General features: G+C 42.4%; 1 protein-coding gene across 1 annotated transcript; it reads right to left on the bottom strand.

The window, feature by feature from the left end:
* Positions 1-2,609: 2,609 nt before the first annotated feature.
* LOC107220230 (serine/threonine-protein kinase 17A) lies at positions 2,610-64,393 on the bottom strand. The gene is made up of 6 exons (XM_046730701.1): positions 63,482-64,393; positions 17,608-17,820; positions 17,001-17,139; positions 8,875-9,001; positions 8,546-8,774; positions 2,610-6,575 (listed from the first exon to the last, which is right to left on the bottom strand). Exons 1-6 carry the CDS (start codon positions 63,613-63,615, stop codon positions 5,477-5,479), a joined length of 1,941 nt encoding a protein of 646 aa, XP_046586657.1. The 5' UTR covers positions 63,616-64,393; the 3' UTR covers positions 2,610-5,476.
* Between the last annotated feature and the right edge of the window lie 49,156 nt (positions 64,394-113,549).

The raw sequence follows: 113,549 nt of genomic DNA, 5'->3' as shown, positions 1-113,549 counted from the left end.
CGTGCCCGTATAACGCGACGCTTTTTAGCCACCGCGGTAGGTAGGGTTGTATTTTTAGAAACATTGTTACGAGTATCCTCGCCCACGGGGCTTCGTGCGGCCGTTGCAGGATGCGGTTTTAATGAAGAGGACACCGGCGGATGGGCATGCATGCGGTAGAGACGCATGCGCTACAGGTATAAGATGGATGCACCGCGGTCTTTGCGGCCACGGAATCCGTTGCATTATTTATGGAACGTGTCGCGCTCCATCCGTTCGACGACCTCTTCCAATTAGGAATTATTTACAGAGAAATATCCGACTCGTGAGGCTGGACTCCGATACGGTGCACGAGTCGGATGAACCAGCGGTATCTACTTACCCTGAAAAAAGTTCGCTTGCCCTCTGACCCGATACCCCGCAAGGTTTTTACCTTTCATTGTTTTTTTTTCCCTTCTTGCTTCTCGACATGTTTTTCAAGCAAAGTAATTTAATCGGGATATAACGTGCAGGATAACGGGATGATGTTTAATTGAATATGTCGACGATTTATTCAAATGAGTTATAGGTATCATTTATTTCATTAACTTATTCAAATTATGTAATATAATAATAATGAAAATAATATTATCAATAATAATAATAATAATGATAATTATATATAAATATTTACAAAGTAGGCTTATGTTGCTAGTGCGACTTTGCTGTCTCGTAACGTAGTATGATAAGAATATTGAACGTAATAACAACAATAACCAATAGCGATAAGAGTAAGTCGATAAATCGGGGAGCAGGGTGCGTAAAATTCGAATCAGAAAAGAGAAGGAGAAAGAGAGAGGGACAAAAAACGGGAGAGATCGGTGACCATGTCGCGAGGTAATACGGGCAGTAGTGATATAATAGTGATAATTATCGTTATTTTATAAACTCAACGTAATATATAAACAATAATTGTATTAATGACAGTTCTAGCGATTTCAGCAGTGGTGACGGTTAGTCGTTAGAATAATAATTACTTGTTAGCAATGACGATCATATTCTAAATTACGGGTGATATATAGGATGGGGATGAAAAAAGCAAAGACGGAGAAATAATCAGGGGATAATCAAATAATATAGACAAAGCGATAAGAAAATAAATAATTATACATATAATCATGAAACATATATGTATAATAAATTCTAGTGAACGGATTGAACCTCGCGGTTCGACACTCCTTGATTTCATATTGATAGCGCGTCTCTCGCCGGCGTATGCTTATCAAAATTACAGATGGTACGATAATTTTGTTTAAAACATTAATTGTTTTTATTTTTATCTTTAATTCACACAAAAGATTCGAGATTAGTTATGGCAAAAGTAATTGTGCGTTCAATTCGTGTAAAAATGCGACAAGTACCTGGTTTACGGGATAAATAACGAAGTTTCTTTTCTGCCAAATTCCCCAATACTTTGTATTTAAGAAATTTTTTTTTATATAAAATTTATCAATATTTTTCTCTGAATTACTCATGGGTAAATTTTCAGGCGAAGAGAATAAAGGACTGCTCGATTCACGAGGAATTACATATATCGTGATAAACTCTTCCTCATTTCCCCGTTACTCCGATTTCATTAACTTCGATTTCCCTTTCTTGCGAATCGAGAATGTTTTCAAAAGTACGACTCTCTCCGCTCTCGTTGTTTAGCAGCAGCGAGGGAGTGCCGAGTTTAGGCCGTGTCTAAAGTAGAAAGAGAGTTGAAGTTAAATTTTTTTTTTTTTTTTTTCTTTGCGAAATTGAGAGCAGAAGAGGAAACCTTTAATTCATTATATCAAACTGTTGGAGGTATACAAATGTGAAAATAAGTGAAAATAATTGAGCTGCGGTATGGATAACGTAAGAATTATTATTACGTACGGGAGACGCGCGTCAAAATACATATTTATATATGACTAGCATAATTAGAACAATAGTAATAATTTATTGTTATTATTATTATTACTATTACTAAAAGTACCATTTGATTTGCACCGTTTTGAATTTTAGCCGATTTTGAACAACAAAGTAGACAAAAAAAAAAATAGCGAAAAAGGGAACTACATCGAAAAAAAAAAGTTCTAAGGTAGCAGCATGTATGTAGATGTAAAAGTGTATAAAGGAGAACCACTTAAAGATTAATAATTTAATAATACCACGTGTAAGTATAACGTATCTAAACGGTAAGTTACAAATAACATTCAATTTCGTGTTAAATATGTGTAGGTATTGATATGGATATAAAGATATGTACACACGCCTGATATACCTACGAATGTATTCATACATACATATTTGTCGAAGTGCGCGGATGTATTATTATACAATGCGATGCAGTATGTGTAATTTTATTTAATAATATTTGCTTGGCAAATGGCGCGCAAAGTCACAGCGTTATTCTCGATCGGTAGAAGAAAGAGATTGAATAAATACATCATCGGTGTACGTATGTCGTACGATTCGTGACACCAAGTGGTTTGAAAATCAAGACCAAAATGATATGGACTTCTAAAGAATATTTTTGGTCTTACATTCAACACCGCATTTCTAACAATATACACACACTTACGCATATATGTATATGTATGTATATACACATATACCATAAAGGCAGTTGGTAGAAAATTATTTTCGTGCGGTATACGATTGGTTATATCGCGACGTTGCAGATTTGTGTTAATCTTTTTTTTTTTTTTGTTCTTCAAGATCGGCGAAATTTGGGCAACTTCGAATTACAACGACTTTGAGGGACACAAGGTCATTAGGCTATTTGTCTTTTTTCGTATAAATCGGGTACATCGCGTTGCGATGAATAATTCGAAACATTTCTTAATTGTTTTTCCGTCTTCTTTTTTTTCCGAATTTCACAAATATACTTAAAAAATATTATAAATATTCTCTCGCCAATTTGTATTCATATACACACACACATATACGTACATACATATATCGCTGTAATTAAAGACGCCTAGAAGCCTGTCTAGGCTCTCAATTTTGATCGATCAGTGGAGAGACATTTGCGGTGGAATCATACCGGAATATGCGTATATATACATACAGACAGATATATATACGTTACACCACCTTTTCTGAAAATCGTGGTCCAATTTTAGCTTTTCTTTTTTTCAGATTTTGTGTGTATGGAAATTTTAATATTACAGTTATCTAGTTGATACAAGTCTTATCGTTCATTAGTTAAATTTACGTAATACGGGCCCAAGAAAAGGGCACAGGCACTGTTACTTTTTCTTCATCAAATTTAACATACACATGCGTAGCAAGTATACGTGTTTACAGACGGAAGAAATAAAAAATGAAAAAACAAGAAAAAAAAAAAAACGGCGAAGTATTCAATTTGATAAAATTTATTCTTTACGTGTCTGTATATAATACTAATAATAACGATAGTAATAATAATAATAATAATATATCATTACTATGATTAATTATTGATGAAATTGGTCGGAAAAAGGTGCGCGGCGGCGAGATTTGCGCCATCTGTACTATAATAATTATCTACCTTAGATATGGCAATATTTTCAGTGCGCATTTCGTGACTTGAAATTCGCTGCGTTCAAGAGATCGTTCAAAACCCATCAAGCAGTGAAGAAATATCGATGTATAGAATATCAAACATTCGACTGGGAATAAAAAGCACAGAAAACTATCCTCACTTTTTACTTTCATTTTTTCGATGGATTCGTTATTATTGTTGATGTTGTCTTTACTGTTGTTATCATTATTATTATTATTAATCTTACACGGCTATTTGTCTTTTAATTTTAATTTTTTTTTTTTTTTCTTCGTTGCGGGAAAGGGTTCCGAACGGCGCTCGAAAATCACGGAAATGATATTGTACATCGCACTTGGCAGTTATATCAGTTCTATGAACAGGCACCATAATTATTATTCACTATTCTATTATTTCTTTTCTTTTCTTTTCTCTTTGCAACTATAAACATTAATTATTGTTAATTCTATACATACTTTCGTCGGTCTGTATAAATCCAGCCTGACATTTGATAGTTATATATAATATATATTGTATTTAAATATGTATTTACAAAGTTCACAGATAATTGGTAGATTTATTTTGCCCCCAAAACGTAGATGATAATACATCTCTCACCACGAAGAAGTTCAGCCATTTATGAAACGCTTCTACAATTTTTTCTAGCAATTCGGAATTTTGGTTGACGCGAAAGAAATATTAATGAAAAAAAAAAAAATAAAACAAATAGAATCACATGCTCCGAAAACAAGATTTTTCGAAAAATAGTTTCAAAATCGTCATCAAAAGATGATCTTGAGAATAGCCGTTCTCCCCCTTGTCAAATCACATACAGTTGCAATTTTTTGTATTTTCTTTATATTTTTTTTTTATTTTTTTCTTTAATTAGGTTTTATTTTATTTGGATGTTTTTTATTCCAGGTGACAACCTTGATAAATGACTGACCACGGAGTTTTGTCACTTTCTCTCCAAGTGAATCATTTCCTGTTTTCTTTTCGTTCCTTCCATATTTTTATTTTTATTTTTCCTCTTTTCCGTGCATCTTTTCACAATGTAATATTCATATCGTATAAATTTTCATTTATTTACACATCTTACAGAATCAGCGATTTAAATATATACGTGTTATAGAAAAATCGAACTTTATATATAATACGTATTATATATCTATGTATATAAATATATATGTATACAGATATATGTCTAGGAGCATTTGATATTTACATTAAATCGTTCAACCGATACCTTTGTTATAAATCATTACGGTCAATTCTCGAAGTCTCTTAAATTCCCTCCTCTTTCTCCTAGATGTACACTTTATTTATAACTAATTTATACTCTCTTTCTTCGAATGTCGTTTTAGCACGTTAAAGAAAATATCCCGATATAATAACGTATCTTAGAGCCATTAAGCTGCCACGACTTACGTCGTAAGTAAACCATAGAAACACGTTTATATTTATATCCTCAATCTCTTTTTACAGCTACACAAACCTATCCTCACACCACAGAAGATTGACAATAGCTAAAACGACCGCAAACTTTCTTATATGTATATTGCATATACCGATATATATATATATATATATATACATATGTGTTATACCGATATATATATATATATATATATATCTCTCTTTTCTTTCAACAAAAAGTAATTTATACAAACGAAGAAAGAAGACGAAGAAGAAGGAGAAGAAGATTAGAAACAGGTAGATAAAGATTCGAGTATCGAGAGATAAATGACAACAAACTGGATATGTGGTAGATCCCCTATCGAACGAACCCGGCAAGCAAGTATATAAAAATACTCGTCATCTACCGGCGATCGGTCGGCGCCGAAATAGAGACAATTCGGCGTCTTTTCCACCGGGTATAAACTCCTCGCGGCTCGTCTTACTAGCGCGAAGGCGTCGCGTATTTATGTACAGATCCTGTCAGGAAGAGCCCTCCGCTTTCCGGGGATCCTACGAGGCCCCGTGAACCTGGAACCGGCGAATCCTCGCCTGAACGGACTCGCACTGTACCTCGCTGTACCTGGTGTACCTTCCAGCCCTGACGGGTTCCCTGATGACGACAAGCTCTCCGCCCCTCTCCCGCATCGCCTCGAGACTCGCCCTGCCTCTGATGCTCGCCGACGGCGTCGCCCTGACAGTTTTACTCCCGGTGGTACCGGGCTCCGAGGAAAACCGGCTGAGAGCCTTGCTGACGACGCCGCTGCACTCGCGGGGCCAGATCCTCGGGTGTTTCTGCTCCCAGCGATCGGTGTCGGCGCCTACGAAGGGGAAGCTCGCCCTGCTCTGGGTCTTGCCGTAGAGAATAAAGTCGAGGGAGTCGTCCGAGTAAATGCTGCTCCTGTCGCTCGAGCTGTCCGTCGACATTTCCGACACCGTGTCGCTCCCGCTGTCGCAGCACTGTTGCTCCTCCCCGAGGATGAATACCGGGGTGCATTTGAATATCTCGCCGGCCGGCATCGTGTGGGTCGCTGTAGCACGTCGGTTGGTTTGCCCGACCGACGTTGGCTCGATTATCACGATCTCGGTGCTCGATGAGAACCGTTGCGCCAGACTGTCCATGTTCTTCTTGAAGGTGTCCCGCCGGTCGGGGCTCAAACCGATTCGCACCGGCATCGAGAGGCCCGCGTTTCCGCTTCCCGTCACCGTCGACGAGCCGCTCTTCTTCTTGCTGTAGACGTTCTCGCATGTGTAAGACGACACCGCCCGCTGCACAACCGTCGATGACGACTTCGTCGAAGCTTCTGTCTGCGGTTCGGATTTCTGCGGCGCCGTTTCAGCCGCGTCCTTCGGGGTTTTTCGATCCTTCGCTGCGTCCTCCGTCGGCTCCGAGGAACTCGGTGCGAACTCTGGTTTATCGCTCGACGTACTTGGGCTCGTGGGTTCCGAGGAGCAGGGGGAGGAGGAGGAGGAGGAGGAGGAGGAGGAGGAGGAGGAGGAGGAGGATGATGATGATGATGATGAGGTCGTTGTCAAGGCCAGAGGAGTTTCGGGGCCGTCATGCGCCGAGAACCACGGATGCTGGAGGCATTCCGTGACCGTTAGGCGTTCACTGAAATACAAACAATAGGAAGAGGGTTAGAATACGGATGGTTACCGAAAACAACTACCTACGCTCTTCTACAATTATACTTATATACTCATTTGCTTCTCATGCACACGTAGATCCTTACAAGTTAACTGCCTGACCCGACTTCCGCTTATTACACGCAATAACAACTGTACAACAAGACTCAGAACTCGGTGGCACGTTCTTCCAAAATTCTATCACTTTTATCACCGGATTCAAAAGGACAGAATTATACAAATTTCACACGATTTCGAATACATACACATGTTTTATTTTCAAGTTTAGACACTTCGTCGTCGTGAAAAATATAAACTAAAGCCACATGCCGCCGTTGACCCTGCTGCAGTATCTTAGCTGCTTCAATTATTTTTCATTTCCCTAACAAATGTTAATAAACAATATCGAAGAGGCGTCTGTCACGCATTTCCTGTTGTTGCGTATACGCGCAATATTATGCGTACGAAATATAAGCATCCGATTATATAGGACGGCCAAGAATTGCGCAACACGTGCTTGCGCATGACCGTGTTCCGTGGACTCCGACGCATTTTCGATAGCGTATAAAAAAACGCATTTGAATAATACGTACTGCGTTATACATATACCGGCCATTGAGAGATAAGGATCCCCGGACTTTTAAAGGGACTAAGAGATTGTCATTTCCTTTCAGCTGTCGATAACGATTTCAAAATCTCTGTGCGCATATTAAGTACAAACATGTACATGTCATGCTTACTGTACATCCACGAAATCGACACTTCGATATACGTCGAGTTTTTCCCCGTGTATTGTAGACGTTTTTTTTTTTTTTTTTTTTTATTGTGGAAAGTAGGGAAGTGTGAGAAAGAATCGATAAACTTGCCAAACGTATGACAAAATCTTTCAAAAAATGGTCGAGTCTTATTAATTTTCTCGAAAATCTCTTCGACAAATATTAAAAGAAACCGGTAATGCGAGTTTGTCGCTCCATGAATCCGACAATAATATTACATCTATGTCAACAGACAGGAAGTACGCGATGACGTAGGTACAACGGGTAACCGTAAATACTTGAAAATTCTTCAAGAGAGTTGAGAAGATATTGCGACATTGAATGCGACTAAGAACGCTTCTTATCATCTCTCTCCAATGTTCAATAACATGCATCATACGCGTTCACCGATAAGTGAGTACGCGATAAAGAGGAAAAAGAAAATAAAAAATATACATATATTTATATATAAATACAAGATTCGACAATCAATTAAACTGCCCGATGTTCCTCTACGACGTACGTGTATTATCAAAGTGATGACGATATATGTGTTTAAGATCGAATCGCCAAGGATTACACATCGATAATTACGCTAGCATATGAACGGCGACGTAATGCCAGATATACCTCACTGTCAGTGAGTCAGATGTTGGCGAATTACCGTTGTATTGGACGACGATTTTCAAGAATATATATATATGTTAATTCGATGGTATTGAATAAACATCGTCGACATCGTCGTCGTCGTTCTATCCCGCATAAAAGACGTTTACATTTTCATTTATTCATCACGCGAGCGTTTACACGTTTCAGGGTTAATAGATGAACTCGACTATCCGCAAAAATTTATACACGTCTTCAAAATACGTGCAATGCAGAGGCATTCTGACGGACTACATAGTTGATTAACCCGTTCGCTTTAGTGTGCGATAATGATTATCGTTTTTTACGATTTTTTCAAGACATACATACTGCATGTAAAAATAATTGTTAAGTATACGAAATACGTGTCAAATATTCTAACAAATCGATTGCCGTTATTTTGTAAAATCGTTTTCACATTGCGAGAAAAATTGAAATCTTGAAAGAACAACCCCAAAGCATTTCTCTGCTACTCAAATCAAGGCATTTCGAGTGAATATTTTCGTTTCAAAGTGAAGTGGTGAATTCGATGGGCGGACGTCTCGTCGCTACTCACCTCGGATCTTTAACCATGAGCTTGCGCATGAGGTCGCGTGCTTCCTCCGAAACATCCTCGAAGAGGTCGTCAGGAAAGTCGAGCCTGCATCGGCTTATGTTGCAGAATGTTTCCTGCTTCGAGTCGCCGCCGAAGGGCGAGCATCCCGTCAAAAGTACGTATAGCAGGACACCGACGGACCACATGTCCGTTGCCAGGCTTATCGGTTCGTAGTTGAGGACTTCCGGAGCTGTCGGGATCAATCGAATTCGAAAATTAGCACTCGAGTCTCGAGCTTGCGTTATCCTTGTATGGCAAGTCGCCGCAAAAACGGTGTCGTAGGTACTCACCGACATAATCGGGCGTCCCGAGGATCTCTCGGATGTCCGCTCCTCGGCTGATGTATCTCGAAATACCAAAGTCGCAAAGTTTAACATCGCATTCGGGAAACTCTCCGGTTAGGACCAAATTTTGTGGCTGAAAGTAGAAAATTGATCGTTATTCTATGAGCGTTGTGAATATTTTTCAACAAAAATTTCATTACAGAATCATTGTTATTCTTATTGTGCAAAAAATTTTCCATCACATCCGTGAAATTAAGACTGATCGGTAAGGAAATTATATACGCTTTTTGAGCTGTAAAATGACGGAGTTGTATTTCGTGTTCTTTAACCGGGCCTTTGATCCGTTTGAGAGAAAAAAAAAATAAGAAAATGAGAACATACCGAAACGCTCCTCGATGTTTCAAATCCCGTGACTGCGTTAAAGTGAAACAAATATGTCTTTCTGAAGGCTTGTAACACACGAAATGGAGCAAAAACGTTTTACGTCGAACTTTGAAAGAAATCTTTTTGGGAGGGAAAATAAATGGGAAGAAAAAATAATTATATATGAATGAAAAATATATAAAAAAAAAAAAGCTTCCCATTAAGGGTGCCTCTTCCTTTCTCCCGGAAGCCCACCGTTACGTATTGTAATGCTTTTATAACCGCAAACGGACGAGTGACCGAAGGGGAAAAGAATATAAATAAATTTTTTGTATACAGATAGTAGTGTTGGGAAAGAATGCATGAAAAAAAAAGAAACTCAATAATAAAACCTTGGTAACAGAAAATTTTCTTTCCAAGAGTCACGATTTTGTAATCATTGGCTCGTTCGTCAGCATTTTTATTGTTCGTGAATAAATCAAAACAAATTTGAAAAATCCATTATGAAATTTTCACTAATGTGAGCGAATGAATGTGTGTTACGTAATGAATGAATGAATGGAAAAAAAAAAATAATAATTAAATATTTTAATTAGTGTTGATCGCTGATTAGTTAGAGGTAAATATTATAAATAAAAAGGGTCAGAACGCGATGGAAACGCATGATTTTATTTCCTATAAATTAAACGCGAGTTGAAAACTGAAAAACTAGAACAAACTGAACCGTCTGGATACATTTCTCTATCAGCTTTGCTCAATTTCGCATGGTGCTCGCGTTCCCGTAAAATCGGTGAGGTAATACCCACGCAGCTGCAGCAGCGATGGAAAGTCGATGTGTAAACTGTACATGCATATATTTCCTCTCGAACCAGCAATGCGTGAAAATTAGAACTCGATATGTTCAATACGCGTACGTGATCAGAAATGATACGTGTTTTAACAAAAATTGCACCCCCCCCCCCCCCCCCCCCCCCTCAATATTTAACCGAAACTTCCACAAGTTTCGCTCGTCAGATATTCGTTGATAATAATTCTATCGGGGAATTTTCCATTGCTTGAAATTTTTTTGTTTTTTTATTACGTTCCGCGGCGACTTTTTCAATCAAATTACACCGCAGTGATACAGCTTTCGAAAGCTTCGCTTTTGTCTTGATGCTTTTCAACGCGATTGTACGTTTCTAAAATCTTAATTGAATGTTAAAACGAGTACAGTTGTTCTTCCGCAAATCGCGTGTAAATATACAATGCCAGCGGGATGCGCGAAGGCCAGAGAGAGAGAGAGAGAGAGAGAGAGAGAGAGAGAGAGAGAGAGAGAGAGAGAGAGAGAGAGAGAGAGAGAGAGAGAGAGAGAGAGAGAGAGAGAGAGAGAGAGAGAGAGAGAGAGAGAGAGAGAAGAGAGCGAGCGATGGAAATGGTCGAAAGTGGTTAGTTAGGTTGAAGGAGGTTCGAATCAGTTGAGGATTCAGTTTGTGGGTTGCATTTCGCTGTATATCGAGTTACGAGCAAGACGTGACCGGGGTTCTGCATGAGGCGAGACGCCGAGGAGGAGTTTCAGGACCGGACGCGCTAATGGCTAGATTCGAGGCATTGCACACCCACCCACGCCGAGGCGTCGGTGAGGCGAACACACAAAAGCCGAAAGCTTCCCCCACTGCGTTACGGATAAAAACAAACCGTTACGCGAATTAAGCTTAAATCCGGGATTATTCTCCTCGACCACGTCTGTCCATCCACTCATACATTAACAATAATGTGCAAGTTTAAAAAATATCCCAGACTATGTAAAGTGTGTCGCGGGTATTTCGGATCAAGTACGTTACACCTGGCGCTGATAACAAAGTTCGTCCCAATTCTTGTACTTTATAGGTATATTCTGCCGTTATGAAATTCGTCACGGTTAATACACGTGATAGATGTAAGTAGTAAGGTGTGTGTGTGTGTGATTTCACTCACACTCTACTTTACAGAGCAGATGTTGTATGCACAATATCCGCTTTGCGGGGCCGGTGAGCCGGAAGTTGGTGGATAAGGACGGGAAAGAGATGAATAAAGAGAGAGTGAGAAAGGGGGAGAAAACTAGGATAAGGAATATAGGTATACGTATAACGAGACATTGTCAGCGGAGAGACACCCTAAAGTAAAATAATCGAGGAAACTTGCATTGCAAGGGGAGAAAAGAAGGATGCGGAGTGCGTTTGCGGACATACTCGAAGCGTGTCGGTTGCCACAAGTTGCGAGACACACTCCGATGAGCTGGCTCAACGTACTTTTCTTGCGGACAACGTGAGTTGTCGGATTGCGCGGGTATACAATTGAATGTAAAAAAAAAGCCATGATATCCGAGACCCGACGGCGAAGCTGAAAATTTAGGAATGGAAATGCACGCTTCTACACATATAATTAATTATTTACGCAGTCAAGGAGAACACGGTTATATGCGGTCAACGAACATCGCCGGGTCTGTAACAAGACGAGGAGTATCTGCATGCGAGGCACAAAGAGCACAGGAATCGGTCGATTTTTCTCAACAAATATTCAGCGGGTCGTCATTTTGTAAATCAAGCAGGAGATAGCGGTAATCGGACCGAGATGCGTGTGACGTGAATAAGCTGCGACGCGTGCAGCGGTGCACAATAAACAGGAAAAAACTGGCTGCAGCCAGGCGACGCACGTGCGTAGGACAAGGAGTAAAGAGGAGCAAAGAGGAGCGGAGAGGAGAGGAGAGGAGAGAAAAGAGATTCGAGAATGAAACAGAGCGACGGGAGGGGGTGGATGACCGGACCTCGGGCTCGCGTTCATTCAGGAGAGGTTCGTTGCCAGGGCAACGAGTGCATTCAGTGGCGAAGCTGCTGCATTCAAGTATGCATCCTATACATATACATTGTACGCATATGCGTGCATATACGGTATTTCAAAGATAGGTGCAGCGCACCTTCCGACCAACTCCCAGAATTTTTCAACCAGATTGTGTTCTATTTTCTCTTAAAGAGATTTCGACGACGACTATGGACTAGTTTGAACATTGAGAAGCAAGAACTCAGGTTCGGGACCACGTTGATGCGGATGACATTAGTTGAAGGAACACGTCACCTTTTTCTCTGGGAAAAGTTATGAATTTTCTAGTGACTTTGCGTGAGTCAGATTTTGTTCCAACGAGGCTACGTGAGCAGGGAAATTACTAATAGCTCCGATTTCTTGATTTGTTTTCAAATTTTTTCGCCTGGATAAGTTTTACGAAGATCCGTTCGTCTCTCGGTATATATAATTGCTACTTCCGGCGGAACTGATTCAAGACTTAATCGCTTATAATATGCACGCTGTAACGCATCAACGCCTCTGCAGTTATTCCATTCGGCGACTACTGGGATATACATATACATAATACATATATACACACACGCGTTAAAAGTTTGATTTAAATGATACCTGAAACGAATTGGATGTAAAATAAAAATATTAAAAAATAAAATATCCGTTTTAAGGAATAAATCGTGAGTTGAAATGCATGCTTTATTGCGAACAATTTACTTACGCGAGTCTATAAATTCGATCATTTACTCTCTCGTACGTCGTACGGACACTTTGCTCTAGTTAAGTGCGGTGGAGTTGTTCATACGAGGTTACGAGTTACACTTCGACGTGACTAATGGGATGATATCGATTAACGACCTCTGGGAATATAATTTCGCGCCGATTTAGCTTCCGGGAAAGTTTCTTCCACATATACTACGAATTGATATATAATCACACACCGCTAGTAGTGCCTAAAGGTGTCCGGATTTAAGCGAGAGACGGAAACTTTTCGTCATGTGTACAAGGTGTTCATACACACGGTATCGCATTGAATTAAAAACGAGCAGGATATGCATGAGTAAAAAACAAAAAACAAAAGTTTAGCTCGACTATTTTTTTTTTCGAGAAAGAGAAAACCAAATTTTATATGTCAAAGTTTGCGATTTGTTTGCAAATTAATTGTCTACTGCAGATATTTCGTTTGCTAGAATAAAATGAGCTGCGCGCGGTTCGCAAAATCGAGTTATCGAATTTCATTCCTGGCCGAGAACGATCGTCGCAACAGAATGTTGCGTAACGTCGCGTTTAATGGTGTACAAGAATAATTAGCTGCACCGTTGACTCGATCTCGAGTAGAAATAGAAGAGTAAACGTTATTTAACGTTGGTTTAGATTATGACTGGCTTGCGCTAATCCTCTCGAGTCTCGCGGGGAGTTCTATTTTCGTACGAACAGCATTCTTCGACCAAAAATATCCCCCCGTGACTGCGGTGCGGTTGACCAGATACATCGGGAGAATAAGAAGAGCCACATTGGCACTGGTCAGTGCGGAAACCGCTGGCCAAATCGAACGAGCGACGCGCGGCGTCCCGAAAGCGGATAAAACGCGACAAATTACAAGTCGAACAAAAAATAGGCGAAAGAAATTTGTGAATCGTGGAGTGTGAAACGAGAAAAAAAAATTGGTCGATCGTACGATGTATTCTCTCATTTGAAAGTAACTCGTCTACAAAAAAAAAAAAAACAAAAAAAAAAAATAAGTAAAAGATGAAAGCAAATAGTAAAACATTAAGGTAGAGAAAAATTTATATAAAATCCAACAAATCGGATGATCGAGTCACCCGTTAGACGTTGATGGGCAAGAGCCAAAAACCGCGTTGGATTTCGGCCAGGAAATTTGCCACTGCATTTTTCCATTCATAATAGTTTCGCGGAGAGAGAGAGAGAGAGAGAGAGAGAGACAGAGAGAGAGGGAGAGAAAGTGGAAAAAAATAAATTTCATAGGATCTATAATTAGGTCGGAGTATATCATCGTAGGTATTTATTATTATTGTTGTTGTTGTTATACATACTCGAAATAGCTCTCGGAAATCGGAATCGTATAATAACAGGTTAGGTTGGCTTGCACACGGCTATAAACAACCGCAAAGGCAAAGGCGAAGGCAAAGGCGAAGGCGAAAAGGCTATCCTCAGTGTGAAGTTACTTTTTTATACCGATGTTGACCTTTCCCGTGAACTGTAATCAACTCGTTCCCTTGTACTCCAAACAAGAAAGCAACACCGCGCAGGCTAAACGCGTCATGAGAGGCACCGAATATAACCAACCGGCTATTTTTCCTTTGTTCAAATTCTTCTTTCCCCAACGCGAATAATACGTGAAACGATGCGATGACCCGCGCGAACTTTACCCGTACATTTGTGGATTATATTATTCTTCTTGCTCCGAAGCTGTGTCTAGTACAGCGTGTGTATAATAAATGACGGTAATTGTTTGTACGGAAATGTTAAACACTCGATATTTCCGAGGGAAATTAATAACAGCAATTCATGCGGTCTTGAAATAAATAGAGGTACGCTTATCTATGCATGTATTCGATACAGTTTTTTTCTTCCAGGTATGAGTTTTTTCTTTTTTTTCCATTATCGTTACCGCAATCGTATTTCCGTCGTGTGTGTCTATATTGTAATAATAATAATATCAATAATAGTACCAATAGAGAACAGAATGGTAACTACTCTTATTAGTCTAATATTATTGTCGGTATTAATATTATTCTCGACTGTTGTTCGGAAAGACAACGATCCTGTATAATTCTTAAGAAGTTGATTTTCTATAGGGAGATGCCATACCGGCAATGAGTATAAAGGCAATAAAAGGAAGGTATCGTCAGTATAGTTTTGTTCGCAGATGAAAGAATAATTTCGAGAATCAAAATTGTGACCTGGTTTTTAATAGAAAAAAAAAATTTACAGTTGTACAACGTCTATACATAAGTATGTCTATACGCGTTTTATACACCGTGAGATAATTAATTAACGGAAAGAAAAAGGGAAGAGAAGAGAAGAGAAGAATCAAAGATCACGTTGCGTTTCCGCTTGGCTTGAAATCTGCGAATCATCATTCATTCGGATAACCGGCAGCAATTGCAGGATGAGGAGGAGTGAGCAAAGGTTTTAAGAAACGCGCGAAGAAACCATCAAGAATCCGCGGTGTAACAAAACAATGGAATAATACGTGCGGTTGAAACGAATCTGCCGTTACATTTACGCCGGTATAAGAAAGAGAAAAAGAAAGAAAGGGAAAAATGATCGGTGTCGAGAGAACAAGAAGGTACATGTAGCAAATGAACAAACAAATTCCTTAATGAATAAAAATCGGTAGAAACAAAGAAGGCCCGTTTATTTTACTTCAAGCATCTGTTGTGTACAAGTATTATAATTACAGCGTTCAGTTCAATTCTGATTCAAAGTTCCGTCTTTTGTGCTAGGCATACCGGCGAGGTTATCTCAATACCAAACTTTATAAAGTTTTACAACGTAGACAAGCAATTACGCATGTTTTACAATTCCGAATGATATTTGCTATTTTTCATTTCCCTACAGAGTGACGATCGTTCAAATCGCATCAAAGTTCCTCTTTTTTTTTTTTACATTTAGACGCTTTCTCGTCCGGACTGTACACCTGCTCCATCCTTGAAAAACTTTACGCTAAAAGCTCGGATACGATGATAATGAATTATAAACAGAATAATGAATTATAAACGTTCCGCTGCTGCTGCTGCTATTGCTGCTTAATACACACGCGTAAAGAAGCTTGTATCATGTTATACCGGTATATAATACATACGTACATGATGTATGTGTATATATATATATATATATGACAGCTGAATACGCCCGCGTTGATAGCAATTTGCGAAATGTGCCGGTAATTGGGTTACGTAACGTCGTCGGTGCGGATTACGATCTGAACGCGCGTGAGGCAAGGCAAAAGGCGAGGCAAGGTGAGGCTGAAACCACCGAGAGTTCTAGGAGGAGAGGAGACTCGCAAGGATCGTAGGATCGTGTAGGTACGAAGGTATAAGGTATAACACACTGTGAAACGAGGCGAGGCAAGTCAAGCGGACGTTATACACGTCGCGACTATCTATCAGGATGAATATTATTACGGCGGATCGAGGCGTAAGGCATACACCGATAACCGGCTTACCTTGATTCGCCGGTATCGATTACCCGGCTCCTCGTAATCGGTAAACACCGGCGCTTGTCCGACATCGTAATATTACAGGTCTTTCTATTTTTATCAATATCGTCTTATTCTTACTTTCTAGATTCCGCTTTTATTCCGTTTCGCTGAGATTAAAACTGAAGTTGTCTCCGATTGAAATTTACGTGCCAAACAACAAGGTGGAAAGAAATTGAATCGTGAAAACCATGAATTCGTTGTCATTAATTTCTGACCGATTAGAGAATAAAGAAATTACCGTAAAGCACTTCGTGATCCGATTAATTCGATGTTTAATATTAATACAAGTGAACAAAGTTTTTCGAGGGTTATAATTTAACGCCCGCGAGTGTCTCTTCTCGCTATCTTCACGACTCGGCGCTAATCCGTTCTAATCTGTATAACAGTTGGCAGTGCCTAGCCGCGTATTTACATAACAATCTGGGTCGTTGGTTCCGTAGTCGGTAGTGGCTCTAAGGCAGTGCCCCGGTACCTGTGAATACCTCGCAACGAGCCAGCGAGGTTCGCAATCATTGCCAGAAATGTCGCCCAACCCGCGAGTTCTGGTATTTCACGAAGCCGAAACGCGCCCGGCACCCGGTTTGCCAAAATTTACAACAAATCGCGCACGACGACGTATGAATTTTATAACTATCACCTCGCGTAATACGGAGATGGAAAATCATCAACGTTGTCGCATGCACGATGACGAAGATGCGCCGGAATGCAGGATTGACATTTTTCAGCTCACCTTGATGTCGAGGTGGGCGACGTTCAGGGAATGGAGGAAGGCAATGCCGTCTAAAATCTGCTTCATCAGTCTGGCTACTTGTCTCTCCTCTGGCACTTCGTCTTTGTCCAGGATCATCTGAAGCTCGCCACCCGGCGCGCTGAAAATTCGAAATGGAAACCGATGTCTTGAATAACTGACGAAAAATGACGGGAAACAAAGGATAGGTACTTTGTCAACTTTCCAAAGCTAAAAAAAGGGAAAGGGAAGAAGAAGAAGAAGAAGAAAAGTTGCATACTAAAAGTGAACAATTTCTATGGTTGAGAGCTTTGGCTATTGTGGTTTAAAATCGAGACTTCCAACGAGGATGAAGTTAGTAACGTTACCGGAACGATGCATGTTTAGGAAAAATCGTTAATTCTCCCACCTTTGCGACTTTCCAAAATTTATCAAACCATTATGAACAAAATATATACACTGATTCTAAACAGCCAACTCCTTAAAAGTCATCCTAAAATTGTCCGATAATAATGCCAAATCTTCTCGGGACGTAATCGTTAGGGTAACGTTTAGTAACCAACTTCAGCCTCGCGATTTCCAGAGTTCCTGATCGCAGGTTTGTACTTACAACTCGAGGACTAGGACCATTTCAGTCTTCGTCTCGAAGACTTGGTGGAGGGAAACGAGGCGGGAACATGTTGCTGCGGCGTCCAGCACCGCGACTTCGTGAAGTGCTTCGGCGCGAAGTTCCTGCGCCCTTCGTCTCTTCTTGAGGAATTTTGCCGCCCATTGTCTGCCGCTTGACTTCTCCCGGCATCTTTTTACCGCCGCGTATTTTCCACTGTATAACCGAAAACAAACAGAAAAGAAGAGATAAAATAAAATTAGCGTCATTCGTTGCATTCGTCTGTTTATTTGCGTGAAAATAAAAAATACACACAACCACGTTCGCGGCTCCTGTCGGTATAAAAATTCAGATATAAATAAAGGAAATTTCAATCGATCAGTCATCTGGATAATCAGTATGATTCTCGATTCCTCGTTATCATCGCACGACGATAAGACGTGTAAACATATTCTAGCATCGAGAAAAACAGAGCAAATAATTTCAGCAGAGCTTCTGAATCGTTCATCCATTTTCAAAGCCGCTCGATATTCCAGCTTATTCTACAACATCCGCGTCCTGAGATAAGGGATAATTAAATTGAACGAACATACCGATTAGATCGTTCTTTTGTTTGTTCAACGGTGTAGGGGAAAATCTATTAACCCAGAGGGCGATAGATACAGTACGTTGAATCCAGTGAAAGCATCTGGACTATAGATATACGTTAATAATAAGCTACAACGATACGCAACATGCGTATATATACGTCGATCTATTGCGCAAGCGAAACGTACGGTAAAGAGAAATTGGATTGATTTTTATTGGCTGATTGCTTTATCCCTCCCCACCCCGTTTGCATTATTATGACAATACCTGTAATAAAACGCAGAAATTTCAGGTTATATCTGATGTTAATTAGCAAAAAAAGTGACAGTAGAGTTCACAAAAATACGATATAAATCGCAAAACCAGAAAGAAGAAGATTCCAAAGTATTTAAGACAGAAACGGTACATACATAATCGGCCATCGCAGCTCGTAGGTTATTGTTTAGCATTTACAGCTAAGAGAATAGCCACCGGGCAGCATCCGCATACCGGAGCGTAATTTGAGGCAGATCGAAATGTGTGTGAGAGAGAAAGAGAGAGAGAGAGAGAGAGAGACTAGAGTTTGACAGGGCGATATTGGCGAGGATCGGAGAAGAATAAAAAAAATCGGCATCGAGTTTCATATTCGTTTCTTTATCCCGTTGTTTCCGCCGATGCAGTTCCAGAGGTACGGATAAGTACCTGCGATTTATAAATTATCCCCAGGAACGATGTTGAGCTGGTCAAGGCCCGCGCCATTTGACACCGATCATGCAACGTACCATCGGTACATGATAATGCCTCATCCTCTCCTTCCGAACGCGAGGGGTTTAAGGTTTAAGGTCATCCTCCCGACACGATCTAACGGTACCTCCTTCAATCCCGCAACGAGATTTAGCTTAACCAGCTAGCCTAGGATCGCGATCGAATCTCTCTTCTCTCCGCTCGACCAAAGGTTATACGTATCGGAGTGGAGCGGTTCCGTTTGCTCATTGTACTCCCAACAAGACCCAAGGGCACGGCGGACACTGTATAGGTACGTATATCGGCGTATCCTTGTATCATCGCGAATTAGTTTATTTTCTTATGAATTTAGTCGCGGATCAAAGAGTGAAAAAGAGAAAAGGAATCGTTACACGACGTCTCGGTAATTCGTTACAACATTCAATTACAGCTGCCGAGGGGAATTTCTGATCGCTTAATGTCGCCTCGGACCAACGAGAAGAACAAGAAAGAAGAATCGACCGACGATCGTGTTCCTTGTCGCCGACGATGAGAGGCGCCGACAACCGGGTTGGCGAACGCCCGATTCAAGACCGGACTTACCGAGAGGAAAATCGAGTGAGTGAAGAGAGGAGAGGAGAGGAGAGAAGGAGGCCGAAGGCGTGGGCCGGGGTCTATTCGACGCGGTGAAGTAGTTATCTACGTTCTAATTACGGGTTGTTAAAGAGATATAACCAGGGTTCGGTTTGACAGCTCTCTATGCATTATCGACGACCTCATTCCTCGTCGCACGCGTTGAGTATAATGGTACTGCGTAACGCGTCACGTGGACCAAGGTATACAACGGAACATCGTCAACGCGGCGAAATGGTCTTGAATTTCATTTATCGAACGTCAATTGTTACAATCGATAATTCCGTGTTACCAACATCTTGAGAACGGTACGTACCTAGGTCTGTTGAGCTTTTCTCGCAAGCACAGTAGGTACTCGAGAGAATACAACGATTGAGGTGATGAGAGGTCGCGCGAAAAGGTACATAGTTGAAGGAACAAATTCGAGGAATTTGTGAGTTTGTGGAAGAAATGGAGGATGAATAGCAAAAGTTGACGGTGGTTCGAACGTACTCGACGAGGGGAATCGACTACCGTCAGAAATTCTCGACGTCCGAGGTCAAACTCCCACGTTTTCATATCCGTGCAGAGACTAGAAGATTGCGAACCGCAAATGCAATCGACTTGTCTTTGACCCCCTCGTCGTCGCAGCACCAGCAGCGGCAAGTCGAGAGCCGCGCTGCACCGCCGCACATGCAAAGTCCTCCAGAGCATGAGAAAGAGAGGATTGGGTCGCTTTGTACGCCTGCATGGAGCACCGCGGCACAGCTGAACTTTCATCGTTTGTAAACTCGGTCGAAAGGTAGCGCCGTATTTCTCCTCCATCTCCATCTCCATCTCCATCTCGTTCCACTCCGATGGTTGGCTAATCGATCGATAAACTGAGCGCTAAAGGGTCGCTTAGGGAGTTTAATCGCCTGTTTACCCTCTCACTGCAATCATTTCCAAAGAGTCAACAAGAAACGCGGTTAACCGGCTACTTGGGCATGTTTGTAATTCAACAACCGCGTTTCAGCGGATGCTTGGACTGACTTGTACCGCGGCAAAGGTCAATATCGGTTGGGTATCAACAGGATCACAGCTCACCGTTAAAACCGGTGAGTAAAGAGAGAGAGAGAGAAAGAGAGAAAGATCGTAATGTCAGCTAGTCACGTCTGCGGAGTGTTTCACAGAGATGTGGAAAGACGATCAATTCCTTCAAATATTTTCTCAATCTCCACATTTCTCTGCTTCGTTGTTGTCCACATTGGTTAGATAAAAAGATCAGGAAATGTCTACCAAGTCCGTGACAATCGCTTCATCTTTCAGGATTCGAGACCAATCGTAATCCGATTTCTTCTACCGCTTCAAAAGCCTGTAGATACGTAGGTATAACCAACTTGGAAGCTTCATTCCGACCATAACCGAGGAACCGAATTTTTTTCCATAAGGTCGGCCAGACTCTGATTACGAGTCGTTTAATAATGTCCGTAAACTTTAGACGATCAATGAGGCTGTACGTAGGTATGACAGGAATTCCGTCGAGATACTACAAGATAATCATCGACGTGGGCACACTCATCGTCGACGATTGTCAAGCCTCTAGGCGCTGTGTGACGATCGAACATTCGCCGAATCATCGTCGTCTGTACAACTGCTGCTATTTTTGGTTTCGATTGGTCAAGTTTTCGGCCGCCCACCCAACTTGAGGTAAAACACTTGTTTTTACGGGAGGAAATTTTTCAAATTCAATCATCATCGTGGGCTAAACGTGGATGAGTACGAGGTGCACAAGAATGGAGAACGAATATCGTCGTGACTGGTACACAGTTTGATCGATAATAACACGATATGATCGTTCCGCATTCGTGCGTATGTGAAAAATTGTTGACCACTCGAATGGATGAATACACCTGAGCGCAAAAAAGGCGGATTCTGCACACCGACGAGTGGAAGACAAGGTGCTTGGAAGTGATATACTTTCGCGGTCTAAGGACGTTTGGAGGTTAGCAAAGATCCCTTACATCGTTGGGTAACATTGAAGGATAATTAGACACGAAGATCCTGACGGATCCTCGGCATGGATCGAACAATTTCCGAAGCTCGACGTTCTCGGCGATGAGTGGCGAATGAGAATGGTAATAACTGATAAACGATATGTTAATTACCGATCGCCTGGAGGGCAGGCGGTGAGAAAAGTAGAAGCCAAGGGAAGAACGAAGCCATGAATCCGTGTATAAACCGCGCGGTCAGGATCTCCGGCAATTAGTTTATTTATGTTTAGTTACTCTGTTATTTCTCCCGGCGTTATACCGGCAAAAAGTTCCCCTCTCATACCGGCTTCGCAATATCTCCTTGATTTTGCCGATCCATTGCAGAGCGAGGGTATCGAAGCTCGTCGGCGATGCTCGCCAATGACCGTGAAAAAAGTTGAAAAACGTTGCAAAAAAGCAAAAAAAAAAAAATAAACAAAAATGTAACGTCGATGCAGGCAAAGAGCCTCGAGGTTTTCAGCGATACGATTCGACCACCGGAAATCGGCGGCGATCGGTAGAGAAATCATCGCCATATATATATATATATATATATATATATATATATATATATATATTTCTGGGAAGATCCGAAGTAGAAAAAAAAGAGGATTAAAATCCTCCCCCGCTACTATCAGACGGGGGATCGTTTTTTTTTTTTTTTTTTTTTTCTACCATGAGCATTTTCTCCAACTTAGCTCGCTCAGCTGCTTGCGGTCAGAGCTATGGTGTACAATAACGCAGAAACAATTTTACGCACCACGAGACTTCTGCCGGTGCTCTCCGCCTGCAGAAACGATCGTAACCGTTGCGTTGTTGCGTTTTGATGAGGTAACGCGCGATTGTTACGTTCCTTTGTTCATGGGCATAGGAATAAGAGAGCGAATCGTAGCTAAGGCCGCTGCTGGCCGAGGAGGCCACCTCTCTCCTCTCTCCTCTCTTCTTACGAGCGCGGGAATCCACTTTTATGGCTATTTTGCCCGGAATTTCTTCCAGCTATTTACGGTGGCCTTACGCGCAGCGCTGCATTCGTGCACGTTGTATCATCGCGTTTCGTTATCATGCACCTTTATCCATTTCCCAGGATTCTTCTCTCAACTCAATTTAAAATCGTTAGAATCCGTGAGAAAAATTTCGGAAAATATTCAACGAGACTTTGATTAGACTCGCACCTCTTTATCTCGCCACCGTCATTTCCCAAAGTTTGTAAAATCATGTTCGCCAATTTTTCACCGCATTTTTTTCCTCCGACGCTTTGAGAAAGAAAAAAAAGAAATACGTCGCTAAAAAAATGTTCGATTTCCTACTGCTTCGCGGTTTGAGTTTACGAATTCTCTCGTCTCGATATCTCTAAAAAGTCAAAACAACACTTAGGTTCTAACAGCGGCTTAAAAGTCGATCTTCCGTCGGTTCTCGCGCGACTCGTCGAGCGTTCGTCGTCGTTGCGACGATAGATGCCGTAGAAAGCAGCCGCAGTGCAGGTATCCGTATAAATCTATACCGCGCACTTTCTCCGCGAGATTCGAGGCGGGAGGGAAATACCGTCGCGTATAATAGCCACGGGTTAGGTGTGCAAACCTGTAACGTACGTATCTTGGAACACCTCCACCTCCGCCTCCGCCTCTGCCTCCTCCAAGGCCTCCGTCAGCTGGCGTAGATCATCGTGCCTCGCTTACGACGCGACGCATCAATAAGCTCGCTACGCGCGGTATTTATACGGGCATAGAAGTCAGACCGGATGGATGGGCGCAGTTCGAGGGCGGAAGCACGTGCAGGTGTAGCGACGAGCCGTTTCGTTTCGTATACGACTATCGCTGTAGGATCTTCCGCGACCTTTGCCTCCTCCTCGTCACCCTCGCTCTTCCTTTCAGCATCGTGCGCGGCTTCTTACACGAGATGCGGTTGGAAAATATGCGCGGATCAATGCTCTCGCGGGAAAATTTTCACGCGACGCTTTAATTAAGACGGACGCGTCTTTGCAGTCTCGTATTTTCATCAACGGGATAAAAGAAACAAACAATCGTTGACGCTTGTCTTTTATTATTTTCTATCTATTTTTCCATTTATTCTCAATCTTGATCTTTGTACTATTCAGGCATAGGTGTGTAGTGTATATAATACTGTGTAGAGTTTATATCCCGGTGAAATGTTTACTACACCTGTTTCTTCAATCGAGAGAAATTTATAACTACGGTTTGGAAAACTTTCAAAACCATGCACGAACGAATTTCATCTCTCACGTGTATATATCTTCTTATGTAAAAGTAGTGGAAGAGAAAAATTCATCCAAGATGCTTAGATGAACGAATCAAAGGCCGTGAGTTGCAGAATATTGATTGAAATTAACGATACCTGCAGGCGATCAAATTCCCACTGATTAATTTGATTCTTATGAAACGTATGATAATATTACAAAAATACAATCCTCAAGTAAGTCTAGGACAAAAATTTTACCAACGCAAAAGTTGCGTTAAAAAAAAAAAAAAAAAACAGAAAAAAAAACACATCGAACTGCGAAACTAAGCATATATCCGCAAAAAGAAGAGAACGAGAGATAAAGAAGAACCTCGAGTTGTCGCCGGAGTTTCTTAATGACCGTTACGCGCGGGATTCGCGGGGTTCATTCAATGTCGGGATATAATTTCACTGTTATAACGCACGTCGACAAACTCTAGGCAATTTGTAGTCGTCGAGGTCCTCGTTACGTAGGATAATCTCCACCGATCTCGCCGTTCTGATTATCCGTCGAGGGATCCTTGGCTCCGCGTTTTAGCCTGCCTGCCGAGTTTTTCGCCGCCCTGACTTGTTGAGTTCAATTCGAGGGTCGTTGACTCGTACACCTCTGCCCGCCTTCTACCTCCACCTAGCAATTATGCACGCCGTTTCGGTAGGCCACTTTTGCTACGTCTGCCACTCTCAAAGGTATTCCTACAACAACGAGCCTATCGTTCAATTTGCCGAATCGCTGCCGCAATTTCTGTTTTCTAAATCGAATAACATCATTTCGTATGACTTCCTGAGATCGAAAGATTGCCACGTTTTTTACCACACCGTGTTACCTCTATATTATACATAATAATTATACGATCGTGGCATTATTCGCGGTATTTTACTATTTTTCCTTCGGTTCAATTCAAGTTTTCTAGACAGAGTATTGCATGACGTGGTAAATTTCAAAGAAAACAACAATTAGTAATTACTTAACGAATAAATTCTGTTGCTACATCGTCCGTGGTGGTGGATGGTGGTTGATATCCGAACAGCTGATTCAAACGTATTTTACACCGGATGTGCGGCGTGGCGAGTCATAAATTTTGCTGATGTTTGCGTTGCATGCATGTGGATCGGATGTTTCCGCGAATCTCTCTATCTTCCCAATTCATTAATCAAATCCGAATAAACAGAATGCCGAGAAAAAAAAGAATGCGACTGGTACTGCAATTTGGTTTTATAATTTATACGATGTATACAACATAACATTATTACACGTATGCACGTACCGCGAAACCTTGAAACAGGGTGAATAACCTGAATAACCTTTGGAATTCTTTCTCTAAAAATATTGTTCTTTCGCTGTTTTTTTCCCTGTTGTTGTTTTATTTTCCTTCCTCTCATTGCTGCCGGGGTGATAAGAATTTATCGTTATAATACGTGAGCACGGAATATGCGAATAATATGACGTTTTGAAAACTCTGCAAGTCGAAGCAGCGAAAACGAACGGAATATTGCGGAGGAACTGTTCGTACGTAACATGCGCTACGTACGAGGATTAACGTAACAATTCGCACTTTGCTAATACACAATTGACTTGAGATTGATTGAGATATTGTTAAAGGTAAATTCGATTACCGTTGAAATAAAAAAAAAAAAAAACGAAATCACGCACCGCGAAAAATTACCGAAATTACGGAGTCAGCGTTAAAAATGTGTAAACAAAAATACTCAATTTCGTTTCCCCTTTATACATATGTACGTATAAACATACCGACGTATATACCGTATGGTATTATATACTTAATTAAACGCAGAGACGCATCAACGCGAGATAATTTCATTCTCGCGCTTATTAACGATGTAATCATTTAAATTTAGCCCACGTACACGTTATTTCATGCCGTGTCGTGTGTGCGTGTGTGTAGCAGCACGGTACGTTAATTCGTCTTCGTCGTTCGTTGTTCGCACTATAATAAAGTGATGAAATTATATTTACGATATTTCGTTTGTCGCGTACCTACGCTCGTTCATTTTCGATCAATTTATCTTTTCTTCTTTTTACACTTGCTTGCGTGCGTGTATGTTTATTGAACATTTTCAACGTCTCTCTATGACAAATCGTCACGTTCATTCGGACAAAAAGTATCATTCCTTTGTCTCCGGTATACGGTTTTCGATTCCCCTCGTTTATATCGCTGGAATTGTGATATTATTTATACGTTCTAATGGATTTCTAGCCGCAGTACGCAACTGACAGGAAATATCTCAAGAACCGGAAAACAAAGACAGACAAATAAGGTTAAGAAACGGAAAAATGTTGATAAAATACATCAAGCTTTCCCAAACCGCATACAGATTTTTACATAGACTGTAAAAGCAGTAGGAAGCAAGACGGAACAAAGTAAAAATAAAATCGATCAAGTGGCTACATTATTGAGAATATAAGAAAATTAAAATTATACGATACAAAAAACGTGTATTCCGCAATTGGATCAATTTTAAACGATTCAAACTTCTCTGATATAAATATCCCGTCTATTAGCATTCTGCAACCGGATCTGGATCGCTGCCGCGATGTGTAAGATATAAATTTACTCCGTGCACTTAGTCGCGTGCGTTATATGCATGCGTGTGGAAGGAGAAGTACAGGCATGCACACGCATATACATATATATATATATATATACATATATATATTTATATATTTATATTTTACATATAATACCGCCGAGTTATTCGGTCTCTGTATTCTGTATTTTATTTGCGAAAGCTATTCGAACCGCTGCAGCAGAGCCGTCAGTTCGTTTCTCTGTTTACATTTCTGCAAGAAAATATCACCGGCACGGCGTGGCGACGACGAGGCAACGATCGGCGCATTTAGCAGAGGTCGAAAGCTGTCGCTGCAGTCCGGAGTGCAGACCACTCTCGTCGATCTAATAAAACCGCGAATCGCGGAAAATGAATAACGAAACCATAAGATTATTCGACGGAAATAAAGAAGAATTATTTTATTTTTCTTCAATCAAAATTTGATGCCTTTTTTCGCACGTACACGAAGTAACGATACCCACGTTTCGAGACTGGAATACATTTTTCAAATTGTTCGCATTTGGCGTAAGTGCGGAATACAAAATACGAGTAAAGAATTTATGGAAGTAGAATATAGGTGGAAGCGGAGAAATAGAAGTAGTATCGACTCGACAGAGCTCGCGTGAAAGTTCCGCGACTTGGTATAACAGACGGATAGACACTGCTTATTGAACAGATACGAGCATTCCCTGATCTGCAATCGCAGTTGGAAAAGTACAAATAAATTGAGGAAACGGAAAGATACGGGGAAAATGGAGAAACCGGTCCAGCGGTCGTAAAAAATAAGAATAAAAAACATTAATAAACAATTAAAAAAGTTTGAAAAAAAGAAATGATGCAGTATGAGACATGCTGAATCGGTTGAAGATATACACGATGTTAATATATACGAACCAACCTATCCGCGTTTCAACACACGCTGCATATCCCGCCGGTTTGCCCCACATTTGCTTTGCCTATAAATGCTGCGCTACGTACCGCAAGTCGGTACATGTACACGTATGGAGAGACGGATGGATGGATAGATGGATAGATGGATAGATATTATATGTATGTCGCGCCCGATGTGCGTGTGTTCATACGCGTGCAACGCGCACTGTTAGGGCAATGTTGCAAATCACCGTAGAGATACACGCACCTACCTTTGTGGCTTGAAACGAACACGCTAGACGTTGATACTCAATAGCTGCAACGTACGCGTTTCCATACCTTATACTCGAAAGAATATATATCCGCTAAAAATCGGTGTCTTGAACAAGGGTTTTGCCACTGCTGTGGGTACATAAATCATAATGCCGTAAATTGAAAAATACACCGATACATAAATCGTGTAAAAGAATTTCATTTGGATAGTTTGAATGCGATTATTTGCTACCGATATTATATTGCACGAATTGAAACGGAAAACAGGAGATGCAAAAGTTTTTTCCGGAGAGACAATAACGAAAAGGCGATGACTCGAGCGATTGAGATAATTAAAAACTTGTTAATGAAAGTGTATATTTGACGGATAATGGCGAAGATACCCTTGACGCTTGTCGAATTTCGAGAGTAATTTTGGGGTCATCGACTCCGCCAGCAGTCCGGTGGAATGGATCAGTACCGTCGGATCTCCTTCCTCGAAAGTCCAAAGAGGCGCCGAAGAAGAACAAGAAGAAGAAGAATAACTCTCGGTGCAGTGCGTTACGTACGTGGGTATATCGAAGGCCCAACGACTGCTCCCCCCCTGAAAACCCCGTTGACAAGCAAATAAAGCCGTGCGGAAAGAGGACCTCCCCCCCGTTTTCTCTCCTTTTCGCTCTTCGCGATTGGGTCCGCGATGGCCGCAAAGAAGGGAGGCAGGGACCGGTCCCCTCGGTCAGTTCGCGACGCCGATCCGACAGCACGCGGCAACGCGAATCGAAACTGCACGGCAGGAGCGTGATCGGCGTCTGCAACGAGATCGCGATCCAAATCCCACCTCGTTTTCACTACGTGCGGCACAGGCATCAGCCATCGTTTCCGAAGTATCGAACACTCGATATAATTCCGCTCGTTATAATGCCGCTCGATATAATTCCGCTCCGTATAATGCCGCTCGATACAATTCCGCTCCATACAATGCCGCTGGTTCGGAATATGAGCCTGATAGAGATTGGTTTAAATTGGGACCCCGCGTAAGGTATTCGATATCGAAATCCGAGTGTCACCCGGTTTTCATCGTTATTTTTTACCTTTAGGTTTGTTGCGTGCCCACCGGAATGGGCAGCCGGGTCAGCAAACTTTGGCGGCCGCCGAAGGACGCCGCGCCGAGAGTCCAGTCCGTTTAGTGCTCCCTTTTTCAAGTTCGAATTTTCGAGTGATCGGCCGCTGCAGTCGAGCGACGCCTTCAAAGTTTTTACCCCTGTTATTCGGTTATTTTTAGATACCCTGAGTGCGTTTCCGATTGATCCTCGCGAAGAAACTCGTCCCCGAGGCTACCGATGATTTCGATCGATTCAACATAAATGTTCACCCTTTTTCTTCCGAGGACCAAACATACGGGTGGGGGTTAAAACTTGGAAGATTATTGTCACTGATTAGTAGTCACTGTAATTATTGACACTTTCGAACAATTCGTCTTCCGTTATTTTATTTCGCATGTTTGAAATTTCGATACGTCGGCCATTCCAAATTATCGATCCTTCCAAATTTTCACCCCCACCCAAATATATCCGTTGACGACTTTGCAGACTCGATCGGCGCAGATAATTCTCCGTCTCAAGTATTTCCATAAATGTAATCACGACCGTCTCGGTTTTGCTTTGCATTCAACCCTGTAGCCTCTGGCTGTATAATAACTAGCCAGTAAGCTGCGCCGGCGCTGCATGAGTCCTCTCATAGTTGATGAATCATAATTAACCAAAGAATATGCTGAATTAAATTAAGGTGTGCCCCCGCAGGATAATTCCCGCGTGTTACAGGCAGGCAAGCGTACGCACAAACCAAATCAAGTCGGTGTGAGTCACGGCGTCGCGGTCGTTGCAAACCGCAAACTTGACTTGTGAAAATTTCTAGGCATGCGCATAGACTTTACATTTACGTATTACAGATGTGCGGACGTGGGCGAAAGGACAAAAAAAATTGCGCAAAAACCAACGTCGGTTTAAACGCCTGTGCTGTACCTTATAACGTATCGTTTGAGAAGACGATGATTCATTTCTTCGAATGTTTGCATCTGGTGAAACGACGACTGTCTGTAACTAGTTGATAAATTTCACTCGTCGGACACTCGATGTATTTCAAGCAATAGAGCCAAAAATATGTATTTATAATATAAAATTGTACGCGTATACTGCAAAATTGAAGTTAAAACTTGCGCGTACGAATGACGCAAAGTACGCAATTTTCTGACAGATTTCTAAAATAAAAACAAAATAAAGAGTCAACGAATATCGTTGGACGAAACAAAAACGTTTTTCCTTTGATTGACTCTTTATTTTTAGCTTAGTCCATGTTATACAATTCGGTATAATGTACAAGGTAGACACTGTTTTAAACATCTTGCGAACTCTCCTGGATTAGTCGCAGATGTATATAATCAGGGATCCGACCAAGTTACATGCTCAAGGTTGACAAAAAAATTTTAAAAGATATATAATGATAGAAAAAAACATTTAAAACCGCCTCTCGACTGCATTTGCGAGTAATTTTTTGCCAAATTAAAATTTGCATATACAGGCACGTTTTACAACAGCCAAAAAGCTTGGTACGAAAAAATAAGAATAATAAAATTTTGTCGCAAATACCGACACACAAACACAAACACACGCTCAAGTGGGTAGAACCTGACCTGAGAATTGCAGTAAGGAAATCGACGGAATTCCAAGCGAATGAATAAGAATCGCGTGTCTCTCTCTCTTTTTTCCCTACATAGTGTCACGCTACGGTACATAAATATAACCACACACACAGGCACGCGGGTGATAATCCGTTCTGATTATAGATTGCGTCACGGATCGACAACGACGAGCCGTATTTGGCCGGAGCATAGAGATAGGTAAATAGGTATATAATCTGTGGAAAACCTGCTGAAGTGACAAACCCACCGCCATGCAAACTCGTCTATTATATACATTATTTATACATACATGTGTATATCTTCAAGCGCCGAGGTATGCATACACAGAGGCTGCATGGAGTAACGGTACAAATAGTTAATTATCATCGTCAGATCGACTCTTTATATTTTTATTTTCATCTCTTTATGTATATTTCTTTAAACTCGTATAGCGTCGGCTTGCGATCAAGACGAGAATTATACGTGTGCATGAAGAAAGGGAAATTGGTGCAGCGGTTTAATTTTTGCATAACGACGATCGGGATTTTTGATAGAAGGGATAAAGCCTTCGCTAATTCAATTCGAATCGAGACGACTGATTGATCGAATTTGACGCATAGAAATCAAAAACGTCGTTTTTCAGGCAATTTTCACCTGGAACAACGTATTCGTCTCAATACTTTCAATTGCGTAATTGAAAAACATCTAAATTTTTATCATTTTCAGTTACGACTTGATTGTGGCAATCGTTAATTAGGTCAAATTTCTCAAGAATGTTGAAAATTTGTTATCATGATTTATATCACAGTTAGTTTAATGATAATAATTATTATTTTGATATCGTAAACTTGTCTGCTATAAAAGAAGAAAAAAAAAAGACTTTGTGCATTTATCATTTTCACGACTATCCGTATTCGATACTATTTCTACAGATACAGTAACGATTTTCAATAGGATCCGCAGAGTTTTTGGTATATATAATTCAATATATCGTAATGCGATGTAAATTTGCTATGGTATGTAATACTTTACTCGTAGAGTATCCCCGAATCACCGCAAGTCCGAAAAACCTGCAGACCGACAGAATTTCAACCTGGTAGATATGCGAATAACGTACCTGAAACATAAATAAGAGAAACGCCAAATTAGTTTCACTTTGTACAATACATCGTAAAATTGATTGAAACTCTCGGTCTGATTTTAAACGTTTGCCAAATTGTTGTGTATAAAATTCGTATAAATTGGCCTGCGGTGCTTATACAGATATGAATTCATTTCACTTGTTGAAAGTTGTACAAATGATGAATTACAACAGTTTTAAATTCACGTTTCTAATTGTAAAATTTATTGATCTTACTCGAGTTAAATCGCAACAGAAAATATCAGTAAGGTACGGATGGGTAAACGAAACAAGTGTTTGTACATCTAATGCGTAGCTGCGATTGCTCGCGCGTTTATCGACCTCGCGTATATTGCATTAGAACTATACACACATGTAAAAATTTACAAACCTCATCTTACAAATCCGTGCGGCGGCGTGTGTATGGGAGAGAAAGGAAAGAAATATATTCATAATACACGGTATGAAAAACATCGCCGCAGTTTACACATGTTTACTATTCAGAATTATTCGAGACATGTGGATATCCAGGCAAATACGTGTAGAACATACACGTCGCGGTGTCGCGTTTGGCCGTGCAAAGTAGCCTCTCGTGAGGACGAGCTATCGAAAATCTCAAATCCCACTAACCTCGTTGGCAGCCAACCAACGAAGGTTGCCCGCTGTATGTATTTATTCAGAAGCCGGCAATGCGATTTATCGTAGACATTTCTTGTAACTCAGGTTTACAGACATACGATATTAATCGTCACTTCGAAATCGTTTCCTCGTCGAGTTTCAGTTTTTCTGTACAAATTCGTAAAAGCAAACGTGTTACGGTTCCTTCGGTACTATCTATCCTATACGCGCGAAGTCGAACCGGAGGACTAATAATAAGATAACCGAAAGAGCAAAGATCAAGTTTTGTGAAACCGAAACGCGTGTCTCGCGAACGGTTGCATACAAGGTGTGTCGTTATGGAAAGCGCGAAACAGAGAAAATACCGGTAGGTACGTTACGCCTTACACAAGCGGTGGGAGCAAAAGCAAGCGATTCGTGAGAGTTTCACCCAATTCTTCGGTCAGCGTCGTTCGCGCCACAGGCGAGATAAGGCGAACCTCGTACATACGTCGATACAACGTAGGAACGTTGCGATTGCAGACGGTGTCCGACAAACGTTGGTAGGGTAACGTATGCGTGTTGGTTTGACGCCCGTACCTCGACGTTGTACGAATAGCCAGAAGCGAGCAGTCATTCAAGTATATCGAGTTCGTTGTGCTGAGAGTATGCGCAAGGTATACTTGGTACAAATACCGCAGAGAGCTTTCGAGTATTCACCATAGCGTTCATTCGGTCGATGGTCAAAGAGCTGCGAGGTGTGCGGGTATTGGTACCTACACGTACCTAGGTGTATCGGTGATCGGTGCGCGGCGACGCGACACGTTGGACCGGTGACCTCAAATCTAGACGTCGAGAGTGTCTCTTGCGGCTGTAATACAGATGCCGTGAACCATGCGGAGACCAAGCTGTAGGAAATCCCACAAGGCCGATGAATCCTCACGGACTCGTTGGAAGTCATTCGCAAGTCGCGAGTTTGCGATACGGTCGTCTTATTAAAACCATTGGTGAACTTGACGATCGTGAAGACTGATGGTAGGAAAATAGTTAGGTAGTGTACCTAATGATTTTCGTTACGGAAAATATCTTCGATCTTGACTAACGTAAGAAGAGTTTAACGCATCCAAAGACGACTATTCCATGATTTGAATTGACTGGAGGTTGATGCCGCGAGGTGAATAGCCCCGAATCTAAACCCCGGTTGAAGTACCAGTAAGTCGATTCCAAGCGCGCTTTGAAGAGTCTCGACGTGTATAAGTATGCGAGTATTATACGTAGGCATGAATACAGCGCGCGCGTCGAAACAGGAATAAATAAGTATAAAGAAGAGAAGAGACGATCATAACCTAAGGTTTGTCGGACGGAGTATAAGGGTCAGTAAGGTACCGCCAAGCGGTGTATGGCTATACGAATGGTCGCGAGTCCTTTGTCGGTGGCGTGACTAATCGGGAGAAAAGGAGGATGAGGAACAGACGCAGACGGCGGCGTTTCGACTGTCGTGATCGACGCGTATTTTTACGGCTCTCTTTCTCCGAGGTCCCGTCATATACGTATGTATGTATATCCCTAAACGCGTCTTCGCACGTTTGTCTTTCTTGTTTCCAGTTTTATCTCCCCTTGGTGCGGGAAGCGCGTATGCGTTTATACGTGTACAGTACACGCGCCTACGTACGGTTGGGCGTCATCGACGAGGTCATTGACGGAACCCAAATCGCGGCAGGTTCGTCCTCGTTTCATCGCGGTTTGTCAGAACCGCGAAATCCCCGACTAGACGTAAATATATGCAGTGTGTAGAAACCGTGGCATTGCTCGTGCCGAATCTCTGGAAGACATTGATGGATTCGCGGAAGGTCGGTAGGGGAGAACGCTCCCGCAAGACAAGAACTGACACGGCACTTTTTCGCTCGCGGGTATGCGTCTTGCGGCGTCTTGCGGCGTCTTGCGGCGTCTTGCGGCGTCCAGCTTCACCTACGCCTTGGCACATATGCGCAACCGTACCTAGAAACACACCGCGTTCACGGCGAGGACGACGACGTCGATAAGTAGGTCACCGGGCAAAGGTCTCGAATTGCACTCAATCCACTCGTCGTTTCTATCGTATGGGTGGTATACGTACGGGAATGCGTGCTGCGGGACAAGCTATCCCAATACCATCGTCAGGCATGACGTCATTAAAACGCTGCACGTCTCGACCATGGCTGTGCGCGTATAATCGTGATCCGAGTCACGGGTGTTATAGTGGTAACCTTCTACCAATACACGCTCCCGTCGTTAAACGGCTTATCCAACAATCCTCCATGCTGCAGACTCTTCCACCCGTGGGTGGGTCGGTGTGTCAAGTCCGTTGCGTGGTTACTCGGTCATAGCCTCATCGGCTACGTAACGATCATAATCTCGATTACGCGGTTGGTTTATTATATCCCCTCGGGTATCAGTATTTAAATTGATCGACGTACGGATGAATTACAGGGTGCAGTTATACGAACGGTATGTACCCAAACGTTTGTTGTTTCAATTTCGTTATTGGTATGACAGGGAAAAAAACGCCACTACAGGTCGTTCGTGTTGAACCAGATTGCAACGATGATCGATTTTTCGGACGCTGCAGGACCAGGGCTGCGAGCAGGACGAGGATCGGGATGATTAGCATCTGAATTTAAACCGCGTGAGGCGAGGATGTTCAATTAAAGAAGTTCGTTAAAGGTTGGAGCGGGTCTCTTATCTTTGATTGATACGCTACTCGGTTGGAAATTTCGTGATACCCGCCGCGGTATTCGCGGACCGGTTTTATATCGCGACAAGAGGAACAAGAGGAAGAAGAAGAAAAGAGAGACGAGCGTGCGACACCACGTCGTACCTTTGGACGATCAGCCAAGAGGGTCCCTGGTTCACGTTGGCATTTCTGCGACGGTATACAGAAGAGTTCAAAGCTGTAGGTCTTCGAATTGCGATTGATTCCCACCATGACTTTGAAAAAAACTAGGGATCCTACACACCGACCTGTGTGATCTGGAATCCGAACGAAACCAGATAAACCAAGACCAGATATACCAGACGAGACGGACGCCGTCGGTTGAGAATTTCCGCGAGTCGAAGAAGCAGAAGCAAATCGCTGAACGGAATAAATTGAATTGCACATAGAAGGGAAAAAAAACGAAATATTTCGGAGTCGCTGGAAATTCTGCACAAAGGGAATCGCGTATGAAAGAAACGACCGACGATGAGAGAATACCTCGTGTCTGGGCTGAACGCTGGCGTCTATGAAGACAGACCCGAGTTTTTCCTTAACCCCAGGAGAGCCGGAGGCCCCTGCAATTCTTGATGAGGATAAACAGGCATCCCATGGATGAGTGAGAATGCTCGGTGGGAACGGGAGCGCGTTATGCGCAGGCTGGTGTTGCGAATAGGTTCGCTGTTGGAGGAGGGGGTGCACGGCAACAACATTCCTGAAGGAGTCGGCCGCCAGGAGGACGCACTATTCCAGGAACATTGATCGACGGCCCGTTACCTGCGCGCGATCTTTTCTTCCACATCTGCCCCTCCGTTTCGCCCCGGAGTCTGTGTGCAACATCGACTGCACCTTTGACTAGGGTTGGAAGACCCGTAATATAGAAGAAACGATGTGATCTGTTGCAGAAAATAGACCAACCGGGACTAGGCGTCCATCGGAAAGAGTGGTTTTATCCATTAGTGTACGCACGTAGGTACATTGCGACGGGATTCTTTGCAACATTGCAGTTATTGCGATACACGTATCGCAAATCACGACGTGCTGTCCGGCAAATATCGTAACGATCATTGTAACGGATGACTGAGTTTACAGTTGTTCTTTTCACTCCGTACGGAAACTAGAGTACTCTTTTAGCGAGGATCGACCAAGACTTTGGAAGCCCCTTCGGGATGCTAAAAAGACATTTGAGAAAGTTTCGAAACTGTCCGTGAACTCGTTTGAAACCTAATGCACGGACTGATTCGTCGGTCTTTGACCCCTTGACCTGACCTAACACAATTCGTCTCATCGATCGAAGTCCACTTATCCTCAATCTTTCCAATCTCCCTGTCCATCTAATTTTTTTTTTTTCAATCTTCTTCGACGCGTACCTGCGATGTAGTCGAGTTTGGTAACAAGCAGCGTGCAGTACACGATCGGAGTTAGAGATAGAAAAGTACATTTCCGTGAACGGTACGGTGCTCATTGTCAGAGGTCGCCGCGAATTCCCCGGGCGGAATATCGAATACATACCGTACGAGCAAATCAGTTTGAACCACTCGTCTCTATCTATTATACGGTACATCGTAGTCTATCCGTCGGCGTTTCTTTGAAACTCCACTACCTCGTCCTTTCCAAGTCTTATTCCGCACCGCTTGAACCAGGTCGTTCCTTCGTCCCGAACGCGTCGCGAGAGTTCTCTCTCGAGTCTCGTCGCCGCAATTATATTTTCGCCTGCAGCACGAGGTTCGCTTAGCTTGGGGTGCTCAGGTTAGGACAGCTTGGATTAGTACCAAGGACCAAACCAACTTTGGTCAGCACGTGAAACTGAACGGGTTTGCAGTATCGAGATTCGATCACAAGCGAGCACGATTCTATTTCGAATTGAGTGAACCAAGAACTTTTCCCATGAATTCCCACTCCACCAAACACCATCGCAAATCCCTGTTTTCTCTTCACCTCGACGAAGCCATGATCGGTTTTCGAGCAATATTGGACGAACGATCGTTATGCCGCCTTTACCGCGGTGTTAGAACTCGGTGTGGAACAACTGGCGCGAGGAGAAACAACTTCCGGTGTGAGACAGGCCTTGCTTCCGGTCGAACAACGAGGGGTTCTCGGTAGGTACGGGCAGCTGGAGTGCAAGGAATGATATCGCTGTAAGCCCGTCAGTCTTCACTCGTTGTATAAACGAATTCTCGAAAGTATTCCCTCTACTCTGCATTACATTCGTAATATTCGTACATTGCAGCTTGTAACATACCAAACGAACGTTCTCAATTCATCGATAATTCATTACTCGTAGTAAATATGGGTAGGTTCGCGTCTGTTTCTGTGGTTTTTTTTTCCCCTTCCTTTCTCGTCCTGTCTCCTCGACCCATTTTTATCTCTTGGCTATTTTTACCCCGCATCCATCCCTTTTCCCTTTTCTACTCGGTATACACGAATCGTCCGTCGGATGGGAACTGCCCGCGGACACGTGTAAAACACGTACCAACGCAAAGTCAAAACAATACATCAATCCTTCCCGTGATGGGCACACGCACAATGGATGAAAACTCCGGATCCTCCCGAGAGTTGGAACGACCAGAGAAGTCTGGACAAACTTAGGCGTGTCTTCGAAACGGTATAAAACGGTGTTTACTCCCTAGGTTAGAGAGTAGCTCTCAAAGGACGGGCGGTTCTCCTCCTCGCTGCATGTTCCGCACTTATGCATCATTCAGACACGGGACCGTTTTAAAAATCCCACGCCTCTCTTTCGCCCGAGCAGGACCGACTTCAGGGCTCGCCAGGTCGGCGGGTATAACCATTTCGGTAAACAAGTTCATCCAACCTTTCCCTTACCATTATACGTATACGATATCGTATACATCTACGCTGCGGAATTGCTATCATTGCTGTTAATTTCAGGATAAGTTGTACTAAAATTTGTTATTTACGGGCATACCAACAAGAGTAAAAAAATCGACTCATTTGTCTCATTATCATCATTCTTAGTCATTTAAAAACAAATATTACTACCGTTTGCAATCATATTCTAATTTCGTCGAACTTGAACAATGTGCATAACTTTGGAAACTGTAATGCTTGTACAGCTGCTAGTTAAGATCCACATTTACCCGAATCGAGATAATTCCATCCAAACTAAATTAACACTGTGTGATTCAATCGTTATTTCCCAACTCGTGTCTGTATATATATATACCCACATGCCACGTATAACCAGACGCTTCTAAGATAACGCCGGAATTTCATTGATGCTTCCTAGCTACTCAACGGTTCGGTGTATGAAACGCGTAGCGCTGCAGCTGCAGCTGCATCACAATTCACAGATGAATAAATACCGCATCTCTGAATGAATACGCGGGAAATCGTCGCCGTTCATCTCCAACGACACACACGTACACAGCGCGCATCCGTATCGCATGTACTGCACGTACTTTTAAATCAATCTTTCCATAATATCGCTGCTGATGCAAATTCGCTGCACTTCATCATCCCCATGGAAATCCCTGTTTAAAATACTTTAGTAAAATTCGGGCCAAGACAAAAAATAAAGACAACCGCCACCGAATATCCCGATGGCGTGTCGAACGCCTTACGGGTGATTCACCAAGTATGCAAGGATCCTCTCTGATTGCGAGCGCGACGAGAGAGGCTGGCTGAAAGCAAAGAGCAGGTTGAACTCTGTGCAGCACGGAGAGGAATGAGGGAATGAGGAGGGAGGGGGAGGAAACGGAGGCAGAACCCGGAACGCATGCATGCACGCGTGCATGTAGGTAGGTACGTACGTACGTGTAACGTCTGGTTCACCGCGCCGCGTGCCTAGTGCGTGAATTCGTGACTCAACCGCGGGAGTCAGTAACCTGTCGTTGGTAGGTACTCGTTACGTGTGTGAGGTATATACATTATACGTACGCCTATGTACACAAGGTATATGTTACACCTGGTCGTCCCAACCTGTGTATATCGTTACACGGGCATTTTGTCTTCTATAATGTGAGTGAGCATGAATTCCAGTTACGAGCTGCGGGAACCTGGACGTTATTAATATACGTGCGAATGAAGAAAAAATTAAACGACGAATGATAATGAAAAATAATAAAACAAATTTCTCACTCCACTAACTTCGGATTACTTGTAACGATTCTCGCAGACTATTTTCACCGTGGTAGCGGCGGTGGGGATGTTTTTGCACAAATTAGTTTCGCCATCTCTGCACTTCGTTCCGCGGAGATCCTTATTTGCGAGGCAAGTCGAAAACGAGTTTAGAATAGTTAAGCGTGAATATTCGGGTGTCGGTAGGTAGGCACCATGCAGCGTCGAAGTCTCTGTGCCACGTGTACGTACATACATATATATACATATGTAAAATACGATAGTTCGTAAATAACTCGGAGGTTTGACAAGGGCTGCAGGCCGCCTTGTAGGGGTCTTAAATCTTTTGGCGGTGGTGGCGGCGTATTTCGGAGCTCGTTTTAAAAACTCCGAAGCAAAATTTGACGACCGGTAGGATACGAACGAGCGCCACTACCGATCATTACACGCAGTCTGTACAAGGATACGTACGTATGTACGTACAACGTACACGCATACAACGAAGAACGAGAAGTCGCTCTGGGGCCGGCTGGGTCAATCGTCGATCAAGTTGCGTAGGTAACGCAATCCGTTCGTGTGCGAGCTTTTAGCGACACGTGAAAAATTTCGTACGATCGGTGTAACGAACATCCAGCACGCAACCCACATGGGAAACGAGCACGTGTCGGAATACGTGCGACGGTTAAACTTGGCCCCTTACGGAAAGAGCATGTGTGCTGCGTTCTGCCGGGTACTACCGCTGACAGGTATACGTGGATACGTGAATACGTGAATACGTGAATACGTGAATACGTGAATACGTATACGCGTCCACACATCCATCCATGCATCTGCGGCGAGAGACCCGAGGAACGAGGACTCGCAACGCCCCGGGCAAAGATGACCCAGCTGCTGGCACAAATTTCTACATCTACATACTCATTCGAGATGTTTGGCGGTGGCGGTCGGCCTGTCGATGCACGAAATATGACACATATTGAGGCAACTTCACGGCGTACATATTATACGTATATCGTAGAAAGACGTAGCGTACTTGTAGCCGAGATGCGGAAGACCCGCTCTGGTGCGTTAATCAATTTTATTGCCTCTTACGCACGAATATGACGGTAAATTGAAATCGTAGAATTGATAAAAACAGGATATTAACGTGTGATTGAGCGGAAGTCTCACGTTCTGCAATACGATGTACGAAAAGGATCATTTTTAGGTTTGTATTTTATTTTTATTATTTTTTTATTTATTTTTTTTTTTAAATTAGTGAAATTGTAATTGCCTCACTCTCGTATTTTTATTTATCGTCATTTTTATTCAACGTCGTATAATTTTTCAATACCAATTTCCAGTGTAACAGGTTATACAAAGCGAAACTATAGTACATGTATATTACATCGAAAATAAAGGACAAGCGTTCTCAAAAGAAGTAACAAAGTTTACTTTTCTCTCCCTCTCGCGATTCTCGAGACGAGTTCGATGATTCACGATCGAGTTTCGGCAGAGTTCTCGACATTCGCATCTCATTATAACACGTATCGGGAAATGAAAGATTCATTCGGTATAATAACGGTGTAATACTTCGATACGTATAATAATAAAAGGTGTACAACGTTACAAGTTTAATGGGAAAATTGTGCGGATTCAATGGTGGCAAAAAAGCGTGAAAATCGCGATGCCGATGGTGTTGTAATTGCATAATGCGAGAGAGGTGATCTTGGTAGAGCGTGAGAAAGAAACGTTCCATCGCCTGCACGCGTAATTATCGCTGAACCGAACTTAGTAAATTCTCTTAATTTTCTCGCTCGGACCCTTTTCTCTGTATTTTTATTTAATTTTTTTTCTTCCGTTCTTCAAATTGCAGGCGAGTTACCGATCAGAAAATAACAACAACGCTGGATAAAGGCGAGCTCGGTTTAAAAGCTCGACGACTGCAGCGAGGATTTGCGGTCAGTTTTGAAAGAACGGCAATAAAACGCGCAGCTGCGCGTGTATTACTTTATGTTCCGGTGTTACCAGTTCTCAATCTCACAACGCAATTATCCGCAACCTCGTCGACTGTTGAGTAGTTGCAAATTGTCGTTAGCTTCTTCGTTGTACCTACACGTTCACTCACCGCTCTACCAAAGACATTTGTTCGTCCATCTCCTTGGATTGATTGTAACTTGAAGATTTTTTTCATTTAAACAAAGTACCAAAGAACTCGGTATTGTTGTCATTTTTTTTTTTTTTATTTTGCTCAAATTCAAATTACGTTGATCAGGAGAAACGAAACGAAAAAATTTGCAACTATGCGCATAGTGATTTATTAGAATACAATCACTTTGTTTACGTGCATCGAGTTATTACTTGCTGTAAGCTTCTTTCTGATTCTGGTAATTTGCACTATTTGCCAAAAACGTAAAGGGATCGTATTTTTTACGTGTTACGAGCCGTCGCTAATCGGTAATTCGACTTAACGCAAGTCAAGTAAGACGTAAACCGCCTACGGCTGTAATTGAAGAGTATCAAATGTCGTGCACGCAAACGTAGTAATAGTTATTAAACATCTACCGTCGCCGATGGATCGCGTTATACGATAACCGGGTAAAAATTGCGCGCTGTTAGACGCAGACAGAACGGGCGATAAACCTATATACTATTATACGTACATATAAACGTATCTTCGCATAAAAATATATAATACATAGCGTAATTGCTACAGCAGGAAGACCCACTTAACCCGCAACTGCAGCGCAGAGTCCGCGCCTCCGTTTCGCGCAATTTCATGTCCGTTACGTCGTAAACTCTTGTACACGGACAGACGTATTGCACGAGTAGCTGTTGTTCTAACGCATTACGTTTGTCTATGATCAGGCTGAAGTTGGTAACGTTACCGTAACGAAGCATCGGGGGAAGAATAATTATTGCGCAATTTTAGAACGAGTTTCAAGAGGTTAGCTTTTCAAAATACGTACGAGTGAGTGTATTTCTAGCGTATTTACTAGGATTTACCGAAAATCAGACGATCCTCAAAAGTGCAAAGCAATGATTTTTCCTAAACAGGCATTGTTACGGTAACGTTATCAACTTCAACCGCGTTTTCTATGGGTATTAACTATGAGGCGGAATCATCGGCCAGGTCTCTTAGTATTATTGCCATTTCTTGGAAATCATCCAGACTTTTGGTATACTCATTCATAATTCATCCAGTCTGGATAGTTCTTATCGATTTTTCAGTGGTTCTACCAGTTTGACCGATATTTGGTTAAACGGTTCAGGCTCCGTCAATTTCCATCGATTTGTAATCGGTTCTAGTCACTGGTTCTAAACTGTGTCAAATAAGCACTGCCGATTTTGAACGTTTGAAAAATGGATTTTTATCCACTTTGACCGATTTTTACTGGTTTTTAATCATACACGGAATTAATAATCAATTTCCACAGTTTTACTCCATTTTCAAAACAATTTTCAACAATTATTCTCGATTTTTGCCGATTTTCAACCATTTTCAACATTATTTTAATAATTCCCACTGATTTTCGTACAAAAGTCTCCAATCCTTGTCGACTTCAAACGATTTCGAGTAATTCCCGACGCTTTCGAACCTATAAAAAAAAAAAAAAGAAAAAATGTCGAGTCAACTAAAATGGAAAATAAATCGAACACGAAGAAGCATTATTTATAAACACACGAGCGAATCGAGGGTGGTGGTGGATCGAGTACGGGAGACTCGCGTGGCGCAATGTTTCCTGGGTCTATTTCCCATCATCGACGTCAGAGCATCAGCATCAGCATCGTCGTCGTCGTCGGGGACCCAGAGACCTGGATAACCGTAGCCGGCGGGCCCCACGGGGCAGAGTAACGGTCCACGGATCAAGGTTAGCGCTTATAACCGCTGCTGCCCAGCGCGCCGGTTCAACGCTGGGCGAAAGATTTAACTCCGGAGGAGGTGATGATGACGATGATTCTCTTCTCGTCATTCGTCAGCAGCCGGTCTGCCCAGCATCAAGGCTAGGCTGCACTCCGATGATTGTGACGGATAGAAGAAGGAGAAGGAGGAAGAGGAGGAGGATAAAAGAGGGACGAAGACGACGGACTGCAAAGTGATCGAGAATCGGTACGGCGACACGATTCCAAAGAATCACCCGCCATCGATCACGATTATGATCGCGATGACGAAGACGCGGACGAAGACTACGATGATGATGCGGATGATAAAAATTATTGCGGCCGATTAGACGGACACGCGGTTTTTGCGGTTCGGACGGTTAAACTTATGTTACCCGAGTTTCGGTAAGAGATCGGTCCCAATTCGTTCGCTGATGATTCGTTTATTCTATTCGATAAATCTGTTCCTTCATACTCGCTCGATTACATCTAGTTTAATTCATTTTTCGCAATAATATTATTCTGCTTCTTCTATATATATATATATATATATATATATATATATATATATATATATACATCGGCTATGACTGGATTACAGATTACAGCAATGCCAAGTGTGGCCCCGTTATATCTTCACTAGATGTTCGTGCGTGCTGATTACATACGCATGGGTATACATACGAAGCTGACACACGGAGGCGTATGCATGTATATATATGTATGTATCTATGTATGTATGTACAACGGGTATACCTGAATATCGACCGTCGACGCAGCTTGTAACCGCAGCGAGCAATGACGTAGCAGAAAAAATTTTATACGCACATGTGAACGTTTGTAATAACAAACTTTATTTAATGAAAAATCCTTCGGTCAACAGTCTTCAGCCCATGGAATAAATTAATCCGAAAATGCCGGATTGGTATTTTTTTTGATTTTAGTATAATTCAAGCCCAAATTTGGAGAAACATCCAATAAATAGATCGACCGACGATGTAAATGATGTATTTCATGCGACTTTTACACACGACGACCTTATATGATCGAACAATTGATCGACAACTTAAAGCTACGTATTACACTTTCTGCCAAAACTTTGTACGTATATTATTGAAAATATTGCATAAAACATTCTTTTTGTTCCACGGTAATCTGCACGCGTGTGAAATTCTAAACGTAGTATAACCGCATCACGCTTTATCAAACGATGTGCGTAAATGATGAATGAACGACGGCGATGAATGAAAGGGTAATTTACACGGAGCTTATTAATCAGCGGTCCGATCGTTACGATCGACGTTTCTGACCCGAATTCGATCTAATTAACGCCTCTTCGCGATCCCGCAGAAGCCTAGATCATCGGATACCTATCTGACGAGAGCGGGAGAGAGCGAGAGAGAGAGAGAAAGAGAGTTTCGCCCGAGCCACGTGGGTGGCCGAGATGCCGCTGAGGGACCGGTTGAAGCGCATGTAACGCGACTTCCGAGATCGCGGGCTATACCGACGTGGGGGAGGAGGGTGTGCATGCGATATACTTGCGCGATGTACGTGTGTGTGCGTCGGACGGTGTCAGCAGCTTCGTCGTCGACCCATATTAGCGAATTTTTCGTACAAGACGTTTCGTAGCGATATTACACGTGTGACAACCCTGAGGGTTCCTACACTGAGAAAGAAAAAAGTCGTTAAATCGACTGAATATGCGGTCGCTAGTGACGAAATGAGGATTTTTTCTTTTTTTTTTTTTTTTTACAATTCACTATCTGTCTATCTAGCAAAATTTTTAGCTACGACTAGTTGAATCGACTAAACACTTTTTTAGACCAACAAGATCTTGAATCGAGACGATAAAATTAAATAAATATTCATTTCGCCGTTCGTGATCGTAAATTTAGTCGATTCAGCGACTTTTTTTCCTCACAATCGGTGTAACGACGAAAACAAATCACGATTCTGCGTCTACGTATTATCACAATATGCGAGAAGGATTCGTAAAGATTTATTGAAATTTATTACTGTAAATCGAATTTGAGGTAAAATCGAAGTCGAATCATGCTTCTACTTGGCGTTTAGCGAGTGTTTAATTTGCGCCGAGTCGCAGCTCGTTTGCTCGCCTTCCTCGTGCTATACATACGGATATCAATCATCGGACTGATAGCGAAAGGTGTCCGCTGATAAACGCACGATAATAAACAGTTTCAGGAAAGTAACCGTGTCACCTTTCCGGCGCTATATATTATCAACGCCTCCGCCAATGTATGGTAAATTATACCGGCATGGCTCATTAATGTTATAGATAGACATACGCAAACCGTGAAGCGAAATTTCCTACCATACGCTATATTCTTATTATTACGTACGTACATTTAACACAGAGGCTTACATAGAACAGTGATAGAGAACGTAGGCATGGGTATGCTAGGAAAATTTTTATTTCGTTGCGTCTGACGCGATAATTAAAGTGAAATGAGTATCGTTAGAACAACGTTCAAATGCTATTGTAATTGCAAGAAAAATGATACGATAGATGTATAGCTACTCAGTGTGATTATTGCAGTCGATGATAAATTTTTTCTTTTGTCAATTGTAACAGTATTTTTAAAACGTTTCTTTAGTTTAGCAATTTTTTTTGTTTTTTCAGTTACCAAATAAGCAATAAAATAATTTTATCGTAACAATTAGTCGTAAAAAAGTATACGTGTACTAGGCTGCGCAGCGATTGCTTCTAAAAAAAAAAAAAAAAACAACGAATATTACAATAGGACAAAACATATATAATACTGGATTTTCTACAATTAAAGCCAGAAAAAAAAGAAACTATTCGCTTTTCATTTCGGTTATAATTAGCACAAAAATGAAAGCGTACAGTGTATATAGTATGCGCTATATTTTCTCTTCGTTTTTAATGTAAAACGACTACGGAGATTGCAATAAAACGGGGAATGGAAAAAAAAAAAAAATAAAAAAAAAGAAAAAATAAAAAAAAAATAAACAAACCTCAGAAAAAATGGTTTCGCCGTTAAAATTACCTCTCAACCGTGAATGGTTGGCAATAAATTTCGAGGCGAAGTAGGCAGCCATGAGGCAGGCAGCTGAGGCAATTCTGCCTTCCGTTGTGCCGATGCACACAACACACGGGGGTCACCTTTCTCCACCCGTCTATACGCTCTATGTATCCTATGTTTCTATGGTGTAGGTAAAACGGCTGCCGCCGCAGGGCATTGTCGAAACCTGTGTTAACGGTCGAACGGACGTTGCTGCCAAAGTGGCAGAGAATTCGGCGCGAGCAGGTAAGGCAAGGTGGTGTGCTGGATGCCGGGTGGAATATAATATATTTCGAGGCGAAATTCTTCGAGGATTACTCACCGTCAGAGGTTCGGAAATTGCCCGAAGCCGTTTCTCAGGTAAGTACGTTTGTTACGAATACTCGACGTCTACCTCTCGTATTTTACACGAGCGAAAGAGGACGTTTCTCGCTACGATGCAGCAGCGTGAATGGAAACGGGGCTGATTGTGAGCCGAAAGCGAAGAAGGTGAATAGATTTTTTTTTTTCTTTTTATTTTTTTTCAATTTCCAGAAACACCGGATTCTTTTTCCCTCTAACTATGACATTTGCAAAAGTCAATTTATCGTTTTTATCGTCTGCGTGCAGAGATATATAATAATGTAACGGAAGGACGATTCCGCGAAATGTTTAGTATAATTGTTATCTAACGCAAACAATCTTCGTTCCTTCCCGCCGCAACGGCATTTAATCCCCCAACGTATATACGCGTGGAGATAAGATATCGCGATATTTTATCATGTGATTAAACGCGACATTGTGCGCGATGTTCGTTGTACGGTTAAAAGTTACGAGAGCAAAATTCAGTCTGAGTTTAAGTAAAAAAATTAGACTGTTTGACAGATTGTCTCTGTATGTAGGTACCTTTATTATTTTTAATTGTAACGATGGTTAGAAGATGACAAATAGTTGATTTGACCATTTACGCAAAACATATTCCGATGAAAATCATTGCCGCCATTGGCTGTAAATTTAATCGAATCTTTATAATAAGAGTACGTCAATTAGACATGGAAAGATTCTGAAACGCACAGAGAAAGATTGATGTGAAATATAAATAAATAAAACGGTGCCGGTCGTTCGAAGAGTCAAGAATTTGACGTCGCGTGATCCGTTCGCAGAGTTCAAAAAATATCTCATTGAAATTCATGGCGTGTACGTAAAATGTCGAGTTGTTGTTGCAAATTAAAGTCAAGAAAATTTGCATCATCGCGACGATTTAAAATATCGGAAACTAAGGTGAGAGTTTAAATATATTTTTGTCTCATTGACTCCTCGGGTGCATTTTTATCTTCTTTTTCCTTTTTACGGTCGAAAACCTGATTTCTCAACCGATTTTTAACCAAACCGGTCACAAAATTATTAGCCGTGTATCCCGCTGTTCCAACACTTCGCCGGTCTCGAATGAATACTTGGTTACAAAATCACATCGCGCCAAAATTGATTCGAATGACTAAGGAATCGAGGATATCTGTCGAATTAAAACAACTTAATAATAACAACTGCAAATTCGAATTAATTCAATTCGAGCAAATCATATCAGCGACACAAAATTCGAGGAACATGTATTATACCGACGAGTTTCTTTTTTCCTCCATTATCTCTTTTTCTTTTTTACTTTTTTTACGATCACCGCGTTTCTTTTCTCCTCGTCTAAATCCTCTCTGAACAATTAATTCGCCTGAAACGACACACAAAACTCTGTAACATTGTCCCGCACTCTATTTGCACTAATCATCCGTTTTGCGACACATCCTTTCCTCATTCGTGTTCTTTTCATCACATTTTATATTCATCTTATCTCCATCTCTCTCGATATTTCCAAGATGCTTGCCAAGATAACAGGAATGTTTTTTTTCCCCTCGATTCGAGAAACAACGGCGATTTTTCGGTTTTACTCCGCATCGTTCCTCGCCGTCTCTCGACGACTAGTGGAAAGTGAACCTGCCCCTCACGTCCTTGTCTAAAGCGCCTTTTTCTCGCTCTACTGACTCTCCACTACTGATCGCTGGTATCGTGTACCGTTAAGGTGGGAAAAAACGGCGGGACTCGCCAACCTAATCAATTTGCTAAACAATTACCATCGTCATAGTAATATTATCGTACCGCCGATATAATTTTCCTAATACTAACGTATGCTTATAATTTTTTACTTTTTTTTTTTTCTCTTACAAATCTTCCTTCATCATTTTCCTGGCAGTGAAATCAGTTTTGCAGAATCATGTGTAACGATGTGATCGAAGAAAAAAAAAAAAAAAAAAACAGCAAAATAACATATCGTTAAAAATTCAACAACATTTTCAATACCAAAAATCAATATTATAGTTAAACATTTTTTACGATTATTTTTTTTTCTTTCAATTCTCTAACTAATTTCACCGCAGAACTCGAAAAATTGTCTTTTCCGTTTTTGTTGTATTATGTTTGCGGCGGGTTAAAAAATCACAATAATATAAATGCCACGCACAAGACGTTGTACATAAATCGATATCGATTAGCAGATGACAGAGAAGATAATAATCGCAGCTGCCGTTTGTTGTCCGCGTTTTGTGTCTGAATCATCGTATCACGGTTAGCAAATACATCATTACGAGTGAGTGATGATGACGTTCACATGGCTAACGGAAAAAAAGTCTTGAGAACGACGAGAAAAAGACAGGCGGTGAGTAAGGGACGAGGAATTCGTCCCTCGCAGAGTGTAAGCGCCTGCCTATGTAAACACGCACACGTTGCAATTACATTTCGAAAAAGGACAATAACCGAGTTCACCTTATTTTCCAATTGTAGGAAACAGGAAAAAAAAAAAAAAAAAACTAATGTACTTGTAAAATTCATCGGTTTTAATTCTGCGATAATCGTACGATAAACCTCGTTGACGGAAAAAAAAAAAAAAACACAAAAAAAACACCAAGCAAACAAATTGTTTCGATTGCATTATGTTGCAACGAAATATCAACGAATACAAAGTTACTCACTAGCGGTTTGGAATAAAGCGAGTCAGACTGTCGGTAAAACCGCGGCTTTTCACAACGGAAAATCCAAAGATTAAGCGATGATGATGATGATGATGATGATGATGATGATGATGATGATGATGATGATGATGATGATGATGATGACGATGATGACGACGATGCACTTGTTAGACGCGACTGGCGCCACCGCGGTAATGTACCGTGCATGCGGTGCAAGATCGAGAAGGAATGCGATTTCCGTGCCTTCATCTTAATTTCATCGCAATGAGAAATATTCAGAGCAAATTGTAATAACGTGCGTCAATTATTTCAGATTATAGATTTTTTTTTTTTTTTTACTTTCCTCCAACGTTTTTTCATCACGGAGCGAAGAAGAAAGAGAAATTTTGACTTGGGGAAACTTCGTTTCACTTAAAGAAATTATACTCCTTTTCATTAAAATTATTCCTATACATACAAAGAAATATACAGTCGTAATAATAAATACCATTGTGTACAGATGAAATAATTCTTCTTCTTCTTTTCTTTTTTTTTAATGTCAATAAAACACTTAACGACGAAAAGAAATTCTTTCCCGTTCGACAAAAGTATTTAAAAAAACTTGTATTCGCGTAAAATCGTAAAAAAAAAAAAAAAAAAAAAAAAAAATGATTTCTTCGTACGAAGGAATGAATTACGTTTCTTTTTTTCTCCACAACATCATCATGTTACAGTATCATGTGTACAGAATTCTTTCCGTGATTGGTAATAAAATTTTGAAAAGTAGGTTTCTAGGCTCGTTTTAAGTACATGTGTATATATATAAGGCAAATATCACCGAAAACACGTGCGAAAAAAAGAATGTATCCGTATTATAAGTTTCTTTTTTCTTACCAGCAAAATTATAAATTTCTATTCTTGTAAATATTGATTTAAAATGAATTTCAAGCGTTACAGGAAAAAAAAAAAAAAAAGGCATAGGAATTTATTAATCGGTGTCGTGGGCAAAAATTTCTTCAAGTTTCTAAAAATTCAAAGTCAAGATCGATCTCCAGACGTGCGTCAATCAGCGGAAGGTTGGCTTAAAGGGCACAGAGGATTTGGAATGAATGCCGCGGTGTGATAAACAGGATATCCGAAATAATAAAATGCCAAATATGAAAATAAACAGGCGGTGCTGCGGGATTCCGAGTTGTTCCACAAATAGCGTTCAACGAGTCGTTTGGCGGTGGCAGCGCAGCGACCAAACAGCGAAGGCGTCGCGACGCCAGCGGCGCTGCGATCATCGCGTTGTCACCGCATTCTCTGTATATATATATATGTGCACCTAATGCACTGGCTATACGAATATAACGTCGCATATCCGGCTAGTTTTTACGACAAAGAGTTGGGCCCATGACGCCTCTCCGCAGCTGCGGCGTGACGATCGTTCAAAGACTCGAGATATGGTCCATGAACGCGAGAGTCGAGTCGACTGCGTCAATTAGACATAAAATGAAGGGATTCGCGTGAATTAAGATGAATTGAAATATTTTACGAAAGAAGGAAAGAAAAACATATGCGCAAGTTTTTAAATTCAATTATAAGAATATAATGATATTAATGATAATCTGAAGAAGCGATAAACGATATGATTTAATTCTTTTCACCGGGGAGGTAAAATTCATAGTTTTAAACGAACTTTACTTACGATTGACGAAAGTCAACCGTTGAACTATAATTGCGGCAGCAAACTCTCTCGAGTATAAACGAAATCAGCGAATGCTGTTCGGTCGGTTTCACATTAATCAGGGCCATGGATTAACTGGGATTGATGCAGAAGGAACGACTATTGCCTGCCTGTACTATAAATGCCTGCATCGAGCTGCCCCTTTCGATCGTGTTCTATTTTCTAGGTGAATCTCGCCTCGGTTTCTATGCGAAAACAAGAAGGTACGCAGGTGTGTGTGTGACTCCATAAAAACAAAGACAACATTCGATTACTCTACGTTTCGGAATTTTATTGCTCGAGAAGAAAAAATAAATTGAAAAAAAAAAAATGAACTACTATTTCCGAGGCAAAGCATTAACTAATTAATTAATTACGGACGCGTGAGTAGGTGTGCGTAATAAAATTCTCCCGCAAAGTTTCGCAGCTTGTACGCAGTGACGCGTAACGCGTTGCGTGTAAGAAAAGTGCAGTGTGCGTATGATGTGCATAAAGAGAATATATGCGAGCTACGCGATGGTAACGAAAGAAACGTCGAGCGGTTTGGCGCCACGTCTGCGTTCGTTCGTTGATAATCGCGCACGTTTAACGCGTGAACATATATAGCATACATAGTTATTGTACATGCGATGCGTACGTTATTTACGTACGTACGCAATGCGTCGGTAAAATGCACTCGCTACTCGAGGAGAAGAGCCGCCGCTGCTGCTGCTGCTGCTGGATGAAGGATAGAAGAGAAAACTGTACTATTTACACGGTTTCCGACGTACGTCTGAGCCGATGTTTAATCACCCAGCTGCTGCAGGCGCCAGATCTTGTGTCTTAACGAAATTCGAGAGCATATACATGCGTGTGTGCGCGTATTGAATGAATGCGCGTGTTGCAGTTGAAACGAGTTGGTATATCTTGAGTACTATAAATTATTTCCTTTATCAGCTGAAATTATCGTAGTCGCACTTTTACATTTATCGTAATATCGGTGTTAATGCGACATTTAAACAACCACTTTTGTTCATCGGTAATTGGAAGAGAATTGAAATTGAGAAGGTAAGAAATTATGGGTGAAATTCAATATCGATGTATAATTGTCTTTCGTTCGAAATTTATATTTACTACTGTCATTGTCATTGTTATTATTGTTATTTTTATTTAACGAGCAAAAATTATTGTCGCATATTCGACAGTTTTTGATCTCGTATGAAGAAAGAAAACAAAAAAAAATTGTCAGTTGAAAGAAGACTTTTTCTTTCAGTTGGTCAGATTAAAAAAAAAAAAATCGTCCGATGAAACGCAGCTCGGATCGATCGTTCATAAAATCAAACATATAAACAGTAAGGTATGTTTTCAATTATTTTTAAACTCTTCAATTTTTACGTACATTATGCACGCGAGAATTCGTCAGTCATCGGTTTATAATCGCCAAAGGCGGGAGAAGGGGAATTGAGTTGCCGCCGCCGCTGCAGGCTACAACCGACGTTATTCGACGTCGTCAGAGTAGGAAAGAAAGTTCGGAAGTATCAGCCACGTGTGTAAATTTCCGTTTAATATACGTTTGAAAATGAAATTCCGCGCATGTTAGTTCGTACGATTTATGATAATTTACATTATGGTTATTTATTAACAACAACGTTCAATTTCTATACCCATACGTATAATAAATGATATCCTCTCCCGTGTTATAATCACCAGGAACAACTTGTGATTCCAATTCCTACAGGCTGTCTCTAAACGTGGCATTGCGCGTACGTACATCTGTGTCCGTGCATTGGTAACACGTGTATAATCTTTGTACGCGTGTGTATTAAGCGTCGTCTCGACGTCGAGCCTCGGGGCAAAAATTCCGTCCCACAGAAAACACGACGACGACGTTTCACTGCATTCAGGTCATCGTCATCGCTGCTGCTGCTGTCGGTGCTGCTGACCAGCCCACGTGAGAATCATTTCACTCGCTGATCGCGTATCGATAATTTTTACCGGACTATGGGTTTGGTTATTTTACTGTATCGACTGGAAGATGAAAAAATTGCGTCGTTATAAATCGTAATTCACGTTTATCACGCCGTATCGAAAGGAAGAAGGTATTCGTTGCGCAATTTAATTGTAAAATATGAACAACTCGCATAAATCGTCGCGGTAAAACGGTCAATTCCATTAATTAAATATCAAACAACCTTGCTTGCGTATTATTTTTCAGCTGCAAGAGGCAGCTATGACATAATGCAGGTAATATAGGTATTACTATGCGTGTAAAATATACATAGACGATCTTCGTTAGCAAGTATCGATGATGTACTATTTTTATTACATTGTTTACTGCGGACATTCATCAAGTTATAATAATCAGCGATAACAATTAAGATTATACATATATATATATATATATATATATATATATATATTAGGGTGATTCAAAAAAAAAAAATTAATTTTTTTTTTCTTCCAAACAGGCTCAAAAGTTTCTTTTGGATGTAAAAAAATTATTGTGAAAATATGAGCCCTTAATATTAATATTAAGATAGTCCTCATCGCATTTTTGTAATTCCCATAAGAATAACATGGGAAAAATTATTTTTGCTTCTTCTGATTTTTATACCGTTCATACAACTGATTGACTCATAAATCGCTGTTATAATCTTTATAGAGAATTGAACGCTCTACAAAAAAGGTTTGATAACATTTTTTTATTAGTCCACGCGTTCAAAAGTTATTGAAGATCGAAGTTCAATTTTTTAAAAATTTGATCGAATTTAGTGAATTACACCGAAACTGTTGGTTTTGGTGACAAGTTAAGGATCAAATATTTCGTCAAACATAAATTGGAGTTCTAATAAATGTTGACCATTGATTTTTTTTTGTTCAATTCAATAGATATGATGCTTTTAAAGAATTTTTTTGCAGAATTAGAGCTAAAAATTTATATTAGGTTCAAAAATCATGTTGATTTCAATTTAAGTAGACATTAAAGAGTCTTTAATGATGTAGTAGTCTTTAATGATGTAGTAGACATTAATCAACATGATTTTTGAACCTAATATAAATTTTTAGCTCTAATTCTGCAAAAAAATTCTTTAAAAGCATCATATCTATTGAATTGAACAAAAAAAAATCAATGGTCAACATTTATTAGAACTCCAATTTATGTTTGACGAAATATTTGATCCTTAACTTGTCACCAAAACCAACAGTTTCGGTGTAATTCACTAAATTCGATCAAATTTTTAAAAAATTGAACTTCGATCTTCAATAACTTTTGAACGCGTGGACTAATAAAAAAATGTTATCAAACCTTTTTTGTAGAGCGTTCAATTCTCTATAAAGATTATAACAGCGATTTATGAGTCAATCAGTTGTATGAACGGTATAAAAATCAGAAGAAGCAAAAATAATTTTTCCCATGTTATTCTTATGGGAATTACAAAAATGCGATGAGGACTATCTTAATATTAATATTAAGGGCTCATATTTTCACAATAATTTTTTTACATCCAAAAGAAACTTTTGAGCCTGTTTGGAAGAAAAAAAAAATTAATTTTTTTTTTTTGAATCACCCTAATATATATATATATATATATATATATACATACACAAGTGTCGCAGGTGCACGAAAGCTGCTGAAATGTAAAGACGAAGAAGCTTTCTTCCGCGTATAGATAACGCCCTCGATAACCTATCGATTATTTATCTAATTATCACAAGTCTAGTTATTTATAAGAAAAAATTATATGATCTAGGGATATTTACTGATAAAGACAAGAAATAATTCATCAGTTTCACGTAATGCAAACAAAAAAAAATAAATAAAATAAATAAATAAATAATAATCTCGCATCGATCGACGAAGAACGATTTTATTTTACTTTTTCATCATATACATTACATGTGCTTTCAAGTCGTAAAAAGGATAATGTAGAAGAAAAAGAGAATCGAGATCGATGGCAATAACGATGGGCAGAAAAATGCGACGCGACGCCACCCAAAGAGAAAGGATTCCTATTAAACTACTTTGTATCACACCGACAAGAAGACGACGAGAATAAAGCAAGCGTGAAGCAACATGCCGCACCTGTTTGCTGCTGCCGATGCTTCTCGTATCAGGAGACCGCCTTCGTGATCGCAGGGAAGCAAACAAGTAGTAGTGATCTCATTTGCGAGAACGAATCGATCCGCGGATCTGTAATCCATATGATAAATATTTCCGTTTTGCCGACGTTCAACGAACCGGATAACAAACTCCGGGGAAGAAAGAAAGAAGGAGATTTTCTCCCTCGTCACGGATGCTGGCTGAAAATGCAGCGCGGTGTACGGAATAGAAGAAGAAGAGATAAGAATTTATTTGTTTATATATCTTATACAAGTAGCGCAACTTTTTTTTAAATTTTCATAAAAATTAACATTATACGTTCACCTTGCGCTGTCGAATCGTTGCACAGAAATTGAATTCAGGTTTAACGTAATAAATTATAACCCCACCGGAATTCAATATCCTTGCCTGTAGGTTTTTGAAAATAAATTTCACGATGGCGAAACGTAGCGTGTTTGATGGTTAAATTCGTAAAAATTTGAGAACGGGGAGATTTGAAGACCGTTCGTGCAACCTTGGCCGTCACGGTTTCACCTTGCATTGCCCGGAAGGCTTTCTTCGTTCCTAGTTGACGGTTGCTTGGTTAGTTGCGTGCGTACGTCGGTATTTGAATATATAAAATATTACGTAGGCAGTTCCGAGCGTGGCAACAATACAATTTCAACAACCGACCGATTACGAGCCGCGCCGATAGCTGATTGCGAAGTAAATTGCTTCGATATTAGAAGTGTAAAAATTTGGCGCAACGAAGGGATATAAATTCTTGCCCATAGTTGTTGTGATAAATTTTGTGTAATTTATTTGATTGCGAGACGTGATGGTTAATTTATTATTTTTTTCGGTAAACCTATACGTTGGAAGAGAGAGAGAGAGAGAGAGAGAGAGAGAGAGAGAGAGAGAAATAAACAAAAAGAAACGATAATTGTAAATTAAACGGTAGTATAACAATATCCCGGTCGAAATAAAAGAAATTCGTAATAATATACGGGATAACGGGGGTCGTAAATTGTGATTTTATGAGGCGCCATTGAGCTCGTGGGTAGGACAAAACTGCCTGTTGCATGCCGGCTGGTGCGCTGCCTGTAATACCGACGGGATCGGCGGCATTCCCAGGGAATGAGCGGCCAATAAAGTCTTGTCTATAATTATAACAACGCGGCAAGACGGCAAGAATGAGAGTCGACAGCGAGAGGAGATCCTGGTTTACATTAGAAAGGAACTTTGGAGTGGGTGTCCCTGCTGTTGCACGCTTGTGTAAATAATAATCGCCCGAGTATCGAGAGCCGCAAATTCCGATTCTAATCGCTAGAATTATAACTCGAACACGATAAATATGTTGTGCAAACGTTAGTTACATGTAATTCGGCAGTTTGATGGAGCCTTGGAGAGGAGAGAAAAAAAATTATAACCAAGCTCAAGCGTGACAACGATAAATGTAAGTTGAAATAAAAGATATTTTTATAAAAAATTATTTAGTGCACCGGTAGTGGACGTAGCGTAATTGCGATTAAGAATATTGTTGTTCTCTTCCTCTTTGAATTCCGTAAATGTTTCCAAGAAAATGAAAGCGATACATAACTATAATAATATATTTGTTACGTGGTATATATGTATGTCACATACGTGTGGACAGGAATTTGCGAATCAGGTATTTTGTGATATATATATATGTATTTTTTTTATTCTCTTTCTTTTTCTTTCCTTCTTTGCGAACGGCAAAAGTGAAACATTTGCAAAATGCGATTCCAAGTAGTCGGGTCGCTTGTGGCAGTCATTCGGTCAGTCAGTCGGTGAAACGAGGAACGAGTACATAAGTTCGCAGGATTTTCGCACGTGCAAGCAGTATAACACAGAGCCGCTGCAGCAGGTAACCGAGAAACGAAGAAGGAGGAGGAATGTGCGTACGAAGGAAAACAAAAGGCCCACAAGAGAGAGAGAGAGCGAGAGAGAGCGAGAGAGAGAGAGAGAGAGCCGTGCGGAGCGAAACTCTATAGGTATAAGCGGAATATGTTTAATCGTCACGATAACAACTATACGACGATCGTATCGTAATATTAACGATGGTAATAATAATAATAACAATGATAATAAATAAAATTATACACGTTGAATAAGCCCCGCGACATCCGGTGTCGATACCGAAGTGCCGAGAGCGGAATTCTTTTTTCTGCTGCGGTTGGGTAAAAATTTCATCGCCATTTTGTGATTTTTTTATACTTCGTCAACGAATTTCATAAGATCTAACGTAAATTGTATGATTCAAAACGTTGCAGATTTGCGGTGAAAAATTAGAAAAAAAAAAAAAAAAGGAAAAAGGAGAGAAATATGTATGAAAAAAAAAGGACACGTATTGCTTTCGCATGTCGTCGAGATCTCGAGGCACACCCACGCCCCTTTAGCATTGGAATCCCAAGGGCGTCTGTAGAGCGGAAATATTGCAGTCAGTTAATCGGGTCACGTGTGTGTGTGTGTTTGCATTTCATGCACAATTTAAAAAATTAGGGGAATGAATTTGCGAAGGAAAGGGATATGAGAAGGGAATACAGAGAGGGAAGCTGCGAAGAACGAGAAGAAGATGAAGAATAGAAGTAAGGCCTGAGAAAACGACGAGATCATCTCCGAGAGATATCCAAACCTCAGTTTCGTTCGACCCGCGTTCGTCTCTTGACCGTAAATTACAACCTGTAACTGCAACCAACCAACCGGAGTATTAATAGCGGTTGTAACGAAGGTACGAAGGTGAAGGTCGGCCTGCAACGGGAAAGAGAGACGACGATCACGATCAGCTAATGGTATGACGAAGAGGAATGATCGATCGATCGGGATGTGCGCGGACGAGCGAAATATCGATCAATCGATCACTCGATCGAGGACGATCGCGTCTCGCGATTCGTTCGTTTCGTAATTCCAAACAACTCTCTTTCTCTCTCTCTCTCTCTCTCTCACTCTTTCGAGTACCTTTTATACGTGCAGAGTCTGTAAGTGTTACAACGTTTACAAAAGCAGGCGTTCGTTCGGGCCTTGAAACTAGACCGAGTCGAATCGAAACTCGAGTGGCAGCGCTCTGCCACGATCTCAAAACTTTTAAGGATGTGTGGGACGTACAGTCAGGTCAAAAATACGTGTCGAGAGAAGAAGAAAAAAAAAAAACACACGCCTGTAAGACGGAAGTTCAAATAGTGAAAACTATGACACCCATCAAGTCGAATCTAAATTATATTGAAAAACAGATCGTTGCATTTACAGATATTATATAAATTACCTAGAAATTATTCTCGGCAAATTTTATTTTCTACTCAGCTTATTAGCGCTGGCGCAAAAAATTTGGCACGAAAAATAGATATTTTTTTATCCATCATAATTTTGTCATATATTGTATATTTGCTTGGATATTTCTATTTTTTAATACAGATCAAACTACTTCGTTCCGTCGTCGTTATTTGTGCAGAGTCACGCTGACAAGTCGTTAAGAAAAAAATTTCAACCGACCGCTGATTAATTTCGATTCAATTCGTACGTACACACACACACACACACACACACACACACACACACACACACACAACGTATGATATTACAAATTATCTGACACGTGTATTAGGTTCCTTATCTCTGGACAGGCTGGGTCTTGTTTTCTACATCATACATTTTATACTGCCTCTGGAATCTCATTTTCAGATTGTTATTTTCACATTTCTTTCCATCTCCTTTCATCTCTTCTCTAAACTTTGACGTAACTGAACGATTAGTCGAATCCGGAAAATATTTAGATCAGAAAAATATCACATATCGAACTAATCTAACTGTAAGTGAGAAAAATTTTCCAAGTCAGTTTTAGAATCGCTTTATATCATTCATTCGTCACCATCGTTATTATCGTCGAGAAGATGGTACGTTTACTAAAATCGTATCTCTTCCTGCTCGTTCTCCGCCACGCCATTTACACACAGAGACGACAAGAAGTGGCCGCGACCCATGCGTCATTTTTATTTCACCTCATTTTATTTCTCTCTCTCTCTCTCTTTCTGCTCTTTTTTTTCAATCTCCTCTCTGTGTCTCTGGCGCATCCGCTCGACCCCGCAGGCTAGTCTTTCAAGAGAGGTCCCATTCATAACGGCGCGAGAAAAGATCGAGTGGATTCGTCTTCCCAAACCCATTTTCTTTCCCCTCCTTCTTCCTTTTCTCCTACTAAAGACACGAGATAATATATAACTTACGTACTTCGCTTTGGAGGATACAAAATAAAAAAAGAAGAGAAATAATCCAGCCGTTGCGAGATACCGATAACATATAAATAATCGTATATGTATAAATGGTTGTAAAATGCGTTGAAGGTTGATTCCAAAAATTGTCGTCCCATGTGATGTACCAATAATTAAAAGATAATAATCGATCGATAGGAATTTGTGTGAAATAATTGGGCATAAATAATGAAAATATAACAACTCGAATCCACATAAATCTTTTATACGGCACGAAATTCGTCACAAAAGTGTAGAACTCGGGCTGTGCCGCGGATACGCTGATTCATTTATTCGTTGTCACTTTTACGATTAGCGCAAGGAAGAGGCGTACGGCTTTTTGTTCAACTGTTATCGCACGCTTGTGTGCGGTAGCATATTTGTGCGTGTGTATGTGTAAACTCTATGCGTGTCACTTGTTGTTCTTCCGGCCGGTGCAGACGCTGAATTGCAGTAGAGTTGCCGCTGCAGCAGCATCGGTTCAGAGCCAAGGAGAGCTGAGCTTGTAATGGACGTGTTAAGTCACGTAACCGCATTCCGCTCGGACGTAACACCGTAAGCCGTCTATTATTTTTTTTTCTTCTCACCAAAGACAGAGAATGATCCAGAAGCTGCAACGTTGCGTCCTATACGCCGTTCTATTTGTATTCTCATACGTACAGACACCGATGCGATAAGCCCGGAATAGATTATACAATTGAACCAAATTTTGCGGATCGAGTTGCGGGATTATCGCATTTTTTTCATTCTCGTTGAACTGAAAATACGTTCTGTCGGCGATCTAGTCTATAATAGCAAATGAAAAAAAGACGAAACTATAACCAATTTAGAAACTGGTTTCACCGTTCCGCCACGATCAAGAATAATATAAGAAAAACGGAATTTTATCTACACGCGAACTTTTTATTTTTCAACATTCACCTACTTATACCGAGATGATGGCGGCTCGGTAGCATTATACGTGATTGGTTTGCACAATCGCGTGTTTATTGCGTATTCTACCCGCATATAGCATACAAGCACATAAGATTGTCAACCAACGGCGGTTATCGTTTGGCAGCAGAAAATAATCACTTAAAATAGAATCGCCGTTGGTGGTGTTCGTCGAGGAGATATTTGGCAATAGGTTAAAACGCGACGGTAAAGTTGTCGGTAAAAAGTAGAAAAAAAAAGAAAGAAAGAAATTACGAAACTCGACGGTATATACTTATGTACCTCTACGGTGATGATCTTTTCGCCGCGTTTATAAAGATCTATATACATATATCATCATCTAGGTACGATCTATAAGATCGCAAAATCGCCAGGAGAGACTGTTGGGTTTCATCTTCGACACTGCATAAGAGAGAAGTATAGGAGGTCATCTGGATCATTCACGATCTCGCTATGATCTATGGGTCACGATCCCCCGGTGGCCCACCTTTACCCTAGATCACAGAGCTCGCCTTTCCTTTGTGTATCCTCACGATTTCGACATTCGTTCGGTATACTATAATATATACATTAAAGGTTTATAGGTGGCTGTTGGGTTAGGTTAGGACTATGAAACATAATTCACGAGCCATGCTGCTTCTGCTACCGCTGTCCCTGCGTCTTTGTACGCTTTACGGTATTTTATTATCGTTTCTTCAACGCCATTTCATACACACGACAAAGATCGAAAGCGATTTTTACAAACGGAGAAACAGTTGGCGTCTTATTTTTGTCTTTTTTTTTACAAGCATAACGTGTCATTCCTTTCTCATTTTCACGTATACGCGTATCCATATCCTGTTATTACGATTTGAAACCGCCGCTTTTTCCTCTCCCTGCACACTTTGTTGGACATAGTTACGAGATTTTTATCACCTAACTCGGCTCCATTATTACACGCGTTAATCTCGTAGTTTTACAGCCGACTGGAGGCACGAGCCTCCGAAATCTGTCCGAGCCGCTCTATAATAACATATATACACATATATGTATGTGTGCGTATCATAGGTACGCTTATAACGCACACAATGAAGAGACGAACAGATGTCAGGCCGAAAACGACGCGACAGCAGCTGCATCTCTCAGGATGTTTGATACAGGATCTTCCATAGCCGCGTACAGGAGAGAAGAGAAGGAAGAAATAACAAGAAAATCCCCCTTGTTCATATATACCCGCAGAAATACGAATATTCAATATAGAGAAAACGAAAAATGTATCAGGTATGAAAAATTTTTTGGACATCATTATTGTTGTTATTATAATATTTTATCACTAGCTCGCTAAGAATTCCGAAGTGGCGCCTATGTTAGATACACGAATAGCGTTATTGCAAATTCATTAATCTTGAAATCCGGTCTGTACAACTTCTTCGAAACAAGAACCTCTAAATTCCATTTCAAATAATAATCAGCATCATCATCATTATACCGAATGTTACCAGCTCAACCATTGCACGTACATTGAATTGTCAACAAATTCTACAAGAGATCGAAATCGCCGTCTATAAGGAATTACGCTCGACGACTTCTTTGCCTTTGCCGCAGTAGCGGCGGCGGTGGTGGTGGTGGTGGTGCAGTTCTAAAATAGCCCCCCGTGTCCGCATCAGCAAAGTAAGCAAAAGGGTAGCAGCATTCGGAGACCGTCTGGTATGCAACGGTGACCCGATATTTATACACTTATCGGTTGCAGCGTACAGGCGTAAGTCCTTTTTCACCAATCGGTAAGGCACGGAGGAAAATCGTCGCACATTTGCCGCATCGCGAGTTGAATAATCGACTTACTACGATAAAACGCGAAAGAAAATACATTTTTCAAGGATGACGACGATGACGAATAAGAGGAAGAAGCGCGTCTTTCTGTTTGGTAACGAGACGACGCGTGCCGAGGGAATATGATTGCAGCTGCAACGGCAGCGGCCAGCAGCTTGCAGTGAGAAATGATTAGCTGGCGCCGCTGCTGCGAGTACCGGAGACCCAGGTGTTAATGAATAAGTCATACACACGCGCGTGTATCGGAATGTCGCAAAACACCTCCGAGGAGGACGGACTGCGGCGGTTCCCCGGCTTCCTAGACTTGTAACTACGACGACGGCGCCATGCATGCGCCGTGCACCATGCACCGCACGAATACCACACCTAAGTGCATCTCGCTTCCCACGCGTATTTGCAATCGGGCTTAAGTTTGCAACGTTATTGTAGCAACGACGCATCTTTGGAAATGGTCGTTGTTTTACAACTTTAGGATTACGTGAGATTTGGTAAACCGTTTAAAATACAGCGACGACAAACTCGGATATCGTAAGTTCAAATTTTCTTCCGTTATTCTAAACGTGTGAAATAGTAATTCTTCTTTTTTTTAAACGGAAAATTCCTGTCCTACGACTAACTCGAATAAATAGATCGTTGAAAGGAACAAAAGTGGATGAATGATAATTGAATTTGGTGGAAACAAAACTCGGTTTACGTAACGCGAAGGCGGTTTATCATCATCGCCGGTATCGTAAGGAGGCAAATCTTGAATATAAATCTCCCGCTCGCCTTAACAACGACCACAAACTCTCGAACTCGTTTCGAAGAAGTAACCGTTACGCAACGAACGCGCTGATCTACCGCCGATGATAATCCGTCGGGCGGACAACCAGCGCTACCAGAATGAACCGATCGATCGATCGATCGCGCGCTGCCCTCGTCGAGAGCCAGAATCTAGCACATCTTTTGGGCCTCCGGGTGTCGAGGAGCGAACAACAGCAGCAGCACGAAGGAGGGTTTCGACTCGGCGAGAAGCCTGATTCGGCTATCGATTAATTATCCAATAGGTTCAAGTTGGTAACGTTGTCGTAACGAAAGATCGTGATAAAAAAATCCCTATTTTTTTAATTTTACAACGATCAAAGGAACTAGGATTTCGAAATGTGAGCGTGTTTCGTTTTACTACGGTTTACCGAATTTCAGACACTTCCAAAATCGCTAAATAACGATTTTTCCTCAGCATAAATCGTTACGATAACGTTGCCAACTTCGGTACGATGATTATCTTCCAATATCGCTGTTCGAGTGATGGAAAAACGAACGCGTATCGATCTCGATCCTCTAATCAACGGTTGAAAAATCCCACTCGAGCAAATCGAGGATGAATGCGGTTGATCGTGACGGTCTGACCGTGATTCAATCGTCCGAATTCTACGGAGTAAAATCATTCCGCGGCGCAACAGGCTGCGCTTCTCTTCGAATTCCTCGACTTCGTAGCCGCCTTTTTGTACCAATATTTGATTTTGTCTTCTTTTTTCTCTTACTTTACTTCTCGCGGCGGAGAAAAAATTTCACCTTCAACGATCGCAAATTTCGCGATACATTACGCAGACACGTATTAAATACATATAACGTTCGTTTTACAGTTGCACGCCTTTCTCTCGTATGTTCCTCGACGGCGACGATACTACCGAACGATTTAGCGTTGTGTGGGTATAATATGACGCGTGTGTCACGATGTCACGATAAATTGTACCTACACATTTTGTAAAAAATAAACGCATACGACTCCGTCAAGTTATATACGAAATATTACAGCGTGCATTAAACGCGTAACGTCGAATAAATCACTGATGCAATTCCAAGAGATCATTAGGATAAACGCGATGCGGGTTTGCAAGGATATTTCTCATCTTTGAAACCGTTGTTTCCCTCACAAAGAACGTACTCGACTCGTAGGTACGTACGTGGAATGTCGGAGTATCAACACCACACGCGTCATCGAATCTCCTCGCAAACTATAAACCGACAAAAGAAACGCTCCAAAAACATTCTGCGATTCTTTTTTCTTCCCGTATTACAATATCGTGGTAAGACTCGCATATTTCCCGAGTGTAAATACGGGCGGCTGGGTAACGCAGGAAATCTCCGGCGACGTAAACACACGATACGATCTGAATTTACTTGAACAAGTGTCTCTCTCACCGTGCGAAGGGCTGCTCCTCGACTTCGTAGAGCTCTTCGAGAGGCTGCTTGGAAAGAAGCCTCTCCAGCCTCTGGGGCGTAGGGGCGAGATGACCCGGGGTGCTGGTTGGCTCGAACAATCCGTCGGCAGTCATCGCTGATGACGATGATGACGATTTATTAATTTATCCAAACAATCGTCGCCGGGCGCACTTCTTTCTCCTCACGATTATCCAGTTTAATCGGCACAAGTCACTTCGCGACGGAAGATATTTTTATTTCTTTTCGCTAACGCACGTCACTGTGGTCAACTCGCGCAAAGACGACAAATATCGACTCGATTGATCTCAACGAGACAGTTTCTGTTGTAATGTTATTATTGATCATCCGAGAGGGATCGATATAGTACGTTTGTTGTTACTTCTACCGTCACCCTCGTGATCATTATCATTATCTATTCTGTCAACGGTCGTCGAACAAACGAACCGACCAAAAAGAAGCTTGATTTATTTATTTATTACTTCTCTCTCTCGCTCTATCTCTGTGTATCTACGATCATCAATTTTCTATATCAATGTGAAAAACAACGCACCACGTCACTGCCCGACCGTAAGATAAACGATGGCATTTTACTCCGCTCGTTGTTGTCGGTTTAAATGAAATAGAAAACAGTTGAAACACACTCGCGACTAGGATGTAATATCACGTCGGTTTTAATATGAAAATGGCGCTCTCGTTCCTGACTTCGCGTACTTTCGAATTCGAATCGTTCGCGTTCGAAGTTCAAACAACCAACCGCGGGTGTAAGTAAGTACGTTACGTTTTGCCTGAAACTGAAACTGACGCGTGCGCGAGCGCCGTGTCCTCTCTGCGTGCGGGCACTCGCTCCGAAGGTTGACTCAGAATTGAAGAGCAGCCCGCGGATCGTTCGAGTCCCCTCCACCGACTGGAAATCGCGGCTGGAGTGGCGGGAGTCCCCACTTAAACTCTCTTTCTTTCCACCAACGAGTCCTTCCGAGGAGAGACGAGATCGCCCGACGAACCGTCGCCGCACTTACTTACACAACCGCAGCGAACAGCGGCCTGAAGTTGGCTTCGCGTGCGTCTCCTCTGTGTATCGCGTGTCCGTTGGTGCGCGTTCGAATTTCGAACGCAGCTCGCCGCCTCGCCTCCGCCGTATAAACCTCGACGCATCGTGCGAACCGGAGGGCAGAAAGACGCTCGCCTCGGTCGCGGATGGACTTCCGAGGAGATGTGCTCGGAGACTCTTCTTCTCTGGCGCCGATTGAAGAAATATTTGTCTGATACGTCGACAACGCTGCTCCTCTTTACACCTGCATTCGCTATGTAGGAAAAAGAACATCTGAAATTGCAATTTATTGATACCACTGCTCTCTTTTTTTTATTGATAGGTAGTCGAAAAATCCAGAATTTCGATCAAATCCTGCAACCGCTTTGGCCGCCATCTTGAATCTAAAGTTTAAACAGGAAAATATCAACAAATAGATAAGAAATTGTTGAGACCAAAGTTGTAGAGGATTAAATTTCCCGTAAGTTTAGTTAATTATTTTACGACCATTTTTAGTTGAAACTTGAACTATTTCGATGGCCGCTGAGGCTAAGATTTAGACTACCAACGAACCCCCATGGTCGAAAAAAAATTACCGTATCGAAAAAATGCAACTTCAAATGATGTCGAAGATGCGTTGCCGCTTTAATTCGATATCTCAAATTTGCAATGAATTCCTCGGGGAAACAGCCCCTGAGTGTCAAACCAGGAATAACGAATCCAGCCGCTCGTTACTCCAGCCTGAGTTTTACCCCCCCTAACGAACCGGAAGTGACGGACGTTTCACGCCAACTGCAGGGAGCCTAAGGTAAAGCATCGTCATTTTCCGATCGTGTGCGCACCGCGCAACGCACGATGCTGCGAAGCTGGTAGGGTAGGATCTCGGTGCATAAATGTAGGTACAGGCTTCAGAGAGTGCCTTTGCCGCCGGAACGGGATGACAAGCCCTTGCTGCTTTGTAGACGGTTGCGTATGGCCATGCGGCAGTGGAGCATGAATAATGCAATGCATAATTTATCAGTTTTGCGAGATAGGATATGCCTACCCGACGCTGCGGCGACGCTGCACGATGCGATATTACGCGGACCTCCTAATACGGAGATCTTTGAATATCTCGTAGATGCTTTACCTGCATGCGCATGCATGAAACGTGCAATATCGATATTAATATAACGTCGACGCGCGACGCGTATAATTTCGTCTATATTATACGAACCGAGCGCTTTTAGATTCCTCCCGTGTCCCCTGATCTCTGTTGGTGCAATTTTCTTCCGCACTTTGTCTCGTTCGTAACGTGCATTCGTATCCTCGAGTCCCCATTCCCATACTGCGTGATATTCCCATACCGACTTCACGGCGGTCTAGTAGCCCTGTTTTTCGAACTCTACATCGTGTAAGCGTTATTATACATACGTATATACATATATGCACAAGTAGCATTCGTACGCGTAAACTCGATTTATCCACGTCCGACAAATCCATGCAGGCGCGTTGCATATGCGGCGCCTCTGATTCCACGCTAACTTCCCACTTCTAATCCCACCGGCAACGATCACTGTCAATTCTAATTAGTCCCAGAGAGTCGAAAGGACGGCGCGGTAGCGCGGCGACACGTGACGCGTATAATTCGGATCGTAAAGCGTTCGCATTTTTCTCGTCAAATTAAGGCCGGCGCGTCGGTTTCCGGGTCTCTGCGCATGCGTGAATTATCATAACGTCTGATACTCTCCAGCCGCCTATTATCGTCGATGAGGGTCCTAGAGTCCTAGGGAACCACTTAACTAATTTCTCCGCCCAGAGCTGCGGAGCTCATTTGACACACCGAGATAAAGATCGTCGAGCGAAACAAAGAGGAAAAGGGACGGAGATCGGGGTCGGGGATCACCCGGCTACCAACTACCGGGTGATGAATCTCCTGTCACGAAGATGCGACTTGTTTCATTCTTTGTACCTGCCGTACCGTCGGAAACGCTTCGAACTTTTCTTGCACTATCCGTCACGTTATGATCCGAACCCCGATTGTTTATTTCCTGAAACGATCCGATTACCGTGCAGCTTAGAATTTAGATCGAAAAATCGATTCTCTACGAGGAACGTTGGGATGGTTCAAAGATGCTCGATAAATTCAATCGGGATCGCTGCTGGATTCATGTTACACGTAGATCTGATGCAGAAGTTTAGTCCACGGTATAATTGGGTGTCGTGTATCATTGACGTCATTTTTCTCATACGTGACTTATTCAGACCAACGAAACAATGCGAATTTGCTGCCGGGATTTTCGTCGAAAATAGATACGTGCATTCGTCGCGTACTACATACATACACACATACGTACGTATCCGTGTGACGATTCGTTTGACTCTTGCGCTTGTCAACGGCTGCTGGAGAATTACTGTTCGTTATATATGGACAGTGTAAAACGCTCGAGTGTGTGCTCTGTATTCAGGTGCTGCTTACAAAGGAGGATAAATTTATACATACATCTGTTTAGTATTAAGATACGTAAGCGGTTACCAGGAATTAAAGTCCAAAGAGATTATAACGATTGGTCCCGCGATATAATAGGTTTTGTAACCTTTATGGTGCCAGATATTTCTCTCTCACTCTCTCCCTCTCATTTTCGTCTTCTCGCAGAGTAAATCAGTCATTCTTTCCGCATAGACGCAGAACGGAGAGAAAGAGATAGTTTCTTGTTCTCTCCTTATCTTTCATTCACACAACACTTTGCTCCTTACCGAGACAAAATATACGCCTGTAATGCTGTAGTCAGATTGAAACCCGACTGCAAATTTCGAAATCGTCATTGTTGCATGTATGTATTTCAAATTTGATAGACTATCGACGCGCAGATATGTATAAATTCATGGAATTGCTGATTCTTTTCATTACACGTCGTCTGATTCTGACACGCGTGTTCGACTACTGGGAATTTTACGATCATTTATTCGTCTTCTATTCTCGTTTCGAGTCCTTTGAATATAGAGATACTCGAGTTCTAGTTACGCATTTCGGGATTTTGGGAATCATGCGTACAGACACTGTTCCAATCATCACGTATCCGCTTATGTTCGCGAAAATACAAGATGAACGGTAAAATAGATTTCTGCGATCATTGATTCGTAATAATTACAATCTTTTGTACCGGATTCAATTCGAGCTCGCGATTCCGATGATTCGATTCGAATGAAGAGGAAAAGATGACTCGGAACCCGTCGAAAGGACTCAACGTTCCGCCTGCGGTGCAACAATTGTATACATATACAATACAGCGTTTATGCTTGCAGTTTATAATTGCAAAATCCCGTGCAACTGGAATATTGCATAGATGTATTGATCTAAAAACGACACGCGCTACACAACAGAAGCGTTGTAGACGGTACAATTTTTCTCTTCATAGCCGGAGATGAATTTTTCTGTAAAAGTGCACGTGAGACACTTCTCAAAAACATGATACAACGCGAATTGAATTCTGTAAAGCCTCGATGCTCGAACCCGTTCAAAAATAAACACCACCGATAATATCCGAAAGTAATCCGCGAACGGATTTGCAACGATAATTTACCTCTCCGTGCACGCGTCGTTCAGTGTGCGTACAGCTATCGGAATATATTTGTACACACGTACAATCGTGTTAGTAATATTACATTACGGGCATGCTCGCGTGTGCTTAAGGCGCACTACGGTAGAATCACGTTTATAACTTTCCCTCCCACGCCGCGTTTCGGATCGTCGGAGTGAGGCAGCGAGTTTCCGAGCCTTTCTAATCCGGCCCACCGTTGCCTACCACGCGGGGCAAGGACGATCGAGGCCGCACGGAAACTCCGAGAGAAACGGAGCCTGGCGATGCTGCTGCCGCCGTGGCCGTTCGCCCCAACTACGGAGGGTTGAGGAACAGAAGTTAGGCGAAGTACCTCGCACGTAGGATTTCGATCGAAGAAGTGTCGACCGAAGGGGGGAATTCCGCTCGTAAGCCGTAAGGGTAACGGATCCGATTGACCCGATTGACGCTTTGTGGAACTTTTCACGCAGCGCGACGCGATCTCAATTTCTTTGCCTCTGCAGCTTTACGGACACTTTGTGTACGCGGAGATAGTCCTCCTTGCCTATATCTTCCATAGCTCTAACCCGACCTGACCCAGCGGAGTAAAAGCTAACCTAACCTAAGACGGTAGGACTTGACCTAACATAACCTAACTTGATCCGAGACACCGCAAGCCAACCTAATATAACCTATCCTAACCTAATCCAACCCAATCTTTTGCTGGTTTCCCGCTGATTGGCCGTTTCGTGATTATTTATTGTTATTTTTGGAATATTTCTATCGTAGTTCGGGATCTTTCTGTAAATATATAGGTATGTGTATACTGTAATTTTTCTCAAATAACAGCACGGAGTATAATAACAGTAATTTTTTTCCAACCGGACGCCCCTTGCAGCAGATTTTATACTCATTTCCTTTACTCTGTTTGTATTGCGAAATAGGTATTTGACCTTCTTCGCGTTCTGAATACGATGGATGCTTCGAGAATCGGAGATTCAACTTGCGTTTCTGCGGAGGACGGAAATCGTGGCTCGATTCATGCTGATACGAGATCCTCGATGAGACGTCGACTCCAAAGTTCGAAGTCGCCGTGCGATCCAGCCGCTGAGGGTGACCCTTGATGAATTCTCCGAACCGTATGTATGAACACGTTAAACTCGTTATTATTTACATACACGTCTGTATTACATGCGCATGCTAACCTAAATATGGGAATACCAGCGTGTCGAAGAACCAAAAATTGTCATTTCGATTTCTAATACATGTTTAAAACGATGACGTTTCAGTTGAATGTAATTACTGCCGAAGAATTTGTAGAAATCCAAATTGTAACTGTGCGAATTCTTTCGATTCATCCAAACGCCAAACTTGGAGTAAGAAATATTGTACAGATCTTATCCCTGGCGTGGCAAAGATTCAAATTTATATATTTTCATTTCTTCGTTCGCGTGCAAGCTGCAGGAAAATTTCTCTTGCCTCATATGATCGCGACATTGGTGTGACGACACATCGCGCATTAGTAGCCTGACTAATCACCATTATTGTTGGAGGAAATCGTTTGATATTATAGAAACTCATCGTATTCGAGTATTGTGAGGTAGAATTCTCAATTATATTAATTCTGGTAAGTTCTGAGAGTAGATATCATTCGTTCTATTCGAAACATTGCCGAAATTTATAGTAAGGTAATGAGTGAGAAATCTTAGAAACACGTTTATTCTCAAGCGTCGCCTATTCGCTTTTTTCGTATTTGTTGTACACGATCGGCGTAGAAATCGTAATTTTCTACCGAATGCGAAAAAAATCAAATAAATAAACAAATAAAACAATTGTATCGACACCGCAGCTGTCATAAGAAAACCGCCAACCACGGCCTATAACTTGTAAATTGATTTATACAATCGATGAACATTATATAAATCTGTGTTACATCACGTGCGTGGGGTGAAGAAATTTACCTACTCGCTTCTGCAGTTGTTATAATTACGTATGCGGCACATTACTGACTGAAGTGAGTTATAAAAAGAAATAAAAACTTTTATACATGGGTTATAATCGGGTCTAAAACTTGATTCTTGCAACGCATAATTTTTCCTTTGCGATTTGACAATCAAAAGCAGATATAGAATTTTACACGCGAGATGTATGTTAAAATATCGTACCTACGATAAACTGATCGGAAAGGAAAGGCGTCCCGTTTATCGTTTAACGGCGTCGTATTAACAGCGGCAAACAAGCGGGTAAATTTGAATTTTAAAATACACGCGATCTACAAAGTAACTAGTTTCAGACCGAATTCCTTCTTTCCTTTTCTCTCTTCTATTTTTCTCTCTCGTATATACGACCAAGAAAGAAATAACAAATTATAATTTCATCCTGCCTTACACGTGTATTATACGTATATGTATACTATTTATGTATCTATAATTTTATAATATGTACAGTTATATTTTTATGTACAAGATGACACCTTATACTGCCATATAAAATTGTGTACCGTACCTCGATGTTGTTAAATCGGTCCAAGTATCGGTCCGATATAATAATTATTACTATAAAATTATTTTTTATATACCCGATCCGCGCGCAAGGTTGAGCTAATTTTACTCACTAAAAAGACACGAAATTAAGTGTATTATACGATCATTTCGCAGGAGTTTACGATCGCAAAATATATGCGTATTTTGTCGTCTCGCTAAGGTATAATATTACAATAGTTATATCTACTTGCGCATAAATATACGTATATAACACTTTTGGAAGAAAGAAAAATTTCATAAAAAAAAGAAAGAACCGTCGTAAGTACCTGAATAGTTCAAAGTTTTTACGTACAACGTATCATGGAGTGCAAAGAATCGCGTTTGGTCAGCTCTTGGCCGGCTATATATAATATAACTGCAACTTTCGAAAGATATAATATCCCATGCGAGCGGTTGTAAAACCGTTCGAACGTTCTTTGGCATATACGAGTCGGTCTCTTAATATATACGGTATAAAATGAAGTATAAAGTATGAAATAAAATACATGAAAAGTGAATGAAAAAGAGAATCGCCGATATCGTACTTAATTATGCATCTAATTTCACGTCACATATATATATATACATATATCGCCTGATCGAGCAAACTCTATACATATAATACACATTAAAAATATCGCAACATTTTACTTTTATAATAACACGTGTAATACTGGACACAAAAGTGGAGAGTGAAGAAAAATAATCACGAAATAATTATTATCGCGTATGATCGGGCGTATTTTTTGCCTAATAAAAACTCGGCAAAGCTGCCAGGCTTGGAAATTTCTCACCGCTGTGTGATATTACGCGCGTTAGAGTGGTTATAAAGTATAACATCACAACGACTTAACCATTAACTAGAATATATCGTAAATTTTATTACGGTCAAGGAATGCTGACCAACGCGATGCCGCGAATTATATTTAAGTGCGTCGAAGGTATTCCCCTCTCGTTAAACAAGGATTTCGACATCCCAGAACGCCTATTTTCTTTTCAAACCGATTGCCCACACGCTTAAATTATCTTGCGAAATATTTCTTTCCCGATCATACGAAGGGTCAGAGCCCCAAGTGTAAAATAGTCACGCATAAGCCGCGGATTCCTACGACTTTTTAGACCAGTCGATAAAAATTCCCTACAATACGTGCGTATCGGGTTTCACAGACGAGAACTCGGCTTTGAATGCGGGTGTCGTGGTGGAGTGCATAAGTCGGGTTTCCTACGCGATAACGAACCGACCGACAGATGGGCTATTCGCACGATAGAAATGGGAACGTGGGGCTCTTCGCGTCAATTATTATACACTCGCCAATACGGGGCGAGGGGATTTTTATTTATTTCTGAACGCGGGTCAACGCTCCGCGATTAACGGCGTGTCCTTTTTTTATACTTTGTCAGCAAGGAAGAAGGAAAGAAGAATGATTTTCTCATTGACTTGGAGACTTGGGCACGTATAATGGTAACGATATCTCTATTCCTGTATCTTCGAAGTTGAAAAATTGCGGTTTTTTTATTAGAAAAAAAAACGATAAACATTTTCTACCCTGCTCTCGTTCGAACACGCCGATAAACGTGATCGAAAAGCATCGCTCTAATTTGTACCTTTCGAACTTTCGGAATTCTTTGGTCAGCTAGGGTGTGGTGAATAGTAAAAAGATGAAATTACGGTGAAACCAGTTTTCAGGTATATTGGAACCGTTTTCTCGAATAATTTGTGGAAATCTTGGAAACGAATCAGTGCGAGTATAATTATAGTAATTAAACAACGGAGCGATTAGTTTTGTATGGATTATATACAGCACAAAGTCGCGCGCGAATGGGTAACAAATGTGTGTAGAGACACTGTACGTATAACACAGAAATTGGAGCCTGAATGAATTTGATTACGTTAATAACGTCGGTTGTTCATGTCACGTCAGCTGTTACAGGTGTAAAACAATCGAATAAAACGTTCTAAGATAAACAAACGGCCACTGGATCGATGCGAAATTGCACCTTCGCATTTGTATTTGCTGTAAACGAAGTGGCGACGAATTGTGATTGAAACTTATACGTAATATACCTACATAATTATTATAAATATTTTAACTCTCGGCGGAGTTACGCAATAAAATATGGTTTCTTGAGCTTACGAAACGAATCAGTGGCGAAAATTAAAGTCCTGAGAAAATGATGTTTTATTGCAAAATGTTGCGTTATTCGTTTAAAGTTTACAAGAATGCCAGTTGACGCGGCAGCCTTATTCATCTTAAGACGGAAGAACTCTCAAGTTTCTTTCATCTATGTCGACTACCGGATCTTTATAAAAAGGGGGTAGAACGGGTGATTTCACCCTTTGTAACAATATTACACTCAGACCTTTTGCCAAATCGCGGATATCTTGTACTCAAGAGGAATAACGTCAGGCGCGATTAGAGAGGGAGAATGCAGCTGATTGCGAGTCCAAGCGTCGCGTTTATGCGAGAGTACAATTTCAGCGAATGATCAAGTGTCGTTCCCTCGGGAGTTTTGAATTCATAAATATACGAAGAGCCGGGTTTAGCAAGGGTTCAAACCAAGGCGGGATCGCTAGTCGTACACATTATATTACATCTGGCAGTAATTCACCGCAGACGTGGTTTCGGCCTGATCGAAATCGGTGCTCCGGGAAGATTTCATCGCGGGGCTTGCGACCTTGTGTGCATTGGGAATTAGGTATACAACCAGCTAGCTAGCCGCAGCCTGTTACACGCTACAAAGCCGTTTTAGTGCAAGGCTGCACCGCGACGTGGGGAATAATCTGCACTCTCTGGCTGGTTCGGTTATTGCATCGAGGGGCGTTTCCCTTCCCTTCCTTTTTCTTACCGTGCACTTTACGATTTATGTGCTTGAATACTGAGCTCGCACACGCGATATGCGCTGTCTTTGGCAAGCGTGGCGCACGCGTCAGAGTGCACGCGGCATGGGAACGAGGGATCTGCGCTTCGTCGATCGATACCTCGCATGCCCGCTTTTTGCCGGAAGTTGACCGAGTCTAAATCACCCGAAACAACCCTCCTACAGGGATTTTCACCCTTTTTCATTTCTTACGCGCTTCCGATTTTTCAGGGCTCCTTTCGCTCCGCGCGTGACTCGTTTGTTAACGATTCGCTCGAACACTTGGCCCTTTTCCACGCCAACTGTGTTACAGTTATGAATATATTCGCGGCATATCGCTTGGTGTAAGATTCGTTTTTACCTTTAACACTTTAAGTCGCACGTTATTGTGCCTGGTCAATTTTTATAACAAGACGGTCTTCCGTGGATTTTGGAGTCGTTGATTAGGAATCTGAAATCAGATTTCAAAAATTCGAGATGGCGGATCCGATATGATGGACGAAAATTTCACGTTCAATCAAATCCGATCAAAAAACTCTGTGGAGTGGTTCTAGGGTCGCTGATTTGATTCGGTATACTGAATTTTCAATATATCACTTCAAATTCGTAATCAGCAACCTCAAAAACCACTGGACAGAATTTTTTCTCGGGATTCGAACGTGTTTGAAATTTTTGTCCACCATATTAGATCTGCCATCTTGAACTGCCAAGATCCGATTTCAGATTCGTAATCAGCGACCCCAAAAAACGTACGATTTATGTAAACTATGTATACGTGTAGAGGGGTAATTTTCTCGGAAATGGATTATTCCTTCAATTTTCACGATTTTTTTTTCAATCAATTTGTTTCTACAATAACAATTTACATTATATCGCAACAATTACTCTCGAGTATTGAAAACCTATTCGCATACTATCAGAAATAGCAAAAACCCGCAAAGAAACATGTTTTCAAAGTTCTCTAAATATACAAAAAATTGATATAAAATAGATGGTAAGAATACTCACCACTATGACCGAAAGGGTTAATAGTGAAAAGAAGCATGATAAACTCCAAGGGAAACGTTACCGGTATCGTCAACTTTAATGCAAATTCCACGATTGATCTGCATCGACGTTTTTTACCCAGCAAAAGCAAAATCTGAAAGAGTTGTAATCGGTATCTAACATGCAATTGTAATCTCACTTTAGGATACCGTAATTCGGTGTTATACGTATGTACAAAGTAACATAACTTTGCTCGGAATTGCCGTTCGATTGAAATATAAAACAAAGTAAACCGTGGCTGTGTTACGTATTCGTTATACGTGTCCCTGTAACGTCCAATTGTTATACCTATCTACGAGCGTTATCTGTAGTAAAAAAAAAAAAAAAAAAATGCATTGCATCACTCAATGCTCGATGTATAATACATTTGGTGTGTCACATGTACAAATTTAGTTTCACGTTACGCTGCACGTTATGCACACACGTTAACATACGCAGTATCTATATATTACACAGATAACGTTTTGGTAGACGAAGAGTTAGGTTGAACAAACCGATACATATATATATATAATCTATTTGCTGTTCTGTTTTTTCCTCGCATTATCTATCCGTGTAGTTTTACACATGTATCATAGGTCTTATCTATTATAGGTATACGTATAGAAATAAATGCGTACACGTATAACGATACTTCCGTAACAAGTCTTCGGCATAGTCGTCGGTCTTTGAAGGGCGCGATCAGTGTTCTTTTCGAACAAACGCTGATCCAAGCAAACATGTACAGCATCAATTTCTTTTTGTTCTTCTTCCAGAGTTATTGGCGTGGGGGGTGGGAAAAATTAGTGTATACGGTGTCGCATTGTAAGATACTTATGGGCATGAGTTCGGAAATCCCGCGATGCACGACGCACCGCAAGATGTATTTGTTCTCTCACACGTAGATACGTATCAACGATTAACGACAACGGCAATCATGAACGTGGGGAAAGTGCGTCCTTTCGGACAGTTAGTCAGTTAGCTTCGGCTTTAGGAAGCACTTTCGTCGCTTCCGCAATCGGGGTTTCACGACCATGACAAGCCGAACGTTAGTTCGTTTCGTGCGACGAATAACCGAGGCTTGTCATTCCATTGCACCATTACTTTGTACCTACTCGTGTAGCTAATTGTACCGACGCATCTGCTCGATCATTCTTTCGGACAAGGCAAGTGTACCTTGATAACTGATCGACCCTGTCCCAATTATCGAACTTTCTTGGTTGTAAGTCTGTCTGTTTGATCCCTCGACCTAAAGTTACAAAAAATAAATTCGTAGTGTCTAACCATCTGGCAATTGGTTTTAGTCAATTAACAATTTTGGAAAATAGAAAGGTCGATAATTTATTGGGTCTAAACGTGTGAGTAACCCGACATCGTTGTTGTTTCGATAAGGGTTTTGAAACATTTTTTAATTTCAAACGAACTCCCTCGTATCATTGTCAGCAGAGAGCTCAAGTTCCTTCCTCCTTTCAAGCCTTCCCTCCATTTTTCAAGTCATTTGATCGTCCGACGGGTTGTTTTCACCCCACCGCAATACCGCCACGCGTGCGAGTATAACACGGCATGGAAAATGCTGCAAGAGGAAGAGGAGGGGGATTTGCTCAGCAGCGTGTGCACAGTTGGCAGATCCATTTGATGGGACGTCGAGATGAGGTTCAACGTCGTCGATGGGTGCATTATGGCGAAACTTTATACGGGCAGGGAATTGGGGCGCCCTAAATTCAGGGGTTCGTCGGTTTGCTCAGCTAGTGCAGCACGAAATTGCGGGCGCAGTTTTATTCCCCGTGGTTACGTTGCGTTACGCCAAATCACGATAAATCCACACCGAATGGTGGGGATGGCGTCGCTTTTATATTTATAGTCTCAATTCAATCAACTACGTTCTGGAGTTCTTTCTCTCTCTTTCTCTCTCTTTCTCCGTAGTCGACGCTACACGCCATTTGTAGCCTGGATTTGCGCACCGTGTGTGTGATAGACGTAAAAGTGGCTGCAGCGGTTAGGATTGATAAGAATGAAAATTGACGCGAAAATAAGCGAGGTCTGAATCACCGGTACGATTTTAAACAAGAATGCGAAATCCGTGACACGCGTGCCGTTCGACGCCTCACGATGACTATTGTTATATTACGTAAGAAGGCGTAACTCGAGATATAAAGCCGAACGCGCATACCTGCATAACGTATAACTTATTCTGTCGCGTATGGAAGAATGCCTAAAAACGATCGGTGAATGGATCAGGTTTTATTCATTTTTATACGGGAATAATTGATTTTTTTTTTTTCATTTTTTTTTCACTCTCTCTTCTCTTCGTTATATCTATTTTACTTGAGAATAAGTTTGTGAAAAACGAGAACGATGACCTACATATTTGAAACGACGTAAAGACAATTTTTCGGACAAAGACATTTTCAAAATTGTTTACCCATGACGTGTTCACGAGTCGTCATAACGGTTTGAAACTTTAACGTGCGTCGTCGTGAGTGTAATTTACACGAACCACTGCAACGATTATAATCCAAGCTCTAATTTTTACATCTATAATACACGTATATCCGAAGCATTTATCTGTATAAATATCCTTTCTTGTTTTACAATTATATAAAAATTATTAGTGATTATGTCTTCTATCGGTAGAAAATCTATCAAAGCAGGGAACACACGTGTAAAACGTATGTGAGAAAGAGAGAGAGAGAGAGAGAGAGAGAGAGAGAGAGCATGTTACTCTTGGAAGCCAGAGATATAGTTAGACAGCTAGTCAGACTACCGGTAGCCGTTGTGAGGCAGTACACATAAGACATTATGCCGTATTACTCATATGGTGACGTGCCTCGAGTATCCTGCCTATTAATACCGCAATTCATTGTCAGCACTTGGTAGAATTGCTGCAGGTTATTCATCTAGGTCTACCTGACTGTACGTCATATCACGGTTTCGAGAACAGTGATTTAATAATATGCATATATGTTGCATGCGATATACGAGTATGCATATATGTATATACATGATATATCGAACGATTCTCAAATATTGGAATTTTTTAATCTAGCTTAGACGAGGTCGCTGCAGTGTCTCTTCCTAATCCTTACTTTAAAATGTCAACTCCATCCCATCGCCGTATTTATTCTATTTTCCTCTGGGTAAACCAATCGTTGCACACTGAGAGAAATTTTTCGTTCCGCTTACCGCTGAGTCCTGAACCATTTTCATTTTTTACCATAATCGAAAAATATAGTTCTAGGTAGAAAATGAAAATTAGTTTTCTAGCTGTTACCGGAAATTCTAGTATCCGTTACTATTTCTTTCTCATTACGATCACTGTTACTATTATATGTTTTCTTGTAACTGTTGCGAAAATTTAATGCTCGTGCAACGATAAACTGACGTCAAAGCTTTATTTAACTAAAAAAGCGGAGTAAACCGAAGAAATTGATTTTGCGTTGCAATAACCAAAAAATGATCGACGATAGCGTAAAATGGTTAGGCGTACCTCGTTTTTCCTAATTCCAACATTATTCAAACAGTTTTTCTAACGGTACCTGTTTCACTGAATTTATCCAGTTACTGTAGCAAATGAAATTTTTCTCAGTGCACGTATACATCGTAAATATATAAAAATTCCTAGGGTTAAAAATTCTTCACCGTAGCTACCAACGAAGCTGAATCTTCCGGCAGTTTGACGTTGCACGGCTGCATTTGAACGATCACCTTTGAAAAGGCGCAGAAAGCTTCGGCTTTCCTCGCTTTTACGCGTGCGCCGTGGTCATCAAAGTTGGCACGATCGTGCGGCGCCGGAAAGCCTTTTCGCGTATTCTCTATCGGCTGGAGAGGCATTCCATGTAAATGTGGGAATATGCATAGCGAAGTAGTCGAGTCCGTTCTTTGGTCCGTTCGTCAGTCAGTCAGTCGGTGATTCGACCGGCGTTAAAGAGTACAAGGCACTCGGCGCGTGCATTAACTCGTTTCGCAAAAGCTCTCTATGCGCAAATGACGCTGCCGGGAAACGAGGAGGCATTTCGCTCGCATTTGCCGGTGGATGTTTTTACATTATAGGTATAAAAGGACGCGACGTGAAACGGGGGAATGCATTCGCGTCCTATACGTTACAAGCTTTCAGTTTATCAAAGCATTCGCTCTCCGCTTCGACTCCGTCCGTCCCTGTTTCTCCCCTAATGGACACATCGGATACACAAATAGAGCGAAACTCTCCGCCCACGTCTTCTACGAGGTTATATTAAACGCGTCCTTACAGAGGCTCCCAAATCGGCATCAATTCTCGCGTGCTTCGAACTTTGCGTTCATCGTTAGATGTTAAACGCAGAGAGCAAAGTGATCTTTTTCTCTCCTCTGCACCGCTAAGCTTGAGCTTCTGGATTTGGCGGCTGCGGTATCCACCGATTTATACAACTTGAGCCCAGGCAACGCAGCAGCGGTTGGAAGTGATTCGGGATGAGCGAGTCACGATATATACGAGAGCCACTGCAGTCTCAGCCTTGCGAGGAAACACGTGTTCAAATGGAGGGTTAGGGTATAACCTAGGATGTTTTTGAAAGGATACGCATACACACCGCGCAGACTCGTCAAGATCCGTCAAATGCACTGGAAATACCGAGGGATACGCGTATTTGTTCTTCCGTCCGGTGCAACATCCCATAAGCTACCTAAATATTGTCTGAGGAATTTTCTTCCACGACCCGAGGTGACGCAGAATTTTATCCACTTTTCTTGAGGAAGAACTACTCGATGCACGAGATATTGTTTTTGTCGTCAGGGATGAGTAAAATACCAAAGAGATTCGTTGATTCGTTTAAACGAGGACTCCGCCAGGGCATATTTTACAAATGTACCTCACAGGCGTTGTTAAGTCTTTATACTGTGCAAACTGGTCAATCGTTGAATTTTAAGGCGCGTCATAACTGGTCATAACATTGATCGTCTGGTAATTTCTGTGAAAATAAAGAAAAATTCCCAAATTTATGACGTATGTGTTAATTTGAAGAACGCTGCGTATTTTCTAAACGGTATTATTTGGTAATGGGTCCTAATCCGTTCGGAGAAGATAAAAAATAGAACCCACGGATAAGGTTATCGATGATATTCACGCATTCCTGTACGATTGACGTATTGTCATCTTTACACTGCGCACTACGACAATAACGAGTTTTCGACGAAGTCACGGTATCGCAGAAATGAAAGTGAATATACGTATACGTAAATGCGGTAAGTAGCTAAAATGGCATATCGGCAATATTGCCGTGTCACGAAGAGCATAAACATTAATTAATACGCGTGTTCATTGCACGCATCTCCTAAGAGTGAAAATCTGTTTTAGGAATTAATGTCAAGGTTCAGCGTATTATTGAACAGCGATAATTTACCATTCAAATATTCGAAGTCGTTAAGGCGGTTAGTACCTATATCAATAGTCATAGTTACACGCGTCGTCGGTGATCGTCGTTCCGCAGAGTGCTTATTAGCGACTAAAATCCACGCTTCGAGCATCGCATGATCGTAATCACAGCAGCGTTTTCGGATTGCACAAAATCCGGTAGCACATATAATATCGAAGTAAAATACGCGAGATGAAAGAACAACGCAGAAAAAAAATCGAACCTGCTTCTTCATTCCCTCGAGCGATCGGCTTATCCCCCTTTTTCTCTAATCAACCCGCTCGAAATAACCTAGACCAATTACACAATGTGGCGAATAGTCCAAGAATCGGTTACTTTTTTTTTTGCAATCTTTTACAGAATTGATTTTCTTGTTACAAAATGTTCGGTGCGCTATAAATAAAAGCCTGTACACTGTACGGAAAAAAGTTTAGGATATAAGTTGTAGAAAATTCAATTATCTACGAAATTGATCTGATCTGTTTTAGACGTACGATGCACGGTTAACGGGATATTTGATAAAATGTGTTTTCCAAGATGGCGGCTGAATCTCCCCGTCCCACCAACTTGAATTCAAAAGACACCCCCGAAAATTTTCCTACTAGAAAATCAAGTCTGTAAAAGATTGCATTACGAACCTGCTTTTTTTCCGCTCTGGCAGAGAATCGACCCTGAAAGGCGGGCAAGTTCAAACAACCTTTGCGATAAGGCCTGCATTGTGCCGCGTGCACCCGGAATCCTGGGAGCTGCAGGAACCGGCAGCGTGGCTTATCGCTGAAAAGCCAGACCAACGGACTCGGGAGTTAAGTCCGCGTTGCTACTTTAAGAGTGAGTGTTATTTTTAAGGAACGATACGCGATACCGCGGAAGTAGCGACTGGCTCGTCATACGATTCCCGGGTCGGAATTCCCGTGGGAAAAATTTCGGAAATTTACATTTTTCCCCGCAGGATCTTTTCACCAAAGTGAGAGTCACCGGGACGTTTTAAGACGACTGATTCGACGATGCGATGGAAAGAGTTGAGAAACCTTCGAAGATGTTATCCTCGACGTAGCGTGTTCACGATTTTCTCAAATAACGAAATTCGCTTCACTTTTTCATGCCAATTTTCTCACCGAATCTCTCAACCTTCACGCGCTATCCGAACACCCTTGTTTCCAGTGGTTCACGGTGCCCAGGGTTTACCAAGGGTGTGGTTTACGCACGTGGCTTCGCATCCCTCGCTGATCGACGAGAAGGCCCCTCGTTTCCCTGTCGAGCCGAACCTCGCGAGTGAATATTTATGGCTGTGACGGAAAGCTCGCGTGCTTCTTCGCAAGGACAAGCTGCGACGATCGCGAAGATGACGCGTGGGGAATGCCAATCGTCTCCTTCGTTCCCACGAACAGCTGTACTTGAATATTATCCGGGTTTGGGTCTGATTCGCCGCAATTATGACGGAGTAACTATTTTATCCAAAAAGGAGCGTGTGGCCGAAGTATCGTCAGAAAAGTCTGGGATCACGGGATCCTGAAGTCGTCGTTATTTGTGGAGCGTGAAGTCAGGGGACTGGCAGTTTTCCCCGAGACGTTACGGGTATAATCGCCTGGTGCTTAAGAAGGGCTTATTATTAGCCAAAACGGGCAACATCCGAGATCCTGTGCGTCGCGTAATTATTGCACGCGGATGTTGTGACGCAGCGAATGCAAGTAATTCTTCTCATTACTCCGTATATTTCACAATGTTGCCTTGTCGTTACAGAGCTGTATCGTTTGCTTACACGCGATATCAGCCTGACATTGACACAGAAGTCAGAAGCCGTTATAGACATAACGGCTCATGAGACTCACCCGCTTACTTATTACATCGGAAAACCGCACGACCAGATTCTCCGAAGGAAATACCAAACGATCATTTGCAACCTTACTGGTATATGTAAATAAATATATATATATATATACATCAGGGTGGTTCATTTTTGAGCTTTTTTTATTTAAGCTACCACTCGCAATATTTGTCACAAGTATTGGAAAAAAAAAAAAAAAAATTTTCGTAAAACTTGGAGAAAGTAGGAAAATATTTAGCGGTCGCTACCAATTATTATGATATTGTTTATTTAATTTTTTGTGTACACCTTACGGACTTGTATTGTATACATTAGTGAATTTTTTTCTTACCATGGTCCAATTAATCATTGTTCATAAAAATTGATAGTGAAAACGAAACAGGGATATTAGGTTAATTTTTCGAACGGCGCGTTAAAAAAAATAATAAAGTTTAAAAACGAACCACCCTAATATAGATATGTTATACCTGTCGACGATGAGACGATTCGAGGATGATTCACGAGTATTCGGCTGCTTCCTCGATATCCGTTACAAGTACTATTGTCCAAAGTGGAACATTGTGTGCCAAAAATGCTCGGTAACATGTGTCACCGGATTGCTAATTGTTCGTGGAAAAACTTCGTACAGTCGAGCTTCTCGGCTTAAAGCGTGTGTAGGCCAAAAACGTATCTCGACGAGCGGATGATTAATTACCGCAGCAGAGTGCAGGGCTCGATATACGCGTATGCGGTAGTATGCAACTCGGTGAAAAAATAGTGGCGTTCAACGACGAAAGTCAAAGCTCGAAGCGCAGGGCGGTTAGGCCGGCTCGTTTTTCAGTATCGCATAGTGCGGAGCCTGCAGGTTCTTCTTTCCACCCGTACGGCGGCGAAGACGCGCGACGTCGCGACGCCAGCCAATTCTCGTGTTATATCAGGAGGGGGAGGATGAGGAGGATGAGGAGGGGTTGTCCCGGCATTGCTCGTCAGTCCCGAAGGAAGTGCGACTCGGATACGTGGCGCCGTGTGGATCGCCGGGAATATCTCTCGTCTGAATCACCCGTGTCTAGTCGACAGCAGCAGCAGCAACAGCAGCCACTCGCTTAGGAGGCACCATGCGGATATATTGAGACGCGACCAGAACTTTGTTCCAGTAGGCATGTAGGGATATCTCTGTCGTGTAACCCTGTGGCGCATACACGCCTCTCTCAAGGAAGAGGAGGAGGAGGAGGAGGGACGAGGATCGGTCCGATGCATGTGTGCACGGAACGAAAGGGACGTCAAGGTATCCCTGGAAGATAGCACCCGATGATGCCTCTGTCCGCGCCTCTTTTGTGCTCTCCGTCCTGGTATTCCGCGCTTATTCAGCCGCTGTCCTCGCAGCGAGACGAACACGAGTCGACTTTCCTCGCCGCGTCGTGACGGGACACATTTTGTACCGCGTCTTTTACACTCCGAACAGGTCCGTCGTGTTTAGGCGTTGCGCGAATTTCGGGGAGGTGTGTATCTACCTGTCAGGTGTACAGTCCTGTCGAAAGAACGCTCGAATTAAAGAATCACGAAATTGAGACTGAACGTTACAGGCACAGCTGAGGAGTTCATCAAGTTGAATTAAATATTAGATGAAAAACAAAAAAGAAATAGATTTCCGTGGACAAAGTTCACAATGAGTTGTCCAAAACTTTTCAGGCATCCTGCTTTGCTGACTTTGTTTTTTTTTTTTCATTTTGTCGGAAAACAGCAGCGTAACTCGAATTTCAACGAATTATAGCTCATTTTGTTTGTCAGATGATTGCATCGTATAAAAATTTCCTAAACTTGGATTTTTAACGTGGTCATTAAGTGAATTAAAAACGAGTAGCTTTAATCAATGAAAAAATCATCGCGCCTTGATTTGATTATTGATTTGTAGTTTCTGTCTCATAATTTTTCTTATCCAGGACTGTACACTCGTTAAATTCTCAAACGGAAGATCGAACCGAAGAATCAATTGATTCTAGAATAATGTCAATATTTGGAAGATGAAAAAAAAAAAAAAAATCTACCGTTCAAAAATATTCACGAACACCATTGATACAGAAAAAATTCTCAACCGTAGATTTCGGTAGTGAAATCAAACATCTCGTATCCGCGTGTGATCAATATTACACATTATACGTGTTTCGCAAGGGAATTCACCATGTCTCATACGGTTAGCAGGTGAATTTGCCGATGCGTAATAAAACTATTACTGCACTTGGCAAAGATAATTGAGCTACAAATTAATAGGTAAAAATTGACGGCATTCACTTCTCGACATAGAATTTGCGGAAGTCGGGGAAGCCCGGGGTTTCGGGGTATAAGGCGATCCGAATGACGAAGACTGCACGCAGCCGATGGCCGGGAGAGACTTCGGACTCGGCCTGAATAGGAATCCGGGTCCCGTGGCTGCAGGCGGTGGACTCGATCCGAATTTCGATCGGCTCGCCTAAAATTACGCAACTGCATTTAGCGGGTGATTCAACCGGTGGAAAGAGGAGGAGGAGGACGAGAAGAAGAAGAAGAAGAAGAAGAAGAGGAAGAGGAGGAGGAGGAGGAGGAAGATGATGAAGAAGCGGCCTCCGGCTCCTGAGACGCGTGCGTGACCGCCGCGGATCTCCCGACGTGATTCATCCGAGGAACGCGAAGAGCACTTCTATTTGCGACGAAGCGCGCCCCGCGTCTCAACTTCGCTCTGTTTGCTACCGCTAATAGACGCTCTTATAGCCGACCAAAGAATCGCTAATGTCAGGTTACATTCGCGATATAGAAAGATCGAGGGGCCGACCGATCGCTCGGTTTTTATGCCGCTCTTCGCGTTATTGTACGTATCGCGAGTCTAACGGCGTAAGGTCGTAACCGCCAAAAATGGAAGCTTAATGGGGAAAAGGGTTTATGATTTTCCTTTTTTTTTTCTTTCTTCTTCACCATTTACTCCGAAAACGATTAGAACGTATAATTTAATCGAAAATTGAAAATATAGAAGCAAAAAGTCGCATGCTAGACGGATACAACCTTTGTACATTAATAAGTACCTACGTGAAAAAAAAAGATCAAAACAGAAAGTCCTAACAACCATTTTTTTTAAATCTGCAATCGTTTTGGAAACCATTGAAACGTAAAAATAAGTCGAGATCTCTGAAAATCCAGAAATGTAAACAAATTCTCGAAGATACAAACTGAAGGGCTTAGCCAGCATTTTTGTTTTTTTTTTTTTTATTTCGTCTTCGCAAACACCAAAGACTACTGAAACGCAAAAGTAATTGAAACTAAAAAAGTTATAAAATGAGGATGTCGATATTTATTCCCGACTCAACGTCAATGTTTACTTTCTGATCCGATTAGCCGGAGAAAAATATCATGTAATTCCTTCTTATACTTTTTCCTTCATCTGCGTGAGGAAAGTGATTCTTTTCTCCCGCTGATGAATTTTCCAGTTTTTCTAGTCTTCTCTCTTTTTTTTTTCTATTTTATTATAAACTTTCGATAATATTCAAGTTTTCACAATCAGACTAGTAAAAGGATCACATTTACGCTTTAATCAAAAAATTGTAATCATTTTTAGAGCAGAAAATGCTTTTATTTCCGACTCAACCATGATGTGTTAACTTTTTTGACCAGAAAAACGGGACGAAAGTGGCATATTTTTCCCTCGTAAATGTTTTTCCCCTCATTTTCGGGAAAAAAGTGCCACTTTTCTGCCACCCTGACTCACGCCGACCTAGATCAATGGATTTGTTACATTTTCTCCCAGATTTTCCCTTCTTTTCTTTTAAAGTCAACAGTCGATCATGGCGAGAGTTAAGTCGGAAATAAAGTCCTGTATTATGCAACACGGGAATAAAAGTCGATTATTCCCTGCGCGAATCTATCGAATGTTGTTAATCCAACGATCTGCAGTATCGATGCGGAATCTGAGACTATAGAGAAATATGATGCGAGGAGGAATTTCTCAACCTGTTGCAACGCATGCGGATAACGGACGTGAGTCAGAGACTTTGGCCACTTTTCTGTGCCGGCACATCTCGTACGAGAATGACGAGCCAATTTATTCATTGCGCTTTCATGCCGCACTTTATAAGCACGATGAGAGCAAAATGATTTCTGGTCATGTGACATCAGCTGTTGAGAAAATTTGTGACGTATGAGGAATCAGGCGACGTGTTAAAAATACTCGGCGATAATAACGCTCGACTCGAACGATTTGAATTAATCCACTTCCGTCTCGTAAAAAGTCCCTAAAACCAATTCGATTACGTTGAAAGAAGAAAGGAAAAAGACTAATTTAAAAAAAAAAAAGAAAATTTGTTAAATCGTGCACCATGTTTGGTCAAGGAAAAGTGCAACGTGGCGAACAAAGTTAGAAAAAATAAAAATTCAATCTCGTTGACCTTAAATTTGATAATGCGTGAGGAGGAAATAGAACGCTTGTACCTGCAGAGCTAGAAATCGTTGTGGGCCATTCTCTTCGTGGCTTCTATTTCCGTCGAGTATTTGGCAGTCGACATACTTGCAAAGTATTCCTGGGATGCTGCTGACATCTTGCATAGCACACACACGTGTATATATGCATACATGCACCACGTACGAAGAAGTATTGAAGTACGCGAGCGAAGGAAGCAAGGTATGATAGGTGAGCGAAACTGTGTAAGAATAATTTCTGGGTCGGTATATTACGATTGTTATTAACAGAGTAAACCTCGTGAAACAAATTATATGTAAATAAACAGACAAGTTACACAGAAAAACCGATGTAATTTTTATCGCAGAAAGTATTGCACAACCTGAAAAGATAATCTCTCTGTTTTTTCTTTTTCTTTCCTTTTGTTCACAAACTATTACGACATTTCAGAATACTTCGATTTCACCACAAATATTACCTAACCGTAACTCCTCAAGGGGGTGTCCTAGTCGATTTCGAGGTTGTCGCATATATCCGAAGTGATCTAAATCCACGTATCTGAAACTCAAAAAAGCGCATAACGCTCCGTTCTAAATCGAATTCTGAACAAAACCACTCCAATACATTTTCATTTAACGAATTCTACGATATATCGTGATAATAAATTCGTAGAAATCGTACCTACTATTTTTTATTTTTGTCCAGAATCACACGTGCAACAGGTCTGTTATCTCTTTTTTGAGCTTGAGACACGCGGGCTTGGATAGTTGCATATGTACAATATATGTATACACGACAACGTCGAAACCGAGCAGGGTGCCCCTTTAGATCGTGATCGTGACGCGGTAAAACGCCGTCATCATTGCGCATTCGGAGGTGAGACGATCGGTTGCGAGGAACGCGACTTCCTCCGAGAGCGAGGCAATTCCTTGAATCTGAACCGCAGATACGGATAGCGGCGTGATTCTTGTTTGCGTATATCTGGTGAACAATCTTCGTTCACAGCTGTGGCACGGCGAACGGAAAAATACGAGAAAGAAATCGAATTGTAGTTTCATTCGGCGTTCGTGGAAGGAACCCAGTTTCGCGAAGAGTCGAATCGAGGCGCAGCGGCGAGCAGCGGGCTTCCGGTTTGGTGCATGGGGGCTTCCGGGCGCCATCTTTTCAACACTAATCACGTTCCGAACTTCCGGCAACTCGTACGCCGGCACATCGAAACGTGCAGCACCGATGAGACTCGCCTCAAAAGCGCCGGATTTATCAGACGCGGGAGTGAAGCACCGAAAAATCGTTTTACTGATTTTATCGGAAAGATTATCGCCCGTTTAGGAAACGCGCCGGTACCCTGATCGACGACTGAATCGCGCTGGCGAGGAGCTATTTCGTCATAAAGCAATTTATGTACATCGAATTTCATTGCTGCAGACGGAATAATTAGCAGCTCCGTTCCGTCGAGGGTTATTTTTCTATACACGTAGGTGTGAGCATCCGTGTATGCTTAGTAATAGAACGATTTTTTACGAGACGATAGAACGGAGATAATTTTACCATAAGATTACGTATAGTCTATTCAAATTAATAACGACGATGCAGCCTTCGTAAATTTTAATATTCAAAACCATCCACTTTTTCAATGTTTTGACACGATTTATCTTTGTAATGAGGCAATTTAATTTGTAGGGAATATTGTTTTATATTTTTCGTTTCGCAACAAGAGAAAGTTCGGATTATTATACCGTTTGAAATCTTTTTCCAAACGTTTTCAACGTAAGTGTGCAAACGTGTGAAATTTTCGCAAATTCAACTTGACGAATTCGATAAATATAACGGACCTCAAAAGATAATTAAAAAAGCAAGTGAGCATAATTTCACAATTCTGCAGAATAATGAATTGTTTGCGTTTCGCGTTTGTAAGCAAGAATAATTTTTTTTTTTTTTTCTATAATTTTAACCGCAATCATGTTTCCACCCCACAATATCCGTTCAAAAAAATGGAATCGTTTTCCTGACACACGCGAGCTTACCGCGATCAGTTTTTTTATTCCGATTTCACGTATAGTTTCACATATCAATCCACACCAATAACTATCTAGTAATTATTCTCCCAACAACCTCTCACTGAACTTTTCATTTTGCGGCAAGTGAATTCGTCACGGGGAATTTCACAAGCCATCCGCAAAGGTTATAACGTTATATATAATTAACGTTACAAACTCTTGTCAATTTGTGAGTAATACCCGCCGAACGGACACGGTGACTTCAGGGCCGGAAATCTGTAAACGTGTGACACTAAGATAAAATATACTCCAAGTATTTATTTTCGAAGATATCTTTCCGCAGATATTTATTACAAGCATAATGTATGTGCGTACGTACAATACACGCAATTTTTGCGCGTCGGTTAAAACCGCGTTTCCTGTCGCGGTGGATGCAACGCACGGTGTTACATATTTTACGCGATAGAATCCCCAGCTTTTGTATCTCCCGCCGTCCGTTTCTTTGTCGTGTGTGCTCCGCATACGTCGACACACCTATATTTACGCCACGGCGACTAATTTACGCTAAATACCAGCCCACCTCGACCCCGTGGAATTCGTCGGTGGTTCCTAAATTACGTAAGGCGCATTAAGCCCGCGGCGACTCTTTAAAACCTCTTAAATTCTCGACTGGACAAAGGAAAGTGATTACAAAGAAAGAGACGACGGAGGGGGGGATGCGAGGTACAGAAATTTTTCGATTAATCCTCGCGTAAAAACGGTGGAAATTTTCGACGCATCGAGACGAAAACTAAATGTCTCTTGGAAATAATTATAAATATATGTATGCATTATTTCTGTGCGTGTGTGTGTGTATTTAAATGCGGTCCAAAGATACGAGAAACTGGGAAACACGCGTGCAGATATGCTGGTACATATTATACGTACAAGATGCGCACACCCAGTTGTAAAACTTGACGTACTTATGTTAAATAAATGCCTGCGTATAGTTTACCTCGTACACACATACCTGAGGCATTTTACTTATTACCGAAATATTTGCTTGATCGCGGTTCGCGCGCGTCACGCTAATATATGCAGTTATGGCGAGTCGTTGAAATTTGTTAATTCCTTCTTATGAGATGAATTATTTCGTGTATACGAAAAGTAGTTGCTGCTCGTTCAATTTCGTGCCGCAGGCATATACGTACATGCCTGTACACTTAATAGCGCTTAACGACGATCCATCATTCGCTGATGATCGTTAAACTATGTAAAAATAGAATAAAAGGACGAAATTTATATCCACCTTTTTTGTTTATTTATTTTTTTTTTTTTTCGTCAAAACTATTTGAAGAATGCGGCGAACGTGCGCACTGTATCGATTAATTTATGTGATACGTCGAGTTAAAAATTGGTTTTATAGACGAAATTGGTTGAAATAATTCCGTTCTCAAATATTAGTCCTTGGAATTGCGGCGAGTCTGATATTATTTCTGCTTCCGGAATCTCGGCACGCTGAGCCGCTGTTAAGAACTTCGGTGAGGTTTTGAAGAAAGAGTGCAGGCAGGAAAAACCTAACGAATTCCTGCCACGCCAAGAAGGTCGCGGTGCAACCCGAGCGTGAACGAACGAATGAATGAATGACGAATGAACAAGAGACCGACAGTCGCTCTTGTCGTTGTCGCCGTAATCTCGACCTTGCCGGATGTGACCGTTATATATAAAAAAAAAAAATAAAGAGTTGATTTAAACAGCTGGAAAAGTTTCACAATAGAAAATGAACGAAAAGAATATTTAGAATATCTATCAAGTGAATTGATCTCTTTCTTTTGTTTATTTATTTTTTTTTTCTGGAAGAAATCTTGACCGAAGTAGGTATATAATGTACGAAGCATTGGTTTTAAAATGATTTTAATTGCAATCTATATTTCCTTCTTTCTTTTTTCTTTCAATCATCGATCGTTGTAACGTGGAAATTGAATTTACGCAGATTGCCTTCCATGCCGTACCCTTTAAGCAATTCTTGATAAAATCATCGGAACCGCTAAGTCCTGCTTACATTCTGCAACGATAAAATTTTGCAATCTGTATCGCACAAGCTCGAACGAAAGGGGGGGAAGAAACAGAAGTTAGATAAGACAGAAATTCTGAAATCGGGAGTTATCGATGACGGAAGCCGGAAGGCATCGAATCAACGGCTGTTGCAATATTTTTATCCGACGAGGCGTGTATGGTTCGAGGAGGTTAAGCGTCGTCGGCGGTTCCGAAGCAAACGTTTCACGACCAAGCCGGCGGTATAAGTGAGTTAAGGCCGCGTCGAGCGGAGGACGGACGAACGGACGAGGATCAGAGCGGGACTTATGTAACGACCGTGGGTAATTACGCCGCCTTTGGAGTCTTCATTTGTTTATGTGCCTTGCCAATTTATTAAACCAACGAACCAAGGATCCAACCACCTGCCCGCCTCTCTGTTCGTTTTTATAACTCACACCGCGCAAGCGGCAAGCGTCGAGGTATACGGGCATGTATGTACCTGCGGCTGATTAAAGCGCGACATCGCGCCGAGAAGTTGATTGATACCTACTTCCCGGGATGTTATTTAAGGATGTATACGGGACGCGTATACAGTCGGCTCGGGAATTCCTCGGAAGAAAAACGTGACAATGGAAACGTTTTCAAAGTCCGATTGAACTAAACAAATCCTTGCGATTTGGAAAGAATCGTTAAACACTGGCGAGAAATTTATCCCAGGTCGATCTCTCCGATTTCATTTCTTTTGTAATATGTTGTAGTAGACTATAAATTAATCGACGCGTATTTTTTGTTGTTTCTTGTGTCACGAAACACTTGAAGGGGGTGAAACCACCCTCCAAAGTAGGGTACGTCAAGTGGCGGTTCTGCAGTTTCACCCACAAGAACACAACATTTTTTAACCGATCCAACCGGAACAGGTTTCTCATAAGAAGAAATGCAAAATGTAATTTTCTCAATGAGAAAAACAAAAAAAAAAAATAACTGCTAAATCTCTCCTTGACACGGCTTACTTTCGAGGGTGGTTTTATCCCCTTACGGTGTTTAATGGCAGATAAAGATAAAAACATATCGACCTGGGATAACTTCCTTGTCAGTTCCATCTGTCAACATTCGAGAAGTCTGATTATTGTACTATTTCTTGTTCATCGAAAAACGAAAAAAGAGAGTTTTTTTTTTCACCAAGTAGTAATTCGATACGTATGTGTAATCGTTGTAATTCACACGCGGTAAACTCATGTTCCGGTAACAAATAGAATATTATTATGAAAAAAATCTAACTCATTGTCGGACGATTTGAGGGTTTTGAATTTTTAAAACGATTGACGCAATGACATTTCGCCGATGTCGTTGATCCTATAATCGATTGCTTGTAAGAGTTAAAGTTCACTGTTTTCAAAATATTTTATCTTATACCGCAGGGACTTTTTTAGTATTAAATATAACCAAATCAGCTTCGTTAATGCTGTTTAAACTTTTGTCGCGAAAGTTTTTTTTGCCTGACCATACGTTCCACAAATCCCTAGCGTGGTTACATGCCGATGAGATTTCGTCGCATTTCGATATCACCGCAGTCGGTTTATTTCCGCGTTATCCGTGGCGACAAATTTGGCGTATATCGGTAACGCCGAAAAATTCAGCCTTGAATCGACGCTCGTTTTTCGACGATTTCAACCGGCAGTGTATCACCCGAGTAACCGTACACCTTCTCGCTACAACAGTCCGAGATCTCAAACTTCCGTGAACATCGGATTACACGCGGAGTATGTACATATTTGACGTCTCCTATATCCACCTTACGTCTGCCCGAAGTGCACACATTTGTCAAACACCTATCGAACGAGTGTTTTATTACACCGGTCGTTGCTTCCGCGTTTCGCGAATGTGCAAAGATCGAAATTTGACGTAACAGCGACAGAAATACGAGGCGCGCGAAGCTCGGCGGGAAAAATCGTCGACTTTGCGACGAGGCATCGAAGAAGGCATCGGAGAGAAGCGGCGAGCCGCATATCAGGGAGTTTATTATATCCCGGGGAACATTAGCCAATTACTCGTTCCTTGGACAGCAGCGATGTGTAGGTACGGGAGGGGCGGTAGGGGAAAAAAGTTTGTAAGTAACGAAGAAACGGCGCCGGTATATAAACCCCACGCTAAGTATCAACGAGTGGAATAAATTAGACGTCTAAATTAGCTAATTGCCTCTTGCGGAGTAAATTTTTATCCCTCTCTTGCCTGCGGCCCGAGGATCGAGGGGCATTAAAACCGCCGTCCGATGAAATTCTAGCCTCGGCTGTAAGTCGGCAGGCGATATTCCTCAGGTTGAGACTTTTTAATCCCGGGATCGTCGCTTCCGTCCGCGTGTTTGACTCGTCATCAGGCGGAATGTCGAGCCTCCGGCTCCCCGTGTAATTAATATAAACTCCCTTTTTACCTTCGAATTATTCCTCAATTTATCACGCGGCCGTAACTCGACTCGTGTAATACGAGGCTGTGATATAGTACCCGAGGTTTTTATTACGCGTAATCGAAGTACGGATTCCTCCAAGTTGCGCAAGGTCAAGTTCGTCTCCGGATCAGCCTGCGTCGAGTTAACGCCGCCATGTTGGTTGATTTTTGAGTCCGAAACCGCGACGAGTTTGAGCATTCCACCGGTATAATTAATCGGCGTATCGAGTCGATATATCGAGTCGGCTTACTTGACTCGATTGCGAAGTAACTCGCTTAAATGGCGGGACCGACGGCGAAGCTGTCGATGAAAGTGAGGGGTTCATTAGCGAGAATATACATCTCCATCTCCATCTCCATCTCCATCTCCATCTATACTCACCTCAATCTCAATCTTCATCTCGATCTTTTCCCGTACCTTCGAAGCGCGCAACAAGAAGGATATGCAGACGGAGGAGGTAAAGAGGCCCGAGTTTAAGATCCGCGGTGCGGGCAACGCGCTCGGGAGATAGATCATCATTAATTAAAGGCGAGCCCCGCGCGAGGGGAGGGAGCGAGATAAAAGCTGGATGAAAGTCAGCTTTTAATTGAGAATTATACCTGCCTGCGGAACAGTGTATACCGTACCGAGTGAGTACCACGGAGAGTCGAAGAAGTCGCGTGAATCGACGCTCGAGCACGCTCCGATTTACGTTATTAACCCTTCGAAGCGTACGCATTTTTCCTTGCAGTCCAATTCGTCGAGACTGGGTATACGAAGGTTCCGAGGTTACGGAAATTTTCAAAATTCACAATTGCGCATCTAATGTCAGCAAATACGGTTATGTTTTATATTTCTACTCCGCCATGCTGGATCCGCTATATTGTATTTTGAAATTTTTACGTCGGCTCGTTTTCAGTGATACGAAAAACCAAAGATCACCGAGTCCCGCAATTACATTTATTCTGTAAAAAACCGGCATTTAAAACACTTTGTTCGTTTACAGCGCTGCCTATATTCCCTCCCTCTCGAAACATCAAAATTGACATCCCAGAAGGTCGAATTATGCAGATAAAAAATGACAGCGATCTCTCGAAAATTCAATACGAAATCTCGAATAACCGATTCGAAAAAAGTGTCTCGTACATGAGGCGCTGTGCCGCAAAGAGTCGAAGCAGAAGCAAAGTTCACCGCGGTTCGTCCCGCTCCCTCCGATTCCGTTCCTTCCCCTCCGTTCCGTCAGCGAAGTGCCCGCGACGTGGATGATAAACCCGGAGTCTCGAAGTTGGAAGCGGCTCGGCGGTCAGCGTGAGGGATATTAATGAGCCCGAGGACCTCCGGTTCACCGGCATGCTCAAGACGGGGGCGAGAGAGCGTTTTGCAGGGTCTCGAGGGTTATTATCAGGGACTACGGTGGCCGTAGGAATGCCGCGCGTGTTGGTAAACGCTTGCCGGATGCGTGGAAGAAGAAACTCCGAAGTACCTGCCGCATGCCCTTTATGCACGCTCGCCTGCCTGCCTGCCTTCATCCTCGACTCGTATGTGCCTTGTACCTTGGCAGGGTGCGCCATTTCTCGCGTTGATACGATCAACCCCGTATAATGCAGCAATTATCATAGGCCCGGCATTATACCGCGCGACGATGACGAAGACCTTCACGTCCTGCACGGTTATTTTAGGAATTCATAATTGACCGCGGAAATTATACCGGGTACCAGCCGTGGCGTGTCTTTTTCTTTTTTTTCTACCTTTTACCCTCCAAGGGGGCAATTAACTCTGATATGAAAGAATTTTAACGATTTCGACGGTTTGAGGCACGAGTGTGCATACTTCGCCACCGACGGACTTTCACGACTGCCGACCTTGACGGTTTCTCTCGTTCGTCGGAGAACTGAAACTTTAATTAATAACCGCAACGAAGTGTTCCTTGCGGTTTGAGCAGGGATGAGAATCATTGATTCGATCGCTTTGACGAATAACGAGAATGAAGATTCGGAAAGTATTCGGTAACTATTCCAACGCGTTGGACGATCTATTAGTCTCGCAAGAGAATATCGCGTAGATTGGAATAGCTTTGAAATATTTTCGGTATTCGTTTAGAGGCCGAATGGACTAAATAACACGCGAGAGACACTTGAACGTAATTTCTTACGTTCGGTCTCAAGTACGGCCAAGTATTCGCTACCCGATATTACGCTCGATCCTCTTTACAGTCCACAACTTGGCAATGATTGCCCTTTAATTTACCGGCAGCAAAAAGAATCGCGATTCGCGATTCGCGGAGCTAGGCAAAGAGGCGGGAAGCTGCAAGGATCGCACATTCGCGCAACGTTGACTCGGAAAGAAGTCAATCGGCTTCCTCGGCGATCGGCGCAGCTGCAGGAATACCCGAATGACAAAAAACGTCCGTGTTGTTTCCACTTAAATCATAATAAGTTTCGTCGACTTCGCAGCGAGGAGTATAAAGTGCTCGCACGTAAGTCGACTCGTTCCTTGGCACGTACATCGGCTCGATTGTCAGACTGGAAGAGGGGCGATAAATCATCCCTCTTCTTCATTTACAACGATCCATTACCCGGCTTTCCAGGGTCAATCACGGCAATTACCCCCGAGGACCTTAACGCGATTGGAATTGTCCTGTTTGCACGGACTCCGGGAGTCAAAGTCTCACGCCACGCTTGTTGCCAATTGCGAATCTGCGCCAAAGCAGCCGCTCGATCCGAGTAAGACGATAGCAGTAAAGTCTAATACGGGTCTCGAACGACCTTCCCGGCTACTTCCGGTCGGCCGCGGCGGCAGCTGCTGAAACAGAATATCCGTTTCTCCCGACTGGCTGTTATACGGACAGGGCGTTCCCCGGCGTCTTTCATTCCAGGTACAAGGCAGGTAGAAACCGAGCGTACCGAGCCTACAACGTGAACTTGCAGATCGCGTGTCGGTAACGGATACTCGCTACGAGCGATATTCTGTCCGCGCGTTATGCGTCCGGCTGCTGAATTCCGCTGCGGAACGTTATCCGAGACAAGGTTACGTTATGCCCGGACTCTCGGAGGCCGAGCTCCCTTGTCGATGAAAGCGTTGATCCGATCTTCGACGCTCGATTCAGGATCCGGAATCGGAAGAGATCGCTTCGCCGATCGAACCACGCCTCGAAAATCACCGTTGGGAAACCGTTGACGTAACGCACCTGACGAATCGACGGGTGAGGCTTTTCACCATGGTCGAACGCGAGCCGAATAACCAAGCGAGCGAATCCCGATGGTGTTATTCACGGGGAACGAGTCGCGAGTCTCGGCGTATAAATTCAAGGTCCGAAAACGTGACCGTACAGCGAAAACTTGTACGCGCAAGTCGCGCAAGTTTGGCGTCAGGTTCATCGGTATGTGTACAAGTACACGTGGCTAAAAATGACTCCTGATATAACGGTTTAAGTTTCCCACACGACTCGCGGCATTCCCAGCCCGCGCATTTCCTGTCACCGCCAAAGTGCAGAACGAAGTAAAATGCATATGGATATAACGCGCGCCGATGCATATTGGTATATAAGGTATCGTACGCGGATACATGTACGGACGTAAAACCCGGTGTGCTCGACGCGTCTTCCGGTTGGCCTTTGTCGCCGCTTCGCAAATGGACATTGACACTTTCGTCGTAGGTGAGTCTCGGACGAGGATCTCGGCGCAGGATGCGATTTTGAAAAAATCAAACTTCAGTGCTCCGGTTCGATTCGATTCGATGCTCGAATAACTTTCGTCATTGCGATGGCTGGACTCTGACCGCAATTAGCGAGTAACGGCACGAGTTGTGGAAAAAATGACGACGATCGACGAAGCCTGCCTGGGAAAAAGGAAAATACCGATCGCTTATTTTTAGCGAGTCAAAAAGGCACGGGTCGACAGCTGCGAAGGTTGCCGCTCATCGCGGCGTGACGGTGTCGCGTCTAAATCGCGTTTTCCCACGAGCCGGAAAGATATTTGGCATTCCTTTGGACTCACTTCGGCCGCCGCTTCGGGGCGTGGGGAGTTTAACAAAGGCTTGTTACACGCTCAGCGAAGTGGTGACCGGTCCGTAATAATAATACGAAAATACAGTTTTGAACGGTCACTCTCGCAGGTCGCCGCACCATTGCGTAAGTCTCGCCTTGGGTTGGGTTTGGAAAACCCGTTCGGAATTCTCGAGCAGCTCCGGCTTCTCTTCTCATCAACCCTCCTGAATCTTAATCCGAATTCACTCCTTCTCGGGAGATTACGAGGCGTTGCGGTTGAGAACGTGCCGGAAATTCATCGGTTCGACCTTGGCTTCCGCCCAGTCAAAGGTCGCCGAAAATTTCCTTTTCCGAAACGATTTATATGAAGCTTGCCTTGCGACGAAAGGGATTCTTTCTTTTTGGGTTTAAAAATCCATTCGACCATTGCTTCGATTCTAATTGGTCAGACTTCGGTAGAATCGCGTACCTACATCGTGACACACAGGGTGAAATTCACCCCAGCTCCAAAAAAGTTATATCCTGCTTCGACAATGAGTTCTAAAAGTGTAAAAAAAAGTATCCAGGTATTGTTTAAGGATCGCAGAAAAAGTTGTGTCAGTTTTCCTAACCAAGATCGATTCTTTAAATATTGTAAAACATCGTCAAATTTAAGGAACTTTGGGACTTTACGAGGAGTTTGAAAAATGTTGGAGATGATATTCACCCCGAGTGATTGATTGGGGTTAAAATGGGTTGAAAAGCTGTATATCACAGTGATCTGCAATGGTACAGGTCGAACATTTTCGTACCATTTGTGACCGGTTCATTTGTATGCGATGGATAGGGTGGCCACTGATGGATCAATCGATGGCCAAGAACGGTACGTTTACCCTGTTCGAGATCTAGAGGTGGGAAAAAGATAGAAATCTATTCATCGGTTGTAATGATCGACGAAGATCGAGTGTCACACCTGCGGCGGGTGCAGCGACTCCCGCGTGACGCACGCGTGACGCACGCGTGACATTATGCGAACGGGGAACACGCCCAGGACGACGACCGGTGGAATGACGATGCACCTCGTCGTCAGCCTGGCAAACAGTTCCCAGCTGTTGATTCGACTCGTGCTAATAATCTAAGAGCTGGTGGTCATTTGACTTACGTAATTCTATAAACAAAAATTTCCATCTTATCGTACTCTCTTGACATCGCTGACAATTGATTCGAAAGTCTGCCTGGCGTCCAGTTTTGGAGATTGCGGCGAGACGGGCGCAAAGGGTTAAAAAAAAGTTTATGTGGAGAATAAAATTTTCTACGGCATTTATCCGAAACTTTTTTTTGTACAGTGCGTAAGTTTTTATTTACAACGCGCCAAACTTTCCGCAACGCGATTGTTCGTAGACGTAGAGTTGACGGTCGATGACACATTAGAAATGGTAACAACCAAATTTGCAGAGCATAAATTGTCCAACAAGCTTTGATTCAAGTATTTTTTCCTTAAAATTGATACTTTGGGAGCTGTAGTTTGGTAAACGTTGCACAAAATGATTTCTCTCGCGAAAAAAAAACCTCAACTTTGGTGTAAATTTGCTAAATTACGACGAGAAAAAAAAGTCTAGGGTACGAATTTACACCCGAGTTGAGGTTTTTTCAAGCGAAGGTTCAAGTGAATATTCCACTTTAGTATACCAAGCTCGTTTTTACAGTTTCAGAATTGTTTTCTCTCTCAACAGCGAAATTTCCGAGGTGTTGGGAAGAGGGATATAAAAATTTGCAAAATAAATACTCAACATGCTACTGTCTCGTGATAAAATTAACGATAAAGTATCGATCCTCGACTCGGCAACCTCCATGTTAATTCCGCAGTGCTGCTCGTTACCGTCTCTACTGTTATACGCGAGTGGTAATAACGGGCCTCGAAGGGCATCGGCCAGCAACGCGACGACGACCAAAGACAATGCTTTGTTTCTTCCTCCTCTGCATAGAAAATGCGCACGCGTCGCGTGCGAACTTTGCATTTACACACATCCGCATATCTTGCGGTCATTTTCCCAGTGCAGTAACGAAGATGCGATGATCGATTGATTTATCCGCAAGAGGAAAGGAGCAAGGAAAATCGAAAGAACGATATCATAGATTTAGCGGTAAAACCCGTATAAATTGTACACGTGTAATATCGATTTATTCACACGATAGATTTGCAATACAATCTCGATCCCGAAGTAAGAATGACCAAAAGTAATCGATTATTGTTTACCGATTAATCGAGGATAATCGATTATCTTTCCTGACAATCGGTTTTTGTTTTTTACTTCCACGAACGACGCAATGCGATATCAATTTATCTGATCAAAGTATCAATTATTATCACTGTCTTACTTACTGAGTACGTATTTGATATAATAAGTGAAATATAAATGAATATTTTCACCTGACATTGAAAAATATTTTGAACGAAACTATAAGTTATCAAAAAACTTTTCCACGATCAAGACCACATACTGAAATTCACGAAACTTGTTTCAAACGCACGGTTTCGAAAAGATACGAAATCATCGATCAATCGATTAATTTTCATCGACCGAATCGAGTCGTGTTAGATTATTTTTTTCGACTCGATTAATCCGTGCATCGATTATTTCGGGTAACCCGAAGGCAATGGTTTCGAAATATTGACTTATCCCGTCAGTTTACAATTAAAGCTGAATTCTGACTGTTAACTTCCTGTAATCGCAAGGAAGACGTTACGTCAAGTTGTCGAACTTCATTCCAAGTCTAAATTTTAATCACCAATAACTAATACTTTCAATTGTTGCCATGCTTTCGCGTCCAGAGACTGTGTGTTTTAATTTTTATTTCGATTTCGCATCGCCCTCCGATTTCCAGAGCCGCGAACGATGAAAGTGAGAAGGAATTTCGCTCCGTTTCATTGAGACTCGGGGGCGAAGTCTCCCGAGGCTCGCCTCGACTTTTAGCCGTTAAGCCCCGAGCCTGCGGTTCAGGCAGACACCTAAATTATCTTCCACCTCGAGTCGCGATCTGTTCTCGGTCTGTTCTCGGCTCCTCAGGAATGCACCTCGCCTTTTTATTTCGCCGGAATTGCTCGCGACGAGACTCACCCGCCCAGGTGGCAACCGGGTTTCGATATCTCGGACCCTGCGTGCAGGCCGCGCCTCATTCCGCGCCGCAAAACTGCAATCCAAATCCAATCCGAGGAGGATTTGGGTCTCCTTTCGTCGGAGGTGAACTTCGTTGGTGATGCAAAATTTAGGTGACGTGGATATTAAATTTTTTACCTCTTTAAATAAATGAAGTAAATGAATGAAGTAAATGTTGTAAATAATAACTTCTTCAGGCTTGTTGCAATCTGTACCGAAGTTTATCGTTAATTAAACATCGCCGATTAATCATCGACAAATATATGTATAATTATACAGCAATGCGAAGATTAAGTCATACGAGATATTCCCGCAGTTAAACGTATAAAAACGTCAATATGTATTTACAAAGTGACTCAGTTGAGAACAAATTAAGGCCGAGGCTTACTTCCGTTGAAAAGTACACACGTGATTTCAAACTATATTATTTTTCATCGGTTCGTAGACCCTGGAAATAAATCGTGCAGTTTATGATTAGAAAGAAAGGTAATCAAATTAATTATCAGTTTGATATTTGATAAGCGTTTTATTGTAGGTTTCTAATCTAGCATCTTAAGAAAGTAAGAGAAAAAAAAAAATATCGTACGTGCGATCATAATTAACTAATCTCTCACATTTTGAATCAAGTAATCAGTTAAAGTATGTTAATTCGGTTTTGACCGTACGATAATGATCGATTAAAAGAAAAAAGAAACGAACTACAGATACGAATATAAGTCGATTATCATACGAATGTTTTTTTTCTCTCTCGTTATTCTCGAATCGCGTCACAATATATCTGGATAATTATTCTACATTGGAGGGGGGATCTTGTGCAGGGGGAGTTTGAAAAAATTGATTTTGTTTGGAAACCATTTCGATACCAATACAATCCTCTACGTAATATATCCAATTTTATATCCACTGTTCCAACGAAAAATTCTCTCCTCGCGCGTTTCGTCGTTGGCGTAGGAAAAAGGGATTCTGCATAATGACCTATAATGCGTACAAGACGCGTTACAGGCATAACATTATACCGCTGCATAACAATTTTGAGCTCATGACGGTCCGTCGTGTCCATCGTCGCCTTGACGAGGCCGTTGATCCTGCGTCCGTATACATACGTATATGAATTTCTTCAACCTTTCCCCCGTGACTTTCCTCGCCGAGGTTAGACGATCTCCCAGCCCCGTGACTCACGATGATGACGTCGCGACGCAACGCGACGAAAACTGAGAAACGCACCGACGTTTCTCGGAGTTGCACAGGTATCGCACCTTCTTCGCCTCCTAGCCGTGGCGTGGGTTGCATTCCTGGAGGGCGTTTCAGTTCTTTCGAAAGAATGACTCACCCTGGGCGTCGTCGGCGAATATGCCACGCTTTTTGTGCCCTTTCGGAATTGGCCTCGGAATTTGGGAATAGGCGTTTTTCCTTTTTCCTTTTTTTTTTTTATCTCGCCAATTCTCACGTCTGTTTCTTTTAATTTGATGGCTCGTGCAGAGGCAATTCATTTATACATCCTGGCGCGCCTCCTCTCAGGGCGTGTTATCTCAATTAGGGCAAATTCATCGTTTTTCCCTTCGTTAGTTTCTCTTTCTTCGACGTTTTTTTTTTTTTTTTTTTCACTACTCTCTGGGATATAATGCACGGCAATTTGTAACCGTGATCGCTGCACGTCTAGCCGTGTGTCGGTATAGGAGTCGGTTAAAAAACTGTCCCCACTCGTTAGACAAACAACAGATGCCTGGTAAGCTAGTTTAAAATGCTGCTCGATGCTATACGTTATTACACCGTAAGTAGGGAAGAAAAAGTTTGTATATCGTGTACAGATGCGGTTTATTACCTCTGAGTCATTTTGAGTACGTATAAGGTACGTAATAAGTGGATTACGGTGAAAATTTTATGGAGCGAGTTGTTACCGTAAAGAATCACGGTAAACCGAATTGTCAATTCGGTGTATAAAATTGTTACAACGTTGTCAATTTCTATCGCTGATTTTTTTAAAACCACCTTCACGTAATCTTCCATATCCGGAATCTTCCGGAAATTACGCACCTCGACGCAGCGCTTATTTACGTAATTTTGTATATTATACCCACACACGGCACGCTTCACGTATATAAGATGAGGAAAATTCCAAGCACCTACGATTTTGTGTCAAAGTTCGACGTTAAATAAATTTGGAAGTGGCATGTATACGCGTACGTCTGTCTCTGGTTCGCCCACGTCGTCGAGAGCGGTGCATGTTCATTAAACCACGTAAGAATTCCCATCGGCAATATGCTAGTTTCGTATCTAATGTACTTAGAAGCATATATACACACATGCCCACCATATTATACATGTTTATATAATGTATATATATAGTTGAAAAATGCGTCGAACAAATTCGTCGACATTAATCACAAGTCGTTGCACATTCGTAAAACTTTTAATCAACTTTCAAGAGTCAACTAATCGTAAGCCCAACAATAAGCATCCCGGCCCCTTGGTCATTCGGTCGGTTTTGGGGTCGTTGTATCTTATAACGCGGCTTAGGAATGACTCGAAAAAGAAAATAACTAAATGAAGAAGGGGTATAGGGAGAGGGAGGGGAGGGGGGGAGGGGGATGAAAAAAATCGTCGACCCCTTCCGTGGCGCCGGCGATATCGCCGGGGACAAATGGCTCTCGAAAAATTTTCTAGTTCCTCGCTCATGAAGCGGTGGACCGTCGTCCGTCTATATTAAACCGGCCTGGGTTATATTTAGGGTCTGTTACACGCGGCGTTCTAAAAATAGCTGCACCAAGGAGGAAGAAGGGAATGGCCGTGTGTCAGCTGCAGTTGGAGATGTATGTATATCCCATTCTCCCGTCGACTCACAATCGGCTCCGTGTTCGCTTGGACGATTCAAACTACGCGGGTCTCCGCGCCGCGTGCTTCTTTTTTGCGGAGGCGCGAAAATTTGAAACAAGTTTCGAGGGTCCCGCGTTGTGCGGCGGTAAAACAGGAAGCGATAAATTTGGAATCGTTGCTTTGATACCGTCCGCGTCGGGTGGAAGAAGGAAAGTTTGTACGGTTACATGCGAAAGTTTACGAGCCGTGTTGTTTTCTTCCGTATCTTAATTTTCTCGAATGTAATTCCCGGCGTCTTGGTCCGGCGCCAGGAACTCGCGGTTGCCCAATTCTTGTAAGTGGGATCGACAAATCCACGAGTCTTCGTCGTCGCCGAGATAAAGATGCATGAGGGGACAGAGGGGGAGATAGAGAAGGAGAGAATACGAGGAGACACACACGTGTTCCGCGTGGGAGATATTGTATCCACGTGCAGCAAGCGAACTAACGCGATGCAACCGATCGCTGCGAGTTGGGAACCGCATTCCAGGTGCTGTCTGGCGCCACAGAGATCCTCAACTACGACGGGGCGTTTTTTTATTATATGCTAATCGGACGGAAGCTGCAGCGAGGATGCCTCGAGGAATCGCTGCATCGCCGCGCGATTATTCCCTACGAATTCGGTTCACACGTGTAAGCAGAGAGTACGTCTCAGGATCAAACGCGGTTCTCGTCGCATTGAAATCGGCGGATTTCATCACCAAATCGCGTTTACTTCTGTATTTCACGCTTGGATATGGAACGTCGACGATCAGCCGAAGTACACTCCGTGTGTATATGCGACTCGGTCGTAATTTCGACTTGTCGAACACGAGTCTTTGCGAAAGGATCACACCGGCATGGGATGCGGAAAGAAACGCCGGTATAACTATAACGCGAGGAGTGCTCGGTTGTTGTCCGTGTGATGCTAGTCGAACGGGGATGGAATGGGAATATAAACGTCTCTAAGTATTTATGCTGCGTGGGCCTTGATCCTGCAGACTCGTTCGCGAATCGTCTACAGGGTGGATCCTAAAACAGAACGCGTAAAGAATGCAGAAGACAGGAAAATCGAGAAAGATAAAAATCGAACTCGGTGTAACACCGAAGCGCTGACCAGTGTCTCCTTGATCAGGCAAGGACTCTGAAACGAGGAAGAACGACAAAGAAAGCTCATCGATCGATTACCCTTGGATCGTAATTCACGGGGCGCCGTGTATAACGTCGTTGATTGCGAGCAGTAGGTATAATATGCGCGTGCGTCGAGCTCGTGCGAGCACATCTCTATATTACGTGAATATACTCGCCGGATTATTACGGTCCGGTCGTTTATACGGGTCTGCAGCACCGTACGAAGGCACACGCCGAGTCTGTCAATCAGGGGTTTTTAATCGTGTGTATAGGTAATTATGATCCTGAATATAGTAATGCAGGGGCTCGCCGGTTGTTTGCTGTCGACGTGCCTACATCGCGGGATCACGTTTTATTAATTGTTCAATCACGAAGATCCGAGCCGCGCGGAGCTCGGCGAAGGATGTTTATTTTATGCCTCAACCCGGCCTGACCCCTCGTTTGAATTCTTTCGGATGAGGATATAATAATAAGTTTCTCCCGTTCTCCTCGTCCGTCTCGACTTTCCTCGCAAGCTTCGCAGCGTCTCGACCGGATCTTATTTCGTAGGCATACCGGAGAGATACGGAGCCTCTAGTTCGCAGATCTCCGAGAGCTCGACCCCGCCTCATGCAACAACTCCGGCACTGCCCCGGAGGATCTTGCCCAAGGAGGATCGGCCGAATGCCAGAGAGAGAGAGAGAGAGAGAGAAAACCCGGTTTGCGATAACGTTAATGCATTCTGACGGGCGTCTGGGATGAAATGGACTGGGCAGAGAATAGAGATTGATGAAGGGGGAATTTCGCCTCTCGTATTCTACAAATAATCTTATTATTACAAAAGGGGTGTAATTCATTTTATACCCACATCTGGAGGCGGTCGATCCTTCGGCATCCTCGCGGTTTTATACCATGTCCATGTGCAATAATGCTCGAGGAGCTCGAGTGTGTAACCAAGGGAATAGGCGCGTGTACGCACCCTGACGGTGCTGGTGATTTATAACGCAACGGGCCTGCGCGACACGGATTATCGCATTTACGAGGATATTATAATTCTCGCCGACACGCCTGACACTGTACTCGAAAGTCACCGCGAGACCGTTTGATTAAACATATCCGCGAGGGACACAAGTTTTCTTCTGTCATCTCGCTTGTTACACAGTTATCAGTCGTGCAGCTTGTCCGGACAAGGGTTTTCAGGCAGATACGGATCGCCCATCGTGACAATATAGTCGGATAACAGACACTTTTATCGCAGCTGCGGAGACTGGTCTTTTGAAGTGGATCCTCTTAAAAGTCTGGATCTGTGAGATACAGCTGTAAACTATGTCAAAGTCGGAACAGTTGTCGTCGCCGATCAGGCCGACAGTTTTGTTTGGATTTCATATCTTCCGTGCGATCGTTGGGATACGACGTGACTGTCGAAAGGAGTGTGGAACTCGTTCATTAGTCGACATTTGGGGAAACATAAACGGTACGCAAGAGCTAGCGAAATCAATTTATTCCCAAATTTTCTGCAAGGAAATTGACAAACGGGCTTTGGATTTCCTGCTTCAAAGAACTGGACGATTCTTGTTTAATGGAATGGTCTGTCTCGAAGATCTTCGGACCGGAAGATCTTGGACAGAAGAGTCGCTCAGTCGAACCGATTCTTCACGGAAGCTGTTTTAACTTTGACATTTTACAATCCTGACTTTAACAGGATTATCATTCTTGGCGAGATTGCTCACCCAGTGTGACAAGCTGTACAAAAGAAGGCGCTTTGGACACTTCTATTCCCCGGTGATACCTGAGCACGGGTGCATCACTCGAACGAGGTCGAAGTTTCGGCGACGTCGAGTTCGGACCTGAGTCACGATAACTGATAAATGGAGAAGGAAGGTGAAACAGGATTGTGCAGGGTACGGACAAATTTTCTCTGATCTCTTTGGCAGGGACCCTGCATAAGCGGCGGTGCAGTTTTCTACACCTCGAAACAACAGCGACGGGTGTTATTATTATTTCACGCGTGGCTCGTTTCCAAAGGCTCAAGGCGAAAGGTGGGTATCCTCCTTTTGTACGAGCCTGAATAGAATTCTCGCACCAGCGAGTTGCCGTGTTCAGCTGCTTTGTCCGATACGTACAACAGCCGAGAGAAGGAGCGAGAAATCGAGAGGACGGAGAGAGAGCTGGTCCATCCGCGTCGTAGGATATGGCGTTATAACGCCCATGGGATGAAATTCCCAGTCCACATCGAGGAGTCGAACCGCGGCCAAGGAAACCAACTAGCCAGCCGGGCTTCGCCGAGCATCCCGAGATGCCATCTGTATCGGTCCTCCTCGTATCCCAGCTAGTAGATTCCAAGATATGAATCCGGTTTACCTGCATCACCGGATAGAATTCAGTGACCGTTAAGTTAAAAATAGAAATCCTTATACACCATCGAGACTGCCGCGGTATGCGTCCAATAGAGTTGTCGGATGTAGGTACGTTTTACCATGCGCATTGTTCCGCGGCGGCGACGCCGATGATCATGAACTTGACCATTGTTCATTGCCACCAGTCTTCCCGATCATCTCGTTCTCTTGCCTTCTCGAAAATGAACGCTCGAAAAGATGCGCGTTGCACGCGTAACGCCGATCGGTACACAACTGTGTGTACGACACCCGTGTATAATATACGTATAATCGGTGTGTAAATATGCACTGGTTTGATATACCCAAGCGTATGTTTGTACATTAGTCTGGAATGCGGGCATTTCATTATCGGAGGAGCCCAACGTCTTGCGCGCGTCCGCTAACGCGAGTTGTTTTCAATCTCGCCGGAGTAGGTATGGAGCCGTTAGTGGGCGGAGGAGGCTCAGAATTCTCAGCGAGGTCGTACGTACTCGACGCGGTTTCGTCAGTCGCAGGTGAAAGTATAATCTAACTAGGATAGTACACTGCAACGTACGGGATCCGGTGCACCGAGTCGATGGCGGAGGCTGAACGCATCTGACTGATGCGAGGAGAAAAAAAAATCATCTCCTCGAAGAGCTAACCACCTTTGATGTCAGCCAGGCGGAGATCTATCCTGGTAACGTCTTTTCAAGCCATCGACCGAACGCTGTTCAGCTCACTCCGACTCATTTTCAATCACTTCGATTCAAGAGGTCTTTTGTAATATTTCAGTCTTGAATCGGTCAGGAGTGTTTGAGCCCAATCGGTTGAGTGACAAACTTCTTGCCTCTAGTGTTGCATTTTTATTCCCTCGATTCTATCGTTGGTATCAGTCGATGCGTAGCTGTATAGTATTACAGAATCCTTTTCCCAAATTAAGTCCCTTATGATTTCTGCCCGAGCCAGCCGATAGAAGCACTGGGCTCCGGTAACTTCGAGTCATTTGGAACCGTTTCGAATCAAGAGGTCTTTTGTAGTCTGATCAGTCCTGGGTCTGTAATGTGAGTATGCTCGAACCGTATGCTCGATGAACCCTCCACCTTGCTTGAGTGTTCTTTCTGTAAATCGTCAGTCTCGGTACCGGTGAATGATCGATTGATTCAACGATTCGGATCAAAAACACCTTGAAGGTTGCAACTAGCATTTCCTTGCCACAATTATTTTCAATACCGACTATTATATGTATACCAAGCTTCAACTTAAACCAGTACTCTCTGAAAGAAGAGAAGCTCGGTTGTGAGGTCCGCGTAGGATATTCAATTACCAGTTCCGAAGCTGCTCGTCGAGCCACAGATGGAGTCAGGGAAGTTGTGGGAGGCTGTAGAGAGAATCGGATAGACGCGCGGGTTCATGGTTCACCGTGAACATCGACTGGAGGATGTCAGCGTTGGATGTAACGCTGCGTTGCTGACTTTTCTCTCAGTTACCGTTGCCGTTTTGTATTCATTTTTTCCTCGCTTCTTCTTCGTCTTTCCTCCGCTGACGGGGGGAGACCATAAAGTCTGATCAGCACGACCGTCAGCTGGACATAGCTACGCACGCGGTGGAGTAGAATACCGGACATCGGTAGGTTCGTAATGTAGAAATGCCTGCGCGGTCCGGCTTGCCAGGGGAGAGTTGTTGGCGCAAGAAATCGGCCTTATATTTCATTAGCGCTCGTTCTTAAGTGTTCGCTGCCACTGCGCCGTTGGTGCAGAGTGAATCTGCACGATGAACGATACACGCATCCACTGTACGTGGTGCAAATGATGTTGGTATAGGTATAACATAAGCTCCCGCGAAGAAGAAAAATGAATGAAACGAAATGAACCGCTTGTAACGAGAATCAGGCCGTTGTTCGGTCATTAAGTCGTTTGTAACAGATGTTTTTGCAAATCGTATGTATACCGTGCACACTGATGTACCTGCACCAACATTCGTGCACGTATCGTACGTACGCACGTTACCCACGTATGGCGTACGCATCTCTTCGGCCGCGTTTAAGGCCTTTTTCATACCGACTTCGCCGCGTGGTATCATTACGACCGTTCTCTTTAATGCGGCCTACAGCAGCCAACGTCCCCGCAGCATCACGTGCATACCTACATCTTACATTCTTACGTACATCGACGTTTATCACCGTTCATGCAACTCTGCTCGGGCTGCGTACGGGGCTAACAGGTGCCGGCTGCCGACGATTACCTACAAACTGCAACAATCAATCTCTCCGCTTCTGCCGCTTCTGCTGAATGATGAAAGAAAAAACTTCCCTTACGATTACCGCAAACTATCTCGAACGCGTTCCAATTACCGACTGAGACCTCGCGGTAGCTTCGGTTGAACCATTGTACCGAAGTATCTTGTTCGAAAAGATTCGATGCTTTTTTCTCTCCGTTTTCGAATATCAGTTTCGAAGACTCGCTCGAAACGCGCATTCCTAGGCATATCTTCCACATAGACCGCAACACACTCTTCGGCATCCTTGGGTCTCAATGATGGGCATAAACGAGTTCGCGGTTCGTGACGAGGATCTCACTGTTGGGTTCAAGGATGGGTTTTGCGGACTTTGCATCTCGTTCCAGTGTCGCAGGTACGCACTTTGAAATTCCTCCGAGTGGTGGAGTGAATTCCATGCGTCAAGGAAGAGTGCTACGAACCTATCGAGACGCGTTCGCTTGTCCGCGTCGTTGAGTTTGGCACGTAACACGTACGATGATGTATCAGCGGATCGTTCGGGCCGTGAACTCTTTACTCGTAAACGCGCGAACAAGGCGAGCCTAAAGTTGTTTAAACAACGAACACTTACCGTAGAAAGTCCTCAAATTCATCGCCGAAGCGCACTCGCCACGTACTCGTACTTGCGGAATAAGACGTCACTGCACGTCGAATTAGTCAGGCGTAATTCACCGGGAAACGCACGGTCGCTGATCTCTGCATCAGACCAAACAAACGATCATGATCGTTCTTCTTTCGGGCACAAAGAATATCCTCGACCTTGTCTATGGAATTCGCTTGCTTTAAGTATACATTTTATTTTTATTTTAAACCGTGCTGCTTGATTCGGTACCCTGAACTCGTTCGGGTCGCGGACAGTTAATCTTCTGCGAAGCGCGTTGCATGGTCGACATTGTGGAGTTTCTTGTCTCGTTCGTTCAATCCCTTCGATCTCTGACGATGTTACGGTTAAGGACATTTTTCTAAAATCCTACCGGAATGATATTCATTCGTTCTATTCGTATTTGACTCAAGTTTCCGTTTAGCTCGATGCGGTTCATTTCTCAACATGTTGAGTCACAGGCATCATTACGCTTATTGTCAGTGCTGCTGTTTTAAGTAAACAGTATTGATTAAATTCTTTTTCACCTCTTGTCAGGAAATACTTGAGATATTTTCGTAACATCACAGTCATCAAGATTCCACAGTGAGAAATGTTTCATAAACCCGAGTAACAATATCGTTTGAAATCAGTTGACATATCATGACACAATAAACTCCGACTATCTTCGTCCTAATAAACAGAACAAAAAAAATTCCTCACCGACATAATTAGCAGAGTCAACGAATCCAAGAGTCGGGAATCGTTTGCGCGACATTTTCACTGATGATAAATGGCAAGACTAGCAAATTTCCTAACCGTGGGTCATATCAGGCGACTGACTTTCCTGCGAATCGGTCGCGAGCTTGAAAATATCTCGTCCTCCTTAGCGGGGCTGTTATTCATGTTTGAAAAGTCGAGACCTCTGGGCTGCTAGTTGGGGTTTCCTATCACATCCTTGCCAGAGGCAATCCACGCAGGAATGCCGTCGTCTGCATTGCGGGATGTCCGCAGGCTTATATTTCCTTATCACGGTCACCGTTCGTGTCGTCCCTGGGGCCCCGTGAATCAGGGCGCCTCGTCTGGGACCAAGCGGAGGGCCCAGAAATGACGTAAATTGTCGGGGTCCGCGCTGCTTACAGGCAATTCCCGGTTTTCTGGTTCAGCCCCTTTTCCACACAACGTCTGTCGACGCTTTGGCAGCTGCTCTGCGTTTCGCTGCTGCATAAAGGTACGAATGGACGTAAATAAGACCGATAATTCGACGCGTTGTGCAAAAGCTGTTTGTGCAGTACGTGCGTACAATCGGCGAGATCTTATCGGCGTATCTTTTGTAACAGGTGTGAAAACAATTATATGCGTCGAAGAATACGAAGAGAAAAGTAAAATATAACCAAGTAATACCTCGTGGTCGGGAACACGATTCGCTTATTTGTATATTTTCTGAAAATAACCTAGAAGTTTCGCTCGGCACGCCTCGCGAAACTCGCGAAACTTTTGTTTTGCAAATTTACGCTCTTTAAATATTGTTTTCACATGCGCGGGGATGTCGTTTGTGGACTAGATTTTTTCGCAGCCTTGTTCTCCTTATCTAGTTACGCCGCACTGATTGCGATTCTATCCCAAGCATTGGTATCGGCGGTACTTTTATACGTACATAGGTATATATGTTTAAAAGTACGTTGATGTCAATCAGCGACTCGTGCATTTCAAACGATGGAATACTGAATATTTACTATCAAGATATAGATTATTGCTAATTAAAACTGGGTTAATCAACTCTACTAGACGTTAATGAGTTAATTTTTTCTTGAACTAATTAAATCACCTAACAACAGAAAAGATAATCTAAAATCGGCCATCTCGGTGTGCAAAATTCATTGTTTAGATATACAAGTGAAATGAGAAGAATCGAGGCACAAAAAAAGACAGAAATTTTGACACGTTCTCATTAACAAAAAAAAAAACAAGAAAATGTCTGCTAAAACGATGTATGTATTGTATATACTGTGGCTGGTGTGTAAAAACGAGCCAAAGTCACAATAAATATTGTAAATATTATTATTATATTTTCCATATCTGAGTCGTCATTGTGAATTCTTCCGTGTTTGATTTATCGTCCGTGTACTTAAAATCTTCGAATAACAACCAACAATTTATACGACACGTGAAAGATTTATGAACCAGTTAGAGGAGAGAGGGCATTCCTGAAATTGCGCACAGCCTTGACTTTAATGGACCTCCACTCTCGGAATTTTTTGAATTTCAGGCAGCATGACGGATCGAAAATATTCAAGGAATACGCGCCCGTCACGTGGAATGATAACACCGAAGAAGATAAGAATTTGCTTTTGAAACGTGGGAGGCGGAGAAGCTCGTTCTCATCATCAGCCCTGGAATTCCCATAAACAATTATTCCGCGCTCCTCGATCTCCTCGCGGCGACGTGTTTCAATTCGGTTCAGTAGGTCACACGTAATATCTGCACACGTGGCAGAGGCGAATATAACTCGCGTAATTACAATACTGTAACTAACGCCGTCGCTCAGAAGCTCGCAATTTTACTTAATAACGACGTCGCCGACTCTACCAGTCCGCCTATCTCTGCGAATTTGTTCCTACGTGCACTGCACGATGCACAAACACTCGCTCGCTAAGTTGGAAGGAGTCTAGATGCACGTCATTTGCCGATTCCCCGAGGTAATTGCCAACTACGGGACAACTTCCCTGACCTGCAAGCTTGTATCGCGAATGGCACCGACACGTTGCACTTTTCCCAGGCTGTCGCTCTAGGCCCCAAGCCATTATATTCAAAATTCAATTCGAGATAGGTATGTTGTAACTGACTTCTCGCCTGCTAAATTCCCCGCATCACCTTCGACGGTGGTTTTGAATGCAGATAAATTCCAGAATCTGCACTCGACGTTTATCCGGCAGCACTTTGCTGAAAGAACATCGAGCTACGAAACGAATCCATTTAACTTTGTAGCACCACGATAATCCGGGACCAGAATCGACACGGAGTTCGATTCGCTCCTGGATCTCTAGCTCGATCCCAGATTGTCACGATACTTCTGTCCTTAGCTCAGGATCCAAGGCGATCAATGTGACTGGGGTCAAAGTGTATTCCAATCGAATTTATCTCAAATCTTGTGAATCTGAAAAGTAAAAGTCCCAATTTAACGGTGTGTCAGATTTTAAAAAAGACTATGGAGGATACGTGCCTAAGCGAATGCCCGTAAAGCACGTTCTCATCATCTATGACAAATATCGAAAGATGTTGGAGCTGTTAGCACCTAGACGTAATGTTAAGGTTTATCAGTCCTCAACCTGATCCGGTGGACTGTCAAGCTGTATTGACCGCCTTTCCCACGCAAACAGCCGGTCAATATGCGACAGATAAGCAGGTTATACCCTGCTGCACTACCGCCGCGAACCTAAACGAGTCTGGCTCGAGATAAGGATGCATTGCATTATTGCAATAAATTTGGTCGACCGTTGAACTATGTTGAAAACTACGATGCTCGCTCGCTAGTCTCGAGGAAATTGCGGGTACATAAAAGTGGTGAAGAAGTCGAGAATTTCGTCTTGCCCGAGTTCCATGATCTACCGAAGAGGCTAAAATTGTACTTCGGAACAATGATACTTCACGAACGTTATCTTCGCCGCGAAAGTAGTCGAAAGTGCAATGCATTCCGGAGCCTCTCTTCATCCAGGCACCTGATATAATTTGTAGAGAAAACGAAAAGTGTCGGTGAACGGCAGACAGGTAAGAGGTGGGTCTATGTAAACGAGCTCGCAGCTGTTGGGCCGGTTCAACGCTTTAATTGGATTAAATTCAGATAAAATGACCAAGCTTGTAGGTACCTGCAACATTCGCCGTGTGGAGGTGCGTAACCATATCGCGAATGCGCGGATTGTATGGTAATGTTTGACATTAATCTGGTATGCGGAGCGACCCAATTACACAGTCTCCATACGTCTTTGCAGCAGCGCTATCCGTACCTCCGGCTCTCTTTCCGATTGCGAAATACAGACTGTGTTATACCTGCATAACGTATCTCTCGGAGAGAGACTTTTCTGCGAGTTGATATGTAGCGAGACGTTACATACCGTGCGGATCGGCGAATCGATTCAATTTCGTGATTATGGAACAACGTGTTCACCCGCAGCTGCGCAGAGAGAAGATATTGACAGACGAGAGTCGATTACCATTCGCGAATAACTTTTCGCCGGCGAACTTCTTTCGCGGCTTGATCGTCCGCCGCATGCAAACTACACACGCTATACGATTTCTTCGCTGTGGCGGTGATCGGTACGAACTACGTAGGTCATCAAGATGTTATTACCTGGGGAATTGGCTCGGCTCGGGTAGTCAAAGGTTGGATGCGTTATGTCTGTCAGGCTTATAAGGCCGCGAGGGAGGAAATTAAACTTTGACTCTTGTGCGAGGCTTGTGAACTTTGTTGCGAGCATCGAGTTTATGGGATTACCAAGGCAACTTGTAAGGTGTGTCGCGAAAATTATTGCCCATCTCTGCAGTAAGAGTGAAAAACGAATTTGGCTGTTGGGATTCCATCATCGTGCATCTTTGCGCTTGTAAGATATACCTGGAAGCAATGTTTTCACAGCGAATAGCATTCGAGTGACTAAACATCTTCGTAATTCCAACTTCAGCGTGTACTCGATAACGACGATTATTTCATTATGTAGAGTATAAGTGCCCCTTATCTGTCTCGCGGGCTACATGTATA

This window comes from Neodiprion lecontei, chromosome 2 (genome assembly GCF_021901455.1).
Source record: "Neodiprion lecontei isolate iyNeoLeco1 chromosome 2, iyNeoLeco1.1, whole genome shotgun sequence".
NCBI lineage: Eukaryota > Metazoa > Arthropoda > Insecta > Hymenoptera > Diprionidae > Neodiprion > Neodiprion lecontei.
The sequence above is the reverse complement of the archived record's forward strand: the minus strand, read 5'-3'. Positions and strand labels throughout refer to the sequence as shown.

Bases quoted from the DNA above. Each gene is read 5' to 3' on its own strand.
- LOC107220230 (XM_046730701.1), bottom strand. From the start codon at position 63,615: ATGACTGCCGACGGATTGTTCGAGCCAACCAGCACCCCGGGTCATCTC. The intron at 17,140-17,607 runs GTAAGTACAAAC...TCGAATTTTCAG, and splicing joins ATGGTCCTAGTCCTCGAGTT to CGCGCCGGGTGGCGAGCTTC. The intron at 8,775-8,874 runs GTGAGTACCTAC...TGATCCCGACAG, and splicing joins CGGGACGCCCGATTATGTCG to CTCCGGAAGTCCTCAACTAC.